Source organism: Chenopodium quinoa, unplaced genomic scaffold (assembly GCF_001683475.1).
Source record: "Chenopodium quinoa cultivar QQ74 unplaced genomic scaffold, ASM168347v1, whole genome shotgun sequence".
In the NCBI taxonomy this organism is placed as follows: Eukaryota; Viridiplantae; Streptophyta; class Magnoliopsida; order Caryophyllales; family Amaranthaceae; genus Chenopodium; species Chenopodium quinoa.
In genome coordinates this window covers 2,543,965-2,688,143 of record NW_018743197.1, presented here as the reverse complement: position 1 = coordinate 2,688,143, position 144,179 = coordinate 2,543,965, and positions in this window count along the sequence as shown.

The following is a 144,179-nucleotide window of genomic DNA, read 5'->3' as shown; positions in this document are numbered from 1 at the left end:
AGAGGTCCTACATTCAATTTTGGAGTAAATAGTCTCCCCTTCAGCTAGCACTCCATGCTTCTTCTCCACCCAAACTTTTTTGTCTGTGGTGTTAGCTTTCCTTTTTCCTTTGTCTTTGGTAGTATTTTTCTTCCTAGGCATTTTAGGTGTTTTGAATTCAATTCTTGCACCTAAGAGTTCTTTGGCAGGAGTCACCCTGTCACCTAGACGATTCTTCACATCGGTTCTACCCTGATCAATGGAAGATTTCTTCAGCAACCATTTCTTTACATCATTAGGCAAAGAAGGAGGATCCTTTTGGGTAATCACTTCCCATACATGTCTAGCGCTCCAATAAGCATCGAATCTATCTATTTCTTGAGATACAGGGTACTCATAGGGAGGACGAAGATCCCTGGAAAGAATATTCTGAAGCAAGCCGTATTGTCTTTTCACCCTGCAGGGATAATAATAGGTTACACGAGACAAGATTGGAAGACGGCAGAAAGGTTGCTTGTTAACACCAACCATCCTTTCTATTTTACGTGACTCAAATACTTTTCTCCACCCATGACACCCAATTTTAGGGATGTGCTTCTTCCTTCTCACGAAGCAATTGGGAGTATATTTTTCAATGTCATCTGGAGGGCTAATTAATCCTAGCCTCTCCATTAGCCACATCTGTAAAAAAATTGCAACGCAAATAAATTATTATTACAATACAAAAATATATTTTTTGATTTCTGTAATTAAAAATATTATTTTTCTACCTGTAAAAAAATTGGAGAACCGCGAAGAGGCGCTTTTGGGTCCCTTTTCAAGTCATCTTGACTAATCATAGTCTCTCCAACTATTAATGGCATTGGATTCCTCCCTGATTCAATCTGTTCTAGTACAGTGGTGATAATTGATTGAACCTCATTTTTTTTATCACTACTAAGAAAAAATTGATTGAGCATGCAAAATAGAACGCCCTTCTTCTATATATGTGTAAATATTCAGAAAGAGGTTTATCAAAATAATGGCGCGTGAATTCTTTCAAATTAACTATGTTGCCATCCACTATTTTTGATAAATCCCTTTCCTTCAAATTAAAGACACGCTCAAAATCCTTATAGTAGTATGCGTCTACTCTAGGGATTACTACGAGGTCTATTGCAGGGAAGCCTAAGATAGCACCAAATTCCTCTGGCAAAGGGCTAATCTCATCATACCCTATTCTGAAACAATGCGTATCAACATTCCAAAATTCTACAGCGGTATGTATGAAGTCTAGGTCTATATCTACCCCTTTGATGCCATAAATTCCCCCCAAGTGAAATAAATCTAGTTCTTTTCTGTCTCTAGAATTAAGAGATCGACACCATTCATGAGTGTATTGGGTGAAGGTTTTAGTGGCTAACGACATAATTATTATTTTTTCTAAAGAAGAGAATAATTTTATTCGCTGGAATTATGAGAAGAATCGGTTGGGCAAGGGGCTATTTATGCACAAATTGCGAAGAGTTTTAATCAGAATGAAGCACGGAGTCAGCGTCAATTGGCGTCAAACCCCCGAGCTTGGCGCCAACCGCCAGAGCTTGGCGCCACGCGCCATATTGTGGCGCAAGCTGGCGCCAAGTCACCAAAACAGCCGCGCGTGCTGGCGCCAAGTCGGTTAATGACTTTATGGCTCCGTTTAATTCTCATAAACATCTTTTTTTAAATATAGCTATTTTTTTTAAATTTATATTATTCTTTTTGGACTTTATTTTAAATTCCAAACACCCGACATTCTATTTAATTTTTTCCTTTTTATTCTTTCTTTTTGGGGGAGACAGTCGGATAATATCCTCCATCAATAATAAAAATGACGGAATTTTTGCGCAAAATTGTTGTCACACTTCTTTTGCACACACTAACATACACATAATCATAAATTCATGATAACATAAAAATACAAAATGTGTGCTCTAAATGATGAGTCAAAGGCAAAGTTCTATAAAAAAGTCAAAATAAAATATACACAGGAACGAACTACGGCGCCGGAGGACGTAGGCCCATCATGTCATAAAATTGCGCCGTACGAGGAGTCACCTCTCCACCAGCTCCAGCTGCAGCACCAGCTCCAGTCTCCGTGGGAGGAGGGAGACTCAAGATAGGACCACTCCAGCCAGGATCAACCTGAGGCTGAGACCGCGGAGGCTGTTGCGATGACGAGCCAACCTCGTACATCCCGCCACCTCTAAAAGCCAAAGTCGCCTCTCCTACCGATGCAGCAGGAGTACCCTCTGAAGAAGATCCCGAGCCCTCAGCAACGTCGGCTCGAGCAGCCTTAGAGTGACCGCCTCTACCACCTGACGAAGTGCGACGACATCTCGAGCTAGTCCTCGCCGGATCTCTCTGCCCCTCAGGTCTCGTGCGGATGTGAGAAGCGATAGGCTGGCCCTACAAAAAGAATCAAATCAGAAACAAGGTGAAATTGAAGCAGTAATGCAAAAAAAATAAGTAAAGAAAGGTTACCTCTCGGACAACGTCATCCCGACGACAGGTGGCCGCATTTCTCATCCTGACAAGCTGGCTACGGAAGGCACCTATGCATCGTGCCATAGCCGAAACCACCTCACATGAAAACTGTTAGAAAAATAAGTCAGTAAAAAATGCATGATATATGAACACAAAATTCTGAAAAAAAAACTAGGCTTACTCTAGTCTGGTGGCGAGGAATCAACCTCTCTACAAAGCGCTTACCCTCGGGAGCCGGAGAAATCATCTCCTCGATCGGCCCGTACATCCCCTGGTAGTGGATGGACATACGCGGTGGCACGAACTCAGCAGCACCGTCTTGATAAAACAGAAAAAAATCAGTAAAGTATTACTTGGGGGCTACTTAGCGAAAAATAAAAAGCTAAAGAATCTTACCCTCACATCCTCAGCCGATACAGGGGCTCGATCTAACAAAGGTAGTAGCACCTCAGCATAACACTGCCCGAGGATCGCATGGGACCGCCAAGGGGTACCAGCTCCCTCAGACATGCTCGACAACCACGCCTCGTCGAACATATGACGTGGTGGAGCAGCAGGAACGACGAAAACATCAGAAGAGTGTTGTCTAGCGACCCTCTCTCCTAAGTACGCGACCGCTCCATAGGTCCCCAGAAAGTAGCGACGCTCAGCAGAGTACTGCGCGGCTAATCTAGGGACTGTCCAACCCCCCCACGGTCGGTATACCACCTCAGGTCCCTATAAAAAGCATCAATCAGGCAGGAATATATCTAAGACACCGCGGAAAAGCAAGACAAACGATAAAAGTCGTACCGAGATGATCCAGCTCCGAACATGTGCAGTAGACATGTCCACATGGTGGCCTCCCTAAGAGGCGCTCACCGGAAATCCCTTCGGCGATGGTCTCGCCGGCGCAACGGAAGGAAAGTACTCGTAGAATCAGATTTGTAAGGAGTTAAAAGTATGAATAAATGCTAACTAATATGTAGGGCTAAAACGTTATAGGGAATAATTTTTACCTCTACGACCTTCCAAAAAGCAGACAAAGCAACGTTCGTCCTAAAGGACCAGTGACGACACGAGTCCCTCAGTGCACGAACAAAGTCAACATAGGCCAAGCTGACCCATTCATAAGTCCCGATCCGCTGAAGATCACGGACAGCATGGAGGTAATAAAGCAATGCCTTACTACCCTTGTCGGGAGAGAATGTCCCTGACAACAACATCAGCACAAAGATACGCACCCGCTGCTCTCGGGTGGTCGCATCGTCATCAAGAGCCGCTGCCAGCGTCGAACGGTGAATCCCTCTAGCACTAAACTGAGTCGTCTCGACTTCAGCTCGGGCTCGAATAGAGATCGGCCCCAACAACTCCTCGACCTTTGAAGAAAAGACGTTGATCCCACTGTCAAACGGCAGTGGCACGGAAGTGAACTCTAGTCCTGTGATGAGACTGAAGTCCATAGGGGTGACCATCATCTCGCCCCAAGGAAAATGAAAGGTGTTGGTGGTGTCCCAGAAGAACTCCACCAAAGCGCGCACTACGTGATGACCCCCGCTGGAGGCGACCATAGCCTCGGAGGTGTTAAACAGAGTAGCTAGCCCGCAAGACTCCCATAGGAGCCTCGTTTCAAGATCCCTAGCGATGTGCATCTTGTACAAATCGCCTAGACCGTCACAGCCAAAGCCGTGATGCCGTGTCCTCCCGGGCTCGGTACCCTGTCTAACCCTCTCGGAGATGTGGTGGACAGGGGCGAAGAACAGAGTCCGCTCGTCCCACTCCGGAAGTCGACCAAGCGAAGTGGACGGCGTGGCGTCGTCCTCTACGGGCTCATGCTCCCGTCTAGTGTTTCGGGACCGTGAACCCGAGCCTCATTATCTAGCCATGCTTCATTGTGCAAAATCATAATAAATTAAGGTTCTATAGTATCTAAGGTTCGCCTAGCCGTATGATACTATGTTCACAAAAACAGAGTACGTAGTACTAAAACAGAGCACAAATTCAAATTGAGCATAAAAGCATTTTTCAAGCAAACAAACAATTTCTTGCAACATTATAGTGATTATTGTGAAAAATTGGACAAAAATTGGTAGCAAAAATGTCAAGAACGAGTCACATTGTTCTTCACGACCTTAAGAGGTCCAACAATGGCAAATTGCTTATTTCTTCACCAAATTGAGTCAAACAAGTCTCAAATTACTCCCAAGGCAATATACAAACATAATCAAGCAATTTCATGGCATAAAACTTGACAAACAAAGCAAATTGAGCATCATAAAATTCGAATTTTCATGAAATTCGTGAATATCCATGTCAAGAATTCATAAAAATTGATGTGAGTTTGAGGAAAACTTATATAGATCGGGAAAATAGATGAGAAGACCTTCGATATGCAACAAATTTGAGCGAATTCGGTTGAAAAACGAGCAAGCAATGAACAATTGAAGCTTTCGGTTTCCTCGAGCAGTTTCGCGACGAACAGAGCAGCGAAATGAAGAGAAAATGGGAATTTAAAGAGATTCCCGTGCTGGCGCCAGTCCCTAGGCATTAGCATCAGAAGTTGGGCTTGGCGCCTGGCGCCAACATCAGCGCCTGGTGCTGATGGTTTTTCAGCGACGCCAAAGCATCTAGCCACCTGATGAGCTTGTGCTAACCTTCTGAAACATATTTTAGGTTCCTTGGTACGCCAATTAGCCCCTCTAAGCAATTTGACATGATTTAGTAATTGGCTTGATTACATAAAGTGATCGACCTGATAAGAGATCGTCTCACTTAGCTTAAAGCGCCTAAGCATTGGCTCATTAGCAAAAAAAGCACCGACACATAGGTTCAAGAGCGAAGAGCACCGACATACAGGTTCAAAGAAACAAGAACATCAACGTACAGGCATAGCGGAAGCAAAGTTCGGGCGAACTATTAAAGATCGACAGGCGTGGATCTTCGGTAATTTCCTTTGGAAAATTATCGCATCAAATGAGGATAACTTTAAGAGAAGATATCTTCGACAACGTTCCCTAGCTTGTGGATAGTTGTCACGAGCGATTGAGGATTATTTAAAGCTAAATAATCTTCGATGATATTCCCTAAGATGTGGAATATTGTCAATGCAACTGAGGATTATTTCAAGAGAAATAATCTTCGATAGTATTCCCTTGGACGTGGAATATTATCGATGCGGAGGAGGATAGTTTCAGGAGAAGAATCTTCTAATTAGGAAGCAGTTACGGGCGTAGCAGTTTTCAAGCGGGATGGCATTCTCTAGCTTGCAGAGGGTCATCAAAACAGCGAGGATACAGTAAAGCAGCAAATCGGTTAATTTCAGAGACGTGTGCTCAACGGTGCAAGATACGAATTTCCTAAATCTTTTATTTGTTTAATTAAATGCTAGTTTTGCAGGTATCGGCGTTAAAAAATTGATTTAGGATCGCAGAACGTTCTGAATCATTCTCCGTCCCTATCGATACTTTGACTTTTGTTTTCAAAACTTGCGTTTCTCCAAACTCAGTCAAAGTGGGGGCTTCTGTAGACACCCATTTGTGTCTCCCCAAAACCAAACCCACTGATGAGTACCTTTCACGTCGAATCATAATCGAATGAAACAAAAGTGTGGAAAGGTCTAGTGATGCGGAAATTTTTATTTCTTTTCTCTTCTTTTTGTTTTTGAAAACTTTATTTTAAGAAAACAACCAATCCAGTTTGTTTGGTCCATGATATGGGTTCAATATTAGTGTAGTTGGATAGGGCTTCCAAAGACCTTTCCAACGATATATCATAAGCCCAATTCCGATGAATATTGAGGAAATTATGGCCAAATTACCAAACTGGGTCCGGTTTGAGCTTTATGTACGGCCCAATGATCTTGGGGAGGGCCTAATATGATTTATCATTCCTAATACAATTAGGAATGGTTTTAGTCTTCTAGAATCTTCTACTAGGTTCTTTTCATTCCTAATTCAATTAGCATGATAAGTTAACTTTGTTGACAATTCAGAGTTTTAATCAAAATCAAATAGCATTTCCGAAGAAAAAATATTATTTTATCCTCCAGTACGGTAAACTTATCGGATTTTTCGAAAACGCGTTAAAATCAAGCTTGGCGTCCAACCCCAGGCCTTGGCGCCTGGCGCTAGCCATTGGCGCCTGGCGCTAAGGCTGGTGCCTGGCGCCAGTTATCCAGGGTTGGCGCCAGCTCTGTTTCCTGCGCGTCAGACTCTGTTTTGTTAATTTATCTTTTTTGGCTGATTTTCTCTATAAATATCGTATTAAAAACTCCGTTTTCATTCAACAATCATCATGGATCATCATCTACATCTATCATTCACCATTCATTCACTAATTCTCCTCATTCATATATTTTCCTCAACAATTAGTTTTAATTAGCATTCTTTCACCAATTCTCCCTCATTCATTTTTCCTCTAAACTTTGCTTTTTTAATACAAAATTCCGCATTCGCAAGATCTAGGAACACCTAGCCATATTCGAAGTTGCCTTCGCCCTAGACATGAAAGGTTTTAATTTCTGAGGGTTTGGTCCCAAATCTCTCTTTCAATTATTTAATTTAATTGTTTGTTTATTATTTTCCTTGAAGTTACTAACGTGTGTTTTTTGTTATTAGAAAGAGGTACGAAGCATCAAAGTAAGTACTTTAATTGATTAATTAATGTTATGATGTAGAATTCATGTTTACATTGTTATTATGATATTCCTAGTATCATGTCTAGGGTATTTTTAATATCAAATATGATTCCTTCGATGCCTTTTATTCTCTTCCTAATATTTATGATTGTTAGTATCATGTTAGGGCTAAAGCTTTGATTTTTATTGCTTAGTGACATGCTAGGGTTTGTTATTAATCTTGTTAGTATCATGACTAAGATCTTGCTATGTTTATTATGCTTTAACATTAACATGAACATGATTATGATTATAATTGTTATAATTTATGATGATTATGATTATGAATATTATTATTATTATTATTTTTATGATGATCATTATTATTCATGTTTATTATTTATTATTTATTATTATTTATTATGTTCATGTTAATATTATTTTAATTGATTGATATGGATATGGATATGATTGATTGATATGGATATGGATATTTATTCTTTATTGTTTGATCACCTTTTATGCATGTTTAAAGGGAATTTGGTACTTGTAATCACACTTAATAAGATATTAATAATCTTGTTAGGGTTAATGTGGTTATAATTCAAGTGATCGCCAATCATAGTTTATTTGTGCATTAATATTCAACCAACATAGATTAAACAGGTTTAGGGTTAATCCTATTGATTGCATGTTAATTAGAAAGCGCACATGAATACGATCAGAATAAAGTAGAGGCCTATTATTAGGGCAGGTTCAATCTCTTTTAGGTTGGATTTGTACCTTCATCCCCGAACCCTTATTTGGTTCTAGACCTTATGGAGTTGACGATCTCTTGCATCGTTAAGGGTGTAACCTTCACCTCGTGAACGGTTTACAAGTTCCTAAAAAACTTGTTGGCGACTCTTTTGCTCTATATTCTTCCCTTTTGGACGCCACCGTACTTAAGTGTATGATCACAGTGGGGTTCAAGCTAGTGGGATTTTAAAGGCTTGAAAATATTCCCTACATGATGAAAGACTTATTCAAAAAGGAAAAGAAAGACATAAGACGGGAATATACACTAAGAATCACTAACGTAGGAATCACGGTTTTATTTAGCTACAAAAAGCCCTTTAAACTCCAAAGTCGCCTATCAGGACGAGTGAAGTCTCGTAAAGGTTTCCTAAGAGCTTAACCTATAACTCTCTCCCAATATACAGGCAAACCACAAAAAGGAAAGTAAAATAAAGAAAAACAAAATTGAAACCTTTTCGAATTGGACTTTACAAAATGACCACATTTCAAATGAATAAACATCTTTCTTAAGAAATAGGGGTATCCACGTTTCAAGATATCCGAGGTTGATTGAAACATAGAGTATGCTAAGCATAGAGAACTAGTTATAACAATTCACCTTCATCCCGTTCGATCTTACCGCGTTCTCCCTGTAGTCTCAAATCTCTCTCTAATGAGCATCTCAATAGCTCCTCAAAGGAGCCGGAAAAGAACACATTTTTGGGATACACGACATCTTGACTATGCATCCCCTCTCTTTAGGCTTTAATTCATAATGCCCTCCCTCAAAATTTGACTCAACCTCTAGGTTGAAAGGTTTTTCCAAATGGTTGTAACGTAAGAGGAAAAAGAGTTAGGGATAGGCTAAAATTTTATAATTTGGCGGTATTCCTAATGACTGAAGCAAAGGGTGATTAAACCTTCTCCTCATAACCAATCAATCGCCAAACAAATATAAACTATCTCCCCCAAGCTTACTCAAAGCAAATACCACAATCATATATACAAAAAGTGTAAACGCTTCTCCCCCAAGCATAAAGGAAGCATTGTCCTCAATGCTTGAAAAGGGGAAAAGAACCACATCAAAATATTTTTGTATTTTTTTATTTAAATTCTTTTTCATTTTTTGTTTTCAAATTTTTCAAAGAAAATGTCCATGCCTCTTTAACTTAGGACGACTTTTACAATTTTGCATTTATTAAGTCCTACCTTTTTTACACTTAGGACGGCTTTTTCCATAAATCATTTGCCATTATTCACGAAATATTCACAAAACACAAGCTTTCTTAGAAAAGGAACCACAATCCATACTTATATACCACAAACTCCAAAAACATGACCATTGCTTCACAAAAACCAAAAATGGGACAAAAAGAAACAAAAGGCTTAAAATTCTAAAGGTGTTGCTTGGAAAGAAGGGAAAAGGCTCAAATGGTTAGCAAGAAGGAAAATGTAAACCCAAAGAACAAAAATAAAGAAGATTAAACCTAGAAAAAGATAAATTACAACCCCGAAAAGATGCCTTTGTCCTCCCTAGATGGTTCAGTCTCGTGTTTGAGAATTATGAGTCAAGATTCAAGATTAAGTCCGCAATAGTCAAGGATCCATGCCACTCATGAAAAATATGTTAAAGGCTTGAAAAATGATGAACCTCCCATGGATGTAGCAAAAACTCACTATAGCTGTCAAATCGACCATAGGAACCAACTACCAACATGCCACAAACAAGTACAATCCGGCTTCATGATCCTCCAAGTTGTAGAACATGCTACCTTAGCATACGCTTATCCTAGATCAACCAAGCATATTTTTAAACCCTGCATACCTATACCATTTAGGAAAATATTCATTGAAAAGCAAAAAACGGTTGTATATAGTCAAATTTAAAAGAAAAACAAAATGTGACAAATAAAGCCTCAAAACATACCAAAATCCAAAAACAAAAAGAAAGAAAAATAAAAGATAAGAAAGGAGAAAAAGAAAAACATAGATGAAGGAAAAGAAGGAAAATAAAGAATAGAACGAATATGAAAGTAAAACATGTAATTCCCAATCGACAAACAAGTGATCAAATGACAACATCTCCAATGATCCCAAACACTCTAGGTGTTAAAAGCATCCATCCTCGAACCATTCCACTTTTCCTAAAACTAATCCTAAACAATGCATCTAAGAAAATAAAAAAAATAAAGAAAAATAAGAAAGATATCACCGGCTTTCGAACAATGCTAAAATAATAAGATGAAGAATCAACAAACTCATGAAGCTCCAAGAAACAAAGCATCAACATCATCAAAGCCATATGAGAACAAAAATGGAAAAGAGAACTATGGACAAAAAAAACGGTTAGTAACTTCAAAACAAAAGAAAAGAAAAGAAAATGAAAAGGAAAGAAAATAAAAAGCAAAAATAAGTGAAACTAAACTATTAAGAAAGCAAAAATAAGAAAATAAGAACTAAAGAACCAACTAAATATCTAACTAATCAAGAAAGTACTAAACTACAAAAATTAGATTCAAGGGTTTGGATTCATGGTATTTGGATATTAGGGGTTTGGATTCTAGGGAGCAACTTACACATCATCATCACAACAACAAGAAGACTAAGAATGAGAAAACATCATCAAAGAGGAACAAGAAATAGATCATCATACAAAAAGGCAAAAGAAACAAGGTGAGTTTCAACAACAAATTGGCCACCGAGACAAACCCCTAAGAAAAGGAAAAGTTCCCCCAAGATAATCATAGATACATCTCAACATCCCAACAATACAAAGAAAGCACACATAAGATAAGGGATAGAGGCACATGGCACAAAAATGAGGGGACTAGCTACCACTACCACTCGGCTCGAAGTCATCATTGTAATCCCTTCATAGGAAAACCAGGATGGGGGACCATAAGGATCCCATCCCCCAGTGTAACCGGGTTGCCAACCATAATTCCCCTAAAGTTGTCTTGTTGCCAAGGGGCAAAGGGAGTAAATTGCTCGTGCAAGGCGAGCGGTATTGGGTGATCGGAGTGTACATAAGGGTAGTTGGGATAACCCCTATAGTCGATCCCTCTAGGAACACGGTAATCATAGTTACCGTGCTCATCGGGGAATGAGCGAGTCTTGGTGTTGGACCCCGAAGGTCCTTGCCAATATGGGTACGTGGGTACCCCATCACCCCCAAAAGATGGTATAGGACCATATTGGGGTGGAAAGTAAGGGTAGTTAACCGGGGGAGTGATTTCTCCCCGATTAACACCGCATCATACAAATGTTTTTGTTGGAGAAACTTACCTTGTTGCATCTCCAAAATCCCTCTCATATGAGAATAAAGGGCCTCAAAATCTTGATCATACATGCCCTCCAACCGGATTTGCATGCCCTTCATTTGAGCACTAAGGGCATCCAAGTCGGAGTGAGCAAATTGGTGATGTTGATCTTGATGTTGTTGTTGTGGTTGTTGTTGTTGTTTTTTTTGTTGTTGTTGTTGTTATTGTTGTTGTTGTTGTTGTTGATGATGATGTTGTTGTTGTTGTTGTTGTTGTTGTTGTTGTTGTTGTTGTTGTTGTTGTTGTTGTTGTTTTTGTTGTTGTTGTTGCGGCTCTTCTTCCTCTTCTTCACCCATCTCCTCATCATCATCATAGTAGGGAGGGCGGTGACTTTTGGACACATGCCATAAGTTTGCCACATTCTCGCGGTGAATAAAACTCAAGGAGGGGTTAGGGAGATGATCGCAATAAGATGGGTCGTTGATACTACTAACCCTAACCAAATTAGAAATTTATTATACCTAAACTTACACTAAACTAGTTAGTGGCAAGTAAAGGGTCGAACCCTAAAGGACTAAGTGTATCAATTTGTGCTAATTAGACTACTAGGAAAGCTTGTGAGATAGAGAGAGGTTCAACTAAACACAACTAAGAACAAATAACTAAAACTAGGGAAAGTGGATATCAATTACATCAATACAATCAATAACATCGTACAATTAGATGAAAATGATCTTGATTAGGAAAAATCAACACATTTAACTCACTCTCGCACAATTAAGCATGTTAATCATCCTACTAAACTAATTCACTCTCGTGCAACTAGCCTAGCAAAGGTATGGAAGAAATTAGGGCTCTCAACCAACTCACTCTCGCACAATCGATTGAAAGAACAATTAAGAACATAGAATTAATTAGTTAGAAAGATTCTAATCCATAAAAGAATCATCCATACACAATAATCAAGAAACAATTTCATACTAATCACAATCAATCATTCAATTTATTAACATAACCTTCATCCATTTCCCTGGAACAAAATCTAAGCTAACATAATGAAGAAAGACATGGAAAACAAGGTAAAATAACAATAAAAACAAGATTAAACAAATAAACTAATTAATCTACTCAAATCAACAAACAAAAAGCATAAAACCAAAAATTAAGCAAAGAAATAAAGATGAGAGAAAGTTAGAAAATGCTCATTGAATAGATGAGAAGAAGTTCCACAAACTTGCTTCTTCAACCTCTCAAAAACTCCATGGAAATCCAAGCTTTCTCTCTCTACACTACTCCTAAACTAACCCTAAGAGAGAGAAAGTAAAGGATAAACTAATCTAATCTAAAATAAAATGTTGATTGATAGTTTTTAGAAAATGACCCAAAGAGGGTATTCATAATACAAGCTAAAAAATAAAATAAAATAAAGAAATTAAAAAGATATAAAACTAAACTAAAAACAATTAAAATAACTAAACTAAAAACAAAAGAAAAACAAAACTAAAAATAAAAGAAAAGAAAAGAAAAAATGAAAATGGGAAAAGAAACCAAAAACCCACTGATTTCCCCTTAAAACCACGAAACAATAGACCCCCCAAACCCCTTTCACTTTCGAATTCCCCTGCTCCAATTCAAGCAGCCATTCACGCATCATCCCCAAACAACCATCATCACCGTTCATCAGCATCGTCGTCATCTAGCATCCAAAATCGTGGCCGTCAAATTCTCATTAAAAAATCACGTGAAAAGCTCGTGATTGACCCACAATTGCGCGCCCGCACAGAGTTCACACAGCAAGTCGCGCAAAGCTTCTACCTCAACTCAATTTTGGACTCGATTTCGTGCGCTTTCTGACAGGGCTGTGCGCGGCCGCGAAGCTCCAATTAAATTGGATCTTAATTGAGGCTTGTGGGTATAAGTTACGGGCTGATTTGGGGAAATTTGGGGGCTGCTCTGTTCGAAATTGCTGCTCGCAGGTGGTTGTTGATGGTGGTTCAGTTGGAGTGAAGTGCCGGTGCGGTTGTGGTGGGCTGATAGGCGGTGTTGGTGGTTTAATTGGTTGTTGTGGGAGCGGGTTAAAGGTGGTAATTGCTGGCGGTTTGGTGGTGTTGGTTGGGTTGTTGTGAGGGAGCAGAGGGTTGGTGATGGTATGAGTTGTGGTTGGGTTGGTAATTGGTGGTGATGTTGTTGTTGTTTGTTTGGTTGTGGCTGAAAGTGGTTGATTGTGACGGTTTATGGGAGCAGGGCAGGTGGTTGGAGGTTGCGGTGCTGGTTGGTTGCTGTGTCCGTTGGTGAATTGGGGGAAAGCAGTGGTGGACTGGTGGTTTGCGTGGTGGTGGTAGTGACTGCTGTTAAAGGTGGCTGAAGGTGGTGGTTGGTGATTTGGCTGGCTGAAGGTTGTGGTGTGCGGCTGTTGTGGTTGAGTGCGGTGGAGGTTGTAGCTGGATGCGGTTTTGTGTGGTGGTTTATGGTGGTTTTGGCGGTGGACCTCAGACCTTGAACCCGATTTGAACTTGAAACCCGGAACACCTACAATCAAAAACACGAGGGTATTACCACGAAATAAAATAAAATAAAGATAAAATAAAATAAAAAAATAAAATAAGATAAATAAAATAAAATAAGATAAGACAAATAAAGTAAAATAAAAAGCTAAAACTAAATAAATAATAAAATAAAATGAAATAACATAAAATAAAATAAAACAAACTAAAAACTAAAAGAAAATAAATAAAATGAGAGAAACTAGGAATTATTAACTAAAAATACGAAAATAACTAAAAACTATTAAAAACTATTAAAATACTCAAAATAAAGATAAAAGACGAGAATAAGCGAATAATAGAAATAAAGGATAAATAGGGTTAAATTATTGAAATATAAGCCGGAAAACGACTCAATAAACACCCTAAAAGTGACATAAAAGTCACTTATCAAACTCCCCCAAGCTAACCTTTTGCTCGTCCTCGAGCAAATTAACATGAAACACGAGAGAAGGAGAATGATTTATTCAAGCAAATCTAAGACACTAAAGGGGACAAGAATGTACACTAACTCACTTTCGTAGGAATCACGGTCAATTTTTGCGACAAAAGACAAGCCCTTTAAACCCCTAGATTGCCCTAGAGGACGAGTGTGCTCTCGTGAGGGTTTCCTAAGAGTTTAACCCACAACTCTAAACAAAAACCAAGGCAAGGCAATAAAAATAAAAGAAAAAGAAACATAAAATGAGAAAGAAAACACAAAGTTCATATTTGGGCAAGAGATAAGAACAAGCACCAATGAATGCAAACCTTTCTAAATAGACAAATGTATGCACTTTCCAAGATGTCAATGGTTGAATGATACATAACATATGCTAAGCATAGAGAACTAATGGGGACACAATCCACCCTAGCCCCAACCAATCGGGCCGCATTCTCTCCACTAGCTTCAAATCAACCCTTAAGCTAGCTTCTCATGATTCCACGAAGGAACCGGAAAAAGATAAAGAAATGAAAAACATTGAGAAGGTAATCCCGACATCTCAACTATGCATACTCTTTCCATAGGTTTGAAGTCTATCTCCCTCCACCGTTCTTTGACCCAACCCCACTAAAGTCTAAGGGTCTTTTATTGGGTTATAACGTAAGGCTAAGGGTTAAGGCGGGGTAAAAATTTGAAAATTTTGGTGATATTTCCTAAGTGAAGCAAAAGAGTGGCCTACTCTCAAAAACAAACTCAAGAAGTCACAAAATATCAAATAAATATACCAATAAGGCCATCTCCCCCAAACTTATTCAACACTAACACAATATATACCAAAAACGAAGTAACGCTCCCCCCCCCCCCCCCAAGCTTGAACGAAGCATTGTCCTCAATACTTAAACTAGGAAAGAAAACGAAACAAAACTAAAATATTTTTGTGTTTTTTGTTTATTTTCAATTTTTTTTTTGAGAGAAACTTATTTGATGTCCTTGCCTTGTTTTATTATGGACAGTTTTTTCTTGAAACTTCCTTTGATTTTCTTGAATTGCATCTTTCTTCTCAAACTTTTCTTGCATTTTCTTTTCAAGCTCAACTTTCAATACCATACTTAAACCAATTCACAAAGTTTTCTTACTCATGATCAACACTCTCAAAACTCAAACCTCACATGTCAATGCTTCACTAACTAAAAGGGTTGGTAAACATAGGCCATTAGGTTTGTAACGCGGTTTAAACAAGAGCGAAAAAATATTAGGCTTTAATTGGTTAATAAGTAGGTCGATGCAAAATAGAAAACCAAATTTGTAACAAAATAAAAAGAAGATAAAGAAAAATGAGAAAAGGTGCCATTTTCCTCCCCTAGAGAGGCTCGGTCACGATCTTGGGAGCTAGAGGTCAAAACAAGGATTAACACATGCATAGTCAAGGATCCTAAATAGCCGCTCAAACAAGGTGATGAAGGCTAGAAAAAATGAAGCTCACAAGGGATTATAACCAAACAAATACCAACCAAGGGTTTCAAATCCACTATAGAGAGCAACTCCATCTTACCACATTCCCGTGAACTAAGGCTTCATGGACCCCTAAAAGTTCTTAACCGACTACCTTAGCATATAGTATCCTAGAGTCAACAAATAACACTCTCAAACCGTGCATACATTTACCACTTAGGAAGAAAAACATTCAAGGATTCAAGTCCCAAAACAAAATGTCCAAAATAAGAACAAACAAAACACATTTTGCCAAAATTACCTTGAAAGTAAACAAAAATCTTTTTGGAATTTTCAAAATAAAAGAAAAGACATGGAAATGCATATACTCAAGTGCATGGCATAAATGAATCAACATCCCACCAAAAATGATAGACTCCCCTAAGCTTAAATGAGACAATATACTCAAACAAAAACCAAATAATCCGTGGAAGGGGAAAAGAAACAAATCAATCCAACAAACCAACACACGTTCAACGAGTCACCAACCATTAGAGAAAGAGCTAAGAAAGATATTACCGGATATTGGTGGGTTTAATTATCCGCAAATGAACCAATTTAACCTTTCAAAGCCGATTTCCTCTTGAATTGAATCTCGATTTCCATATGCTAGCAAAAATAGGCGTCAAACTTCATTGATTCTTGATCCAAACCAATGCATAAGAGTATATCAAGTCATGTACCTAGCTAAAGGCACACAAACATTTCCATGAGAGAAAATCTAATCTAAAAAGAAAAGAAAATGAAAGCAATAAAAACCTCGGGTTGCTTCCCGAGAAAGGCTTGTTTAACGTCCAAGCGAGACCGCTCTAGTAAATAATATTGCAACGAAGGCAAGAGCTTATCAACACATTTCATATGGTAACAGGTAGGGAAATGAAGGGAGGAGGACGTGCAACAAGATTATTGCACGTAAGATTATTGCACGTAAGTGAGGAGGAAGATGCCAAAAGACAGAAGAAAAATCAAAAGAAAAATCAAGAAAATAAGAAGAGAAAGAAGAAGAAAAATAAGGAAAAGAATAAAAAGGCAAAACCTCCTCAAAATCTTTTTGGGTGGCACAATCACCCATTTCCTCAATAATAGGAGGATGAAAAGGGAGAGTCTCATCAAAGAATAGAGGGTCCTCATTAAATTAGGCTTTAAGACAAAAGAGGGGAGGAACATAGGATAGTAGGGGATGTGGTCGAATTTCTTTGAAAAAGGGACATGAGGAAGGGGAGGAGAAGCAATGGTCTCATAAAGCCTTACATCACCAATGAGGGCATGAAAATCAATCATAGAATCCTCAAAAGAACACTCATGACTCACATCTCCCTCAAACAAAAACTCTCCTATAGAAACAACCTCATCTTCCGCTCTATCACAACGATGCACAACAACTCCCTCAAGATCCTCAAAGTCTAGAGTCTCTAAACCATGCATGAAAGGATAAAGGTTTCTCTCAAACTCATCCCTTTCCCATGAAGCATTGCCAATGAACTTTCTCAAAAGGCTATAGTGATTTGTTACACCTTCAATGAACATACTAGCCACAACCTCAAATGAGTCCAAATACCCATGGATAGAAGGGTCACATACATGCAAGGTAGACTCATCAAGATGGGGAAGGGGGTTGGAAACCTCAAAATCGGCATTTTCTTCATTCACAACTCTTCCACCATCACTCAAGGGACTCTTAATCTCTCTTGATTGCTCAAACTCATCATCATCATCCTCATGAACTCCCTCATTCAAACATGAAGAGGGCTCACTCACATCCTCACCAAGGGAAGCTCTCAAAGGGGGTGAATAAGGGGAAGGATGACATTCAAGCTCAAATGGGGAATGAAAAGGATCAAAATGCTCAAAAATCCTCTCATCATAGGAAGATCTCCCCTCAACTTCACACCCATGGCCCACATCATCCTCAAAAACACTCTCACACTCCAAATGAGGTGCCTCACATCCATTTACATCAACCAAAGCACTCATCACTTGGGCAAGCCTCACTTCTCTCAATTTTTGTTCCTCTTGAAGCTCTTGGAGTTGTTGGGTGAGATATTGCTTTTGAGAGAAAATTTGGGCATCAATGTTATTGGGTTGAGGTTCATGATCAAAGTCAAATTGCACATCATCAAAATTAGCACAACCTCATCAAAATGAGCATAAGTGGGAAAGGTGTCAATTTGCATACTTGGATCATCACAAGACACATAAGAAGTATCAAGAAAATTCATGCAAAAATTAAAAGAATCTTGGCAATGAGAATCAAAATAAGAAACATGAGATTCTCTATCTTAAGAATCCTTAGCAAGCCATGTGAAGAAATCCCACGCATCATGCATAGACAAATGACAAAATCTACCATTATTCATGTCCTCAACCATTCCCCTAGTATACTCATTCATGCCCCAATAAGCTATACCACAAGCATCACTAAGAGAAAACACATGGTAACTAAGGAAACCATCTAGTCTTTCAAAGTAAGCATAGAAGGGTTCACCATCAAATTGAGGAAAAGATAAGCATGCCATTTTTATACAAAGAACATATAAACGCAAATAAAATCAAATAATATACAAGAACCTAGCTAATCTAATCAACACAAACTAATGAACGCCTTAGTCCCTGGCAACGGCGCCAAAATTTGGTCGGGATAAGATAGGTCGTTGGTACTACTAACACTAACCAAATTATAAATTTATAATACCTAATCTTACACTAAACTAGTTAGTGGCAAGTAAAGGGTCGAACTCAAAAGGACTAAGTGTATCAATTTGTGCTAATTAGACTACTAGGAAAGCTTGTGAGATAGAGAGAGGTTCAACTAAACACAACTAAGAACAAATAACTAAAACTAGGGAAAGTGGAATCCAATTACAACAATACATTCAATAACATCGTACAATTAGATGAAAATGACCTTGATTAGGAACAATCAACACATTTAGCTCACTCTTGCACAATTAAGCATGTTAATTATCCTACTAAACTAATTTACTCTCGTGCAACTAGCCTAGCAAAGGTATGGAAGAAATTAGGGCTCTCAACCAACTCACTCTCGCACAATCGATTGAAAGCACAATTAAGAACATAGAATCAATTAGCTAGAAAGATTCTAATCCATAAAAGCATCATCCATACACAATAATCAAGAAACAATTCCATACTAATCACAATCAATCATTCAATTTGTTAACATAACCTTCATCCATTTCCCTAGAACAAAATCTAAGCTAACATAATGAAGAAAGACATGGAAAACAAGGTAAAATAACAATAAAACAAGATTAAACAAATAAACTAATTAATCTACTCAAATCAACAAACAAAAAGCATAAAATAAAAAATTAAGCAAACAAATAAAGATGAGAGAAAGTTAGAAAATGCTCATTGAATAGATGAGAAGAAGTTCCACAAAGTTGCTTCTTCAACCTCTCAAAAACTCCATGGAAATCCAAGCTTTCTCTCTCTACACTACTCCTAAACTAACCCTAAGAGAGAGAAAGTAAAGGCTAAACTAATCTAATCTAAAATAAAATGTTGATTGGTAGTTCTTAGAAAATGACCCGAAAAGGATATTTATAGGGGGGTGTTAAATATCGCCGTTCAAATTTATCGCCACCGCCATCATTTCAAGCAAACTGACGATATTGCCCTTACTAACTTTTTTTTTCCATTTCATTCTATAACATTAGTCCATCAACCACAACCGTGTCAACCACCACCTTCTACACCGAACAGCCACAACGACTACGAAAGTCGATGAGAAATGGATGGTGATCGAGGTGGCTCGACAGAAAAAGAATCGGGGGTCAACCGCAACTCCACGTTAACCGGTTTTGACCTCCAATTACTGTGGATGGTAATCAAATTTGGGCTCCGGTTACCACAGTCAACCGGAGGTCAAAACCGGTTACCGTGGATGGTAACCGGATTTGGGCTCCGGTTACCACGGTCAACCGGAGGTCAAAACCGGTTACCGTGGATGGTAACCGGATTTGGGCTCCGGTTACCACGGTCAACCGGAGGTCAAAACCGGTTACCGTGGACGGTAACCGGAGGCCAAAACCGGTTACTGTTTAGGGTATTTTTACCTAGACACGTGGACCAATGAGAGGTCACCACGTGTCGAGCTTAAGATGGCCCATGTGGTCCAACATCCTCTTGACACTTGGCTCCCTCAGATATGTTTCCAAAATGGCGGCCTTCAAAGGCCCAGAATCCTAAGCACGCCGTAAAACGGCGCGACCCACTAAAATATAGGTCAAGTGACCTAGATAGGGGCGCATTTTCCAACGACCCTATAAATAGGGAGGTATTTCCCCACTTTGGAGGGGGGAGATTGAATCATTAATTACACCCTTATTCTCTTACATCAGAGAAAGACCTGAGCTTGGAATCCGAGCAGATACCCACCTAAATTTTCGTTCTTTCTATTCCGTTTCAAGTTACTGACTTGTGCGTCGGAGGCGGAGCACCACCCAACCGATGTCTCCATTTGTTTTGCAGGTACAGCTCACTGCGGATCAGTCTTCGTGTTGTAACTCTCCCAAGGGACAAAAACAACCAAAACATTTGTAAAATGGGGAATGGACATTCTAGGTCCTTACACGCCTGCTCCAGGCGGAAAGTGCTACATCTTGGTGGCTGTGGATTACTTCACCAAGTGGGTGGAGGCTGAGGCGGTCAAAAACATCAAGACCTCAGACGTAGTTTCCTTCATTTGGAAAAACATTATCACCCGGTACAGGGTACCTATGTCTATGGTGTTTGATAATGGTCCTCAGTTTGAGACGCCTCAGCTAAAAACTTTGTTGGGAGATCAGGGGATCTTAAGCTATTTTGCATCTGTTGGCCGGCCCCAAGCAAACGGCCAAGTTGAAGCCTTCAACAAACTCATCTCAGACGGCATCAAAAAGAAAATAGAAAGAGCCGGTGGCTTATGGGCAGAAGAATTAATCCATGTCCAGTGGGCCATCCGGACAACAGCGAAGGGGGCAACCGGCGAAACCCCATTTCTCATGGTATACGGTGCTGAAGCCATTTTGCCTATTGAGCATTATGAGCCGACTGAGTTTTGCTCTATGATGAAGAGGCAAATTGGGAGGCCATGCGGCTGGCATTGGACTCCCTTCTGGAGCGTAGGGGCAATGATGTCCTGCGCCATGAGATATACCGTCTGAGGATGACCAGAGCCTATAACAAGAGAGTGCACAAGCGTCCTTTGAAAGTTGACGATTTAGTGTTACGGAAAATGGAGGCAACTGGTAGGGCCAATGAGCTGAGAAAGCTAACTCCAAATTGGGAAGGCCCCTACCGGATCTATGAAGAAGTAAGGGATGGCACCTACCGCCTGGAAACTCCAGAAGGTAGGCGCCTGCCTAGAACTTGGAATGTAGACAATCTAAAAAAGTACTACTTCTGAGAATGTAAACTTTTTGTAAAAAGTGAGTCAATTAATGAAGATTCAGACTTTGTTTGCAAAATTGAGTTATCGTTTGATTATCCTTTCGGCTAATATCAAGGCGGATTCCCCATCTACCTAACTAAGGTAGACACTTAGTGAAGGTTACATTTGTTTATCCGCCTGGGTAATACTCGGATCTCTTATTTATTTAAGTTTAATACTTTGTTTATTCAACTGCCTGACTATCTGCCTGGGTAATTCTCAGACGGATTCTCTATTTATTTAACTAAGTTTGATACTTAGTATGATCAAATATTTGTCATGAGATATACCGTCTGACGATGACCAGAGCCTATAATCGTCGCAGAGAATGGACTATTTATCGGTTCTACCCATGCAGACGGCAAAAATTGAACGACCAAATTGGTCAACTCATAGCCGTCTGACCAAAATAACCTAGGAAGAACGAATAAGTTTCCAGATACCAGATGCCCATAAGCATCAGTCGGTCATTGATAGAGATTCTTGGGTTATTTATTCCAAAGTTGCACTCACTTCCCCTATTGGGGTAAAGGATTGTGTAATGGCTACGCGTTAACCCCAGAAGGAATATAACCGTCTGGGTATGAAGCTCAAAGCAACCGCTTTTATGGCCGGCTGTGCACTTGGTTTGGGGAAATCACCATTGTGATTGATTGGCCTAAAAACACTTCATACTTCTCCAAGTATCAAGTGTTTCAAGCCAATCAATCAGCCTGACATAAAACCAATCACACAGCCGCCCAGGGGCAAGAGCACCCGGATTGCAAATTGCCGGCTGCTTTTTTAAGTTAGGCAAAATACTATAGAATTGTACACAGAGGAATAAAACTTCAAATCGAAAAAACTCAAGACGTATATAAAATCCGACTAAGTCGGAATACTTCATTTATATTTGAAATGGCACAAAGGCTAGAATAATTGTTAACCGGACACATCCGGTGAAGAAAGAAAGTGGAAATGTTAATCCAACCCCATGGTTGGTAAAAAGATAAAACAAAACACGGCATGCAAGCCGGTGAACAACATTGATTGACATATTGCCGCAGCAAGGTGGGAGGCTCGCCTAAGGCTGAGGCGGAGTCTTCTCCGATTGAGTTTGGCTGGCTTGGCCCTCTTAATAATCATCCTCCGGCTCCTCATCATCCGAGACTTCATATCCCTGCTCAGCAGCCCAGTCTTGGAAGTGAGGCGGAGGAGCATCACCTAGTTGCTGGGCATCATACACCTCAGTGGCATAATCATACCTCAGCTTATAGACCTCAAAGTCTATTTCTGGGTAGAGGAGGCCCTAGGTGATCTTCATTCGGGCAAAGTTGTCCCGCTCATTCTCCTCGTTCAGCCGGGTTTGCTCCTTGGCCAGCTCATCCGCCTGCTTGTTGCGCAGCGTCATGAGCTCGAGCTTCAGGCGGTCATTGTCAGTCCGGAGTTGGTCATTCTCTTTGTTAGCATCCTCTAATGCCTTGAGATCAGACTTGGCATCCTTCAGCTGCTTGTCAAGGTCGTTAGCCCGGCTGTTAGCTTCATCGTTTGCAGCCGTTAAACCCCGGATCAACTCCTCCTGTTTCAACTCTACTGCTTTAATCTTTAAATTACACATATAATCAGAATGTTCAGCAAAGTTGAGGTTTTCTAGGGCCCTCCGTTTGCCGTCATTTACCTCTTCCTGTTTCCGCCTGAAGGAGCCCCGGAGACTGTCCACTCTCACCATGGCCTGAATCAATAACAACCGGTTTATGAGAGTCAGAATAAAGATTAAAGACATCAAGGTAGAGGAATCATGTACCTCAGCTAGAGAGCCCATTATCCGGTCAAAATCCACGACCTGCAGATCAGGTATGGAGGCCTTCTCGGACCGGGTGAGGGTCTTCACCATCCACTTCGCGAAGCCGGCGAGATCCGGCGGGTTGGAAGCAGATCTTCATCAAAAGTAGTTCTTTGTGAGATAGAAGCAGCGTAGGTGGCATAAATCCGTTGCCGGCTGCTGGCTGACCCTTTTGAAGAATCAACCTTAGTCTTAATTCTCATAAAATTAAGTGGCCAAGGTATTTCAGTTCGTTCCTTACCGTGAACTTCCGGATGGGTCTCCGGCTTGTCTCCCCCCCCAGCGGTTGCCGCACCGCCTGCAACCTTAGGTGGCTTGCCACCCTTCGAAGCCGTAGAGGCCTCCGGCGCTTTCTGCTGTTCTGAGCTTTCACTCAGTTTCTTCAGAACAACAGGGGATTTGCCCCCAGTCATTGGACTACCAGATTGGGCAGAATTTTATTTCTTGGGGGGATCCCTCCTTGCGGCTGTGGCAGCCAGAGCCTTCTCCAGATCATCTCCCTGCCTCTTGAGAAGCTTGGAGAATGATCGAGGGATTCTCTTGGCGGACTCCTGAGAAAGAAGCAAAATATAAGTATACCCAACCGGTATGTTAAAAAAAAATATGCAAACAAAAAGTCAGGCGGTCTTACCCCGCCTTTCTTCGTAGCCTCGACGGCTGCCTTTTTGACAAGGGCCGCCTCCTTGCGTAGTAGCGCCGCAGATTTAGCAGGAGTCTTATCCTGGTCAACCATCCTCAGGGCTTCTTCTGAAAAAACAAGAATGTCAAGTTAGAAAGAATTAAGGCAAGTTTGCAATAAAAATAAAATGACAATCATTCCGGATGAGAATTATTCTACCCCTGGAAAACATCGTACTCAGTCCGCAGGTGGACAAGAAGCACTCATCTTTGAAGAAGTCCGGATGGGGGATCCAGTTCTTGGGAACTATGATGTGAGTCTCATCCCCCATGGGCTCAGTTGTTGTCTCAAAAAAATCCCGGCTCCATGATTTGCTCCCGGGCTTTAGTAGATAGTTCCGAGAGATGGAATTTACGTCCAAGAAGAGCCGGCTCAGTGTTGTACCGGCGTAGTGTCCGGTTGTGTCTTAGGGTTGGAGAGGAAATCAAATAGTACTTGTCCTTCCATTCAGACCACGTGGACGCTTTGTCCAAAGTCATTAGATATTGGGGCAGGGTAGTCAGCGTATACCATGCCCCATGGCCGCCTGGAGCCTTGCTCAAGTAGTGCATATGAGCAAAGGCAGAGAAGCTGGGGTTCAAGTTTTGGAACTCGCCGACGGCAATGTAATTTAATATGTTCATCCACGAATTAGGGGTGAGATGCCAAACCCCCAGATCATACCCTTGAAGGATTTTCCTAATCCCGGGGTGAAGGGGGAACCGGAGGCCGACTTCTATTACCGCCTCATAGCAGATGAAGTAGTCATCTACATGGTCAATGTCATCCCCCCAGGCCATCACAGCATCAGCCGGAGGGACAATAACTTCCCAACCCTTTCCAAATGGATGTTTCTCTTTAAAAGCCCTGAACCCGCTATTAAGAAGGGCAATGTTACTCGGCAGCATCCGGGTTCTTTTGGGGTTGGGATGGTCAGCAACTTTGGGCGGCTGCTGATAGTCAGCCGCAAAATCTCCTTGGTCAGAGCCGGAGGATTCCGCTCTTGGTCCCTGGCTGGCTTCAGCGTCGCCGGCTTCATTTGAGAAGGCAGCTCCTTCGCCGCCCACCTCTCTTACTCCCGAGCTCCCGTCGGTAGAGGGAGCCTCCTCGTCAGATCCGCTCTCCTCCAAATACCCCGGATCCCCTTCCGGGAAAACCTCATCGGCAGGCACTCTCATGGTGCGCCGGCTCTTAGACCGCCTGGCCGTTTGTTTCGTTCTGGCCATTGTGTCCTGCACAGACACAAAGAGAGAGGAATTCAGAGATGAGCATATTGGTTCCGACAGTCCAGAAGAGGCACCCCCTGTTCTAGACTCAGCCGTTCCTAGGGATCGGTTGAGTGTCCTAGGCAGTGCCGAGTGGGTGGATTGGGAACTCATTTATGTTCTATTAAGAAAGCCGGGTATACTGGAGAAAAACGGTATGCAAATTGAAAGGGAGAAAAGCTAAAATGGTACAGGCGGTTACCTTGCTTTAACTCTGGAAAATCTGAAAACCGCTACAGCCGGTGAGCCGGGTGATGAACTTCTAGCACTCGAAAGCTTGAAAACTCACTGATTATGCATGCGGGAGCAGAGAAAAATCTCTCTAGAATCTCTCTTTTTCTCTCTCTAAAAAGTCAATGTAAATGTAAAGTGTGAAAAGGAGGGGAGGTAACTTTATATTTATAGAAAGTAAAAGTGGGGAGAAAATTTTGATTTGAAATTCAAAAGTTTACCCCGTTACTGCTAACCTATGAGAGGTGGACACGTGTCACAGGCCCCACGTGACATGCACGTGTGACCTGTGAGAGGCATATGTTTAGGGTATTTTTACCCTAGACACGTGGACCAATGAGAGGTCGCCACGTGTCGAGCTTAGGATGGCCCATGTGGTCCAACATCCTCTTGACACTTGGCTCCCTTAGATATGTTTCCAAAATGGCGGCCTTCAAAGGCCCAGATTCCTAAGCACGCCGTAAAACGACGCAGCCCACTAAAATCTAGGTCAAGTGACCTTGATAGGGACGCATTTTCCAACGACCCTATAATTAGGGAGATATTTCCCCACTTTGGGGGGAGATTGAATCATTAATTACACCCTTATTCTCTTACATCAGAGAAAGACCTGAGCTTGGAATCCGAGCTGATACCCACCTAAATTTCCGTTCTCTCTATTCCGTTTCATGTTACTGACTTGTGCGTCGGAGGCGGAGCACCACCAACCGGTGTCTCCGTTTGTTTTGCAGGTACAACTCATTGCGGATCAGTCTTCGTGTTGTAACTCTCCCAAGGGACAAAAACACCCAAAACAGTTACCATCCACGGTAACCGGAGGCCACAACCGGTTCCCGGAGCTTAATTAAAAATTGGGTCAGTTTTCTTAAAAAAAAAAATTTTAATATGGTGGCTGGTAACCAGAGGTGAAAACCGGTTAACGGCTGCAGTCAACCGAATTTGGTCGCTGGTTATCTGGAAACCGGTTTTCACCCTTGGTTACCAGCCACCTATTACATAAAAAAAAATGGAAACTATTTACCTCCTTTCCACCCATTCCGCCGTCATAGTTGCCATCACTGCTTGAGCTCGCCGCCAATTGCTTCCCGGTAATTCTCAAATATGTGTCGTGTGGTAAGAAAGGTGAGTGGTTAGTGTTTGAGGGGAGAGAAAAAAATAAGGCTGAAAAATGAATTTTTGTTTAATAAGGGCAAAATTGTCACTTTGCTCGAAATGATGGCGGTGTCGATAAATTTGGACGGCGGTATTTAGCAGATACAAGCTAAAAAAATAAAATAAAAGAAAGAAATTAAAAAGAAATAAAACTAAACTAAAAACAATTAAAATAACTAAACTAAAAACCAAAGAAAAACAAAACTAAAAATAAAATAAAATAAAAGAAAAAATGAAAATTGGAAAAGAAACCAAAATCCAACTAATTTCCCCCTAAAACCACGAAACAATCAGACCCCCCAAACCCCTTTCACTTTCGAATTCCCTGCTCCAATTCAAGCAGCCATTCACGCATCATCCCCAAACAACCATCATCACCGTTCATCAGCATCGTCATCATCTAGCATTCAAAATCGTGGCCGTCCAATTCTCATTAAAAATCACGTGAAAAGCTCGTGATTGACCCACAATTGCGCGCCCGCACAGAGGTCGCACAGAAAGTCGCGCAAAGCTTCTGCCTCAACTCGATTTTGGACTCGATTTCGTGCGCTTTCTGACAGGGCTGTGCGCGGCCGCAAAGCTCCAATTAAATTGGACCTTAATTGAGGCTTGTGGGTATAAGTTACGGGCTGATTTGAGGAAATTTGAGGGATGTTCTGTTCGATTTCGCTGCTCGCAGGTGGTTGTTGATGGTGGTTCAGTTGGAGTGGAGTGCCGGTGCGGTTGTGGTGGGCTGATAGGTGGTGTTGGTGGTTTAATTGGTTGTTGTGGGAGCGGGTTAAAGGTGGTAATTGCTGGTGGTTTGGTGGTGTTGGTTGGGTTGTTGTGAGGGAGCAGAGGGTTGGTGATGGTATGAGTTGCGGCTGGGTTGGTAATTGGTGGTGATGTTGTTGTTGTTAGTTTGGTTGTGGCTGAAAGTGGTTGATTGTGACGGTTTATGGGAGCAGGGCAGGTGGTTGGAGGTTGCGGTGCTGGTTGGTTGCTGTGACAGTTGGTGAATTGGGGGAAAGCAGTGGTGGACTGGTGGTTTGCGTGGTGGTGGTAGTGGCTGCTTTTAAAGGTGGCTGAAGGTGGTGGTTGGTGATTTGGGTGGCTGAAGGTGGTGGTGTGCGGCTGTTGTGGTTGAGTGTGGTGGAGGTTGTAGGTGGATGCGGTTTTGTGTGGTGGTTTATGGTGGTTTTGGCGGTGGACCTCGGACCTTGAACCCGATTTGAACTTGAAACCCGGAACACCTACAACCAAAAACACGAGGGTATTACCACGAAATAAAATAAAATAAGGATAAAATAAAATAAGATAAATAAATAAAATAAGATAAGACAAATAAAGTAAAATAAAAATCTAAAACTAAATAAATAATAAAATAAATCAAATAACATAAAATAAAATAAAACAAACTAAAAACGAAAAGAAAATAAATAAAATGAGATAAACTAGGAATTATTAACTAAAAATACGAAAATAAACTAAAAACTGTTAAAAACTACTAAAATATTCAAAATAAAGATAAAAGACGAGAATAAGCGAATAATAGAAATGAAGGATAAATAGGTTTAAATTATTGGAAAGAAAGTCAGAAAACGACTCAATAAACACCCTAAAAGTGACATAAAAGTCACTTATCAGGAGATAGCACCAATGTGAGTTATCCCTTAGCCAATCAAACACCTCATCGTCATCATTCTCTGCTAAGAACTGAATTTGATTCAATTGCGTGACGTCGAGGTAGAGAGAATCATCCTGCCCCACCGGAGAGCAAGATGGCAAATAATGCCCGAGCTCAAGGTTGGTCACCAGCCTTGTGACCATGCTCCCACAAGGGATCTCGCCGGAACCCCTATCTTGCAATCCTTGTCTATATCTGACAAAAGTGTCCCCCAAATTTAAGTGACCTCTGTACTCCGCACGAGTAGCCACCCAAAGAATGTGAAGCTTTAACTGGCTCATCTTTTCCAATTCTTGCTTCGGAAACACCGAATACCCCAAAAGCCGATAGAGAACCCGGAGACATGGCTGGTACACCTGACTAATCTTGGCATACTGGGTCACAAAGTCACCACATCCATAATTGTCGTTCCACCATGTATTTTGATCATATTCATCGTTGAAGAAGAGATCGGGATCCAAAATATATGAGTTTGGATAGAAGTCTAGAGCCGCATTGAACTCTTCTAGGGATTGATCAAATTGAATGTTGAAGAGCTGAAAACGAACACGGTAGTAACCACCCTTGGCCACCACAAGATCAACCGTTGCAAGAACTACAAATTCGGTTAACTACACAACCAATCACAATATACTACAATCACCACAAGAAACTCCAACCAATAATTTAAAATGCCTCAGTCAAACTCTTTTATCAATACCGACAAGCAATAACTCACTACCAAAATCGAGCAATCCCAAAAGTACACAATCACCACCAATTCAAGCCAACAAATGCATTCAAACCATACACCAAGCACAAAGGGAAAAAGAACCAAAGCTCAACAATATCAATGTAGCACTACCAAAAATTCGACCTTAACGATTCTAAAAAATTACGATCAATCTAGCTACATAAACAACAAACAACACAATGTAAGCAATAATCAATCATCACACATCACAAAAATCAACCAAAATCAAATTTCCACCATCAAAATCACAAAAATACATACTACTACTATTCATACCCAAGAACTACCTAAAACATGTAATTATATGGTATAATAAAGCAATTAAGAGTAAGAGAAGATGATTGTACTATACAAGAAGCAAGTTAGAGCAAGCTTTAGCCACCAATTTCCATCCACACGAAAATTCCCAAATTAGCTTCTACAATAGCGGATAGAGAATGGTGGTTGTTATGGATGAAAAGTAGTATGAATTTTGTTAAAAATGGAAAAAATGTAAGAGGATTTGATGAATTTTAATGAAAATTTAGAGGAATTTAAGTTAAAATTTATGAAAATGAGTAAGGGTATGGTGCGGTGCGGCCTAGATGAGGGTGAAGGGTTAAGAGTGAGTGAGAAATGAAGGTAGAGGGGAAATGAGAAAAAAGAAAGAAGAAAAAATAAAAGATAAGGCTCGGCTAGAGGGTAGCGCGGTCGCGCGACCTGGCAGCGCGCCCGCGCCCGCGCTAGCTAATGCCCCTCATGCTTTCCTCCTTGGTGCGTTCATGCGTGGGTCCTTTGATAATTATCATTCCGAGATTTTTGAATCCATCATAACAATTAGTTTCTAAACATGAAGAATGTGGGTTCAACACCCCTAAAATAATGATAGCACCACAATGAACTCACCAAGTTTAAATTTTCTTCAAACTTAAGAACAAATTTCCTATCTTACCTCGCTAACAATTCTTACCCTTTTAACCTCAAAATTTTGATAAAATCGAATATAATCACATTAAAAACCGCGAAACACCATTCCATTGCTCGTTTTCACTTGATGTAATCCAACTCCAAAAATTCAACCTATAAATCCAAAAGAAAAACAAGTGAAAGAAAAGAAAAGAAACTAAAAGAAAGAAAATTAAAAAAAAATAGAAATAAAAAAAAAAGGTTAGAAATCTCCGGTTGCCTCCTGAGAAGCGCTTGCTTAAGGTACTTAGCTCAACCCTTCCTCCAAATCATGGAAGGTCAAAGAACACCACCTTGTCCAAGGTAGCGGATAGAACAACTTCTCCTTCATTTTTAAGCAACCTCTCGTTGTTGCTTGACAAGACTTCACTTGCTTGCACTTCAAAAACAACCTTTTCATTTCTTAACTTTAATCTCATTATATTCTTCCTTGAAGCTCTTGCTTTCTTCTTAACTTTGTTTCTTTTTGTAGACGGTTTCACACCATCTACATCCATGGAATCATCCTCCTTCTCTCAAGGGTAGAGCTCAAACCAATGAGGAATGTCAATCTTATTTTAGGGTTTTGTGTCCTTCGAAAAAGTTACAACTCAAGATTGGATTTCACAAGGTTGCCTGTACTAGCAAAACTAACGGACCACCGAATGGTCGGTGGCTGCCTTCGAAGATTAATTTAGTAAAGTATTCAGAGTAAAACGTGCGAAAATAAAGTTATCTGCTCGGATTCCAAGCTCGGGTATTGTGCTGTTTGTTTCTTGATAATGACAGCTCTGTAATAAATGTTGATGTGATGTCCCCAGTTTCCCATAAATGAGGGAATTGCCCCTATTTATAGGGTCTTTTGGGGAAGTGTGCCCTCCCTAGGTTTTGATGACCTAGGTATTAGGGCACGTCGTTTTGCGGCGCCTCAAAGTTTGGGCCTAATAGGCCATTTGGGCGTCTCTTAGGCGACACGTGTCGCTCTCTTATTATTCCACTTGGGATTACCAAATACCCCAAATCAGGGCTGCATCTGCCTGACACGTGTCACCACCTGGAAGGTCCAAGGTGGCGCCCCTTCCACTGACACATGTCAGGTTTTCATTGGGCCACTTTGCTGGGTATAAAATACCCAAAACATTTGCCCCTCACAAGTGTCACGCGCTCGGCACGTGAGGCCTGTGACAAATGTCAGGCCATGAATGGTTGATTTTTTAACGATTTACCATGGGTGAATCTATGGATTTTACCCTAGATTCTTTTACCCTTTCTATAAATAGGGGTTAACCATCCTTCATTTTTAACACTTTGTGAATCTTTGAGAGAATCTAGGGCTTTTGACTTTTGAGCTGTTGACTTATTTCTTTCAAGCATCCGACAGTCGTCCTCTAGTTCGTCTCTAAACAAACATCCAAGCTTCTTTGACCGTCCCAAATAACTTTCTAAAGGTAATCGCTTGATCCCTTTTTTACTTATTTCTTTGCATTTTGTTTTTAGAAAATGGTTTCCCAAATGCACACGGCACGACATAGGATAGTGACTAGCCGGTCACCGGGGACGGTTGATAGAACTAGCGGTGCCGCATGCTTGCTAATGGACCCTTCTTTACGAACTTCCCCGAATTCGACCATTTTTGTGTCAGTGCAGGACACCACGACTAATACAAAAAGAACGACCAGACATTATAACTCGGATGGTTCTTTCTACCATTCGGACGGGTCCATAGTATATTCAAACGACTCCATTAGGGCGCGTGTCAGTCAGCTTCTAGATCATCCTCCAAGCCTTTCTTCTGACCCCCCTCCAACTCCTACTTATTACCACTCCCAAACCTCAAGTGGTACCCCCAGCGATTCTATCTTATGGGAGGCTGAGAATCAGTCGGCACCCGGGCCTTCTAGAAAGGCATCAGAGGTGGGGATGAGGGAGGACCCCGCTGGCACCAGCCAGCAGTCCCTCAGCTCTGGCGAGAGCTTTGATGATGACTTGACCTCTTCATCTTTTGACAGTGCCTCCGATAACTCGGAGGAGGCACGAGCTAAAATATGCACGGCAAGGGAGTCCTTGTCCGTAGAAAGGGGTGAGGGATAGGCGAGCTGCATGCTACTCACCCCCGGAAGCGTGCTCCCTATTGTCATCACATTCCCAAGGGAAGGTAGGACAAAATGAAAAGTGACCTGCCCAATTTCATACCTAAGCGTGTCATGGGACATGGCTTTCTTCTCTCTGTGTCGAATGCCGTAGATACGGTCATTGGGCCAAAATTGGCCACCTACCATGATAAAAGCTTTGGTTGTTATGAGGCAACCATTCAGGCGGGTCTTCGCTTCCCTCTCTATTTGGCAGTGGAGAGAATTCTTGATGGATAGCAACTAGATATCTGGCAACTGTTCCTGAACTCCTTGATTAACATAATCGGGTATGTTACCGCATGTGAAATGCTAGAGGTGGATCCCATATTTGAGGTGTTTGCCCACATGCACTACCTAAGTCGAGCGTCAAAAAAAAGGTGGCGAAGGTTGGTACTCTTTGTCCACTTGCAAAGGTTACATGATGGCAATCAGGAAGAAGTCCAAGTGGAAGGACTGGAGGACTAAGTCTTACATTGACCACTTCCCCGACCGCCGCCTGAATGACAAATATAACAAGTGGAACAAAGATCCGCCACTTCTGGCTGGAAAGAAAGCCCTACCGCCTCTCCCAAGGCGAGCCTAGGAGGTGATCTTTGACCGAGGTCTGTTCTAGTTATCCATCCGGATAAACGAACAGATGGGGGAGAAGGAGGTCATCCCCCCCAAAGTTACATTCCCCGTTATGAATGGCTTTCATATAGGCTGTACTAGGCTGCCTGTGGGCTGAGTACAGAGATGCCGAGAGGTAGTCGGCCGTTTGCATTTCGTAATGCCTTAGTTATTTTAAGACTATGCTTGCAGATTTCTAACTCATGTTTCTTTGTGCAGACAATGCTATGGAGAAGCTCTCGGCCTCAAAGAAGCTGGCTGCAACTGTTGGAGCAATGTACCATTTGAACGTTCTTAAACGGACGAACGAAGATCAAAGAGCAGGCGGAACTCCCTAGGTAAAAGCCCATCTTACCAAGGCAAGATTTTGTTTTAGTCCGCATGGTTGCTGACTATTCTATTTTGATGTAGGGAGGTTCCAGCAAGCCTTCTCCCTCCAAACCATCTGACCTTAAGGTGCAAAAACTTGGGGTTGGAGACGTTGGCGCCTCTGGATAGAAGAGGAAACATATCGCCCATAAGCCAAGGAAGGGTGCTGACGAATCCTCCGGTCTCAAAGCTGATATGGGGATCAACAAGCTGGATGCCCAACAGGTATCAAAGAGTGGCATGCCATTCAACTCTGCTGCCGGTTCAGCAGGAGACGGGAAGAAGCTCGTCACGGAGGAGGAAGAGGGCGAATGTTGTTCAGATGGCAGGGAGATGCTTCGGGCACTCTACCTAGAGGACAAGGCATCTGTCCGAGGAATCGACACCCTGAACTTGGATGACATCTTGGGGATTCTTTGTGAGGTAACAACTTGGTAAAATATTTTTACAAGTTACAATTGTATCCGCCTGATATTAACCGTTGGCCCCTTTATCCAGGTGCAGGTCATGTTGCGCGTTCAAGGGCTAAAGAATCCAATCTTGGAGAAGTCTAAAGAGGTAACGGCATCCTCCGCTTTAGACAGAGCTTAATTTGAAATTTCTCAAAATGTGTTATTGACACTTGATATGATGTATTCCCAGGCGGACGCAAACCTGCAGGTGAAACAGCACTTGGAGGTGGCTCGAATGAGGGTCAACGAGCTCAAGGCCGAGAACAAGGGCCTTAAGGAAAAAATTGAGCCCTTAGACAAGGCCAAGCAGGAGGACGAGAGAGCCAAGAAGAAGGTTGGCCACCTGGAGAAGCGTCTGGCTAATTAGGAGAAGCAGTTTCGCGTCCAGTACAAGGCTGGGAATGAGGAGGAAAAGAAGGCCCTTGTCAAGCAGATGATGGATGAAAACAAGGCCATCATGCGGATGGCTTGGTAGGTGGCTCAGCTGGGTTTTGACTATGATACTTATAAATCCAAGTTTGATCAAGCCAGCAATGATTTCAATGCCCAGCTCCTCCAGCAGGCGGAAGAAGAGGCGTCCAAGGCCGCTGCTAAGGCAACCGGCTCCTCTAAAGAGTCTTCTGGGGATGAGCAAGAGGACGAGGAGGAGGAAGAAAATGATGAGCAGCTGACTTGTCGGAACAAAGGGACGACTGCTAACAATGAGAACCTCTCCCCTACTACTTAAGCTTTTCTATTTCTGTTTCTGCGGCGGAATGGCCAATTATTCTGCTTTTTCGGCTCGCATGCCGAGTAATCATGTATCTTTACCGAACAAGGGGTCGGGTAATTTGACAATTACTAGCTTTGCCAGTTAAAATTTGCAGTCGTCAATTTTGACTGCTGTTATTTTATGAAGCATCCGATCATTTGACCGGTTTTATTTATATTGGTGTTTATGCTTTGAAAATTTTCAAAGCTTTCAATTTTCATGCATAGAATCTTGGTTAAGTATTTTAACCTGTATAATATGCGAATGTTCTTGCCCCTGGCCGGATGTCGCTTGGTTTTAGTTGAATAGATTGATTAACTTAGAAATATTTATACATTAAATAGTATGAATGGTTTTTGAGTCAATCAATCACTATGGTGATTGCCCCAAACCAAGCGGCAGACGGCCATATAGAGCAAATGGTTCTTTAAATGCATCCGGCCAAAGGCCTCAAGTAATATGGAAAAATTTCTAAGTATTTTAACTTAATATTTTAATTAAGAACGAATTGGTCCGCCTGCCTTGCTCCATAACAAGGACAGACGGTAAGGTAGCCTCTAATCCTAAAATAGTAGTCGTCATCCGTCTATACTACAACAGGCGGAAGAATCGGTGCTTTTTAGATTTCGAATTAGATTAAATCAAACGACTGCGAGCGCTGCCATAGCGCATTCTGTAGGGCCGCTTATTGTTTTCGTAGAGCAATGTGACACCTAAATGGGAGACGCTTCTCCTCGACGAATTCGCCCGAATTGACGTCGCCGGATGCCTGACTCATGTTGGAGCAAACAATCGTATTTATGTTGGAGCAGACGGTAGTTTAAATAATATTCATCTAGCCATTGGCCTCGGTTAAAGAATTGAATAGCCACTAAGTCGTGACTTAGCGCAAAATTAAAGATAACTAGCTGCTAAGTTAAAAGCTTAGTTTTTCATTTGGCCATTGGCCTCTCGTCACTTGGACGTTAGCTACTGAGTTATTAACTTAGCTGAAGGGTAGGTTTTAGGCCGATTGATTTGGTGCAGTCGGGTTCTTTTTTGGGCGTCTACTGTTGGGGCAGACAAGCCCAAAATTATATTTAGATTAAGAATGTGCTTAGCCGCCTGCTTATTGGGCAGGCGGTAGCCCGCAAAATCTCGACGTTGGCCGTCTACACATTGTGCAGGCGATACTCCAACATCGTTATTATTAAAAAAAATTTGGTCTGCCTGCACATTGTGCAGGCGGTACTATAGAGGGTAAGTAGGATCCACCAACACTTAGTGCACGTAGCATCTTTTATTGCTATGAGAATGATTCTTCTAAACTTTGTGCAGCCAATGCTGAAAATAAAGAAAATAATGACAAGTATGAAATAAAGGCAAAATTTCATTAACAAGTAAAAGAACTTTACAAAATTTCAGATAGAAGTAATACTTCTTCAGGTTATCTACATTCTAGGTTCTGGGTAGTCTCCTGCCGTCTGGTGTTTCCAGGCGGTAGGTGCCGCCTCTTACTTCTTTATAGATTCGGTAGGGACCTTCCCAATTTGGGGTTAACTTCCCTTGTTCATTCGCCCTACCGATTGCCTCCATTTTCCATAACACATCCCCAACTTTTAAAGGACGATTATGTACTCTTTTGTTGTAAGCTCGAGTCATTCTCAGATGGTAGATCTCATGGGGCAAGGCAACATTGCCCCTGCACTCTGGAGTGAGTCCAATGCCAGGTGCATTGCCTCCCAGTTCACCTCTTCATTATATAGTATAATACAAAGAGTCGGCTCATAATATTTGTAGAAAATATTTCAAGCATTACCCCAAGCTTGAACCCCACTGTGATCATACACTAAAGTACAGTGGCGTCCAAAGGGAAGGAAGCTAGAGCAAAAGAGTCGCCAACAAGTTTTAGGAACTTGTAAAGCATTTACAGGTTGAAGGCTACACCCCTTAACGATCCATGAGATAACTCCAATAGGTCTTGAACCATGACTGGATGTTCGGGAATGAAGATACAAATAAAACCTAAAAGAGATTGAACCTGCCCTAATAATAGGCCTCTTCTTTATTCTTCTCATATTCATGTGCGTTTTCGGACTAACATGCAATCAATAAGATTAACCGTAAACCTGTTTATCTATGTTGGTTTAATATTAATGCACAAACAAAACTATTTTTGGCGATCACTTGAATTAAAATCAAATTAACCCTAATAAGATAATTAATAATTTTATTAAGCGTGATTACAAGTACAAATTCCCTTTTAACATGCATAAAAGGTGTGATCAAGCAATAACAATAAATATCAAGCAACACAATAATAACAACAATAATTATAATAATAATTATTATTAACATGTTAAAGCATAATATTATTAGCAAGATACTAGTCATGATACTAACAAGATCAATAAAAACCCTAGCATGTCACTAAACAATAAAAATAAAATATTTAGCCCTAACACAGTACTAACATGAATATTAAGAAAGAAATAAAAGGCATCGCAGGATCTCAATTATTATATTTGATATTAGAAAGTTATATTTTTTACCCTAAACATGATACTACGAAGATCAAAACACCCTAACTTGACACTAGGAATCATAATAATAATCTAGACATGATCTTTATATCATAATATCAATAAATCAATTAAAGAACTTACTTGGATGCCTCGTACCTCTTTCTAATATCAAAGTACACACGTTAGTAACTTCAAGTAAAATAATAAAATAACAATTAAATTAAATAATTAAAATAAGGAATTAAAGAAAGTTTTGACTAGATTTGCGACCAAACCCTTAGAAATCAAACCTTTCATGTTTAGGGCGAAGGCAACTTTGAATTATGCTAGGTGTGTCTAGTGCTAATGTTTGAGGAATTTTGTTTGTAATAGGGTTGGTTTAGAAAGAGAGAGAGAATAATCAAGAGATTCTTGATGAGAGTTGGTGAGATAAGGAATTAGAGAATTGACGGAAAGTTGATAGTTGTTGATTATTGATGAGAAGAATTGATGATTGAAAACGGAGATTTTAGGAGGCTATTTATTGAGAAAATCAGCTGGATGGATAGAAAAAAGAATCATAGATTTGAAAAGAATAAAACACTATTGGCGCAAGATGCCAGACATTAGCGCAAGACGCTAGGCATTAGCGCTAGACGCCAAGCCTTAGCGCCAGGCGCTAATCCTGTCGTCAGGCGCTAGAAACATTTTTCACGCGTTTCCTTAATTTTGATGAAATTTAGCCATACAGAAGGGAAAAATCATATTTTCCTTAAAAACACTTCTTTTATTCCGATTAAAACTCTAAAAAGTCAACTAAAGTCAATTTATCAATGCAAATTAAATTAGGAATGAAAAGAACCTTCTAGAAGAATCTAGAAAACTATAACCAATTCTAATTGCATTAGGAATGATAAATCAATATTAGGCCCTCCTCTAGATCATTGGGCTGCACATAAAGATCAAACCGGGCCCAGTTTAGTAATTTGGCCATAACATCCTCTTTATTCATCGGAATTGAGCTTATACTATATCGTTGAAAAGCTCTTTACGAACCCGACCCAACTACACTATTATTGGACCCTTGCCATGGATCAAACTAAATTGGATTGGCTTTTTTTCTAAAAATATGTTTTCAAAAATAAAGAGAAAGAAAAGAATTAAAAACTATCTGCAACACCAGACTTTCCACACTTTCACTTCATTCGATTATGATTCGACGTGAAAGGTACTCATCACTGGGTTTGGGTTTGGAGAGACACAAATGGGTGTCTATATAAGCCCCTTATTTGACTGAGTTTGGAGAAACGCAAGTTTCAAAAACAAAAGTCAAAGTAGCGATAGGGACGGAGAATGATTCAGAACGTTGTATGATCCTAAATCATTCTTGTAACGCTGATACCTGCAAAGTAGCGTTAGTTAAAACTGATAAAAGAGTTAAAAAACACGTGTCTTGCACCGTCGAGCACACGTCTCTGAAGGTAACCGATTTGTTTCTGCATTTGTCGTTGTGACAACCTTCCACAAGCTAGGGAACGCCATCTTGTTGTTTTGTTGTTCACTCGTCTCTGAACAATAGAGCTTTTTTGGATATGTTCACGCGTTTGTGAACAAAGAGATTCTTTAGATAATAAGCCCATGCGTCTCTGAGAAAAAGAGCTTTGATGATATGTCCACGCGTGTCTGAACAAAGAGCTTTTGGTATTTTTACGCGTCTCCGAACAAAGAGCTTTTTTATATGTCCACACGTCTTTAAACAAAGAGCTTTGAATGATATGTCCACACGTCTCTGAACAAAAAATCTTTGATAATAGGATGCCCACGCGTCTCGGAGCAAAAGATCTTGAAAGAAATGTCCACGCGTCTCTAAACAAAAGAGCTTTTAATGATATGCCCATGGGTCTCTGAACAAAAGAGCTTCAAAGAATTGTCCATGCGTCTCAGAACAATAAAGCTTTGAAAGAAATTTCCACGTGTCTCTTAACAAAAAAGCTTTTAATGATATGCCCACGCGTCTCTGAACAAAAGAGCTTGAAAGGATTGTCCACGCGTCACTGAACAATAGAGCTTTGAAAGAAATGTCCACGCGTCTCTAAATAAAAGAGCTTTTAATGATATGTGAATGTTTGTTGCGATCGTTCGGTTGGCTGCGAACAGGAGCTTTGTTGAATGGATGTATCTTGTAAAAATCAAAAGATTGCCAAAAGACTTTGGTGGCGTTTTTCTTAGGGTTGACCTAAGGCTTGATGTTTTTCTTAGTGTTGACCTAAGGTGATTGACTGACTTAAGGTTGATCCAAGGTGATTTGACTGACTTAAGGTTGACCCAAGGTGAATTGACACATGTGACTCATGACCCGAGTGTGCATTATATTGTGATGTGCGACTCCAAAATGCAAAAAAGCAAAAATTTTCCGTCATTTTTGTCGAGGGTACCGACTTTCTCCCGAAAAAGAAAGACGCGAAAAAAGAAAGAAGCGAAGTTTTTGAAGGTGCATGTTGAATAAGCTTAGTCAAATGTTGTGCAAGGATTAATTCATCCTAGGCTATCTCAATTGTTGACTCCATGATGAAAGTATTTGGGTAACTTAGGCATAGAGGCTAAGCACTTCATACTTCGTTATGCAATGATGATTATGATTAATAAGTGATGTTGATATGACAAGGCATGCTTCAACGTTGTGTCAAGATTTAATGACAAACGGTTCCTAAGGGAAGTATGTTTGGTAATGTATCTGTGAGGTGTGTGATTGTGACACTAATGTTAGGCCGCAAGGGCAAAGTGTGTGGGAAAATATATTGAAAAGAGTCAAATGGTGGTGACTCTTAGGCTGGGTAGGCTAATGAAGTAGGGATCAAGCCCCCAAGTCTAGCTCTAAATGAAAATGGATGAGCATTGGGAATCCCTTGATATGATCATGGTGTAAGTGTGTGAATGTGAATATGAATATGAATGAATTTTTATTACGGCCACACCTCGATGTGAGGTTGCCTACGTATCCGTTAGAAATCAGGCCGAACGTAGCTCTAGCCGAACCTCGCACAAGTGTGTATACCTCAAAAAGGTCTTTTTAAGGATTGTAACGTGGTTAGAATAAAGGTTGAAGAAGAAGTGGATAAAAGGCTCAAGACCCTAGATAAGCCCCCAAGGTGTGCAACTTTGCTTTTGGAATATTTATATTTTCCTGCTTGAGGTTCAGCTCTTTTTTTTTTTTGCTTTATTTATTTTTGCTTTCTTTTTTTTTTTCTTTTGCATTTTTTTATTTTTATAAGTGTGGGGCAATTCCAATCATGCGGTCTATCACTCACTTGGTATTCATGTTTCTCAGGCACGGTACCGAGTACTCGATAAGAAACGCAATCCGAGACATGTTTATATCAAAGACATGTTCATGTCAAAGACATTGGAGTACTTGCCCTTTTGTACACTTTTATTTATTTATTTATTTTGTTTTTTTCTATTTTATTCTTTTAATACACTCAAGCTTTTTATGAAATTGAAAATTGCATAAGTTACACACCATCCCATCCCAAGGTTAGGTTGATGTAGGTTGAAAACTAAAAGGTCTATCATTAGACGAGGCTCAAAGCGGTTTATCAAAAAGGATTGCATATTTGAACGGTTAAAGGTTATATGATGTGGCTACAAGGGGTGCCTCAACACAGTGGTATACCTTTTTTATTTTTATTTATTTTTTTAAATTTTGCAATAAAATGATGATCATATATAAGGAAATAAAATGGTCATTTTATTAAAGTAAAAGAAATAATGATCCTACGAAATAAATCTAAGGAGAATAAAAAGGAGCTTATGCTAGACTTATTGGGGAAAGGGTAAATAAAAAATAGAAAAAAGATCATGAAATGTTGTCGTTGAAGCTTGTCTCTTGTCCCTTGGCTTATTATCACTTGTTGTTCTTGCCGACTGGAGGTATTGGAAGCCCGTTATTGTCGATCAAATATTGGATTACTTCCTTTAGCTTCCAACAGCTCTCAGTAGTATGACCCTACCTTGATGGTACTTGCAGCGTACATTTGGGTTCCAACTAGAAAAAATCTTTTCTCAAGTGGGGGATCTTGAATGGGTCCAATAGGAGTAATGAGTCCCCTTACATGGAGTCGATCGAAAGAATCGTCGTAGCTAATTCCAATAGGGGTGAAATCCCTTCTTAGTTGCTTTCTAAATCCTCGATTATCCATGGCTAAGATTTCATTAAGGTTGAAAGTACGAATACTATTACTAGAGTAGGTGTTTTCGGAAGAAGAAGGATAGTTGTTCTTCTTTCCTTTCCAGCCTTTGTTGTTATCGTTACTAATCTTGGCCTTCTTGTCACGCGGAGGAACATGAAGGAGATTTGAATCAATGAGGTCTTGAACACGATCTTTATAGGCGAAACATACTTCGGTGGTGTGACCACGACCTCTATGGTATCAGCTATAAGATTTTGGGTCCCAATCGGGATACCGTTTTTAAGGCGGAGGGTCTTGACTAGGACCAATGGGTGATCTAGAAGACAGTAAAAAGCTTCATTGTAAGTCATTGTAAGTCAATGGTCCGTTTTGCCCGTGGCTTAGAAGCGTTGAGTTTTTTATTAAATCCTTGGTGAGAATTTTGTTTAATAACCATTACCCGATTTGCTAATCCTTCTACCATATTCAAGAGCATGGCAATGACATCTTGCAGTTTTCAAACGTCTTCTTTTAGACTTGACAAGTTCTCCCTGGTATTATCTAAGAAAATACTTTCATCCTCCTCAATCATAGCCACTTCATCAAGAGAGGTTGTATAAGTTATCTCGATCATGGGCTCACCTACGGGTGTGATAAGGAGTGAAGGATCAAAAGATGTTTGATCTTTTGCGATGGTTAGAATCTCGGAAGTTTTATTGTCATCAATCAGATCTTGAATAGCTTCTTTGAGTTTCCAACACTCCTCAGTGTTATGACCCTTTCCTTGGTGATATTTGCAGTGCTTATTAGGATCCCACATGGGTGGCCTGGCTTCTGGAACTGGATCCTTGATATGTCCTATGGCATGACTAGTCCTTCGTGGTGTAGTTTTTCGAAAGTTTTTTCATAACTCATGCCAAGTGGAGTGAACACTCTTTTCGACCTTTAGATTCGTGGTTTGGGGGTGTAGGTAGCATGTACTTTGTTAATGGGAGAGGAAGAAGAAGGATGGTCGTTCTTCTTTCCTCTCGCACTATTATCTTTCAAAGAAGGTCATCTTCAATGTCAATGCCTATATCATACACAGCCTTGAAAGTATTCAAGTTGTGTTGATATTTTAAGTGCTTTGCGTATTTTTCTTGAAGGTTTTTTATGAACATCCTTACAGAATCTTTTTCGGTAGGAACCTTAACCATATTAGCAAAAGTTCCCCTCCATTTGTTGAAGAAAGAAGTGAACCCTTTGTTTTCTTTTTTGTTTTAACATCTTAAGTTGTATGTGGTCTGTTTCGTCTTGAATGTTGCACTTATATTTATCTATGAAAGCATTTGTTATTGACTCCCAGGTAGAGGTTTTCTCTTTGTTAAGGGAAAAGAACCATTGTTAACAAACATTTTCTAGAGATAAAAAAAACGAGGAATGAAAGACTTTCCTATCAATCCCCTTAATGTTCATTAAGGTTTCAAAGGTTCTTAAGTGAAGATAAGGATTATCTGTTGCCTTGAATTTAGGGATGTAAGTGACATTGATATTTTTGCGGAAGAAGCTCCTTGTCCACCAAGACCCCTGGTGAACTAATATCCTAAAACTTGTAGTCATTTGATATCTTACTCAAGCTCTCTTGCATGAACTCCATTTGTTGTTGCTTCACAGGGTCATCGACTTTGTGGGTTAAAGCCTTCAATGTCTCAGTCAGTTCAGCCAACTTCTTCTTGAGTTCATTGACTTCTTCTTGACTTGCCATTATCTTCTTAGCTTTTCTTTTCCGACTCACTGGTTTATCGAAAAGTAGAACTTGAACAAATATATTGTTCTTGATTAATCGCCCTTCTTTTCTTGACCAAGTACTGTGAAAAGGGAAATTAGGGATATTCATTGTTAATTATTTAAATCAACTCTATTCAACATGCATAGATGGAAGAAAGCAAAAGAATGAAGGTTGTAATATGAAGGGATCATGTAGAAAATGGAAAGGTGATGTAGGTGGAGAGATGTGAAAAAATTAGGAATAGAATGTACCCGCAACTCAAATGACGGAAAAAACCGATTCATGTATGAACCTAAGACATGGTCATGGTGACATATACTCAAAGTGTGTGCTAAGACTAGTGAGTGTAGGTTACATGTTAAGACTCGTTTCATGACCATGTGGCTAGACTATGTGACTAGACTTAAGCAAAGACTAAGTTAAGACCACACATATATGCATAAACTGGACAGGCTGTAGTATTTCAGTCATAATTTTGATCTGTGACTCTGATTGGGATGAAACCAATGCCAAATTAAAGATAAAACTCGAGGATACAGATCCATAGGTTTTACGACTCTTAGTTCTTTATAGAACTCTGTCTATTACCAAAAACAAGTTACCTATTGTGCATTATACGGGAAAAAATATCCGGGTTGACTCAAAAGGACTATGACTTGATTTTAAGGTATATTTTTTAGCTTAAATTAATTAATTAATTAATTAAGCAAAGTCTTTTAGTCATAATTAGTTTATTAAGACTTATTTACAAACATAAGTCAAACCAAACGGTTAGTTTAGTCACATATTAAGTATGCACAAATAAGAGATGTACACGTAGTCAAGTAGGCACAATATGATGCAATGAGTTTGCAACCTAACCATGGCTCTAGTTCCCTAAAGTTTGGGATATGGTTTAGTCAAAGAGGATCCATGGTTAATTGTCCGGATGCACCACGCGGAAGCCTTACCTTTGGATGGTTGGCGCGAATGGATGGGACACCGCGAGTTAAAAACTCGCTTCCATGGTTTGGTGAATTAAACATTCTCGGATGTACCCTTTGTTGCATAGAGCGTTCAATCAGGAAGATGGAGCATGAATTCCCAGAGGGTTATGTCTCTATTTAGAACGCATATGGGTTTCAGAAAAGTGAGAAATACTCAATCCGGATGTAGGATCAAGCAAACAGTGCTAAAAACTGGTAAAAATTAGAATACATATTTCTGGCTCGGTATTGGAAGAACTTGGTGCCAGTAAACAGAGGCTGGCGCCGCGATTTGGCTCTGGCACATGGCCACACGAGTGGCGCCTTGCGCTAGAGTCAAATCCTTGGTGCTAGATCTTGTTTTCTGACGCTAATTCCTACATGCCTCAGCAGTATTCTATGCTCGATAAAATTTTCCAGTTCCGCGTAGCATTATTTCGATCCTAGTTGTGAAAGATATTCCTCAAATTTCCTTTGTAAAAAAATCCAATATTTTAACTCATTACAGATGGTCTTTGCAATGAGATCTTTTTTATTCATATGAAAATAATGTTAAACAACTTTGCGCAAATAAAATACTTAGAACTTTTCGAGTCTCATCCACTCATTCTAAATCATTGCCGAAATAAATTTCAGGAATTAAAATAGAAATCCTCTCTAGTGGAGTCGCTAAAAACTGTAGGGAATATTTCAAGAATTACCCCTAGCTTGAACCCCACTGTGATCATACACTAAAGTACGGTGGCATCCAAAGGGAAGGAAGCTAGAGCAAAGAGTCGCTAACAAGTTTTAGGAACTTGTAAACCGTTCTCAGGGTGAAGGCTATACCCCTTTACGATCCAGGAGATCGTCAACTCCAACAGGTCTGGAACCATGACTCGTAGTTTGGGGATGAAGGTACAAATCAAACCTAAAAGAGATTGAACCTGCCCTAATAATAGGCCTCTACTTTATTCTTCTCGTATTCATGTGCGCTTTCTGACTAACATGCAATAAATAGGATTAACCCTAAACCTGTTTATCTATGTTGGTTGAATATTAATGCACAAACAAAATTATTATTGGCGATCACTTAAATTATAATCAAATTAACCCTAATAATATAATTAATAACCTTATTAAGCATGATTACAAGTACCAATTCCCTTTAAACATGCATAAAAGGTGTGATCAAGCAATAACAATAAATATCAAGAAAAATAATAATAACAACAATAATCATTATAATAATTATTATAATAATGATAAAGCATAATATTATTAGCAAGACCCTAGGCATGATACTAAAAAGATCAATAACAAACCCTAGCATGTAACTAAACAATAAAAATAAAATATTTAGGCCTAACATGATACTAACATCAATATTAGGAAAGAAATAAAAGGGATCGCAAGAATCACAATTATCATATTTGATATTAGAAAATTATATTTTTTACCCTAAACGTGATATTAGGAAGATCACAACACCCTAACATAACACTAGGAATCATAATAACAATCTGAACATGACCTCTATATCATAACATAAATAATTCAATTAAAGCACTTACTTGGATGCCTCGTACCTCTTTCAAATAACAAAATACACATGTTAGTAACTATAAGGAAAAAAATAAAATAACAATTAAATTAAATAATTGAAATAAGGAATTAAAGAAAGTTTAGACTTGATTTGGGACCAAACCCTCAGAAATCAAACCTATCACGTCTAAGGAGAAAGCAACTTCGAATTATGCTAGGTGTGTGGTGCTAATGTATGAGGAATTGTGTTTGTAAAAGGGTTTGTTTAGAAAGAGAGAGAGAATAATCGAGAGATTCTTGATGAGAGTTGGTGTGAGAGAGAATTACAGAATTGATGAAATGTTGATAGTTGTTGATTATTGATGAGAAGAATTGATGACTGAAAACAGAGATTTTAGGAGGCTATTTATAGAGAATATCAGTCGGATGGATCGAAAAAAGAATCAGAAATCTAAAAAAATAAAACACTATTGGCGCCAGAAGCCAGACATTAGTGTTAGACGCTAGGCATTAGCGTCAGACGCTAAGGCTAGCGCCGGACACCAAGCCTTAGCGCCAGGCGCTAATCCTGTCGTCAGGTGCTAGAAACAGTTTTCACGCGTTTTCTTAATTTTGATAAAATTTAGCCGCATAGAAGGGAAAAATCGTATTTTCCTTAAAAACACTTCTTTTATTCTGATTAAAACTCTAAAAAGTCAACTAAAGTCAAATTATCAATGCTAATTAAATTACAAATGAAAATAACCTTCTAGAAGAATCTTGAAAAGTATAATTAATTCTAATTGCATTAGGATAAATCAATTTTAGTCCCTCCTCTAGATCATTGGGCCGTACATAAAGATCAAACCGAGCCTAGTTTAGTAATTTGGCCATAACTTCCTCATTATTCATCGGAATTGGGCTTATCATATATCGTTGGAAAGCTCTTTTCGAACCCAACCCAAGTACATTATTATTGGACCCTTGCCATGGAGAAAACCAAAATGGATTGGCTTTTTTCTAAAAATAGGTTTTCAAAAACAGATAGAAAGAAAAGAATTAAAAACTATCTGCAACACTAGACTTTCCACACTTTTACTTCATTCAATTTTGATTCGACATGAAAGGTACTCATCAATGTGTTTGGTTTTGGGGAGACAAAAATGGGTGTCTACAGGGTTCAATAGGCAAGACAACTTCTGCCTCGTACACCATGAGGAATGGGGTTTCTCTAGTCACCTTTTTTGCTGTTGTTCTATTGGCCCATAGGACGTGTGGTAATTCATCCGCCCATAGGCCGCGAGCTCTCTCAATTTTCTTTTTTATGCCGTCTGAGATTAATTTGTTGAAGGCTTCAACTTGGTCGTTTGGTTGGGGTCGACCGACTAATGCAAAAAAATTGGAGATCCCCTGGATTCCTAACCAAGTCTGCAAGTAAGGAGTCTCAAATTGAGGACCATTGTAAAAAACCATAGACATAGGCACCCCGAAATGAGTGATGATATTCTTCCAGATGACAGAAATCACGTCCTTTGTCTTGATGTTTTTTACTACCTCTGCCTCTACCCATTTGGTAAAGTAATCCATAGCTACTAAGATGTAGCACCTGCCGCTTGGAGCAGTCTTATATGGACCCAGAATGTCAATGCCCCATTTAGGAAATGACACAGTACTGTGGATGGCCGTCAGGTCAGTAGCCGGATGATGGATCAGCTTGCCAAACTTTTAACACTTGTCACATTTTTTTAACCATCTCCAAAGCACCCGACTCCAGGGTAGGCCAGAAGTAATGCCGCCTGGCCCTGAAAGCTAAGGATCTGCCGCCTACATGAGAGGCGCAGTATCCGGCATGCAATTCTTTGAGGATTTCTTACCCCTTTTCTAGGGTCAAACACTTCAAAAGAGGCTTCATGAAAACTGCTTTAAAGAGCTCTCCTTGCCTAACTCAAAGCTTGTAGCCTGGTTTTTCAGCACGAACGCCTCTTGAGGTGAATCTGGTAGGGTGTCGTCTGTTAGGTATGCCCGGATGCTATCCATCAAGAAGGAGCTTCGGTCAAGTACTCCATTGGGGCCTTCATTAGATACACTTCTTTTTTTAATGACGTCCTACAAGAGTGACCGAGGCGTTTCACAGGAGGCGGATGAGGCCAGTTTGGACAGAGCATCCGCCTGATTGTTTTTTTTTTCTCTAGGCACCTGGCTTAAATTAAAGTCAAGTGTCCCAACTTCAGCCTTGACCGCCTGCAAGTAGTTGATCATAACCGGATGGGTGGCCTCATAAACATCATTGTAATGGCTTACGACCAATTGAGAGTCAGAGCAAGCGTCAATTCTCGTTGCCCCTGCCGCCTAGAACATTCGAATGCTGGCTAGGGCTTCATACTCAGCCTCATTATTTGAGGCCTGAAACTTGAACCGTAGTGCATATTCATATTTGTCCCCCTACGGAGACTTACAAATTACGCCTGCACCATAGGCGTTCATCGTGGAGCTTTCGTCCACATACACTTTCCAAACTTGATTGATATGATCTAGCTAAGCCGGCCTTGTCATTTCAACAATAAAGTCAGCGAATGATTGCCCCTTTATTGCTTTCCTTGGTTTGAAAGTGATTTCCAGTCCCTATAACTCAATAGCCCAATTGTCAATTCCTGATCGCCTGGAATAAATAGAGGCACTTGTCACCTGACCGATTGAGAAATCTTCCCAGAGCTGCCAGACAACCAGTTAATTTTTGAACTTCCTTCACAGAACGAGGCGACTACATGTCGATTACCATATGTATTTTTTCAGGGTTGGCCTCTATCCCCCTTTGGTCCATCAAGAATCCGAGAAATTCCCAGACTCAACACCAAAGACAAACTTTTTTGGGTTAAGCATGACCTTGTGTCGGCTGAGTGTGGCGAATGTTTCTCTGAGGTCAGACAAGTGATCCGATTGCTATTTGGATTTGACTATCATATCATCAATGTACGCCTCTACATTCCTCCCAATTTAATTAATGAAGACTGTATTAATCATTCATTGGAAAGTAGCAGGCGCATTCTTCAAACCAAACGGCATCACATTATAACAATATAACCTTGATCAGTGACGAATGCCGTCTTTTCTTAGTCCTTTTTCCACAAGAGAATCTGATGAAAGCCTGAGTAGACGTCCATAAAACTCATCAAGGCATGTCCGGCTGTAGAGTCGACCAGACTGTCAATTTTTGGAAGTTAATAACTATCCTTCGGACATGTTCTGTTCAAGTCAGTGTAATCTACACACATGCGTAGGTACCATTCGGCTTCTTTACAAGCACAACATTTGCAACCCATTTAGGGAAGCTACATTGTCGGATGAACCCAGCATCTAACAGCTTTTTAACTTCGATGGCTGCCACCTGACTTCTTTCCTTGCGATGGTTACTTTTCTTTTGCCGAATGGGCTTCTTTTTGGGATCCACAACGAGTTTGTGGACAACAAGATCCGGGCTAATGCCTGGCATCTCTTCCACTTCAAAGGCAAAAATGTCTTTGAATTCTTTCAACAGTTGGTGTATACTTGTGCCCAACTTAGCAAAATCAGCCGTCTCCAACTTAATAGTTCTCTCTAGACGGTTGTCGTCTAGAGGAATATCAATGTGCTCACCAGCCGGCTGGGGACGGAGGTCATCTGTAATACCCGCAAATCTCCCTCTACAGAAATACTAGTATAATACGTATAATTATACCGTAGAGATAGACTTGGGCGTATTACCGCCGCGTTATTACGCAAGGCTACTCAAAGTGCTTAAATCAACTACAAAACTTGCAGCGGAAACTCAATTTTATTTTATTAATACTTATAAAAAATAGTAACATTGTTATGAGTGCTCAAAAATAAAGACATGACCAACATTCCTAAATTAGGTGAAGCAAATCCCTGAACTCCCATATGCTCATTCATAACTCCACCTGAAAATAGTCAACATTGCTTACCATTACGGTAAACAGGGCAAACCAAAACAAATAAAAAATACGGATTAGCAAAATATGCTAAGTACGATTAGTGCAAGATAGTGTAAACTCAATTTATTAGAAAATATGTTTTTAAAACCAATTTCAATAATTAATCCAATAAATTCAAAACTCATTATTCCAAAACCGATTCCAATGATTCACTATTCAAAATAATAGTTAATAAAACCAATTCCTTTATTAAGAACAAATTCCTTTTAATCCAATTCCTCACCCAAGAGTGCACACCCCCTAAGCTAGTCTTCTTATATTACAAGGCTATTCTTGAGGAAAGACCCAGCCATACAATGTCCAAGGCCTTATCAATAAACCAAATCCTCATAGTGGGATTACTAACATGCTTATAAAGCATTAATAATCTTAATTCTATGGTTCAATAAATCCTTTTAATATCCAATAGTTCCCTATTATTTAAACACGATAAGTAATCCAAACCATTCAAACAAATGATTTAAAAATCAATCATTCAAATAAATACCTTCAAACATAATTTATTTCAAAATCAATTTAATTCAATGACCAATCAAATCATGTAAAACATTTTATTCTAACCAAATACTTTCAAAGGTATCTAGCCACCTAAACGTACCTTGATCCTTGCTAGAAAAACCACACAAAAAGAACCTAAAGAACCTTTATTGAACACACCCTACAATTAAATATAACCTTAATCAATATAAGGTTAACAAATAATCGAAAATAATTTAATTAAAACCTCCCAACTATATGTACATGAACCTTTCAACATAAACATTATTAAAAATCTGATTTTATATGATTAAAAATACTCATAATAATTATTTATTAATCCCCCATAATAATAATAATAATAGTTGAATAAGAGAAGAGAATAAAAAAAGATAAGAAACCAAGGAAAAGTGAAAAATTGGATTTGCGTTGGAAAGAATAGGCAGAACTTGCAGAGGCCATAACTCCTTTGATATAACTCCGAATTGGGTGATTCTTGAGCCTAACCTCAAGGATGTTTTTAGAAGAACAATATTTTGTGAATCGTCAATACCTCAAAACTGACCAGAAATGCCTAAAAATTGGCTTGAAAGATATACGGGATGATTTGTGTAAAAAGAGGAGAAGAAAAGTAGAGAATTGGAGTGAATAAGTGGGAAGAATTAAGGGCCTATTTATAGTGTTGAGGGTGTAGAAAGGATAAAGCTTCAGGTGGAATGAGATTAGAATAAGAACATGAAGTTTAAGTTTGTTGAATCAATTTTAGTAACATTTGGTCTAGATTAGTAGGTTGGTTAAAAGATAAGAAAAATTAAATGGATACACATTTGGTTAGGAAAAGGAAGATAGGAACAAAATGAGGTATATAATAGGAGGTTAAGTTAAATAATTATTAACAAACTAAGCTAATAAAATCACTCTTAAAAACATGATACCTCACGTTCACAATTTTTTTTTCCATAAAAAAAGATAATTAAACCTATATTTTTAATTTAGAATTCAAATAATAAATACTTATATTTGACGCCAAAATTCATATATTATTTTGGCTCCAAATAATGATTTTACTGAAATACCCTTCTTATAAAATAATTCTTAATTAATTAATTAGAAAATACGTATAAAAATGTGGGGAATTACATCATCTGACCGTTATCCGATCAGTGATTGATTGCTATTGCTTTTCTATTTTTACCACCACCAGCAGATTAGGCTTTCGTTTCTTAACGGCTTGTGGGGCCGGATGGTCATCCTTGACGTCATCAAGGTCAATTGGCTCTTAACCCTGACCGGTTGCAGCTGCTGCAGGCTTGACGTCCGAGAGATAGCATTCTCAAGCCGTCTTCTGGTCCTTGTTTAGGGAGCCAACAGTCCCATCATCCCTCTCATACTTGACTAGCATAAGAGCTGAAATGATGACTGCCTTGCTCTCGTTAAGAGTGGGTCGGCGAAGGATGAGGTTGAAGGCGGTCAGCTCCACGACCACTAGGAACCAGTTTTTCATGTGCCGACTGTTACCTTTTTCTCCCAGTCGGATGGGAAAATCAATGCGTCCGACTGGATGCACAACTCCTCCCCCAAAACCCACAAGGGGGGGGGGAGACATTCGTTATACTGTTCGGCCAGTATTTCACGTTGGATAGACATTTATAGCTAATGATGTCTAAGGAGCTTCCTATGTCAATTAAGATACGACCAACCAATTAGTTGACCACTTTGCATTCTATGACCATAGGGTCATCATGCGGCCGATGAACTTTGCCTCTGTCCTTTACAGTGATGATGACTTCAGGGAAGGCGGATGTGCTAGCCACCTGTCCCTCATCAACAGAATGGACCATCTTTCTTAGATGATCTTTGCTTCCCCGGATGGTTGGACCACCACCGGCGAATCCGCCTGCTATTGTATAGACCGGCTCCTCATCCGTTTTAGAGCTGACAACAGGCTGAGGAGTCTTTTTGCTCGACTTCCTAGGATTCGATTTGGAAGCCACTTTGGACTACACATAGGATTTCAGCGCTCCTTTGTCAGCCAGACGATTAAGTTCCCGCTTGAGGCTGAAGCAGTCATTTGTGTCATGGCCGACATCCTCATGGTAGTGACACTGTTTGTTCTTGTTCCGATTTTAAGCAGAACCTTTCATAGGAGTCGGCTTCTCAAGAGTCATCCAATCCTTAATCTCCATGAGGGTGGAGTAGCTGTCCTTGTGCAACTTGTACCTTGGAACTTACGACTTCCACTCTTTCTTTTTATTCTTGGCCAGCTATAGGGAATATTTCAAGCGTTAATCCCCTAGCTTGAACCTCACTTTGATCATACACTAAAGTACGCTGGCGTCCAAAGGGAAAGAAGAAAGAACAAAAGAGTCACCAACAAGTTTTTTAGGAACTTTTAAACCGATCACGAGGTGAAGGTTACACCCCTTAACGATCCAAGAGATCGTCAACTCCATAAGGTCTTGAACCAGATAGGGTTCGGGGATGAAGGTACAAATCCAACCTAAAAGAGATTGAACCTGTCCTAATAATAGGCCTCTACTTTATTCAGAACGTATTCATGTGCGGTTTCTGACTAACATGCAATCAATAGGATTACCCTAAACCTGTTTATCTATGTTGTTTGAATATTAATGCACAAATAAACCTATTATTGGCGATCACTTGAATTATAATCAAATTAACCCAAAACAAGATTATTAATTATCTTATTAAGCGTGATTACAAGTACAAATTCCCTTTAAACATGCATAAAAGGCGTGATCAAGCAATAACATTAAATTATCAAGAAACATAATAATAATAATAATAATTATTATAATCATAATCATGATAACCATGTTAAAGCATAATATTAATAGCAAGATCCTAGGCATGATACTAACAAGATTAATAACAAACCCTAGCATGTCACTAAGCAATAAAAATCATATATTTAGCCCTAACCTGATACTATTATGAATATTAGGAAGAAAATAAAAGGCATCACAAGAATCATGATTGATACAAGCAAATCACCCTAAATATCATACTAAAGAAAGCATCCTAACATGATACTATGAACATCCTAAACATGATACTAAGAATCAATAAAACAATCTAAGCTTGGTTTCTATATCATAAAATCAATAAATTAATTAAAGCACTTACTTGGATGCCTCGTACCTCTTGCTAAAAACAAAATACACACGTTAGTAACTTCAAGGAAAATAATAATTCAAATAATTAAATCAAATAATTGAAAGAGAGATTTGGGACCAAACCCTCAGAAATTAAAACCTTTCACGTCTAGGGCGAAGACAACTTTGAACTTGGCTAGGCGTTTCTAAATCTAATGAATGCAGAATTTTTATATTTGAGAGAAGGCTAGTTTAGAAAAGAGAGAGAGAGAGAAAGAAATCAAGAGATTCTTGATAAGAGTTGGTGAATCAAAACGGATTTTTTAGGAGACTATTTGTAGAAAAAATTAGCCAAAAAGATAAAACATCAAAAATAGAGTTTTGACGCAAAAAACCAAGTTAACGCCAAACGCTGACCTTAGCGTCAGGCGCTAAGGCTAGCGCGAGGTGCCAAGAGTAGCGTTAGGCGCTACAGCTAGCGTTTGGCGCTGACTAAGAAATCGACGCATTTTCTTAAAATCAGATAGAAATTGTCGTACAGGAGGATAAAGTTGTATTTTCCTTAAAAACGTTCTTTTATTCTGTTTAAAACTCTAAAAAGTCAACAAAAGTCAATATATCAATGCTAACTGAATTAAGAATGAAAAGAACCTTCTAGAAGAATCTAGAATACTAAAACCATACCTAATTGCATTATGAATGATAAATAAATATTAGGCCCTCCTCTAGATCATTGGGTCGCATATAAGGCTCAAACCAGGCCTAGTTCAGTAATTTTGCCATAACTTCCTCAATATTCATCGGAATTAGGCTTATAATATGTTGTTGGAAAGCTTTTTTAAGCCCCATCTAACTACACTACTATTACCCATATCATGGACCAATAAAACTGGATTGGCTGTTTTCTGAAAAATAAGTTTTCAAAAACAGAGAGAAGAGAAAAGAAATTAAAACTATCCGCAACACTACACTTTCCACACTTTCACTTCATTCGATTATAATTCGACGTGAAAGGTACTCATCACTGGATTTGGTTTTGGGGAGACACAAAAGGGTGTCTACCGAAGCCCCCACTTTGAATGAGTTTGGAGAAACGCAAGTTTCGAAAACAAAGTCAAAGTATCGATAGGGACGGAGAATGATTTAGAACGTTCTGCGATCCTAAATCACTCTTGCAACGCCGATACCTGTAAACTAGCGTTAGTTAAAACACATAAAAGAGTTAAGAAACGCGTATCTTGCACAGTCGAGCACACATCTCTGAAAGTAACCGATTTGTTGCCGCTTTACTTTTTTGATGTCCTCCTGGCAAGAGAATGCCATCCCGCTTGAAAACCGCTACGCTTGTAACTACTTCAAATATTGAAGATTGCTTCGCTTGAAACGATCCTCTTCCGCTTTGATAATATTCAACAAACCAGGGAACATTATCAAAGATTGCTTCGCTTGAAACAATCCTCTTCCGCTTTGTGACCATCTTCCATGTCTAAGGGAACATGATCGAAGACAACTTCGCTTGAAATCACCTTTAGTTGTTTTTGACAATTATCCACAATCTAGGGAATGCTGCCGAAGATATCCTCGCTTGAGGCTATCCTCATTTGTTGCGATCATTTTCCAAGGAAATTACCGAAGATCTCCGCTTGTAGATCTTTAAAAGTTTGCTTGAACACTACTTCGGCTATGCCTGTACGTCAGCGCTTTTGCTGCTTGAACCTGTATGTTGGTGCCCTTTGCTGAATTATGAACCAATATGTCGATGCCTTTTGCTGAATGAACCAGTATGTTGGTACCTTTTGCAAATGAACCAGTATGTCGGTGCCTGATGAGCCAATTCTTAGGCGCTTTAAGCTAAGTGAGACAATCTTTCATCAGGTCGATCACTTTGTGTAATCAAGCCGATTACTAAAAATAATGTCAAATTGTTTAGAGGGGCTAACTTGCGTACCAAGGAACCCAAAGTATACTGCAAAAGGTTAGAACAACCGTACTAAGTGTAGCGCCAGACGCTAGAGCTAGCGCCAGGCGCTAAAGCCAACGACTGACGCCAAGGTCTGGCGCTTGGCGCTAGAGTCGTTTTTTCCTTAAATACCCTTCTCTTCTTCATTTTCGCTGCTGTTCTTCGTATTTCGGCTTCGAAAATTTCCAGAACTTCATTTTCTTCGTTATTGCTCGTTTCTCAACCAAATTCGCTCAAATTTGTTGCAAATCAAAGCTTATTCCATCCATTTTCCCGATCTATGTAATTTTCCTTCGAACCCACACCGGTTTTTATGAATTTTTCATGTGTTTATTCTCAAATTTCATGAAAATTTGAAATTTAGAATGATTAATTCTCTTTGTTTATCAAATTTTATGCCATGAAATTGCTTGATTATGTTTATATATTGCCTTGGGAGTAATTTGAGACTTGTTTGACTCAATTTGGTGAAGAAATGAACAAATTGCCATTGTTAAACCTCTTAAAGTCGGAAATACAATGTGGCTCGTTCTTGATGTTTTTGCTAGCAATTCTTGTCCAATTCGTCACAATATTTAATATAGTATTGCAAGAAATTGTTTGATTGCTTGAAAAATGCCGTTATGCTCAATTTGAATTTGTGCTATATTTTAGTACTACGTACTCTACTTTTTGCGAACATAGTATCATGCAGCTAGGTGAACCTTAGATACTATAGAACCTTAATTTATGATAGTTCTGCACAATGTAGCATGGCTAGACAGCGAGGTTCCGGTTCACGGTCCCAAGACGTTCGGCGGGAGCATGAGCCCGTAAAGGACGATGCCGAGCCGTCCACTTCGCTTGCTTGACTTCCCGAGTGGGATGAGCGGACCTTGTACTTTTCCCCCGTCCACCACATTTCTGAGAGGGTCAGACGGGGCATCACTATTGGGAGGACGCGCTGTCATGGTTCCTGCTGTGACGGCTTGGGCGATCTGTACAAGATGTACATCGCCAGAGATGATCAGACGAGACTTCTATGGGAGTCTTGCGGGCTTAATGCGCTGTACGAGACCTCCGAGGTAGTGGTTGCCTCTAGAAGGGGTCACCATGTAGTTCGTGCTCTAGTGGAGTTCTTTTGGGACACCACCAACACTTTCCACTTTCCCTAGGGTGAGATGATGGTCACTCCTACTGACTTCAGTCTCATTACAGGACTGGAGTTTAGTTCTGTGCCACTACCGTTTGACAGTGGGATTGACGTCTTTTCCCCTGAGGTCGAGGAGCTGTTGGGTCCGAATGTTATTCGGGCTCGAGCTGAGGTAGAGTCGACTTAGTTCAGCGCTAAGAGGATTCGCCGCTCGACTCTAGCAACGGCTTTGGACGATGGTGCAACCACCCGAGAGCAGTGGGTGCGCATCTTTGCACTCATCTTGTTGTCAAGGACTCGTGTCGACATCAGTCTTTTGGGTCGAATGTTACTTTGTCCATCTTTTGGAAGGTCGTAGAGGTAAACCTTATTCCCTATAAAGTTTAGCTCTACATTTTAGTTAGCATTTACAGATAACTTTAGCTTCTTGTAGATCTGCTTCTACGAGTACTTCCCTTCTGCTGCGCCGGCGAGGCTGTCGCCGCGCAGGTTTCCAGTTAGTGCTTCTTAGGGCAGCCGCCGTGTGGGGATGTCCACTGCATATGTCCGAGATTGGATCATCTCGGAATGATGCTAGTCTTTTTGACATTTTGAGATGTTTTAGATAGATTCTTACCTGATTGACGTTCTTTATAGGATCCTGAGGTGTTAAACCGACCGTCGGACGACCTGGCAGTCCCTAGGTTAGCTGCGCAGTATTCTGCTGAGCGTAGCTATTTCTTAGGGACCTATGGAGCGGTCGCGTATCTTGTAGAGAGGGTTGCTATTTAGCATTCCTCCGATAACTTTGTCGTTCTTGCTCCTCCACCACGTCACATGTTTAACGCCAAAAGGTTGGTGAGCATGTCAGAGGGAGCTGGTACCCCTTGGCGATCTTACACGATCTCTGGGCGATGATATGCGGAGGAGCTACTGCCGTTGCTAGCTCCAGTTCCTGTACCGGCTGAGGACGTGGCGGTACGATTTTTCAACTTTTACCTTTTTTTAAGTAGCCCCCAAGTAATGCTTTACTGATTTTTTTTTTGCCTTTTCCGGACGGTGCTGCTGAGTTTGTGCCACCCAAGTAATGTCTATCCATTATCAGGGGACATATGGATCGATTGAGCAGATGATTCCTCTGGTTCCTGAGGACGAGCTCTTCGTGGAGCGGTCGATTCCTCGCCACCAGACTTGGGTACGCTTCTTTATTTGCAGCTTTTTTCCATATACGTTATGCATATTTACTAACTTATTTCTTTGAAATTTCTTACGCGAGGAGGTTTCGGCAATGGCCCGATGCATAGACGCCTTCCGGAGCCAGTTTATCCGGATGAGGAACGTGGCTACCTACCATCGGGACGACGCCGTTCAGGAGGTAGTCTTGTCTTCATATGTTTTGCATTACCGCTTTGATTTTTCCTGTTTCTGATTTTAATTTCTTTTACAGGGTCAGCCCATTCCTTCTCGTACCCGCACGAGACCTGAGGTGTGGAGGGATCTGGCGAGGTCTAGCTCGAGACTTCGCCGCACTACTTCGAGAGGTAGAGGCGGTCGTTCTGAGGCTGCCCGTACTAAGGCGGTAGAGGGCTCATGTTCTTCCTCTGAGGGTGCACATGCTGCGCCGGAAGGCCAGGGAGAGGCTACCTCGACTCTTAGTGGTGGTGGGATGTACAAGGTTGGCTCGTCATCGCAGCAGCCTCCACAGCCTCTGCCTCAGGTTGATCTCGGGTGGACTGGTCCTACGTTGAGCTTTCCTCCTCCTGCGGAGACTGAAGCAGGAGCCGGAGCTGGTGGAGAGGTTACTCTCCGTACAGCGGAGTTTTATGCGATGATGGATTTACGTCCCCCGGCACCGTAGTTTGTTTATGTGCTTTATATTTATTTTATCTTGACTTTGTATAGAACTTTGCCTTTTAGTTACACTCATTTTTTTAGACATATTTTTCATATATATACTATTATGAGTTTATTTTATTACCGTGTTTTTTTCATTTTATTATTATTATTATTATGTGCATGTTTGTGTGTGCAAAGAAATGTGACAAATAATTTAGCGCGAAAATTTTGTCATTTTTATTATTGATGGAGGGTATCCGACTTTCTCCCCCAAAAAAGAAAAAAAATGAAAAAAGGAAATGTCAAATAATATATTGGATTTATCAAAACTTGGAAATTTGTCTAAATAAAACCCAAAAAATAATATAATTAATATAATAGCTATATTAATTAAAACAAATGAATATTTAGAAAAAGATAAGGAAGCTGTAAAGTCATTAGCAGACTCAAATTAAGTTAAAAACGCGGTTTCTAGAAAGCGCGTACGATGAGGCAAATTGGCGCCAGCTGGCGCCACGCGTTTTGGTGTAGCGCCAGGCGCTACACTTAGCATTTGGCGTCAGGCGCCAATAGTAGTGTCTGGCGCTAAATAGCGCTGACTCCGAATCCTTCCCAGATTAAAACTACTCCGATTTCGTGCATAAATAGCCCCCTGCCCAGCCGATTCTTTTCATAATTTCAGCAGATAAAATAATTCTTAGCTTTTAGAAAAATAATATCATGTCTCTAGTCACCAAAACTTATACCAATTACACCCATGAATGGTGTCGGTCTCTTAACGCCAAAGAAAGAAAAGAATTAGATGTGTTTCACTTGGGGGGTATTTATGGTATCAAAGGGGTAGATCTTGACTTAGATTTTATTCATACCGCACTAGAATATTGGGATGTAGATACCCATTGCTTTAGAATAGGGTATGATGAAATTAGCCCTTTGCCGGAAGAATTTGGTGCTATTTTAGGTTTCCCTGCAATATATCTTGTAGTAATCCCTAGAATAGATGCATATTATTATAAGGATTTTGAACGCTTCTTCAATTTAAAAGACAAAGATCTATCAAAAATAGTAGATGGTAACATAGTTAATTTGAAAGAATTTGCTCGCCATTATTTTGATAAACCTTACTCTGAATCTTTTCATGTTTATAGAAGAAGGGCTTTCTTATTTTGTATGCTTAAAAATTTTTTTCTTACTAGTGGTAAAAATAATGAGGGTCAATCAATTATAACCACCGAATTACAACAAATTGAATCAGGACGAAATCCAATGCCTTTAATAGTTGGAGAGACTATGATTAATCTTGATGAATTAAAGAGGAATCCAAAAGCACCTTTTCGGGGCTCTCCAATTTTATTACAGGTAGAAAAATAATATTTTTAATTACAGAAATCAAAAATATATTTTTGTATAGTAATAATAATTTATTTGCATTGCAAAATTTTTTTTAATAGATGTGGCGAATGGAAAGACTGCAGTTAACTAGCCCTCCAGACAACATTCAGAAGTACACTCCGAATTACTTCATGAGGAGAAAGAAACACTTTTCTAAGATGGGGCGCCACGAATGGAAGAGGGTCTTCGAATCCTGCAATTTTGCCATCAAATGGGTCATCCCTTGGTGGAAAATAGAAAGGATAGTTGGTGTCAACAAGCAACTTTTCTGCCGTCTTCCAAGCTTGTCCCGTATGACTTTTTATTATCCTTGCAGCGTAAAAAGACAATACAACCTACTTCAGACTATTTCTTCTGGAGATGTTCGTCCTCCCTACGAGTTTCCTCTCTCCCAGGAAGTAGACAAGTTCGATGTTTATTGGAGCGCTAGAACTTTATGGGAGATAATTACCCAAAAGGTTCCTCCTTCCTTGCCCAATGATGTGAAGAAGTGGCTGCTGAAGAAACCTTCAAAGGACTTGAAGAAAAATCAGAGTAAAACTGATGTGAAGAGTCGTCTAGGTGACAAGGTAATTCCTGTTTAGGAACGCTTAGGTGAAAGAATTGAGTTCAAAACACCTACAATTCCTAGGAAGAAGAGTACTACAAAAGATAAGGGAAAAAAGAAAGCTGACACCACAGAAAAGAAAGCTTGGGTAGAAAAGAAGCATGGAGTCCTAGCTGAGGGGGAAACTATCTACTTCAAGATTGAATGTAGGTCCTCTAAAGGTTGCCTACTAGCTAAGGTTATAGATGAGGAGGAGGAAGCATACAAAAATTGGAAAAGGGCTAATAAAGAGGAAGAAGATTACGAGCATTGCTTAATTTCCAATTATTAGACGTAGTTTATGATTTTTATATGAAGTTAATTTATTTAAGCTTTATTTAAATTCCATCAATAATGTAATTTATTTTATTAATGAAATTCCAACTTTTAATTAAATTATTTACTTTAAATTTATTTTATTAAAGCAATGAAAACCGAAAAAAATTAATTTTCCAGAAATTTTTCGAGTACGGAAGTCGAAAATTTTCCGAAAAACACCGAAATGTTCCCAAAATTTTAACTGTTAATTGGCGCCACGATTTCGAGACTAGCGCCGGCCGCGACAGTTTGGCGGCAGGCGAGGGATGCCGTCGTCTAGCGCTAACGGTCATCGGCTGGCGCCAAATTATTTTCTGTGACGCCGATGTTCCGTCGATCTTCTGTCGAAATTTTAATTATTTCCGGGATGCGAGATTTTTTAAAAAATAAGGTGGTCGCGCCTGTAAAGGGTTGCCTACGTATCATTTCTCAAGGAATCAGGCCAAATGAAGCTCTCTTGAGTATCTTGCTTAAGTAATTATGGGTAGTATTTCTTAAGTTGGTCAAGATTTGTCATGTTCGAGAACTCATTGCCATCCATATCAGTTAACTTTGCTGCACCTCATGACAGGATTATTTTGACAATGTAGGGTCCAGACCAATGAGGTCTAAATTTTCCCCTAGGATCTAAAACATTTCTCCTTAATGCTTTTAACACCAAGTCTGCTACTTTGATGTTTCTTGTCTTGACCTTCTTATTAAAATGCCTAGCCATAAAAGTTTGGTAACATTGAGTGTGATGCAGAGCTTCTAGTCGTTTTTCATCGAGTAGAATTAGCTCTTCATATCTTGCCCTAGTCCATTTAACTTTATCGAGTTTTCTCTATAATGCGATGCGTAGAGATGGAATCTCTAGTTCGACAGGTTGTACAGCATCCATTCCATAAACCAAGGAAAATGGCGTATTTGCTGTTAATGTGCGAATTGATGTGCGGTAACCGCACAACGCGAAGTGAAGTTTGTCAAGCCAATCCTTATAATTTTCCGTCATTTTCTCGATGATAGTCTTTAGATTTTTATTAGCTACCTCAACTGCTCCATTTGCTTGAGGCCTATAAGGGGAAGAATGATGATGTTGAATGCCATATTTTTGTAGCAATTCTTCACATTCGGCTTGAAAGTGAGTTCCATTGTCACATATCATTTCATGTGGGACTCCGTATCGATAAATAATATTTCTCTCGATAAAGAGTGCTACATGTTTTTTCGCAGTGAGTTTAGCGTATGATTGTGCTTCGACCCACTTTATAAAGTAATCAATTGCTACTAGGATATATTCATGGCCTCCTATTCCTGGGGGAGTGATTTTGCCGATGATGTCAATTCCCCATGTAGAGAATGGCCATGGTAACGTGTAGGTGTAGAGTAAGGATGAAGGAACATGTTGTAAATTGACATAGATTTGGCACTTAGAAATCTTTTTACATATTGATGGCAATCCCTATTCATTGTTGTTCAATAATATCCTTCTCGCATTATCTTTTGGACTAACATTTTGCCATTTATATGAGTGCCACATATTCCTTCGTGGAATATCCTCATTGCTCTTTGGGCATCCTTTTTTCCTACACATAAGAGAGCTCACCCTTAGGTACCCTTTTATGTAGCTCGTTGTCTATGAGTACATATTGGGAAGCCAAGAGTCTTAATGCTCGTTTTGCTCTTTTGTCAGCATGGGGAGGGTATTCTCCTTTGGAGACATAATTGAGTATATCCGTGTACCACAGTTCTTCTTCTTCTTCTTCTTCTTCTTCTTCTTCTTCTTCTTCTTTCTTCTTCTTCTTCTTCTTTCTTCTTCTTCTTCTTCTTCTTCTTCTTCTTCTTCTTCTTCTTCTTTCTTCTTCTTCTTCTTCTTCTTCTTCTTCTTCTTCTTCTTCTTCTTCTTCTTCTTCTTCTTTCTTCTTCTTCTTCTTCTTCTTCTTCTTCTTCTTCTTCTTCTTCTTCTTCTTCTTCTTCTTCTTCTTCTTCTTCTTCTTCTTCTTCTTCTTCTTCTTCTTCTTCTTCTTCTTCTTCTTCTTCTTCTTCTTCTTCGTCTTGGACTACTTCATCGTCTTCTATAGCCTGAATGTATGCTGGTTTATGCCTTTTTTCTATAGTTAGAGGCATTTGCTCGATTTCCGAGGGAATCCTAACCATCGAGGCTAGTCTTGCCAAGGCACAGCAAATTGATTTTCGTCCCTATGTAGATTTGTGTATTCTACCTTCTCTAACTGATTAGTAAGAGTTTCCAAATAGGTTTGGTAAGGGGCTAGACTTTCGCTCCTTACTTTCCACCTTTTAGATAATTGATTGATAATTAATGAAGAGTCTCCGAATATCCTTAAATTTTTTACTCCCAATGTCAAAGCTGTTTCAAGGCCTACCACGCATGGTTCGTATTCAGCAGCGTTGTTGGTAACGTCGAAATCTAGCTTTATGGAGATTGGAACATGCTCTTCTTTAGGTGATACTACTAATACTCCAACGCCACATCCCTTTTGGTTTGAGGCTCCGTCGAAGTACAAGGTCCAAGTATCATCTTCACTTACCATTAAGTCTTCATCTGGAAATTTATCTTTTATTGGCGTCGAGTCTTTTATTGGAAAGTCCGCTAGAAAGTCTGACACCACAAATCCTTTGATAGCTTTTTGCGGCATAAACCTTACATCAAACTGGGCTAAATTGACTATCCATCTCGATATACGTCCATTGAATGTAGATTTCTCGAATAGATATTTGAGTGGATCTAATCGGGAGACTACAAAGACGGTATGCGGATCTAATCAGGAGGCTAAAAAGACGGTATGCACTAGCATGTAATGTCTTAGCTTGGTTGTGGCCCACACCAAGGCAAGGCACAATTTCTCAAGTGTTGTATAGCATGCTTCTTATTCTAGAATTTTCTTGCTTAGATAGTAGATTGCTTTTCTTTGACTTCTACTTCTTGTGCTAGCATAGCTCCCATTGTCTCTTTGGTAAATGTTAAGTACAACCTAAGTGGTATTCCGGAAAGTGTTGGTGCTAATACGGGAGGATTTGCGAGATAGGTTTTGATATTTTCAAAGGCTTTTTGACACTCGTCATCCCATATCACTAGTACATTCTTCTTAAGCTTTTTGAAGATTAGTTCACATATCGTCGTCAATTTTGATATGAACCTACTTATGTATAGCAACCAGCCAATAAATCCTCGAATCTGTTTCTCGGTTTTGGGCTGTGGCATTGACATGATTGCTTTAATCTTGGTTGGGTCTATCTTTATTCCTCTAGAGCTTATGACATAACCCAAAAGCTTGCCTGAGGTGACTCCAAAAGCACACTTAGATTGGTTCAACCTCATATTGAATTTTCTTAGCCTTTCGAAAAATTTCCTTAAGGCTACTTGATGGCCTGGGCGGTCTTTTGATTTTATAATCATGTCGTCGACATATACTTCGACTTCTTTATGCATCATGTCATGGAGTAAGGCAGTCGATGCACGTTGGTAAGTGGCACCCGCGTTTTTCAACACAAATGGCATTACTGTGTAACAGTAAGTGCCCCATGGTGTTGTGAAGGTTGTTTTCTCCATGTATTCTTCTTCCATGAGGATCTGATTATAACCAGCGTATCATGAACGAGAGAAGCGCGTGATTTGCCGCGTTATCTACCAGAATATCGATGTGTGGTAAAGGGAAGTCGTCCTTTGGACTTGCCTTATTTAGATCTCGATAGTCGACACACATTCTTACCCTTCCATCTTTTTCGGAACTGGGACGACGTTGGCGACCCATTCAAGGTATTTGGATACCTTGATAAAACCTGCAGTTATTTGTTTTTGGACCTCTTCTTTTATTTTGAGGGCTACGTCGGGTTTCATTCGACGTAACTTTTGTTTTACAGGTTTCATTCTTGGAATTAGTTATATAGTGTGTTGAGCTATTTCTCTCTTAAAGCCTGGCATATCTTCGTATGACCAAGCAAATACATTGATAAATTCTTTAAGTAAGTTAATTAAATCGGTTCTTTCTTGTTCGTTAAGTGTTAGTCCGATTTTAACTTGGTTGAATCATTTGAGATATCAACCGTTTCAGTTTCTTCAATTACCGGTGTTTTCTTTTCGAGTGTTTCCATTGCCTTAATAAGTTTTTTGTCTTTTTCATTGTTAGTTAAGCAATGCTTTTCATCTTGGGTTAGAGAAGAACACAAGAAATAAGGAGAAGAAGATAAATTATTGTACTCTGAGATCATTACATCAAAGAGTGATATGTCCTCAGGGACTTGATCACTAACTATTCTAGGAGTAGAGATAGGAGGGGAAGGTGCTACCACTAAAGAACTAGATGACTCTATAGGGAGAGACTCTGATTCAGACGACTCTTCAAACATTGGTCCTTGCCCTGTCGTGATAGACATCTTTTTCCAATTAGAGTAGTCACCTTGACGGTCTTGCGCCACCCTTGTAGTGATCCTTCCGCTAGAGTGATAAGCTTCGAGGGATCGAAGCTTTTGCTTTGTAGGACTGTTTGAATGAGCGAGGAGTTATCGTCTTTGTAAGTTGGCTCATTCTTTTCTCGCCCAAATAATAATCACATGACGTTAAAGTCAAAGCATGAGGGTGCTTTCTCCTTATGGGCAGGAGTTGGGATTTCATCTATAAAATAACAATCCAAGAAAATCTCAAATCCCGGTTGCCTTATGCTGTTTACAACAAATGGCTCGGGAAATTCATGGCATGGATATTCCTCTCCTTCTTTTATAAATTGACCATTAAGTGTAAGAGGGTACTGATCCATTGGGATTGCCTTCTTTTTAGTGCGAGCATCTCTACGTGCCTTTGATTTTTCCTGGGCTCGCTTGAGATCTTTCCAAGTCGGTTTGAAACCAAGTTCTAAAGTGTCTAACTTAGGGAGGCCACGTGAATCCAGCGGTTTTGCTATTCCTTTATTCTTTCCCAGGGTCATCCCAGGGAAGTGTCCTTGTTTCGTTAGGATAGCATTTACAATCATGTTGGAATGGGGGTCATGGAAAATAGGGGTCCTTTCATCCTCCTTGATTAAGGAGACCTCTTTGTTATAGCCCCATATATCTTCATCATCCTCATCGTGCTCCACATTAATTATTGGATTTTCTATAGACTTGATCCTCAGAGGTGAAGCATCGATAGTGATAGGAATTCCCCCAACTATGGCTTGTACTTGTTGGTGGAGAGATGAGGGGACGACCTTTAGGTCATGAAGCCAAGGGCGTCCCAACAGCAAATTGAATTAAGCTTTAATGTCTACTACTTGGAAAGTAGTAGCATGTTCTATTGCTCCAGCCGTTACATTCATGGTAATTTTACCGAGAGTTGGACAGAGAGCGTTGTCGTAGGCCCTTATTCCTTGTGTAGACGGAGTTAAATCTTCATCTCTTATGCCTATCATCCTCACAGTTCTAAGTGGACAGACGTTGATGGTCGATCCATTGTCTACAAGAGTCTTAGGGACGTTCGTTCTCTTGCAAACTACCGTGAGGTTTAATGCCTTGTAATGTTTGTCACCTTCTAGAGGTAAATCCTTGTCAGAAAAGGTGATCAAATTGATTAGACTAGGAAGATCACTCGTGAGGAAGTTAACCAACCCCTCAGGAGTGCTGTTAGAATCTATCCCTATTTTGTCCAAGGCATTCATTACAGCCAACCTATGTTCTCGAGATGGCGCCAGAAGTTTCCATACGTTCATTTCAAATTTTGTTTTGTTAAATTGCTTAACGATATCATTATCTTCAATGATAGGTATGGGAGCTTGTTGTATTGTTAGCATGGGTTGTGTTGAAACGGGAGGTTGCATTCTCCCAGATCTTGTGAGGACGTCTATTGATGAATTTTCTTCAACCCAAAAGTCGTCCATGGCGTATGACACAAAAGGTGGAGGTCCTACCATGTCTTGTAAGTAGGCGTCTTCTTCATCACTGTCCCAAACTCCATTAATATTTGCATCCTCTTCTTGTGGAATTTGAACTAGTTTCTTTTCATCAATTATTTTCTGAATTAAATCCTTAAATTTAAAACGGTTTTCGATGGTGTGACCCCCTGATTGATGATACTGACAGTAATATCAATTTGTCCATTTCAGTGATTCGAATGGTCTCGGTTCGAGAGGTTTGATCTCGCCACTCTCGGAGAGCATTTCGAACATTTGTACATATGGGATCCCAATTGGAGTGTAGAGTCTATTACTCTTCTTGGGCTTTTCGGTAACTTGTAGAGGAAAACGCTTTGCCTCATAAGTCGTTCCCATGGATGTTAATTCTCTCTTAGGTTCATCTTTCGCGATTGGAACCTCGTCATATTTCTTTTGAAGTTCCTTTATAGACTTGAGAGTTTCACGTAGCAAATGCGATCCTTCCATCATAGACAGTGTGAGCGATTGTAAGTCTTCTTTACTTGCTGGTTCTGGAAGGCTATCCGTGGCGTCGAAGAAGATCTCCTCCTCTTCTTCGTTGGCATGGATTTCATTGACAAGTTTAATGAGAGACGAGGGGTCAACCTCGTTTTCCTCATCAGAGATAACCAAGGCATGATCGAGAGGTGCATTATCAATACTTGGCTTCTTACTGGCAGGGGGCAATGGCAGCTTGTTGTTGTCGATTAAGTCTTGGATAGCTTCCTTAAGCTTCCAACAATTTTCGGTGAGATGGCCCCTACCTTGGTGATACTTGTAGTGTGCATTGAGGTTCCAGTTAGCCGACCTCTTTTCGACTAGTGGTTCCCCAAATGGTCCAATAGGAGTTATAAGACCTTTTGCATTTAATCGATCAAATGTGGTGTCATAACTCATGCCAATAGGAGTAAAGTTCCTCCTAAATGGTTTCTTTTGTACTTAATTATTCATAGCAAGGACTTCCCCTAGGTTAAAAGTTCTAACGTTGTTTGAGTGGGTGGTTTTGGAAGAAGAAGGATTGTCGTTCTTCTTTCCTTTCCAGCCACTATTGGAGTTATTGTTGGCAGCTTTTAACTTAGCCAAGTCGTCTTCAATATTAATTCCAATGTCGTAGACGGGCTTGAAGGTATGGAGATTTTTTTGATACTTGAGATGCTTGGAGTAGTTTTCTTGAAGGTTTTTTATGAATAAACTTACAGACTCTGTTTCACTCGGCATCTCGATCATCTTAGCTGAGGTTTCTCTCCATTTATTAAAGAATGATGTGAAGCCTTCGTTCTCCTTCTGTTTGAAAATTATATTTCAAGCTCCCTATGGTCAGTCTCAACTTGAATGTTGCATTTGTATCTACCAACGAAAGCGTTTGATATGGACTCCCAGGTGGAGGTCTTTTCTTTCTCAAGAGAAAGGAAAAATTATTGGCAAACAATCTCGACAGATAGTGAGAACAGAGAGGGGAACACCTTTTAATCGATACCCTTAATACTCATTATTGTCTCGAGGGATCTTAAATGAAAATAAGGGTTATCGGTTGCTTTGAATTTCGGGATGTCGTTGGCATTGAACTTCTGCGGAAGAAGATCTTTGTCCACCGAGACCCCTTTGGAACTAATCCCTTGAAACTTGTAGTTGCTAGATAGCTTGCTTAGACTCTCTTGCATGAGCTCCATCTGTTGTTGTTTGACGGGATCATCGATCTTGAGTGTTAGGAGCTTCAGTGCCTCAGTAACGGTAACCAGTTGGTTCCTAAGCTCATTGACTTCTTCTTGTGTTGCCATCACTGTCCTAGCTTTCCTCTTACGAGCTATGGGTTTGTCGAAAAGTTGGACTTGTAAGAAAAGGTTGTCTTTGATTAACCATTCTTCCTTTCTTGACCACGCGCTGTAATTTAAACCATTTTGCGTTTTAGTTACTTGACTTAAATCGACCTTGACTTTATGGTTTTTAAAGAGGGAAAATGAAAAAAATGGGTGCATATTTTAGTCAAAAATAATGTATTTATTTTTTAGAACTAAGTATGGTTTTAAATTGAAGGATTAATATCCGACTTACCCCCCTAATTAAATGACGGAAAAAATGCGCATACAAGACTCTCTTAGACATGGTCAAAGTATGTGTATTGGTGTGTGCGTTGAGTGTAAGTGACATGTTTGGAATCTTGTGTAAGACCATGGGACTTAGTGCCTAGACTCAATTAATGATTTAACAAGGAATTATAGACAGCAAAACTTAATCGAATTAATTAGCAAACTGGTTAATTAGACACTAGGTGCTGTCTCGATCAATAATCCGAACTGTCGTCAAAACGACAGGACTGGCGCCTCTTTTTGTAGTGTAGTGCCAGACAACAGAGCTGTCGCCAGGAGCCACACTCCAAAGAGTGGCGCTACAGTTCAGACTTTGGAGCCATTGTTGGAGCTTCAATCTAAAAATGTTTTTGGTGTTATTAATCAACAGGGGTATGTCTAAAGTCGTACAAGGTCAATTCTGATTAAAATATTAGACTTTATTTACTCAAATTAATTAATTAATTAATTAGGCAAAGTTCTTTAAGTCATTAATTTATTTAATCTCAACACAAGTCAAACAAACGGTTAAGGGATAGTAACCTAACCATGGCTCTAGTTCTCTAAAGTTCGGGATATGGGTTAGTCAATAGAGGGTCCATGGTTAATTGTTCGGATGCACCGCACAGAAGCCTAAACGTGAAGGGTTGGCGCGAGTGGATGGGACACCGCGAGTTTTAGAAAAAACTCGCTTCCATGGTTTGGTGAATTCAACAATCTCGGATGTACCCTTTGTTGCTCAAAGCGTTCAATCAGTTAGATGGAGCATGAATTCCCAGAGGGTTATGTCCATATGTAGAACACATATGGGTTTCAGAAAAGTGAGAAAAACTCAATCAGGAAGTAGGATCAAGCAAACAATGCGAAAAACTGGTCGAAATTAGAACGCATATTTCTGGCTCGATATTGGAAGAATTTGACGTCAGCAAACAGAGATTGGCGTCGGAGCGACAGAACTGTCGCTTGGCGCTACAGTTAAAAGTCTGGCGCTTATATTATGCTCGCTGATGCTAATTCCTACATGCCTCAGCAGCTTTCTGTGCTCGATAAAATTTTCCAGTTTCGCGCAGTGTTATTTCGGTTCTAGTTGTGAATGATTTTTCTCAAATTTCCTACGTGGAGTCTCTAGGAGTCGCCAAAAACTGTAGGGAATATTTCAACTGTTAATCCCCTAGCTTGAACCCCACTGTGATCATACACTAGAGTACGGTGGCGTCCAAAGGGAAAGAAGATTGAGAAAAAGAGTCGCCAACAAGATTTTTAGGAACTTGTAAATCGTTCTCGAGGTGAAGGTTACACCCCTTAACGATCCAAGAGATCGTCAACTCCATAAGGTCTTGAACCAAATAGGGTTCGGGGATGAAGGTACAAATCCAACCTAAAAGAGATTGAACCTGCCCTAATAATAGGCCTCTACTTTATTCAGGTCGTATTCATGTGCGCTTTTTGACTAACATGCAATCAATAAGATTACCCTAAACCTGTTTATCTATATTTTTTTAATATTAATGCACAAATAAACCTATAATTGGAGATCACTTGAACTATAATCAAATTAACCCTAAACAAGATTATTATAATCATAATCATGATAATCATGTTAAAGCATAATATTAATATCAAGATCCTAGGCATGATACTAACAAGATTAATAACAAACCCTAGCTTGTCACTAAACAATAAAAATCATATATTTAGCCCTAACATGATACTGTTATGAATATTAGGAAGAGAATAAAAGGCATCACAGGAATCATGATTGATACAAGCAAATCACCCTAAATATCATACTAAAGAAAGAATCCTAACATGATACTAGGAACATCCTAAACATGATACTTAGAATCAATAAAACAATCAAAGCTTGGTTTCTATATCATAAAATCAATAAATCAATTAAAGCACTTACTTGGATGCCTCGTACCTCTTTCTAATAACAAAATATTCACGTTAATAACTTCAAGGAAAATAATAATTCAAACAATTAAATCAAATAATTGAAAGAGAGATTTGGGACCAAACCCTCATAAATTAAAACCTTTCACGTCTAAGGCGAAGGCAACTTTGAACTTGGCTAGGCATTTCTAAATCTAATGAATGCGGAATTTATATATTTGAGAGAAGGCTAGTTAAGAAAAGAGAGAGAAAGAGAAAGAAATCAAGAGATTCTTGATGAGAGTTGGTGAATCAAAACGGAGTTTTTAGGAGACTATTTATAGAAACAAAATCAGCCAAAAAGATAAAACATCAAAAATAGAGTTCTGACGCAAAAAAAACCAAGTTAGCGCCAAATGCTAACCGTAGCGCCAGGCGCTAAGGCTAGCGCCAGGCGCCAAGCGTAACGTCAGGCGCTAAAGCTGGCGTTTGGCGCTGACTAAGAAATCGACGCGTTTTCTCAAAATCAGATAAAAATTGTCGTACAAGAGGATAAAATCGTATTTTCCTCAAAAACGTTCTTTTATATTGATTAAAACTCTAAAAAGTCAATTTATCAATGCTAATTTAATTAGGAATGAAAAGAACATTGTAGAAGAATCTAGAAGACTGAAACCATTCCTAATTGCATTAGGAATGATAAATCCATATTAGGCCCTCCTCTAGATCATTGGACCTCATATAAGACTCAAACCAGGCCCAGTTCAGTAATTTGGCCATAACTTCCGCAATATTCATCTGAATTGGGCTTATAATATATCATTGGAAAGCTCTTTTCAAGCCCCATCCAACTACACTACTATTGGACCCATATCATGCACCAAAAAAACTGGATTGGCTATTTCTTAAAATAGGTTTTCAAAAACAGAGAAAAGAGAAAAGAAATTAAAACTATCCGCAACACTAAACTTTCCACACTTTCACTTCATTCGATTATGATTCGACGTGAAAGGTACTCATCCCTGGATTTAGTTTTGGGGAGACAAAAATGGGTGTCTACACTAGCTGATCGGTGTTATCAACCACCCAGATTTGTTTTTTCTTTAATGTTCTCTTCGGGTTTTAGAGACGGATAAACAGGCCGACTCTCCTTCTTTCAGTCAGACTTCTTGGAGTCCAACTACTTATTAGAGGAGTAGAGCTCGGTCGCTTGTATATAAGCATTCGCCTCCATAAGGGCGTCTAACCTGGCGGGTACTAATAGGGCCCCTACACCACTACTAGGCTATGCCCTTCAGGGTGGATGGGAAGCATCGACACCAGGCGGCATCATCCAACCCTTGTAAGTACATGAGGTGGGTGTATGCCAAGAGGTGGTCTTCAAGGTTTTAAGTACCATCATAGGTTCCAACCATGACATTTTTAACCTTGGCCGGCTGTTCGGCCTCGGCTATTTCCCTAGAGAACGTAGAGGGCTGCTCCCTGAGGTTTTCTAGCCAAAGCTGCCAGTCCAAAGGCTGATAGTAATATGTCGCCTATCCTCCGAAGAAGGCAGGATGGATGTAATGTAAAGTAGGCGGTCTGTATGGTGGCTGTGCCACATACTACGCCGAATGGATCAGGTGACGCCCCACATGCATGAGGGGGCCGCTTGAGGAAGTCCTCGGCACGTAAGGGGAATTCCTTTTTATCGTTTCATGGAAACGGAGTCTTGACAGGTCGAATTGAAGCCGAGCCTTCAACGGGTGAGGATTCGACTATCGTTCTCGGACCGACATCTATTACCTAGAATTGGTAGGCCTTGTGGCCGACTGCTCCTTTCTAGGGGCAGCTGTCCGCTTGTTGATTAGTCCTTTGATTTCACCTCTGAGGCTAATCATGAATTTCATGAGCTCGTCACGGGTGACCGGGGCTGATCCTGTCACTTGGGAGGCATCAGTCGCATGCCCTGTGGGCTTACATGAGGGTTTAGGGGCCCTTTTAGTACCCCCCAGGTTAGCATTGCTCTCCCGCCTTTCTTTCTAACGGAGGCGCTTAGAGATGAGTGACCCATTATGGGCCACATAGGTTTCGATATCTACGTCGTCACCTGAGTCATGGTCCATCTGGACCAGTATTTCTTCCATAGGCCGATTGGTCTCTACAGGCGGCACAATTTTATCTTATGAAACCATCTTAGTGGTACTCTCCCCATAGACGGCGCCAAATGTTTCGGGGTTTTATGTGTCCCTCGAGAGAATTACAACTCAAGACTGGATTCCACAAGGTCGCTTGTACCAGCAAAACAAATGGACCACCGGATGGTCGGTGATTCGCCTCCGAAGATTAGGTTAGTAAATTATTCGGAATAAATCGTGCGGAAATAAATTTATCTGCTTGGATTCCAAGCTTAGGTATTGTGTTGTATGTTTCTTGAGAATGATAGCTCTGTAATAAATGTTGATGTGATATCCCTGGTTTCCCGTAAATAAGGGAATTGCCCCTATTTATAGGGTCTTTTGGGGAAGTGTGCCCTCCCTAGGGTTTGATGACCTAGGGGTTTGGGCGCTCCGTTTTGCAGCGCCTCAAAGTTTGGGCCTTTGAAGGCCGCCATTTTAGAGGTGATATCTGAGTGACACGTGTCGCATATCCTAAGAGGCCATTTGGGCGTCTCTTAGGGTAACACGTGTCATTCTCTTATTGGTCCACTTGGGATCATCAAATACCCCAAATCAGGGTTACATCTGCCTGACATGTTTCACCATCGGGAAGGTCCAAGGTGGCGCCCCTTTAAGTGACACATCTCAGGTTTTGATTGGGCCACTTGGCCGGGTATAAAATACCCAAAATAAATCTCCTCTACGTTCATAGCCTTTGAAAGCTCCTTCTTATCTTCACTAAATTTCATGCAATCAAAACTCTGAAGCACATCATCAAAAATATCATGAAAATTGTTAGATAAAGAATCAATCACATACACATTATCAAATGAACGAAGGGAATCATCACTGTTGATTGCTTTCATAAGGGATAAGGACTCATGCATCGGTTTCAGCTCAAAGCTCTCTTTCTTGTTACCAACTCTTAAAGTAATACGAAATCCCTTTACATCAATCAAAGCTCTCGAAGTAGATAAGAATGGTCTCCCTAAGATAATCGGAATGTGGTCATATTCTTCTATTTCAAGCACAATGAAATCAATGGGAATTGTAAAACCACCTATCTTAAGAGGAACATCCTCAACCCTTCCCTTTGAAAACTTGATGGATCTATCTGCCAATTGCATAGTCATGTTGGTAGGAAGAAGTTCTCCTAGCTTAAGCATTTTGAAGACCGAGAAAGGCATATTGCTAACACTAGCACCGAAGTCACACAAAGCATTCTCAAACAACTTACTCTTGATTTTGCAAGGAATGGAGAAATTACCCGGATCTTTCATCTTCTTGGGGAGGTCATTGTACTCACCAAGCTCTAACGAATCTATCTCATTAAAATCTCTCTTGCCACTCAAGATATCCTTAAGGAATTTGGAATATCTAAGAATTTGAGTCTTTGCTTCGGTAAGAGAGATAGAAAGATGGACCTCCTTCAACATATCAAGAAATCTCCCAAATTGTTCATCTAATTTGTTCCTCATAAACTTTTGGGGATATGAAAGGTCGAGTTTTCTCACTTCCTCTTGCTTTCTTTCCACACTTTTCTTTTTTTCATGGCTCTCTTCTTTGCTCACACCTTTTGACACATCTTCCTTTTTTTGTTCACTTGAATCACTTTTCTTATTATCCTCCTCACAATCCCAAGAAACTTTCCCTTCAAGAACTCTTCCACTCCTTGTGGTGATGGAATAAACGGGTTTCTTAGGATCAACTCCTTGAGAAGGAAATGAAGAAGGACTGGCACAATCTTTCAAAGTTTTCCTAGTTGTGTGATTTATGTCTCAAGCATGTTGTTATGTGCCACGATCTCGTTAAATTTCTTATCGCTCACCGCCATATAGGTATTCAAGTTTTTTGTTTGATTTTCAATTATCTCCTCCAAATTGGACTTGGACGATTGAGAATAGGAATTTTCACCAACACCTTGAGGTTTTGGACCAAATCCAGGTGGGGTCCCCTTTGGTTGTTTTGAAAATTCCCCCCTATTTTGATTGTTCCAATTGCCTCGATTTTGATTGTTGCCAAAATTTTTGTTTTGGCTACCAAAGCCTTGAGACTGGCTTTGATTTCCATACCCTTAGCCTTGGTTTTGACTACCATAACCTTGGTTATTACAGTTGCCTCGGAAACCTTGGTTTTCTTGGTTTCTATAATTACCATTGTTATATTTATCAAATTCTCCTTGTTGGTGAGAATTTCTATTTCCAAAGTTTCTTGGTCCATCAAACCTTTGACCATTGTTATTGTTTGAAACAAAATTCACAAGTTCACATCCACTAATCTCACCAACATCAAGATATTCAAACCCATTTGAACAAGTAGAAGAATCATGGTCATAAGACCCACAAATATCAAAAAATAAGCATCCATTGGGCATATTTTTAGAAGAAGAAGAAGGAGTAGAGTTTGAAGATGTACCTCTCCCTTTAATGTGGGAGGGATGACCATGTGCATTGGAAGTTTCACTCTCAAGCTTGGCCTTGATTGTTGTCATCTCCTTTCCCAAACTTGCAATTTGAGAGGATAGATTGTTGATGGTATTAAGGTGATCAACCGAGTAAACTGTTGATCCATTCTTGCTCGAAGACTCTCTATCTCCTTCTAGACAATCCATATAATGGCGCACCACATCATTTTTAATGACCACAACCTCTTCTTCGGTTTTGTTCATGACTGGGCCTCCGGCTCTCGCATCAAGACACGATTTGCCTTGAGGAATCAACCCTCCATAGAAAATTTGAATGATATGATAGGTTGGGATGCCATGATGGGGACATTCCCTTTGATATTCCTTATACATTTCCCAAGCTTCATACAAGCTCTCACTAGGTTTTTACTTGAAACTTTGGATCAAAGTCCTTGCCTCCGCCGTTTTCTTTTGGGGGTAGAACCTAGACAAGAATTCCTTAGTAACTTCATCCCATGTTCTAAGAGAATTTGGCTTGACCTCCTAGTCAAACCATTCCTAGGCTCGATCTATGAGAGAGAGAGGGGGAACAACTAAACCGGATAAATTCTTGAGAATCACCATTCACAATAATTGTGTTACAATACTTCTCAAACTCTTTGAGATGGTTTAGCAGACTCTCACTCTTAGCCCCACTAAATTGTCTCCTTTCGATAAAAGTCATTCACCGATGTTGTTGGCAATGCAATCCCACTTTCAAACCTATATGCACCGAGAGTTCCCATCTCCTTAAGAGAAACTCTTGGATTATCTCCCATTCTTACTTGATCCTCCTCTTTTCTTTCTTGGTGAATTTCTTCTCTTGGAGAGCTTGGACTAAAAGAACGATTAGCAACCCTTATCCTTGTTATTGTTCTCTTGATTTCCGGATCAAATGGCACTTAATTCCTTCCTCTTATCCTACGCATACAAAAAACTCAACGCAAATATCAATAGCACGGCTACAAATGTAGCCTAAAGATAAAAATCTTTTTATATTTTAGAGATGTAGTGAAATAGACTCAACAACAAAAGTAATCATCTATGTCATTCCCTGGAAATGGCGCCAATTTTTATCAGAGGCGGAGACTAGGTTGGTTAAAACTAATCTACCCTTAGTCAAAACAAAATTTGTAAGCTCTCAACACACCTCTATACCAAGCACAGAGTAAGTCGAGGGTCGAACCACTAAGAATGGGAGGTGAATGCTAATGTCAAAGCTAAGCTTTTTCGAAGCAATGAAGTGAGGTGTGTAAATTCCAAACAATCAAACAATCAAAATGAAATCAAATTTATCAAGCACTAGGGTTAGGATCAGCATATACTCATAATGGATATAGCTAATTTGGATTGGAGATGATTAAGTCGAGTGTTGCGAGGGAAAATAAATTAAGCAATAAAGAGAGTAAGGTAGGCTAATCTCCTAGAGGTCATGCTAGCGCCAACTACGACAGACTCTAACTAGCAACCTTGCAAACCTATTCAATTGACAAAAGCAAGCCACAAATCAATTTTTCGTATCAATGGAAGCTTACAATGCATTCTAATTTAACAATAAAAGTTAGCTACTCTTCAATTAATCACACACATGCACTTAATCAATCAAATAATTCAATCACAACATCAATTCCATCAATTTCCCCCAATTAGCATCAATCCATTACTCATATATGCTTCACCATTCCCCTAGCAAGAGAACAACTCACAATCCATTGAAATCAAGATCAAAACTAAGTTAATCAACAATTTCATCATCATCATATCAATAACACTAATTCAATCACAAATTCAATTCAAACTTGAACAATTAACAAAGCAATTGAATTGATAAGCTAAAGATTGCATTAAAGTAAAAGAAATTCTTACAAACTTGCTTCAATTGAATGGAGAAAATGCTAGAATTACCATTCTTCAATCATCAATCAAGAACTTCTCTCTCTACAATCTAGAGTTTCTCTCTCTAAAATTCTAATTCTAATTCTATTCTATTCTAATTTCTAAATAATACCCCCCCCGCCTCTAAAAAAGAATGAAAATCTATATATAGTAAAACTAACTAAAAGAAGTTAGTTAGATCGTCCCCAAATAAACTCGTACAAGCGCGGCCAACTATAAGGGAGAGCGTGGCCGCTCAAATCTTGGGAAAAGGGCAGCCTTCTTCCCTATCATGCCGATGCTCCTCGTGCTTTACACTTAATGCTCTTGATAGACACGGGAACTTGCAGTTTCTAAACTCCATGTTTGTAGGTTTAACACTAGAAATCATGCCGCCACGGCTTGAATGCATAACTTAAAGACTTTAGGAACTTGCACTTCTCCATGCTTCATCTTCAAATGGAGAACATTAGACATCCTAATCAATGCCAAACTTGGGAAGAGGCTTCGGGAAACTTGGATAACGACCTTAACCTGAAAAATAAAGGAAAACAAGCAAATAAAAGAGAAAATAACAAAATAAACCAATAAATGCATAAAGAAAGAAATCCAACTAAGAAAATGCAAACTAAAAGAAATAAAGAGTAAAATTAAGGAAAATCTAAGTAAATAAGCTATAGAATAACATGAAATTCACCCTAAAAGGATCCAAATGAGTGTAATAAATGACACTTATCAACCCGCACCAACGAATACCGACAAAGTCCAATGTCTTGGGGTTAGCAAGACCCGACCAATAAAACCCGAGTAATTGAGTTGAAAGGCTTTCACTAAATGTAATACCTTTTCCAACTCATGAGTTCAAGGGTTTTCACTTACTAGTGATGCCCTTTACAACTCTTACTCAAGCATCATTTCCAATGCCCTTACTTGGGTATTTATAGGATATGATGAAAGTATGATTGTCTCTACTACCAATGTGGGATAGTGGATTTTTCACATTTCATTTTAAAAGAAAAATAAAATTATTTAAGTAAGCTAGTAATAAATCAACAAATGTCAACTATTCTTGAGAGAGCAAGTGAGGACCACTTGGAGAGGGGGGACCAATTTTGATCTCCACTCTTTTCCTATCCATGTGCCACATGTCCTCCCTAAGCTCCCACTTGCTTCCCCTTACACACGGCCTAACTACCCACCCTATTACCCGCGACTTTTCCCAACTAGCCCTGCACCAATATGTAGGCTGATGCTGCTAGTTCTCTTAACCAGCACGCCCACGCACATATGTGTGAGCTGCTGCTGCATAGGGATGCTTCTAGCATGCCACACACTAGGTGCAGGTTGCTAGCCGCAACTTGCTAGCAAGCCCCGCACTTGGTGCGGGCTGCTCGCTTGGCTATACCCCCAAGCACTCGGTGTTTCGATGCTAGGGTATTTTTGGAATTATGTTGATTTATTACTATTTGCACGTCTAGTCTTTTATTATTTACGACTTGACTTCCGACGCTCGGTTTCGAAGCTCTAAGCTTTAAATTCCGACTACTAAATAAATATTACTCGGTCGACTCATTGATTCCTTTCGAATTAATTCGTCGCTTCGGTTCGTTTATTTCTTGGGTGTGACCCTGAGCGCGGGGAAATTATGTCGTTGACTAACCTCCTCACGGCCAAAAAAAATTTATTATAATCCTCTACTAACCCCTAAACAAGTCTAGTGGTAAGTTCGGAGTCGAACCACAAGGAACGGTAATGTTGGATTGTTCTCGATCTAATGCTTAAGCTACGCCGAAGTCGGTTTATGGATAGTGGACACTACAACTACACTAACACACATATAAAGATCAAGATATTACAAAGTCTACTAGGGGCAAAGATCCACTTTGAACAATTAACACAAGTTAATGGGAATCGATTTGATAATCAATCATGCAAAGAAATAATTAAAATGGGAATTAATTACCATCAAGAGCAATCTCTCAAATTCCTAGCCTAGATCCCTCATTGACTAGGTGCATAGAAGAAATTTACCCAAAATGCAATCAAATATATAAATTCTAATTCACAATCCCTTGTCAAACTAGAACTAACATGCAATTAAGTTTGCTATCTTGGGAGATCAATCCAATCTAAAACAAACAACATGCCATCATCAATTCAATCAATTTAATCACACAATTATCATCAAATTTATTCAAATAACTCAATTAACCATAACAAAGCTCCACTCAACACCTAGTAGAAGGAAATCTACTCAAACATGATTAACAAAGCAATTAATAACGCATAAAGAGAGAAGAGAGTAAGAAATGCTCATTGATATAAAATGGAGATCTTCAAATCATCAAATTCCTCCTTTGATTATCCAAAATCCATGAAAACCATTGTTTCTCTCACTTTCTCTCTCCAAAATTTGAGAGTTTCTCTCTCTAAAAATCTAAAACTAACCTAAAACTACTGAAAATATGAATTCCCCCTCTAAAATGAGCAAAAAATCTATTTATAGCCCTTACTAAATTGCCTAGGAAGCTCCGCAAAAAGTCGAGCAGCGCGTAGAGGAGCGGGCGTGCACCCCTCAGGAGCGGGCGCTCCAAACTTTCTGCCAAACCTTCTGCCAAACTTCAAAATTGCACACCCTGTGAGAAGCGGGCGTGCGGCCTTGAGGAGCGGGCGCTCCTGGCTGCGGACTGGGCAAACTGCTCAGCTTCAAATGAACATATCTCCCACGTTTTACATCGGAATTGAGCATATGACTTGTCGTTGGAAAGCTCTCAAGATAAGCTTTCATCTTCGATTGGAATCGCCCCAAAATGTTTTGTAGATCAAAAGATATAGGCGTTTGAAGTATAATCTTTGCAAATCAAGTGCACATTTCTTCATTACTTGTTCTTTTATGCTTTATATTTCTTCAATCTTGAGCAATGAACTTATCCAAGTGTTCCTAAACATAAGAGTAAACCAATAAAGTTTAATCTAATGTCATAAGCCACCAAAATATGCAAGAAAAGCCAAAATTGAGCAATAACGACATTTCACACATAAACATGACAAATGTAGTAAAACGTTATTAAAACCAAGTAAAAAGATAGAAAAACTATGAAAAACTAACTAGAAAACTCCTAAAAATAGCGACATAAATGACACTTATCGAATTCCCCCAAGCTTAACTTTTGCTCGTCCTCGAGCAAAACAAAAGAAACACAAGGGAATGTGATGCATTTTTTACAAACAAAGAAAACTAGAAGGGAAAGAATATACACTAACTCACTTTCGTAGGAATCACGAATACATTTAGCGTATTCATCAAGAACTTTAAACCCCTTAGATTGCTCTAGAGGACGAGTAAGCTCTCGTAAGGGTGTCCTAAGAGTTTAACCCATAACACTTGACAAAAATCAAGGCAAGGCAATAAATAAATAAAATAAAATAAACCGAAGTAAGAGAAAAGTTACAAGCGTTCTAGAGTGGACTTTTATGATGGAACAAACACTAATGAATGTCAATCTTTCTAAAATAATAAAGGTGTGCACGTTCTAAGATGTCCAAGGTTGATTGAAACATAACATATGCTAAGCATAGAGAACTAAAGGAAACACATTCCACCTTTTGTTTAAACCAATCAAACCACGTTCTCTCTACTAGTTTCAAATCCACTTTCAAGTTAGCTTCTCATGATTCCACGAAGGAACAGGAAAATAAATAAGAAATTAAAAACATTGAGAAGGTTACCCGACATCTTGGCTATGCAAACTCGCTCTATAGGCTTGATTCCTATTTCCCGCCATCATTGAATGACTTAACCCTCTAGGATCAAAAGGACTTTCAAGGTATTAACATATAAGCTAGGAGAGTAAAGGTGTGGAGAACTCTTGAAATTGGTGGTAAACCTATGTGAAGCACGGGTTGAACTTCTTCCACAAGATCCAAACGATTCCAAAACAAAAGTGCCAAGTATGCTTATTAAATAACTTTCCCCCAAGCTTATTTAACACAAAAAAACAAAAACAGGGAGAACAACAATAACAAAACCCTTTTTTTGTGCTTTACATTCTTCTTTACTTTTTTTTTCAATATTTCCTTTTTCCAAGCTTTTTTTTTTTTTTAAATGTCCTTACCTCTTTTAACTTTGGACGGCTTTTTCTCAAAATGCATTTGGTTTTATGCACAAAATTATATACAACACATACTTGCTTTGCAAATGAACTCATAATTCTAAACTTGCACCATAAACAATAAAACAAGGTCGAAAACAAAATTGCTTCACAAAACTAAAGGTAGAAATTAAAGTGAAACCAACGCTTGAAGGCTTGTATGTGGCTAGAGAAAAAAATGTATATGGGTCAAAGGGACTAGCAAGAGGGCAAATGCAAACCAAATCCAAAAATTGAAAATTAATCCTATAAAAAGATAAATGTCTTTGTCATCCCGTAAAGTGGCTCGGTTGTGATCTTGGGAGCGAAAAGTCAAGTTCTAGATATGAGAATGCAATAGCCAAGGATCCTAAAATGCCGCTCAACAAAATATGATGAAGGCTTGAACAATTATACCTCACTAGGGATAGCAATAACTAACTCTTAATTTCATATCCACTATAGAGAGCAACTCCATCTTACCACAAGCAAGTGAACTAGAGCTTCATGGTCCCAAAGTTCTTAGCCAACTACCTTAGCATACCATATCCTAGAGTCAACCTAACACATTCTCAAACTGTGCACACCTCTAAAATTTAGGAAGAAAGACATTCAAGAATACAAGTCCATAAGTATTATGTCCAAAGTAAGAACAAAATAAAACACATTGCAAATTTGCCTTGATAGAAACAAAAATCTTTTTGTGATTTTCAAGATAAAGAACAAGAAAATACATATACAAATGTGCATGGCATATATGAATCAACATCCCACCAAACATGATGGAATACCCTCCCCGAAGCTTGAATGAAACACTACACTCAATCATAAATCAAATAATCCATGGAAGGGGAAAACAAGGAGATCAATCCAACAACCCAACATATGTCCTGTTTCAAAGCCACTTTAGGTATCAACCAATGGAGAAAGATAAAGGAAAGATATTACCGGATTTTAGGTGGGTGTATATACCCGCAAATGACCCAATTAAACTTTTCAAAGCCACTTTTCTCCAGAATTGAATCTTGTTTTCCATATGCTAGCAATTGTGGTGCCAAACTTCCTTGATCCAAACCAATGCACCAAAGTATACCAAGTTATGTACCTAGAAAAAGGCACACAAACATTTCCATGAGAGAAAATCTATTCTAAAAAGAAAAAAAAAAATGAAAGCAATAAAACACGGGTTACTTCCCGAGAAAGGCTTGCTTAAGGTCCAAGCTTGACCGCTCTACTAAATAATATTGCAACGATCGCAAGAGCTTGTCAAATGCACTACTACACATCTCATAAGATAACAAGTAGGTAAATGATATAAGAAGGGCATGCACCAAGATTAGGGCACGCAAAAGAAAGTGAAGAGGGAGTTGCCAAGAAGAAGAATAATCAAAAGAAAATTCAAGAAAATAAGAAGAAGAATAGAAAGGCAAACTCTCTTCACAAAAATCTTTTTGGGTGGCAAAATCACCCTTTTCCTCAATTGAAGACGAATTAGGGACATAAAAATCTTCATAGGCAAGGGGGTCCCCAATAGGCTCATTAACAAAGGAAGGAAGGGATATAGGAGTGTAGGGTATATGGTTGAAATTCCTTGAAAAAGGGACATGAGAGAAGGGGATAGGAGCAATGGTCTTACAAATGGTCTCTTCTTCACCACCATTCCTCAAATCACCAATTTGAGCATGAAAATCAATCATAGAATCCTCAAAAGAAGAACACTCATGATCATGATCTCCCTCAAACATCCAACTTCCAAGAGGAACTACATAATCCCCTTCACTACAATCATGAACAACAACTTCCTCAACTTCCTTAAAGCCTAAAATCTCAAAGCCATGCATGAATGGATGCAAATTCATTTCAAAATCATCTCTCTCCCATGAATCATTCTTAATGAACTCACTCAAAAGGCTATGGGTTTTCATTTGACACTCAATAAACACATTAGACATAACCTTAAATGAATCCAAATACTCATGGATAAAAGGACCACAATCATGCACTTGAGACTCAACAAGATGGGAAAAAGGGTTAGGATTTTCAAAATCAACACTCTCTTCATTCTCAACTCCTTCACCATCACTCATATGCTCACCAATGGGATCCTCACACTTTCTTGGTTGCTCAAAATCATCATCATCATCCTCAACACACACATTAAATTGGGATTTTTCACAAACAAGCATCAAGGGTGACAATTGGCTTTCTAACTCTTCTTTTCTTCTCCTTCCCTCCTCAAGACGCTCCTCATTCTTTCTCATTATCTCTAATTGACCTCTCATAGAATTAAGAATCATTTCCTTACTAGGCCCAAGCTCATTATCAAGCTCAATGCACCTAATTTGAGATTCAAAAGTAGTAATAAGGGATTCAAAAGGTGTTGAAGGTTGAGTCTCAACAAGAGAAGAAGAAGTACAACCAAGATTGGAAAAATCAACATTGAGATCATGAGCATATACATCACATTGGGGAGTGGGGGCACAATCAAACACATGAGATTCATCATTAAGGGAACGAAGCACATCACAAGAAGGCATGGTAAATAATGAAGAATATTGAAACACACCATTAGCATCAACTTGAGCATGTACCTCATCATCATGAACAAAAGAGGAAATAGAGTTGAAATCATGTGTTTTAGGTTCACTTAAGGGATCATGTAACAAATCATGGGAATTCATGCTAATATTAGAAGTATCAACACATTGCATATCAATAATAGAATCATGATTACCCTTATTATAGACATCCCAAGCAAACCAAACATAAAAATCCCAATCATCATCAATTGATAATGCTCTAAATTCACCATTATGCATGCATTCAACTTCATCCCTAGTTTTCTCATTCAAACCAAAATAACAAATCTCACAAGCCTCCCAAAGACTACAACAATCAAAATCCAAATATCCCTCAAGTCTATTGAAATATTCACAAAAAGGCTCATTGTCATATTGTGGAAACGAGTTACTTGCCATTTTTTTTACAAAAACAAGCAAAAACTTAAAAAAATAAAATAAAAAGAAAAGTATACACAAAGACCTAGACTCAAGCAATAAAAAACAATCAAGCATTGACACCGTTCCCCGGCAACGGCGCCATTTTGAGCGCGGGGAAATTATGTCGTTGACTAACCTCCTCACGGCCAAACAAAATTTATTATAATCCTAAACTAACCCCTAAACAAGTCTAGTGGTAAGTTCAGAGTCGAACCACAAGGAACGGTAATGTTGGATTGTTCTCGATCTAATGCTTAAGCTACGCCGAAGTCGGTTTATGGATAGTGGACACTACAACTACACTAACACGTATATAAAGATCAAGATATTACAAAGTCTACTAGGGGCAAAGATCCACTTTGAACAATTAACACAAGTTAATGGGAATCAATTTGATAATCAATCATGCAAAGAAATAATTAAAATGGGAATTAATTACCATCAAGAGCAATCTCTCAAATTCCTAGCCTAGATCCCTCATTGACTAGGTGCATAGAAGAAATTTACCCAAAATGCAATCAAATATATAAATTCTAATTCACAATCCCTTGTCAAACTAGAACTAACATGCAATTAAGTTTGCTATCTTGGGAGATCAATCCAATCTAAAACAAACAATATGCCATCATCAATTCAATCAATTTAATCACACAATTATCATCAAATTTATCTCAAATAACTCAATTCACCATAACAAAGCTTCACTCAACACCTAGTAGAAGGAAATCTACTCAAACATGATTAACAAAGCAATTAATAAAGCATAAAGAGAGAAGAGAGTAAGAAATGCTCATTGATATAAAATGGAGATCTTCAAATCATCAAATTTCTCCTTTGATTATCCAAAATCCATGAAAACCATTGTTTCTCTCACTTTCTCTCTCCAAAATTTGAGAGTTTCTCTCTCTAAAAATCTAAAACTAACCTAAAACTACTGAAAATATGAATTCCCCCTCTAAAATGAGCAAAAAATCTATTTATAGCCCTTACTAAATTGCCTAGGAAGCTCCGCAAAAAGTCGAGCAGCGCGTAGAGGAGCGGGCGTGCACCCCTCAGGAGCGGGCGCTCCAAACTTTCTGCCAAACCTTCTGCCAAACTTCAAAATTGCACACCCTGTGAGGAGCGGGCGTGCGGCCTTGAGGAGCGGGCGCTCCTGGCTGCGGACTGGGCAAACTGCTCAGCTTCAAATGAGCATATCTCCCACATTTTACATCGGAATTGAGCATATGACTTGTCGTTGAAAAGCTCTCAAGATAAGCTTTCATCTTCGATTGGAATCGCCCCAAAATGTTTTGTAGATCAAAAGATATAGGCGTTTGAAGTATGATCTTTGCAAATCAAGTGCACATTTCTTCATTACTTGTTCTTTTATGCTTTATATTTCTTCAATCTTGAGCAATGAACTTATCCAAGTGTTCCTCAACATAAGAGTAAACCAATAAAGTTTAATCTAATGTCATAAGCCACCAAAATATGCAAGAAAAGCCAAAATTGAGCAATAACGACATTTCACACATAAACATGACAAATGTAGTAAAACGTTATTAAAACCAAGTAAAAAGATAGAAAAACTATGAAAAACTAACTAGAAAACTGTTATAATAGATTTCAGTCAAGATTAACCTGTTAAACTAATTATGCATTAATATTACTGATCGGAAGCGACCTCCACCCAGACATTCCAATCACTTGACCTTACTAAATATAATAGATTTCAAATAATTCTGAACCCACTATAAGAATAATATACATTTTCGAAGGAAAATATTCTTTTTAATCTCCAACTTGTCCTTCCGGACAAGTGTGCTTTTAGTATATAACCCTTTTCCTATGTCGCTTAATTTCTCTTCATGAACTATAAGGTAAGATTATTTTGTCATCCTTATTACGTCTAGAAGTGTTTCTCGATTCCGAGTCCGTCTTCCTGTAAACAGATGATTTCTAAAATCCATTCGAGCACGACCATGCATTTTTACAGTCTCGCTCTACGAGAGGCCTTGTAAACAACAAATACATCTTCCCTAATTTTAATAGGGGGACATTTCCAGTCTTGTAATGTAGCTTCTCTTACTAAGAGGACTAGCCGCCCGAGTGATGCTGTTATAATAACCTGTTACTGCAGACGTTTGACAATCATCAAAGCGGACTAGTACTCAAACAAGAAAGCTCTAAATACTCATGGTCAAGGAAAAAGGTTCCGATAGAAATAATGAGAAGTATACTTATATACGATTTTTAATCTCTTAAATTATTCTCATAGGTCGATCCAGTATGGTTCTAAACTAATACCTGTGCAAAAGATTCATAACAATCATGTTCTTGCAGCAAATGAAACGGTGCTATAAATCAAACTACATACTAATCTCAATTGGTCATAAATTGTCCATTGTTTAAATGACCTCGATTAGGGAAAATTTTCTATTATAATATTCAACGTTCACTTAATAGGTGTTTCCTTATCAGGACTGGTCTTGATACCCTATTTTAAATATTCCAAAAATCGAATGGACTCATTATTTAATTCTAAACCACAATTAAATAGTCAACGAAGTGATTTAAATTGCATGAAAAATTTAATTACTCCAAAAATTGAATAGTTCATTATAGTGCTTTACGTTAAAATTGTCCAAAATTAATTAAATAAAATAAGGAAATCAAATTCAATCTCCAATGTGCCTAATTCCCATTGCCTAAACGTGCTTGTTGTGCTTTACTTGAGTCAAAGGTTTAATTAGTGGATTGGCTACATCGTCATCCGTTCTAACTTTTCAAATTCTCGAATCATGTGAAACCGCCAATTGACATGTTTGACCTATTCTGCTGCTCTCTTGGCTCTCTAGCTTGAGCAATAGCTCCATTATTGTCACAATAGAAGTCTATTGGTCCTTCTATGGAGGGTAAAACACCAAGTTCACCAATGAACTTACGAATCCAAACTGCCTCCTCAACTGCCTTAGATGTTGCCAAGTATTCAACTTATGTTGTAGAACTTGCAGTTGTGCTTTTCTTAGCACTCTTCCAACTAAATGCTCCTCCGTTGAGACAGAATTTGTACCCAGACTGTGACTTGAAGTCGTCTCTATCGGTCTGGAAGCTTGTGTCGGTATAACACACAACAACTAATTCATCTATGCCACCATAGACTAGGAATTTATCCTTGTTCCTTTTCAGGTACTTTAGGATACTTTTGGACGCAGTCCAATGCGCCTCTCTTGGATCTTATTGGTATCGTCTCATGCGCTCAAGGCGTACGACACATCTGGCCTAGTACATATCATGGCATACATGATCGATCCAATAAGCGAAGCATATGTAATATGATTCATCCTTTACGCTCATCAAGTGTCTTTGGACATTGATTCTTTCTTAGGGTTATGCCATGCAACATGGGTAGGTGGCCTCTCTTTGCTCTTTCGATGTCGAATCGAGTTAGTACCTTATCAATATAAGTACTTTGACTTAATCCTATCATCCTTTTTTATCTTTCCCTATAGTTCTTGATGCCTAGTAGGTACTGAGCCTCTCCTAAGTCTTTCATTGATAATCATTTTCCAAGCATAGCCTTTACAGACTCTAACAATGGGATGATGTTTCCAATGAAAAAAATGTCATCGACATATAAGACTAGGAAGGCAATGTCACTCCCACTGACCTTCTTGTAAACACAAGACTCATCTAGATTCTTGATAAAACCAAACTTACTATTGGCTTCATCAAGTCGCAGATTCCAACTTCTACTTGCTTGCTTTAATCCATAAATGGATTTCTTAAGCTTGCATAACTTTCCAGCGTTGGTTTGGTCGACAAAACCTTTAGGCTATGTTAAATACACGGTTTCTTCCAAAATGCCATTTAGGACGGCGGTTTTAACGCCCATCTGCCATATTTCATAATTGTAATATGCAGCAATCGCTAGAAGGATTTGAACGGATTAAAGCATTGCGACTGGAGAAAAGGTTTCATCGTAATCAATACCATGCACTTGTCTGTAACCTTTTGCTATCAATATAGCTTTGTAAATGAACACATTTCCATATTTGTCGGTTTTTAACTTGAAAATCCACTTACATCCGATATGTTTGTAGCCTTTGGGTAAGTCAACCAAGTCCCAGACTTGATTTTCAAACATGGAATCCATTTCAGTTCTCATGGCCTCTTGCCATTTAGCAGAGTCGGTGCTTGCCGTTGCTTGCTTGTAAGTTTCCGGTTCATCTCCATTCATGATTAGGAAGTCTCGATTCTCGGTTAAAAACAATCCGAGATATCTATTAGGTTGAGATCTTAGCCTCTGAGACCTACGTATGGTAATGGATTGAGCATTTGCATTGTCGATTCGACTTTGCATATTTTAACCTTCGTCCACAGATGCTACTTGAGCACTTTGGCTGTCATTTTGATTTTGTTGCTAATCCTCACAAATTTCGTCAAGTTCGATTTTCCTCCCAATTGTCATTTTTGAAAGGTGCTCCTTCTCCAAAAGGACACCATCGCGAGCAACAAACACTTTGTTCTCCGATTTGTTGTAGAAGTAATACCCTTTTGGTTTCTTTTGGGTAGCCCACAAAGTAAACCTTATCAGATTTGGGATGAAATTTATCAGAAATAAATTTCTTGACATATGCTTCGCATCCCCATATCTTTAGAAAAGTCAACCTAGGAGTTTTGTTCGTCCATAATTCATATGGAGTCTTTTCAACAGCTTTTGATGGAGCACAAATCAGTGTTACTGCCGCAGTTAAAAGTGAGTGTCCCCAAAAAGAGATAGGAAGATCACTAAGACCCATGGTAGATCTTCCCATGTCTAAAAAGGTTCGATTTCTCCGTTCAGATACTCCATTCCGTTGTGGGGTTCTTGGAGGGGTCAGTTCTGAAAGTATGCCATGATCTTACAGATTTTCGTCGAATTATTGGCTCAAGTATTTACCTCCTCAATCCAATCAAAGAGCTTTGATTTTCTTCCCAAGCTGATTTTCCACTTCATTATGAAATTCTTTGAACTTGTCAAACGATTCAGATTTGTGCGAATGTAGACATAGCCATATCTACTATAGTCGTCTGTGAAGGTGATGAAATATCGTTGTCCGTTTCTTGTGGCGGAGCTCATTGGTCCACATACATCAGTATGTATTAGACCTAATAAGTCACCTGCTCTTGCCTAATAAACATCCTTCGCAATTCTCAAAAGATTCTAAATCAAAAGAGTGAAGAACGCCTTCTTGAAGAAGCTTCTTGATGCGTTTGATGTTAATGTGGCCAAGACGACAATGCCACAAGTAAGTTTGATTTGACTCCATGGTCTTAGCTCTTTTGTTATCATTATAAACAATTTTGTCTAAACACAAAAGTGTCATTTCCATAAATATAAGCAAGCCATGAAACAAAAGGTCTTGTTATCAAGGTTGAAATGACGTCCAACGTCGCAAGATCAAAGTATGGTAGATAAAACTTAGAAAGTTTTAGAATTTGGACAAAATACATGAAATTACAAGCTTTCTTCGGATAAATTTTCTTCATCTTCCACTTGTGTACTCATATCCACTTGAAAAGCGCTGCTCACTTTGTTCCTGAAATAGGAGCATAAAGTGAGTCAATTTTACAGTATCTAATACTTTACAAATTGCTTATATTCAAGTGTTCAGATGGTACCTGAGATTGAGGCTTGCTTTCCTCTTACCTCATCTTCCAGATACTCGCTACATTCTCTTCTATAGTGGCCTTGCTTAATACAATAGAAGCAGCGCATCTTAGCCTTGATCTTGAACTCCTTCTTGTTAGGCCTTAGAGAAAACTTAGTCGCCTTGTAAGAATAGGTTTTCTAGAGCTCTTGGACAACCTCCTTATAGGACAGCTTGTTCCGATTGTTGGTAAGTTGCATTTTGATTGCAACGTACATCGAGTGGAGTGAGCTTAAAAGCATATGAGTTGCTTGCTCATCCTCCACCGGTCTACCAATCAGTTCCAGATGGTTGAATAACCTTGTCATCTTTTGCACATGGGCTTGAAGTGGCATCCCGGGTCTAAGTCTTGCACTATAGACCCTAGCCCATAATTCTTGCCTCTCTTTGTTGAGACACCCATCTTGCGGTGGCTAGATTCTCATGTTAGACAATGACCTAGTCACTTCATCCACAAGTCCATCATAGTTGCTCTTATCGCTCTTTGTGACCCCCAGATTGACCATATCTTCTAGAGCCTTGATAAGTACATCCAAAAAGTAGTTGGAGAATTTCTTCTCCCACTGTCCTGGAATGGAGTTTGCCATGAGTCGAGAGACTCTCTTGCAATCATAACTCCACTCCTCATAAGCCTCATCGCTCATAACCTTTTTTGAGTAGAAACTCGGGATGGGTGTATCCAAGATATGCTCTAGGTAGCAATTGCGGAGGGTCAAACGGAGTTCCTCTTCCCATTCCTTGAAGTTTACCAATTTCAAGCTAAATGGTAACTTCTCGGGAAGTTCTGGGAATATTAGATTGTTGTCGATAGTTGAAGACATGATCTACAACTGAAAGAATTTTTATGAAAAACCATAAATAATAGTTAAATAAGATTGAATTTAATTCATGCATATTTCAAACTTATTTAACGTCTTATTGACACTAAAAATTTTTCCCCTTTTGTGAAAATAAGTTGATTTCAAGATCCAAGGAAACTAAGAGTGTCTAAGCATGCTTTGGCTTGTCTTAGCACTTAATATCCCAAGGTAAGCAACGCTTTGCTAATGGCTCTAAGCCACTCTTGGTTGAATATATCGTCGCATCTAATGCTCTCTCAACAATTATCCACTTTGTCACAACATGTTAGGACTCCATCACTCATATCGTTGAGTACAACAAAAACTGTTTCGGGGTTTTCTGATGTCCTGCGGGAGAGTTACAATTCCGAGACTGGAACCGGACGCCTGTACCTGCAAAATAAACGGATGCTCCAGATGATTGGAGATCCGCCTCCGACGGTCAAGTTAGTACTTGATTAAGGAGTAATTAATGCGGAAATTAAAGTGATTGGGTCTCTCTAGGTGAGAGTGTTTAATGTGTGTAATCTGCGTTTTTAGCGTAATCTCCCTTAATGAGGATTAAGGGAGGTATTTATAACCTCGGGAAACGTGTCAATCTAGGTTTAGGTTAACCTTGGGCTGATTGGGCTTCCCTCGGAAGTTGGGCCTAGGTGACCGGTTATCCCAGGTGTCATGGGAAGGACACGTGTCGTGTCGTAATTGGTCCATAGTGGACGGATCATTGCTTGACGCGTGGCAGGCTCCTATTGGCCCATGTGACGGACACATGGCGGAACCTGATTGGTCCACTTGTCAGATGGTGATTGGTGGGGAAAATTCCCCTAATCATTTGCTCCTCATAGGTGGCACGTGACTGGTCACGTGTTACCTGTGACAGGTATCGCCCTGTAACAGGCGACGGCCTGCTACAGGTGTCACTCGGCGAGAGGCCGAGAGATTCTCCCGCCAAAATTTTAAATTCTAGAAGTGACCCTTCGCCTTCTCACTTCGCCTATATAAAGGAGTGTTGACTTCGGTCATTTTCACACTTGAAAACTTTGTGAGAGAACATTTGGACCCCTGAACTTGCTCTGACATTTTGGACCCTTTCTGCCTACCGCCTGCTCTGACAAGCCGACTGCAAAGGATTTTCAGAACTTCATGAATCGTCACTCGTTCAGGTGACCGTCGGTTCTCTTACTCTTAATTTTCTCTTTACTTTATTCTTTTTTGAAATGGCACCACGGAAGCACACGACACGACCTAGGTTAGTGATCAGCCTGTCACTGGGGACGGCTGAATCTAGGACTAGGAGTGCCGCCTGCCCTTTTCTGGACCCATCTTTGCCCTTTATACAAAGTCCGACTGTATCTGTGTCTATGCAGAGCATGATGGCCAGAACAAAAAAGACTGCCAGGATCTCAAACTCAGACGGCTCCTCCCACAGGGTGCCGATTAGTGAAACATCTGACCAGGCGCCAGATATGGAGGTGAAACAAAGCGGCTTGAAAGCCGGCAGTTCTGAGGGAGGAGTCAAAGTGACCCCTTCCCATTTTACAGTTGACAATTCTTCATTCTCTCCTGCTCCTTTTAAAGGAGAGGAGGCGGGCCCCTCCGTGAGAGGGGAAGATCGTCCTCTTCGGACTCGTCAGAGGACGATTCCGAGTCTAGCTCTTCTGGCCATGCTTCTCTGGACACAGAAGAGAAAAACAGTCGCCTGCAAGAGGCGAGGCTTTCTCACGCAGTTGAGAAGGGGGACGATTGGGCGGAGCCATCCGCCTCTCACCGAGAGCAAAATACCCCCTACTACTGCACGGTATCTCGGGGCCGGATCACAGCCATGCAAGAGAAAGTGGAGAGCTTTATCGCAAACAACACAATGGGCCCCAACTTTTTAGTGTTTGTGCCGGATCCAGAAGACACAGTCGTCTGGCCGGCTGGTACCAGTTATTATAGCGTCGGCTTTGGCTGCTACGAGGCGGCCATCAAGGCTGGGCTGCGCTTCCCACTACATCCGGCTGTTCAGCGGATCTTGGATGGGTATGAGTTGGGGTTATGGCAGTTAGCCCCGAACTCCTGGGTCAATGTAGTCGGCTATGTGGCCGGGTGCGAACTGCACGGGGTGGAGCTGAGCTTCGAGGCTTTCGCCCACATGAACTACCTCAGCCGGACCCCTAAGGTAGGCGGTACCGGCTGGTATCAATTGACGAGCCATAGGGGCTACCTCATGGCGAGAGGTAAAGCAAACAAATGGAAGGACTGGCGGAGCACCTTCCTCATCATTGAGAGTTCAGACACAAAGCTGAACAAGCGCTTCAACAGGTGGAACAGGAATCCGCCCCTTCTTGCAGGCGGCCGCAGCATGCCGCCTGTTCCCCCCAAGGCTAAGAAAGAGATCCTAGATAAAGGACTCTTCAAAGTAGAGTCGAAGGTGAACTCTACTTCAGGGGTACGAGAGCAAGTACCCCTGCACTGCGTCCCGAGCTTCAAATGGCTCTACGACGAGTACTTTTTGGCCGCATGTGGCCTCAGCAGTCGGTGCTCAAGAGGTAGCCGGCCTGTCGAATTCTCTGTTGTTCCATGCATTTCTTGTTATGACTTTTATTAACTTTGCTATTTGTTTTTGCAGCGGACGCCATGAGCAAAATTACCGCCTCCAAGACTGCGGCGGCCATGTTGCGGGCCTCCATCATGAAACAGTCTTCAACCGACTCCCCTAACAAGGGGGCACCCTTGGTGGGCTTCGAACCTTTCACCCTCTTTTTGGAGTTGTGTTTATGCATATACTAACTTTTTTCTTCTTTTTTAGACGGGCGCTCCAAGAGCTTCTTCTTCCCAACAGCCGGACCCCAAGGCCCGGAGGACGACTGTTGCGAGCTCTCCTGGTTCTGCCAGGAAACATGCGGCGGCTGAGAAACAGCCGACCACTTCTTCTAAAACTCCAGCTGGGCCACCTAGAAGTATGAAATTGTCCTTGTAAATTTTAGACTTGCTCCCTTCTTTACTAGGTCTAATCCGTTTGTTTATGCTTGATGCAGCCGGCCCTCAGGAGCCTGACTTGGTCGAGGTGGCCAAGTCTATGATCAAGGTCGTTCCTCCAGCTAAAAGGGAGGCGGTCAGGGGTGTCGGCACCCTTGACCTAGACGGGATTGCAGGGGTCCTTGCGGAGGTATACTTGGCATATTTTTGAGTATTTGAATTCCAGGACGCCTGTTTTCTTTTTGTTTGGAAACTGACGCCTGTTCCCCTTTTTACTTGGGCCCTGCTCCGAGTGAACAGCCTTCGCAAGCCGCTTGACCGGAAGAACAAAGAGGTAAAGGCTGCAAAAGCTATGGCCGCCCCTGAATGTGATAAGGCAATGTTTCAAATTGCCCAAAATGAAGTTCTGACCATTGATATTCTTTATTATACGGCGCAGGCTACCACCGCTATCCGGGCTCAGTTAGAGGCGGCCTAGAAGAGGAATAGCGAGCTGGAGGCGACCATCAACAACCTCAAGGCCGAGCTGAGACCTCTTCGCCAAAAGATGTCCTCATACGAAACCTTGGAGAAATCCTTGGCGAGCGTAAAGGAACGCCTGGTGACCCAGGAGAAGAGTCTTACTCAGGAGCTCTCAGAAAAGGCCGAGCAAGAAAAGAAAGAGCTGGTCCGGGAGATGATGGAAGACTCTGCTCAAATCCAGCGCATGACTTGGGGCCGCCTCTTCCCCAATGCCGACTTTGCCTCATGGGAAAAAACGTACCGCCAGTGTTCTGATAAATATAATCAGGAGATCCTGGCGGCTGCTGAGGAAGAGGCGTTGGCGGCTGCTGAGGAAGAGGCGTTGGAGGAGGAGGAGGAGCCGGTAGTGGCGCTTGTGCCGCTTGGGGGTAATGCATCAAAGAAGGATGCAGCTGAAGCCGAGTCCAGCAAGAAGAGTGCTGACCAGGCGGTAGCTGCTGATATTGAAGATCTGCCCCCTTCTTAAGCTTTATGTCTTCTTCCCACGACCTGCGTGCCGTTTGTTTGTATTTACCCGGCCAGGGGGCCGGGGCTCTGAATATTTTGCCAGTCTTTAATGACCGGCTTCTTTTTAATGAATTTTTTTTTGTTTTGCTTCAAATTTGTTTAAGTATTGAATATTCTAATATCCAATTGTACACTATACCAACTGTTTTACATGGCCGATAGTTGCAGACAGGTACGGATAGTTAGTCACGCCGCCTATGCCCCTGGACGACTGGTTGTCTATTTCCAGGCTAGACGATCAGTCGGCCATTTATCCAATCGGTATTCGAACCATTTTAAAGACTGGATCCCCTTTAGACAGGCGGTCCTGTCATTTGTAAAATTAACCAAGTAGGAAAGTTGTTTGACCAAGTAAACATGATTGTTACCTAGTCCCCAAGTAACTGAGTAGTAGAGGTATCAAGCGGTTGGTACCGGTTGTTCCCCTTTATTCGCCAATATATGTTGGCTCATAGGTTGTTAACCTAGCAGGAGTAGTGGTTGAGAGCCCCTGTTTGCTAAAAACAGGCGGACGACTCATACCTTTTAGGCTCCATACTAAGTTTGAGAGAGTGACTATGAGTTAACTTTGGTGTTACTCAGTCGCTGTTACTCCTGCTTGAGTAGTAAAGGTACCAGGCGGCGGAGGCCGGCTGAACCTTTTGATTCGCCAATGTTTGTTGGCTATTAACTCAAGAGGTACCCCCTGCATTTATCCCAAGTAATAGAGGCGGTCATCTGACTCAGATGTCAACTGCTACCACTAGTTTGGTTAGTGATAGAGTTATCCTTTTCTCAACAACGGCTACGTGGTTGCCCTTGGGGACAGTCGTATAGGTGCCGTGTAATTAGTTTATAGAGCAATGTTCCACCCAAACGAGAGCTGCTCTCTGCGAAGAATTTCATCCGGAGGGATGCCGCCGGACGCCTGCTATGATGTTGGGACAGGTCGTATTAGTTTTGAAGATTGGATCAGTTGGCTTGGCGCCTGGTCTGATCATTCGGCCTGTGGCCTTGGTTAGTTCTTGGTGAACGTAGGTGCTAAGTAAAAGGAGGGTAGCCGCCTGTTTAGGCACAGGGTCGGCCAAATCCTTTTCATTTTTAGTTAAGTATAAGGGGGGTGGCTGTGTGTTTGGAACTAGTCGGCCCTCTTCTATGGAGAGTAGCCGACTATATGTCCAGACGGCATGCCCCTATGGTGATAGAGTAAAATATTCAATGGAAAGTAGCCGACTGTAAAGGTACAGGCAACATGCCCCTCTTAAGATAGAGTAAAATACTCAATGGAGAGTAGCCGACTGTAAAGGTACAGACGGCATGCCCCTCTGAAGATAGAGTAAAGTACTCAATGGAGAGTAGCCGACTGTAAATGTATAGGCGGCCTGCCCCTCTTAAGTACGAATAAAAATTAAACATGGAGAGTAGCCGACTGTTTGTCAGCAGGCATGCCCCTCTTAAGTAAGAATAAAAACTGAGTATGGAGAGTAGCCGACTTTTTGTTAGTAGGCGTGCCCCTCTTAGTACAAAATTGAATATTAAGTATGCAAACTTTTATTAAGTAGCCCTTGAATATTTACATCATTCAAAAGAAATATTTCTTAAGATTATCTACGTTCCAAGTTCGAGGCAACGGTTGTCCGTCTGGTGTTCCCAGACGGTAGGTACCGTCCCTGACCTCTTCACAGATTCGGTAGGGTCCTTCCCAGTTGGGAGTTAGTTTGCCAGACTCATTAGCCCTACAAACTGCTTCCATTTTTCTAAGTACAAAGTCCCCCACTTTGAGCTGACGCCTGTGTACTTTTTTGTTGTATGATCTAGTCATTCTCAGGCGGTAAATTTCATGGCGCAAGACAGCATTGCCCCTCCTTTCAGGAAGTGAGTCTAATGCTAGGCGCATGGCTTCCCAGTTTGCCTCTTCGTCATATAGCATTACTCGAAGAGTCGGCTCGTAGTGTTCTATTGGAAGAACAGCTTTCGCACCATAAGTTAGGAGGAATGGAGTTTCTCCAGTCTCCCCTTTTTCAGTCGTCCTAATGGCCCAGAGATCATGTGGTAATTCATCCGCCCATAGGCCGCCTGCTCGTTCAATCTTTTTCTTGAGACCGTTTGAGATGATTTTATTAAAGGCTTCTACCTGGCCGTTTGCTTGTGGACGGCCGACAGATGAAAAGTAGTGTGCAATTCCTTGGTCACCCAACCAGCTTTTGAGAACAGACGTCTCAAATTGGGGACCATTATCAAAAACCATAGACATGGGAACCCCGAACCGAGTGATGACATTTTTCCAAATGATTGAAATTACATCCTTCGTCTTGATTCCCTTTACAGCCTCCGCCTCTACCCATTTAGTGAAGTAGTCGACGGCAACAAGTATGTACCTCCTTCCGCCTGTAGCAGGCGTATATGGACCCAGAATATCCATGCCCACTTAGAAAACGATAGTGGGCTATGAATGGTAGTGAGGTCAGTAGCCGGACGGTGAATTAGTTTGCCAAACCTTTGGCACTTGTCACATTTTTTCACCATCACCATCGCATCTGCTTCTAAAGTAGGCCAAAAGTAGCCCTGCCGCCTTGCCCGTTGAGCAAACGCCCTACCGCCTATATGGGAAGCACAGTAACCAGAGTGAAGATCGTCCAGTATCTCTCGCCCCTTTTCTAGAGTAACACACTTTAAGAAGGGTTGAAGGTACCCCCTTTTGTGAAGTTCTCCCTTGATTATTTCAAAACTGGTAGCTCGTTTTTTCAGTGCTGCTGCCTGTTGATGATCATCGGCAGGGTACCATTTGTCAGATATGCCCTGATTGGATCCATCCAGGTTGAGCTTCTGTCTAAGATTCCAATAGGTTCTTCCTCAATGCTTCTCCTCTCCATTACTTCCCAAAAAACAGTTCGAGGAGTATCACAGGAGGCGGATGATGCTAATTTTGAAAGTGCATCCGCCTGGTTGTTTTCTGATCTCGGCACTTGGGTCAGATGGAAATCCTCAAGGGAGCCGACTGCTTGTCGGACCGCCTGTAAATACTTGACCATGGCCGGATGGGTTGCTTCGTATTCGCCATTGTACTGACTCACTATCAATTGTGAATCAGAACAGGCGTCTATTTTTCTTGCTCCTACCGCCTTGCACATGCGGATTCCGGCTAGTAAAGCTTCATATTCTGCCTCATTGTTTGAGGCCTGAAAACTGAAGCGTAAAGCATACTCGTACCTGTCGCCCTCTGGCGACTGACATATGACTCCTGCTCCACAACCATTTGAAGTAGAGCTTCCATCCACATATACCTTCCAGACTTGGTCTGTAACTTGAGAGTCTGGAGGACGAGTCATCTCAACAATAAAGTCAGCAAAGGCTTGCCCCTTCACTGCTTTTCTAGGCTCGAAAGTAACTTCGAGGCTCTCTATTTCTATGGCCCATTTGATCATTCGGCCTGACGACTCCATGATGGTCAGTGGTCGCTTGATAGGTTGGTCTGTATACACGACGACTGCATGTGCCAAAAAGTAGGGCTTCAATTTTTTAACAGCCATGAAGAGTGCAAGACCAAATTTCTCCACTAAGGGATACCTCAACTCGGCATTTTTCAGTACATGACTGACAAAGTAGACCGGGAGGTGACAGCCGTCTCTTTCAGCAAGGAGAACAACGCTTAACACATGATCAGAGACGGCCAGGTACATGTAGAGTACTTCTTTGGGCAAAGGGCTGACCAGCCTCGGCAAGGAATGCAAGTGAACTTTCAATTTCTGGAAGGCCGCCTCAGCATCCGGCCCCCATTCAAACCTTGCCTTTTTCTTAATTGCCTGGAAAAAGTAAAGGCATTTGTCGCCTGATCGGCTTAGAAATATTCCCAAGGCCGCCAGACAACCTGTTAACTTCTGAACCTCTCGGATGGTACGAGGCGACTGCATGTCAATGACCGCCTGCACCTTCTCAGGGTTCGCCTCTATTCCTCTCTGATTGATAAGGAATCCGAGAAATTTCCCAGACTCAACTCCAAAGACACATTTCTTGGGATTGAGCATGACATGGTGCCGCCTGAGTGTGGCGAAAGTTTCTCGGAGGTCCGACAGATGATCTTTCTGAAGTTTAGACTTGACAATCATATCATCAATATATGCCTCGACATTTCTCCCAATTTGATCAAAGAACACAGTGTTTATCATTCGCTGGAAAGTGGCCGGGGCATTCTTAAGACCAAACGGCATGACCGTGTAACAGTATAACCCCTGATCAGTGACGAAGGCCGTCTTCTCCTAATCTTTCTTCCATAAAGGAATTTGATGGAAACCAGAGTAGGCGTCCATAAAGCTCATCAAAGCATGGCCGGCTGTTGAGTCGACCAGGTTATCAATTTTAGGCAGAGGGTAACTGTCTTTGGGGCACGCCTTGTTTAAGTCTGTGTAGTCTACACACATTCGCCAGGTGCCATTCGACTTTTTAACAAGCACCACATTTGCAACCCAGTCTGGGAAGTAACATTGCCGAATGAACCCTGCATCAAGTAATTTTTTAACTTCGGCGGCTGCCGCCTGACTTCTTTCTTCGCCATGGTTCCGCTTCTTCTGTCGTACCGACTTCTTTTTCGGATCCACGGCCAGTTTATGTACCGCCAGATTAGGACTAATGCCTGGCATTTCATGGACTTCGAATGCAAAGATGTCCTTGTATTCTTTCAATAGTTTGTGAAAGTCGTCACCTAGGTCCCTTAGAGAAGCCGTCCCAACTTTGACTATTCGGTCAGGACGCGAGTCGTCTAAGATCAGGTCCGTATGCTCACCAGTCGGCTGAGGGCGGAATTCATCTGACCGCTCCTCTGCCAATGATTGCTATTTTCTGTCTTTTCTTGCGGCCCCTGTCTGGGATGCCTTTCTCTTCTTGCCGCCTGCTTCTTGAACAGGCGCACTCTCCTTGACATTGTCAAGGTCTATTTTTCCACCACTCGACCCAGTGGCCGTAACAGTGGGCTTGACATCCGAGAGATAGCACTCTCGGGCCATCCTCTGATCTCCCCTTAGGGACCCGACTGTTCCATTATCCCTCTCAAACTTGAGCAACATAAGAGATGGGATTATAACAGCCTTGGAATTATTCAGGGTTGGTCGTCCCAGAATCATGTTGTAGGCCAAGATTTCTTCTACTACCAGGAACCGGACTACCATGTGTCGTCCTTCCCCTTTTTCGCCCAGGCGGATGGGTAAATCCACTCGTCCCACTAGGTGGACGACTCCTCCTCCAAACCCTACTAAAGGGTGGGATGCCGGATGTATGCAATCGGTCTGATATTTTAGTTTCGACAGACATTTGCTACTGATGAGATCTGAGGAGCTTCCGGTATCTATGAGGATTCGGCCAACTCTCTGGTTGGCCACTTTACATTCAATAACGAAAGGGTCGTCATGCGGCCCTCTTACCCCTCCTAGGTCTTCTTCAGTGATGACAATCTCAGGAAATGGATATTTGGAGGGCCGTTCTTGGTGAACGGAATTTACATCTAACCGTCTGATATTGTCTTTGTTGCCCCTAATAGTGGGGCCGCCTCCTGAGAAGCCGCCTGCAATGGTGTAGATGACTGTATCATTTGTATCGGAGTTGTCGGCCTGTTGATTCTTTTTGGTCGACTGCTTTTTTGAGGAAGTGTTCCCCGTAGATTTCTTGACATAAGTGTTAAGGTCACCTTGCTCAGCTAGGCGGTCCAGATACCGCATGAGAGTGATGCATTCATTGGTGTGATGACCAACATCTTAATGATAATCACAGAATTTTTCTTGGTTCCGATTGTTTGCAGAACCCTTCATGGGGACCGGCTTCTCAATTGAGATCCGTCCCTTGATTTCCTTTAGGATAAATTGGCTATCCTTGTTAAACACATACTTTGGGGAGTATGGTTTGAATTCTTTTTTCTTCTTCTGGGACGACTGTTTAGAGGAATCAGTTGCCCAAACCTCTTTTCTCTTCTCGTCTTTGTTTGGCGACTGCTTCTGTCGTCCTTCTCTTTTGTCGGACCTTTTCCCGTCTGACTGTTTTACCGTACTACAAAGATCAGTCGCCTGTATATAGGCTTCCGCTTCAATCAAGGCCTCTTGAAGAGTCGCCACCCTGAAAAAGTCAGTATAGGCTACTTCATCCGGTAACCCTTGAATCTGTATTCTCATCAGGTTAAACCGCCTGATGTAAGAACGAAGCCCCTCCTTCTCACCCTGCTGAATTGTTCCTAAATCAAGGGTCGTCTTCTTCGCAGGGATGTTCATGGCGAAGTTGGAGGTGAATAAGTAAGCAAGCGTCTTGAAGTTATTTACACAACCAGTCGGCAGGTTGCCGAACCATTGTTGTGCGATTCCTTTGAGAGTCGCTGGGAAACACTTGCACCAAGTGGGATCATCCAACCCTTGAAGGTACATCAGGTTGGTGAATGCCATCAGATGGTCTTCTGGGTTAGTAGTGCCGTCATAGGCGCCTACTAATACATTTTTCACTTTGGCCGGCTGAGCGGCTTCAGTAATTTCCTTGGAGAACGCCGACGGCTGTTCACCAAGTCTAAGCAACCGTAGCTGCCAGTCCATAGGTTGGACATTTTTTGTTGCATGTCCACCAAACGGAGATGGCTGTAAAAAATACTATTGTTGCGGTACAAACGGTAAGTTTGGTACCGCCTGGTCGCTATGAAAGCCGGACTGACGGGAGGTGCCGCCTGACTGACTCTCATGATACGACTGAGTATGCCTCATCGAGGTATTTAGCAGACTGTCTTGGAAGTTTGAAGTAGAGGCCGAATCTGACAATCGGTCACTCTTCTTCTGCTCTAGAAGTAGCCGAGCGTGTGTGTATGTTTTCCTCGACCCGTCCGCCTGAATATGACGAACAGGTTTCCTATTTCCTGGAGTAGGAAAACGGTATTTTGTGAAATCAAGGGCAGGTGGCTCCCACTTCCTAGATTTAGGATGAGGGGTCGCCTCTCGCCCTTGAACTGGTTTCCTCTTCCGTGAAGTGGAGGGTTTCTTAGCCGACTGCTCTTTGTCCAGAGCAGGCGGCTTCTTGTTGATCAACTCTTGAATTTCTCCCTTGAAGTCCCTCATGAAGGTCATGAGTTCGTTCCTTGTGATGGGAGCAGACCCATCAGTCGGCTGCTGCCAAACAGGCGGTGCGCCTGCTGGCTCGCTTCCAGTTTGAAGATGTTCCCGTTCCCTCCTTTCGGTATGCCGGGTACGTCGGGCCCTTAAGGTCCCGTATGAAGTTGTGTGAGCTGCAACTTCAAATTCATTCTCAGTATCGTGGTCCGACTGAACTAGAGGGTCGTCCAGGGGACGTCTCTCTTCAGGAGCCGGTACAAACGTGGATGCCATCTCAGAAGTACTCTCCCCACAGACGGCACCAAGATGTTTCGGGGTTTTTTGATGTCCTGCGGGAGAGTTACAATTCCGAGACTGGAACCGGACGCTTGTACCTGCAAAACAAACGGATGCTCCGGATGATTGGAGATCCGCCTCCGACGGTCAAGTTATTACTTGATTAAGGAGTAATTAATGCGGAAATTAAAGTGATTGGGTCTTTCTAGGTGAGAGTGTTTAATGTGTGTAATCTGCGTTTTTAGCGTAATCTCCCTTAATGAGGATTAAGGGAGGTATTTATAACCTCGGGAAACGTGTCAATCTAGGTTTAGGTTAACCTTGGGCTGATTGGGCTTCCCTCGGAAGTTGGGCCTAGGTGACCGGTTATCCCAGGTGTCATGGGAAGGACACGTGTCGTGTCGTAATTGGTCCATAGTGGACGGATCATTGCTTGACACGTGGCAGGCTCCTATTGGCCATGTGACGGACACATGGCGGAACCTGATTGGTCCACTTGTCAGATAGTGATTGGAGGGGAAAAATCCCCTAATCAAAAACCAACTTGCATACTCGGTATGCCTTACGAGTCTAGGGAGTGCTAGTGATGCCTCGCTTTGGCGTAGCCCATCACTACTCTCAATAGGTCGAAAAGTGTTGTTTTAGAATGACAATTTTACTCAATTTTTAAGGACCTAGGGTTTCTATGTTGGTTGATTTAACTGAACTTAATTAATCATCACAACATTTGAAATCTTAAACATGCATCTAACATATAATTCGTATATAAATAATCATGAATATGCAAAGCATAAGCATATTAATGCATATCGGCAACTAGCATGACCCCTTGAATTCTTCAAGTCTTCAAAAGGTCTTCTTTTGCAACTTCATGGCTTTGTCTTTCCAGAACCTCCATCTTCAAGATTTGACTATAATTATGCAATACTAGTAACTACGATTAAGACTAATCTAAATATGAAGGTACAAAAATACTCAACGGTACGCAGACCGTATTTAGATTTACAAAAATACATCGCGGATCGCAGTCTGTATTTTATATCCTAATCGGGCCCCACTAGCTGCCAATTTTATAAAACCTTTGAGAGAATATACATTCCATTCATCCATTAACTATTTGTGAGTGGCCCATCCATATTACAACAATGAACAAGTAACAATGCATAAACACGAGATAACTAGTAACTAATCCAGGTGGTTAATCCAATTAACACGGCTAATTAAAACTAGTAAAAGTTGTTTTAACCGATTATGTAAATAGGTGCAATTAATATTTGAAGCTCCCACTTAATTTCGCATCCATCTTAATTAACCTAATTAATTAATCCGGTAAAACCCTATTATTTGCCAAAATAAAATTTGCAAATGCCGCTCTTGAAAAACCGAGGCCTAGCCTCCAAAATTTATTAAAATAATGAAAACCAATTAGATTAATAAATTAATTAAAACGGAAAAATAAACGAACATGAAGCCAACCGTACTTAAGCTGTTCGCGCACTACATACGTTCCATATGAAAGTCAAGGTTGTCTAACAACCCCTCACTATACAGCTTGGCGCACATGCCTTCACCACCCCACGTAGGACTAGCAAGGTACACCCTAGTAGCGTTTGCTACGGGTTAAAAGGTGCTAGACACAAGGCCACGGCTGCTTTCCCCTTTACACCAAAACACCAACCACAAACACGCACTAAATGCTCGCACACCTCACGCACATGGCCGCACGCATCAAGCATCCCCTTGGCAGCCACATGCGGGCTGCTATGTAGCTCGGCTAGCCAAGTGAGACTTTACCTTGATTTGCGTGCCATAGCCTTGGGATTTTAATCCCAAATTTCGCGTGACAAATTTTTAATTCTAAATTAATTTTAGAACTAATTTTCATGAGCAAAATTGAAAACTTAAACAACTCTAATTTAAATAAAAAATCATCCAAGTGCATTTAACCAAAATTATTTCCAAGAACTATTCTTTAATAAAATTGGTTTAACTTGGTGCAACAAAAATAAGAGGGCAATTAATCACTATAAATTTAATTAATTTAAATTAATTTTGAGTTTTGACAAAATAAAAAGGAGTTGGAAAAATGAACATAAGTTCAGTAAAGATTCGAACTTTAATACTTTTGAATCCTTAAAAAAATTATATCTTCAAATATGAAGATAAACAAATTTTTATCACAAGTTTCAAACTTTATGATTCCAATCACTTAAAAATGATTAAATCAACAAAGTTTAACAAAAAAATTCATTGAATTTAGTAACTCAAAGTTTCAATCACTTAAAATAATTAAAGATTAAATCTTTAATACTTGGAAGCTTCAAAGAACACCAATTTCACACTTAATGCAATTAATTTGTAATTATGTTGAAAATAAAACCAAGCTTTCATACAAAAATTACCACCAAGTAATCATGCCTAAAGAGGTTTAAAATTTCATATAAAATATGTATCGAACGAATTACATAACCACCATAAATATGCACTTAGTTTTCAAGGTTAGAAATACTTAAAAAAATTCGTAAAAGCGAAAAACCCCTCAAAAATGCATTTCTGGTCGCACGCTGGCACCTTTTCCACCCAAAATTCACTATTTTTTTGTCAAAATCTGGGTTTGGGAGCTGAAGTTAGCTCTAATACGAGGTTTAAATGGATAAAACGAGCTACTAATCTAATTAGCAACTAATAACCATAAAAATTAAGCCATAAAAACACCTTGAAAAATATTATGATTTCAAAAATAAACGAGCAAGGCTCCGATACCGCTGTTGAGGTTTGGTGAGTCTGACACATCGTGGAAACAAATCCAAAAACAAGACCGCACTCGCAATAAATAAAACCATAAACATAATTAAATTAAACACAAGATTAAAATAAAACGGTTACCTTTTGGAGCGTGCTTCGCCCGACCAAATGGGCTCTTACTTGAAAGCAAGCTTCGAAAACACGAAGCTTCCAACATTGGTCCAACCGCACTAACGAATACCGACAAGGTGTTATGTCCTGGGTTATCAAGACCCGACCAATAAAACCCGAGTAGTTGAGTTCAAAGGCTTTCACTAAATGTGATACCTTTTCCAACTCTTGAGTTCAAGGGTTTTCACTTATTGTTGATTCCCTTTATAACTCTTACCCAAGCATCATTTCCAATGCCCTTACTTAGGTATTTTTAGGAAATGATGAGAGTATGATTGTCTTCCCCACCAATGTGGGATAGTGTGTTTTTCACATTTTATTTTAAAAGAAAAATAAAATTATTTAAGCAAGCAAGTAATAAATTAACAAGTGTCAACTATTCATGATAGAGCAAGTGAGGACCACTTGGAGAGGGGGGACCAAACTTGCTCCCCTCTATCTTCCTCTCCATGTGCCACATGTCCTCGCTAAGCTCCCACTTGCTTCCCCTTAAACACGGCCCAACTACCCGCCCTATTACCCGCGGCTTGTCCCAGCTAGCCTAGCACCAATGTGCATGCTGCTGCAGCTAGCTCTCTCGGTCAGCACGCCCACGCACATATGTGCAGGTTGCTGCTAGCATGCCACGCACTTGGTGGGGGCTTCTATCTGCAGTGTGCTAGCATGCCATGCACTAGGTGCGGGCTGCTAACTGCATCGTGCTAGCACGCCACGCACTAGGTGCGGGCTGCTAGCCGCAGCTTGCTAGCAAGCCCCGTACTTGGTGCGAGTTGCTAGCTTGCCTATACCCCCTAGCACTCGGTGTTACGAAGCTAGGGGTATTTTGGGAATTATGTTGATTTATTACTATTTGCACGCCTCGTCTTTTATTATTTCCGACTCGACTTCCGACACTCGGTTTCGACGCAATAAGCTCGAATTTCCGACGTCTAAATAAATATTACTCGGTCGACGAATTAATTCCTTCCGAATTTATTCGTCGCTTCGGTTCGTTGACTGCTTGGGTCTGACCCAGAAAGTTCAGTGAAGATTAATCTGTAATATTAATTATGCATTAATATTACTGATCGGAAGCGGCCTCCACCCAAGCATTCCGATCACGTGACCTTACTGAATATATTAGCTTTGTTATAATTTTTAATCCACAATCAGAATAATACACTTGTTTGAACGACACTATTCCTTTCACATTCATCTTGAAAGGGCTCGTAATCGAGGTCCATTCTGCACCCTTTTTGTCGCAAGCACGATGGATATGAAGAGGGCGCGCAGGCTACCTTATGTGGGCGCGCAAGATTGATTCCAGGTTCATTTCAAGTTTGTATTCCCGCCTCTTATAAATACTTTAAGATTAAATTTTTGGAGGGACTTATTAGTTTTGAGTTCTTGTGAAGGTGTGACTTGAACTATAAAAGGCTTTATTGATAGCATCTCTTTTATATTTCTAAAACCTTCTACATTTTCCTGAAAATTTGATTATGTTGGGTTTTGGAAAGTCCGACATTCCACGGAACACAACCCGACCATAAGACCCCCTCACAATTAATATAACTAAAAGACATAAATAACAAGATAAAGAGAAAAGACCATCTTACCCTTGATGCGTGCTTCGCTCACACCACGGAGCTCTTACTTGAAAAGCCGATTCTTACAAGTACAAAGACCTCCTACGATATCCACCCGCAACCCGACCCAATTAGTCTCTTACTCGGAGTTTAGCCGAGTCTGACCGAAAACAACTACTCGAGTTTTATCTGAACTTAAAGGTTTTCTCATCTACTGGGAGATGCCTTATTGAGTTCCAACTAAAGTGAGACATTCTCAAGGTATTCCTTGGCTATTTATAAGGAGTGATTCCTTGTGAATACCTCTCACCTTTCAATGTTGGAATTTTTCTCAAAAAGATCACACATTGAAAGAATGTTGAATTTAACTCCATGGGCCCACGCCCATGACCTGTCACCCGGGTCCGTGGCCCACTGCCAACGTGTCATGATACATCGTGGCACGTTGCCACTTGGTGTGCTGCCACGTGGCACGCTGCCAATTGCGTGTTGCCACTTGGCTAGCTTCCCTAGCCTTTCGCGTGGCTAAGCTATTGTGAGGCTAGGGTTTTAACTTGTTTCTTTAAGCATTTTCTCGTCTTGCCAATTTCAAAATTTTGGCTCGACTTTAAAGATTTTAATCTGATGCTCTATGCTCGGAAGCCGACGTCTTTGTTCATAATACACGAGTGACTCATGAATCCTTTCGGATTAATTCGTCACATTGGATCGTAAGCTATTCGGGTGTGACCTGAAGGGTTCAGTTAAGATTACGATGCAATATTAATTATTCATTAATATTATTAATTGGAAGCAGTATCTAACTAGGCATTCCGATCATTCGACCTCAATGAGTAATTAGTTTTTTAATAATTTTGTACCCTCTATCGGAATAATACACTTGTTCGAGGGACATCATTATTATCAGGTTAGAATGGTTATGTAATTTTCTAAGTGTGTACATTGTTTTTCGAAAGAAGTGAAAGATAGGAACTCTAAAACAGCTACTATACTTGTATAAAACTAGTTTTGTTAGAAAGGCAGGTTTTATATCTTTAAGCATATTGAATTTTAACAAATCAATTTAAAAGTAGCATTAAAAGGGTAAATAAACAGAACTGTAAGAATATAAAGGAATTTTTAAAATCAGATCAAAGAAAAAAAAGAAAAGGAAGTCTGTAATATAGGAATTCAATTATATAGGATAAGCTTCATATATCAGAAATCAATAAAGATCGAAAATACAAGCTACTTGGTTCTATACTTTAAACATCACAAATATGGAATTTGAATTCTTTTTTATATATGCAATGTTGCAATGGCAATTCCAAATAGGGGTGTACATAAACAGGACCAGACCCAAAAACTGACCAGACCTGGACCTGTTGGGACCGGACCTGGACTTGTAGAAACAGGTCCGGTCCCGGTCCTTGTAATTCAAGGGTTCCAGTTCTGATCCGGATCTGGTCTAAAACCAGGGTATTCAGGTCCGGACCCGAAACCCGGTAAATTCGTGTTTTTATATATTAAAAAAATAAAAAAAATATTTCAAAAATCAAAACAAGATAACAGTTTCATTTCTAAGTTTCTAACCCCAACGGCCTAACTAACTCACTCTTTCACTCTCTCAACCGACACCATCACTCCCTCACGCTACACTCCTCTCAAGTGACAACCACTTGTTAGTCGCACAGTGCCTACCTGCCACCAGCGCGAAAAACCCCCTACTGCCCTACACGTTGCATCAGCCACCACCGGGAATTGTAAGTTTTTTTTTAAAATTAAATAATATGTTTGGGTATTTTGTATTTGTAATGATGAATTAAGTGTAAGAATTTCTATGTTTATTCATGTTTCAATTGCTTATATTAATTGCCTGATGTTTACATGTTGAATTTCTGTTTTTTTTTAGTTCATTTTTTTTCGAATTCATGTTTTTTTTTTTTAATAACTGTTTATATGTTTATTGAGTGTGAGAATCACAATCTACTATTTTCTTTTACAAATTGATATATTTTTTTATTTAATTTTTTTATGTTTTTTTTAATTTCTTGTTTTTTACTTCCTTTTTTTCGAATTCATGTATTTGAAATGATGAATTAAGTGTGAGAATTTATATGTTTATTTATGTTTTTTTTTTCGAATTGTAACTGAATCGATTATTCTAAATGTTTAGGATCAACAAGAACCACGGATTCTTATTCTTGAAATGTAAGTTGTTCTCACATTTGTTATAAAATGGTTTGTGTAGACATCGATTTTTGTCCTTCTATCCCGACAGAATGTGCAATGACGATAAATAAAATCATCTACATCTTGGATTAACGTGAGGAAAACTTATGGATGACTAATTGAATAACAAGAACATAAAAATGAACTAGCCAAACCAAAAAAAAACAAAAGCATTAAGGTCCAATCGACTAAGCGCGATCATAACTAGGCTTAAGCCCGAGCTTAAACCTTAAAAAGGACGAATTTAGAGGCGCCTAGGTTAAAAATCAATGCTACCGTAGAGAAATTCGCGCACATCTCACTAAGTCGCGTTGGTCTGGTGCTCGCAACTAACCAGGTTGCACACAATACACAGCGCAACTACTAGTGATGCGCTTGCAGAACATTCAGAATTTCATAAAAATATGAAATCAAATCTTACCATAATACCGAGCACAAGACAATCAGTTGCGCTGCATAATTACTTGCGCTAAGATGCCGCACGCAACCCATTCAGATGCGTGCGACACCTGCTGCGGCAAAATGTTAAAAACCCTTATTGTACCCATTCCTTATATATAAGGGATTAATACGAGGCTCAAAGGGACAGAAATTAACCTAAAGCACTGGCAGAAACTTTGTGAACTACCAAACCCTCTTGTCCTAGACACTCACCCTCTTTAATACTTGTTACTATGGTGGAGGTTCTCGAACAAGAGGGAGTTTATAAGTGTTTTAAACGAAGATCTAGAAAAGAGAAGTGGTAAATTCCCAAGCACATAGATCAATCACGTTTTTGTTCTTTTTTAAAATAGCCTTAATTAATTAATTAGTGTTTTTTTATCACTTTAAGCGAACCTTTAATTAATTAATTTCACATAGTATCTTACGTTAAATAAGAATAGAATTGAATAATAATTATTGGTTTATCACTTAAGCTAAGGCAAATCTTGTTTTTTTTTTCTTTTCATGAATTTGAATTAAATAAAGAATAACGACTTTGCAATGTAATTCCTACGTGATTGATGCATGTAAATAAATTCAAGTAACTAAGTTATAGGTATGGTTAGGAAGAACTAGTAGGCGCCGTAACTAAGGCTAGAATAGTGATTCCTCCCTAAGGAACATTGTTTTAGTACCCTCGCTCCCGAACTCATTTCTGGTACATGTAAACCAATTTGGACATGGGTAAACTTATGATTCGTGCTAATTATCCCTTGAACTCCACTTAGGAGAAAGGCATGAACGAGGTTTATGAGTTTTCCTAAAACTCATTGGCGACTCCTACTTGTTTCCTTCAAAAAAGCTTGATGAGAGGTTCATTTCTAATTCAAGGTCCCCCAAACAGTCAGGAATTCAAATCCTAATACACCCTAAAAACTGTAAAGTCTTAGGCTTTTATAGGGCCATGGGAATATAAGGAGAAGGAACCCCTACAATGGGAACACCCTCCATATAGTGGAGACTCCACTGGGACTTAGAGGTTACAAGATCAGTTCTTAGTTATGGTTAAAGGTTTCCAACACTAGGTTTTCTATGAGTTGTAACGAGAATTACCTTGGACAATCTTTAGTTAGAGAGCAAGACTTGAACGCATAGTATCTTCCTTTTTCACAAAAGTAAAAACCTAAACAAGCGACATTGCATCATGCAAAATCATAGCACACTATAACCTTTGGGGATTGCGTCATTGACTAGGGGTTGCCAACACTAGGCTTCTATCCCGAAATCAATAACAATCATCCCACCCATATCGCCAACAAAATGGTGGGAGGACTATGTCATGAGTCAACACGTTGAGTGATTGATTTGTTCATTGTTCCTTAAGATATGGTACATTTGGACACCCAAGCTTACAACCTTAAAAAATGCATTGTGTGAACCTTGGCTTATTGTATGCTTATGTGATTATATAACTATGTGTGACGTGTTTAGGATAGCTTTTTTCTTTCTTTTAACTTGGTTTAGGTTCCCAATTACGAAGTTGTCCCCTCGTAATTTTAAGTCATATTCGAGGGGTAGCATACAAAAACATAAAAAAAAAATTAAAAAAAAAATTAAAAAAAAAACTGCTCGATTAAAAAAATTGCACGAGCAGGCGGCGCGCGCAACTCATTTAGTTACGCGATCATGTCCGGCGCAAGAGCCAGGGATGCACGCACCTTCTGCGCGCGCCTACTGTTACGAGCATACTTTATTTTTCAAAAAACAAATTGGCTCGTTCAAACGATATCTTCATTGAAGAATTGTTTAAAGGTGATGTTATCCGTTCGAATATATCATGTAATCTTTCCTCTTTTTTTGTCTACTAAACAATCTTATTGATTTACTTATCCTTTCGTACTTCTTTTAGGGTTTGTTTTCAAGCTTAGGAACGAAGACTCCCGGGCGCTCGCATTCTACGTTTACCATCAAACAATCCAACCTTTTCAAATCACCTTCCCTCGAAAACTAATTCTAGTCCAACAACAATGTCAACCATAGAGCAACTTCAAGAAGAGATTACTCGTTTGAGAGAAGAAAAGGCTGAATAGGCCAAGGGAGAAAAGAATTTAGAAACTTGAAAAGGCTGAAATGAAAAATGCTGAAACTTTAGCCTTGCAACAAAAGATGGAACAACTATCCATCAAAGAAAAGTCATTGGAGAAGCTTATTCTTCATTATACAATAGGGATACTTCGACGTAGAAAATTTTTCTCCTCCTACAGGACTTGCTTTACCAGAAAATTTCGTAGCTACAGACTTGCCAATATTCAAGGTTACCAATAATCCACAAAACCATTTAATGTGTTTTACTGGCACTATGGCATTAAAGGGAGTTGATCTTAAGCTTTATGCTTTGAAATTCCCTTTATCTCTAGACCCAACCGCAAGATATTGGTACTATGGAGTAGGTCTAAAATTCAAAACAACATGGGAAGATGTAATCTTGGCTTTCATTACCCAATATGAGAGTAACGTAGAGTTCTAATCGACTCTACATGAATTTAAAATGCTTAAGCAAGGCGACGATGAAGGTTTCCTTGCTTTCTATGGTAGATGGCGAGAAAAGGCGGCTCACCTTGCCCAAAGGCCACTTCAACTTGAGTTAGTACAAAAGTTCATTGACAATTGTCATGAAAAGTGCTTTGGGTGTTTGTGTCCCTCGGGAGAGTTACAACTCGAAGAATGGTTGAGAAGCGCCTATACTTGCAAAACAATGGAGACTCCGAGTGGTTGGAGCTCTGCCTCCAACGATCACGTTAGAACATGAAGAGGTAAGTAAAAACTGCCGAAAAAGGCAAAGGTGAGATCTTCTTGGATTCCGAGATCAGAAGATTTCTCTGATGTAAGAGAATGTCAGTGATATTGTAATAACTTCAATCTGTCTCACAAATAGGGGAAATTTCCTATTTATAGGTCATTTGGAAAAGTGTGCCCTTACGTAGGTCATTTGACCTAGATTTGGTGGGCTGCCCGCACTTTTGGCGGCTTTTTGGGAATTAGGGCTTTGAAGGCCGTCATTCATTGTGATGACAGTGGATTCAACGTGTCATTTTGCTAGTGGCCCAATTTAGGCCAATACGGGGTGGACACGTGTCCTATTCTAATTGAGCCACGTGGCAGGGTAATTTTACCCTAAACATTTGCCCCTAACAGATGTGATGTGGTGTAACACCCCAACTCTTTCTATACGGAAATACCAGTATATTACATATAATTATACCGTAGAGATAGAATTGGGGATATTACCGCCACATGATTACGCAAGGTTACTCAAAATACTTAACTCACCAATAAAACTTGCAGCGGAAACTCACCTTTCATTTATTATTACTTTATAAAAATAGTAACATTGTTATGAGTACTCAAAATAAAGACAAGACCAACATTCCTAAACTAGGTGAAGCAAATCCCGAGACTCCCATATGCTCATTCATGACTCCACCTGAAAATAGTCAACACTGCTTACCATTATGGTAAACAGGGCGAACCAAAACGAATAGGAAATACAGATTACGAAAATATGCTATGTACGATAAGTGTAAGATAATGTAAATTCAATTTATTTGTAAACATACTTTAAAATCAATTCCAATAATTAAATTAATAAATTCAAATATAATTCTTCCAAAACCAGTTCCAATGATTCATATTAAAAATAATATTTAATAAAACAATTTCCTTTATTAAGAACCAATTCCTTTTAATCTAATTCCTCACTCTAGTGTGCACACCCCCCTAGCTAGTCTTCTTATATTAAAAGGCTATTCTTGAGGAAAGACCCGGTCATACAAAGTCCAAAGTCTTATCAATAAATCAAATCCACATAGTGGGATTACCGACATGCTTATAAAGCATTAATAATAATTCAATGGTTCAATGTATCCTTTAATATCCAATAATTCCAAAATAATTCAAACTCCTTTTTTTAATAATTCCACATGCTTTTAAAATCAAACCTTGTAAATAAATGCATGAGAATAAAATCTCATATTAACACTTTTCAAATCAACAACTCTTCTTTGAAAAAACCTTTATTTAATTCAACAAACCTTTTAAAATAAATTTCTTTCTTAAAACACGATAAGTAATCCAAACCATTCCAAACATGATTTAAAAATTGATCATTCAAAACACTAATATTAAGATAAATACCTTCAAACATAATTTATTTCAAAATCATAATTCAAATAGATTTAATTCAATCACTATTAAAATCATGTATGTAAATTAAAACATGTTATTCAAACAAATATCTTTCAAAGATATCTAGCCACCAAAACGTACCTTGATTATTGCTAGAAAAACCAGACAAAAAGAACCTCAAGAACCTTGATTCCGATTATTAATCAACGCTTTGCACTTTCAAAGTTCAATCACGAATACACCTTGCAAATAAAATAACCATAAGGTTATAACAACATAAAATCATATCTAATGTGCATGGATTGTAAAACTCTTTCAAATTAATACTTTAATATAAAATTATAGCTTTGAAATAGGTATTTGTATTTTTGAAAACTAACCATGAAGAAGATAAAGGAATAGGAGAATTGAATTTTCGTTGGAAAGAATAGTAAGAACTTGCAAAGGCCATAAGTTATTCAATATTACTCCGAATTGGGTGATTCTTGAGCCTAAACTCAAGTATTGTTTGAGAGGAACAATCCTTTGGGAAACAAGAATACCACAAAAACTAACCATAGGTGCCCGAAAACTGGCTTCAACGATAAACGACATAATATTTGTATGAAAAGAGGAGAAGAAAAGTATGAAAATGATTAGGGAAAAAAAGAAGAATAAGAGAGAAGAACAAAATTGGGTTTTTGGTGTGAAGAAAATGAGAGGTATAAAGTTGTATTTATAGGCTAGCTCATGCAAGAATTATTGCAAGAGAATGTGGGAAGAATTATGGCAAGTAGGGTTTATGGGATTACTTGGAGAAGTTAGCAAAAGAATTTAGGAAAGTTTGGATATTAAGGTGATTGTGTATACTTGAATACGGAAGGTATGTGTGTCCTGAAAAATAATAAGGAAATTAGAATTACTTGGGGAATAATTAAGAAGTTTGATTAGCAAGAAAATATGATGATTAGATATTAAAAAGGTGAAGAATTAGAATTAAGGAAAATAAGAGATTTTGGGAGATAATTAAAAATATAATTTTACCAATTAAATTCCCCCAAAATATTTTACTAGGGTCAAAAATATTGAGCTTACCATAGCTCAAATTTTCTGGCTCCTATAAATATATTTATGAAGATTTTGCTCGGTTTTTAAGGAATAAAATATTTGTGGAAATAATATAGAATAACTAATTAATGAAATACCAATTATTCACCAACAAAATAACTAAGAAAAATCATATTTCCTACGCATTGAAAATCCGAAATTCCTAGTTAATTAATGGGAATTTTTAAACATATTAATTAATTTAAAAAATATAGTTTTTGCCTAAAATTAAATATCCAAAAATATATAAATAATCCGGTTTTAAATAGGATAAATGGATAATAAATAATATCTAAAATAATGATTAGTTTTCAAAATGATTTTGGCGCCAAAATTCAAATATTATTTTGGCTCCAAATAATAAATTTACTAAAATACCCCTTTTATAAAATACTTATTAATTAATTAATTAGAAAATGTGTATGAAAATTTGGGTATTACAGTCTACGCTCCTTAAAATAAGTTTCGACCAGAAACATAGCCAAAAGAAACGAAAATCATTTTGAAATTATTGGTTCATGCACAATCCTAACTTGACTCAAGACACCCAACAAACCAAGTAAGACTCGAAATCACTCAAAAATGAATCGAAAAGTAGATGCACGAAACTCTATTACCCTTTACCTTCCTTAAAAGGAGTTATGTCCCCGTAACTCGACCAACATATTAGCTCACTAAATAAATCAACTATATTAACAATTTATCAACAATCATCAATCAAAGTAAGGAAAAACCAAAAAGCTTAAAACATCCAAAGATCTTAGGTTTTAAAATGATTTGAAAACGAATAAAAGTAGTCAGTAAACTAGAATAAAATATTTTTATACATCATTTGAAAAACAATTAAAAATACTTACATAAGGAGAAATTGTTGTAAATGTCTCGTATATATAATTACAAAGTATGAACTGAAATAAAAACACTTAATAAAAGATTTCAAAAGATCTATGAAAGTTTTCAATCTAAACAACTATTTAAAAACAGAGAATACAAAACATTATTTTGAAAATTCATTTTGCATACTTGTACTTAAATACTTGTTTTAATATAAGTCTTACTTTTGCATAAAGGAATTCAATAATCAGATATTCAACTTTATAGCAAACGCTGTCATAGGTACCAAGCATAAAAGGAACACATCCTATCTTGACCTTCTTATAGCTCATAGATTAATAACTTATATCAGGTTGTCTTCCAGAAGTATTTACAATTTCCCCAACATATACATAAATCCTGGTAATACCTCCTTAAATCGTATACTTCGTATACTTTGTTTCTTCATATACTTCGTTTTAAACAAAAAGCTCGCTCATCTTTTCTCATAACTTCAAAATCCTCAATCTGGTTCTTATAGTCCATAACTCATGTTTAAGGAAATTCATTAATATCTCAATGCAATCATTGATTATTCCATCATTAATAAATTTTCTATATCAATTAGCTTTGTTGTCAATCCCTTAGAGTAAAATCCTTTAAGTAACCTTCCAAATAATTATTCTTTTAACTAACTTCAACAAATCCATTCACAAGATATTATTTCTTCAAAATAAACTTCGATTTAAAACAAATATTTATCTCAAATATATCCTTTCACTTGAATTGACTCAAAATCTTCTATCTTTTGTATTAAGTTTCTTCAAAGATTCAACCATCGTCCATTTTGTTTTAATAATGCCCACAATACTCATCCTCATACCATATAGATGGACACTTTCCACCATTAGATACAAACGATCATAAATTAATATTAATATCCAATTCGTATATCCCAAAAATACATACCATACTCCAACACTTATACAGAACTAGTTCAACTCATCATTACCAAAGATAATATCTCCTTGCACAACATAAATCATATTCCAAAAATTAGGAAAGACTTGATAGCAAAAATCCTCTAAATATTCATTATAACCATCCAAAATAACTCCTCATTTATCCCGTAAAAATCATCAAATCCTTTAAATTCAAAATAACAACTCAACCACATTGACCACATGAAAAATTCGTATGTTCAAAATACTTTGCACATATCACATATCCATATTATACATCTGATAAAGGGTTAAGGTCAAAGTGACAAATCCAATTATGAAATCACTAACTTTGACTCCATTATCTTTCAAGTAATGCAATTTAAAGTAATTCTGTCTCATTTCATCAATTCTTTTCATCTGCTTCACACACTCATGCAAAACAATTAATTAAATGTCGAATCACACAAACTATTCAATTAAAAATCCATTTGCAATAAGAAATTCATAACTCAATAAACCAAGCATAACTCAAGATCACCCAACCATGGGTAATAACAATAAAAATTTCGGACCTCTTGACCATTCCCTAAGGTATTTTAACACCAACTTTAATGCACACATAATCGCATACTCAAGTTTCAAATAATTTCAAATCTTATAATTTTTTAAAATAATAGATATGTACTTGAGTCATGATTATAGGACAGTCGAGCCCGCGTCTCGTAGGAAAGTTACCTACAACGTTGAGGCGAGCCTTTCCTAGACAGAGAGTCGTACCCATTATAGGCCTACATAGAGAAATCGAGTATACTTTTTTCATTCATCTTTCCACAAATAGGAATATAGTTTTATATAAAAATAAAGCTTTTAACTCTCACACAAATGCGAAACTCTATCAATATTCCCTTCTTAAGTCTACCCACATTTTTTATTATAACTCCAATTTTAATATTTTTAGGACCATGAAAACAAATACCACTTTGTAACACCCCAAACTCTCCCTCTATGGAAATACCAGTATAATACATATAATTATACCGTAGAGATAGAATTGGGCGTATTACCGCCTTGTGATTACGCAAGGTTACTCAAAATACTTAACTCAACAACAAAACTTGCAGTGGAAACTCAACTTTCTTTTATTAATACTTATAAAAAAAGTAACATTGTTATGAGTACTCAAAATAAAGACAAGACCAACATTCCTAAACTAGGTGAAGAAAATCGATGGACTCCCATATGCTCATCCATGACTCCACCTGAAAATAGTCAACACTGCTTACCATTATGGTAAACAAGGCGAACAAAAACAAATAGGAAATATGGATTAGCAAAATATGCTAAGTACGATAAGTGCAAGATAATGTAAACTCAATTTATTTGTAAACATGCTTTTAAAATCAATTCCAATAATTAATCCAATAAATTCATAACTCATTATTCCAAAACCGATTCCAATGATTCATTTTCAAAATAATAGTTAATAAAACCAATTCCTTTATTAAGCACTAATTCCTTTTAATCTAATTTCTCACCCAAGTGTGCACATCCCCCAGGCTAGTCTCCTTAGATTACAAGGCTATTCTTGAGGAAAGACCCGGTCATAGAAATTCCAAGGCCTTATAAATAAACCAAATCCGCATAGTGGTATTACCGACATTCTTATAAAGTATTAATAATAATTCTATGGTTCAATAAATCCTTTTAATATCCAACAATTCAAATATAATTCAAACTCCTTTTTAATAATTCCACATGCTTTCAAAATCAAACCTTGTAAATAAATACTTGAGGATAAAATCTCATATTAATACTTTGCAAATTAACAACTCTTCCTTGAAAAAACATTTATTTAATTAAACAAATCTTTGAAAATAAATTCCTTTATTCAAAACATGATTTAAAAATCAATCATTCAAAATACTTTTATTAAATAAATACCTTCAAACATAATTTATTTCAAAATCATAATTAAAATCAATTTAACTCAATCACCAATCAAATCATGTGAAACATGTTATTCAAACCAATCGTTTTCAAAGGTATCTAGCCACCAAAACGTGCTTTGATTCCAATTATCAATCAACACTTCACACTTTCAAAGTTTAATCACGAATACACCTTGCAAATAACATAACCATAAGGTTATCTAAGCATAAACTAAAATTTAATGTGCATTGACTATAAAACTAACTATGAAGAAGATAAAGGAATAGGTTTAAAGAAAAAAGAATTTTCGTTGGAAAGAATAGGCAGAACTTGTAGAGGTCATAACTCATTCAATATAACTCCAAATTGGGTGATTCTTGAGCCTAAACTCAAGTATTTTTTGAGAGGAACATTCTTTTGAATACATCAATACCCCAAAAACCAACCAGAATTTCCTGAAAGCTTGCTTCAAAGATAAACGGGATAATATTTGTATGAAAAAGAGGAGAAGAAAAGTATGAAAAGGTTTAGGGAAAAGAAGAAGAAGAGAGAAGAAGAAAATTGGGTTTTTGGTGTGACAAATATGAGAGATATGAAGGGTTATTTATAGTCTAGCTCATACAAGAATTATGAAAAGAGAATGTGGGAAGAATTATGGCAAGTGGGGTATATGAGATTACTTGGAGAAGTGAGTAAAAGAATATAGGAAAGTTTGGATATTAATGTGATTGTGTATACTTGAATATGGAATGTATTTATGACATGAAAAATAATAAGGAAATTAGAATTACATAAAGAATAATTAAGAAGTATGATTGGCAAGAAAATATGATGATTAAATACTAAAAAGATGGAGAATTAGAATTAACGAAAATAAGAGTTTTGGGAGATAATTAAAAATATAATTTTACCAATTAAATTCCCCCAAAATAATTCAATAGGGCCAAAATTATTGAGTTTACCATAGCTCAAATTTTCGTACTCCTATATATATATTTAGGAAGATTTTGCTCGATTTTTAAGAAATAAAATAATTGTGTAAATAATATAGAATAATTAATTCACTAAATACAAATTGTTCACCAACAAAATAAATAAGGAAAATAAGATTTCCTACACATTGAAAATCCAAAATTCCTTGCTAATTATTGGGTATTTTTGGACATATTAATTAATTAATAAAATATAGTTTTTGCCTAAAATATAATATTCAAAATATTAAAATAATTCGTTTTTTAATAGGATTAATGGATAATAAATCGTATCCAAAATAATGATTAGTTTTCAAAATGCTTTTGGCGCCAAAATTCAAATATTTTTTTGTCCCCAAATAATAAATTTACTAAAATACCCTTTTTATAAAATACTTCTTAATTAATTAATTAGGAAACACGTACGAAAATATGGGGTATTACATGTGGCAAGCCACGTGGCATCTTTGACCCTTGTCACTCATTTGCTTGTGGAACAGTAATTACTGTTCACCTTCTAGTGAAATTACCAAGATGCTCCTAGAATTACCTCTCTATAAATAGATACTTTGCCCCTCTCTTTTTCGCTGATTTACGAAAAATTCTTTGACAGAATCTAAGAGAATGTTTGACTTTTATTTGAAAGAATGGTTCCTCTTGCTGCTTGCTTTCTGTCACCTAACCCAATCGGCTTGATCAACTTCAAGCAGTACCTTTTTAAGGTAACCGCCTGCTCTTTCTCTCTCCTTTTATTTTTCTTTCATTTTGCCTGTGTTTGTTTCTTTAAAAATGGTATCACAAACACACACGACACGGCCTAGGATAACTGTCAGCTGGTCACTTGGGACGGCTGAATCTAGAACTAAGGATGCCGCCTATCATGAACTACTCTCGCCAACGAATTTGTCTGTGTCTGTGCGGGACACTATCACTACAAGAAAATAACCTTTTCGTAGAGTTCATTTTAACCTTTAGTATCGATTGTAATTGCAACAAAAAGCTTTCCCAACGAATGGTCATTCGATACAATATCCCCCGTTGCCTTATCCTTTAGTAGTGGTTTTCAATATCGCTGGGGTTGGCCTCAATAATCGATACGAAAAACTGCATCCAATCGTGGTGATTATTGTAGCGATTACAATCACTATAAATGTTCAACTCATTATCTTAAAAAAAAAAGAACATGCGTATGATCTTTACAAGATTCGAACATGCAACCTCAAACTCTTATATTAAATGTTTCACCAATAAGCTATGAGATATTTTATGTATTCTTTGTCAAACAATATTTATATATCTAGTGTTGAAAAGGCTTTTCGTATCGATTTTTAGGATTTAATGGCGATTGTAAATGATACGATTTCTCAAAATTATATAAATGTGTAAAAATAGTGTGGATATGTATTATTATGCTTTCCGTATCGATTTTACATGGGAAAACCATGGCGATGGTAAAAATGATACGACATCCTTAATTATTTCATAAACATACTTGCATATTGTAGCGAATGAACAATCGCTACGAAAAGTGATTTTTCTTGTAGTGTATACAAAAAGGATAGCCCGACCGTATAGTGATGAAGAGGACGAGAGTCCTATCACGGTGTGATCCACGCCATTTATGGAACCTTTAGGCTATGTTTTCTTTATATTTCTATACTCGTTTATTGTCATTTATGTCATGTTTTTAGAGAATAATGCTCGATTTGCGTGATTTTGTGTTAGTATAGAGAAATGTGTGCTTTTAATGGTTTTCTTATCATTTTATTCATTTCTCAGCTATTACCTCGCTTATCCGTTTCTTTGTCTTGTTTTGTAGGTACGTCGAGTTCCCGCGGATTTAATAATCAATGAGGGAGCTCAAGTTCATTCAAGGACTTTAACGGAGCCAAGTTAGGGAAGCCAAGCATGCAAGTCAAGCCAATCCAAGCAAGCTCCGCAAGCTCGAGTTCTATGGGGGCAATCTCGAGCATCAAGGAAGCAAGCCTGAGCTCCTAGAAGTGCATGGGAATTGAAAATAGTATCCACTAGGATCGATATGCACTTTTCGGATATGGATTTGAGTTAGAAACAAAGGAAAATGAAGGCTTGCAAAGTATCAAAAAGGACCTTGGTACATTGTTTCAGCCATATCTCTAGTTCTAATGATTAAATTGAGGTGATTCAAGTTGGGTTGGAAACTAGACTTGAAGATCTTTCCAATGATAGGTCGCACGCCTTCATACGATTCCTAGATTGTGAGTTACAGCCTTCCGAAGTTGGTCCTGTAAATCTGCCGCGGGCTGGCCGTGGGCGCGGGGCTGCTGCAACCAATTTCTGCTCATTTTCGACCAGGAACTTGGAGAGGGCTAACCGCGGGCACCCGGCGGGTGCGGGCCTAGCCCGCAGGTGCTGCCAACTTCTCCGCGGGCACGGCTTTTTGGGTTTTACTTGCGATTTCATTTATTTCCTCCTTTTATATATATAGTGTACGACCTTCTTTATTCTTCATACATGAAATACTTTAGTTTAGGATAGTTTCACTCTCCTCTAAGGAGGATTAGCTTAGATTAGGAGTTCCTCTCTTTAGATTAGGAGTAGTTTTAGAGAGAGAAAGTGAAAGATTTCAATGGTGATTGAGAGATTGAATATAAAAGGGTGACAATTGTTTTCAGGATCATCTCTAGTATCAATGAGCATTCTTAACTCTATCTCACCTTATTGCTTTATTTAATTTCATGTTTGTTTGGTTTAATTTTGATGTTTGATGCTTGATTAGTGTAATGTTCTTAATATTTTGTTGATTCTTGATTTACATAGTTGTTAGTTGATAGATGATAATTCTTGAAGAGTTGTTTGGCTAGGAATTGGGTGAAACTTGTATGATTGATTAATTGTGATTAATTTGGGAATAGTGTTGATGGATTGTTGAGATTAAAGTGATTAGTGAAGGTTTGCATGTGTGTAATTCAATTAGGCCTTGAGAATTATGCTAGATTGCATTGTAATTGCTAATGAACGAACAATTGATTTAGGAATTGCAATTATCGATTGGTTTTGTTGTGATTCTCTTAGTTTGATTACTCATAGTGAACCCTAGCTTAACAATTAGGAGATAGCTTTTTGATTCCAATTTATTGCTCTTATCATTAGTCTTCACAACCATTGATTGGCAAGCTCTTCGTAAGTTGTTGCAATTGACTTGATTACTTGTTGATCCCCGTTCCTAGTGTTTTATTTCCTTGGTTACTTGTTTTGTTAGTTGTTAGTTTCATCCCTTACCTTCGTCTTCGACCTAGCTTAGGTGCATAATTGAAAGTGCTTGAACATTACCGTTCCTTTGGGTTCGACCCTTGACTTGCCTCTATACTCGTATTTAGGTTTGTTAAGTGTTTATGAATTTAGTTTGACCGAGGGAAGATTAGATAACGACCTAGTTTTCCACTCGTTATGGTGCCATGAGCGAAGTCTCTTACTACCCATCCGGTATCCAATGACGCCAGATTATTCGATTTTGGGTGGACCCATAAATGATTCAAGCGAGGAGGCATCCGACTCAGAAGAGGGCTCATCTTAGTCGAATGCTAACACATGCGGTCTTATAAGTGAGGAGGAGCCGCCTGTGAATGCTGAAGAAGCATCTGAAGAAGAAGCCGCCTCTGTAGAGCCAGGCTAGGAAGAAACTTCTTCTTCCCTTCAAGAAAAGTTACTCCGTGCTTCACCCATATATTCTCATCTACCCAAAGGACCATGGGGAAAAACTTAGAGGATTTTCGGGACACCTATGTCATGGGTGCCGGCTACAAAATAAACGTTCCAGCCCTTGACGATGCAGTCGTCTTGCCGCTTGTCTAGAGCTATGGAGATTCATGCTTTAGGTGCTATGCGGCCACAATACAGGCGGACCTGGGGGTATGGCAATTAGCAACCAATTATTTGGTTAATATTTTAGGGTTTGTAGCCGCCTTTAGGATGTAGGACGTTGAGCCTAGCGTTGAGGCCTTTGCCTGTATGCATAACCTAAGCAAAGCTCCCTAATCAGCCGGCCTCAGACGGTTCACTTTGTCAAGTAACAAAGGTTACATGTTGACTTTGGGGAAAGAAAATAAATGGAAAGATTGGAAAACAATTTTAACGTCATCTCCTCCCCTTATACCATTCGGAATAGGAATTACAATTCCTGGAGCCAAAATCCTTATCTACTGGGCAAGAAAGCCATCCTCCCGCATGTGTCTGATTATAGGTGGGATCAGATTTTAAGGCCTGGGCTTTTCAAAGTTGAAATAAAAACTGTTAAGGGGGGAACTAAGAAAGAGATTATCCCAAAAAGTTATATACAAGAGTTCAACTGGCTAACTAATCCCTTCTATCTAGCCGCCTATGGCCTTAGTTGTGAGAAGGGAAGAGGTGGGCAGCCGCATGAGTCTTTTGCATAGCTTGTTTGTTGTTTTTTTTTTTTTTTTTTTGTTGCTAAGATCTCATTGGGCCTTTAGCAGACAAAGCCATATCTCAGCTAGACCGAACAAAAAACTAGGAGGCGGCGAACACTTAGATAATGAAGCATAAGAACCAAATGTTCAAGAAAGAGTAGCTTGAGCATGTTAGTTTTTCTACATCCGTCTTCTTGCCATTGGCCTTTTTACAACTTCTCATTTCAAAGTTATGTCTTTTTCAAGAAGGGTCGGTAAAGCCGCCTGTTCTGCCAACGCTTGGGCTAAAGCCCCCAAAGCAGGTGGCTCCGGATGAGGGCCAGACTCCGGTCAAGAGGAGGAAGACGGTTGCTCACAAGCCTTCTGCTAGCCAGTCTAAATCCCATCCCTCTACATGCTTCAAATCGGCGGTTGTCATGGCTGCTTAAAAGCAGGCGGAGGAGTCCAAGTCGACTAGGGACAAACCTCCAAATGGGGCCGCCGACTTTCCAGGCGGCCTTTCAAGCAGGAGGAGGGATAAGAATGGTATGAATTTGGTCTTTATCCCAGGTACCTCCGCCTTTGATCTTTTACCTTACCCTTGTAGGGTTAAGACTTATAGTCATTCGCCCATCAACTCTGAAACCAGTCGGTCTATTGTCCGGATCCATGCCAGCTGTTGGGGTTTTGTGAGTCTGACTCACCGTGGAAACAAATCCAAAAACAAGACCGCACTCTCATTAAATAAAACGAACAACATAATTTAATAAATCACAAGATTATGATAAAACGATTACCTTTGGAGCGTGCTTCACTCGACCGCTTAGGCTCTTACTTGAAATTAACTTTGACATTATGAAGCCTCCGACGTTGATCCACCAACAATCAACGAATACCGACAAGGTCCAATGTCTTGGGGTTAGCAAGACCTGACCGATAAAACCCGAGTAATTGAGTTCAAAGGGTTTCACTAAATGTGATACCTTTTCCAACTCTTGAGTTCAAGAGTTTTTATTTACTTGTGATCCTTTTTCCAACTCTTACTCAAGAATCAATTCAAATGCCCTTACTTGGGTATTTATAGGCAATGATGAAAGTATGATTGTTTCTCCCAACAATGTGGGATAGTGAGATTTTCACATTTTATTTTAAAGGTTAAATAAAATTATTTAAGCAATCTAGTAATAAATCAACAAGTGTCAACTATTCATGAGAGAGCAAGTGAGGACCACTTGGAGAGGGGGGGACCAAACTTGCTCCCCACTCTCTTCCTCTCCATGTGCCACATGTCCTCCCTTTCATTAAGCTCCCACTTACTCCTCCCTTTCTCACGGCCTAGCTACCCCCCCACGGCCCAGCTACCCGCGCAAAGGCCCAGTTACCCGCACCACGGAGATGCGGGCTGTTGCTGCTTGCGACTAGCAAGCCGCGCACTCCGAGTGCGGGTTGATGCTGCTCGCTGTCCTTATATGCCGAGGCTGGTCCTTGGCTGCTAGTAATGGTGCACTAGCACGCACCAACCAACCAAGGCTCGGCTTGATGCGCATGTTAGCCACCATTCTATGCATTATTCCCTTAGCACTCGGATTGACCGGGGCACTCCGGTGCTAGGGGTATTTTAGGAGTTATGTTGATTTATTACTATTTGCACGTCTCATCTTTCATTATTTTTAACTCGAGTTCCAATGCTCTAAGCTCAAATTTATGACGTCTAAATAAATATTACTGGGTCGACTCATTAATTCCTTCCGAATTGATTCGTTGCTTTGGCTCGTTGATTGCTTAGGTGTGACCCGAAGGGTTCAGTTACAATTAAGTTGTAATATTAATTATGCATTAATATTACTAATCGGAAGCGGCCTCCACCCAGGCATTCCGATCAATTGACCTTACTGAATATATTAGCTTTCTAATAATTTTGAACCCACTATCAGAATTATACACTTGTTTAAAGGAATTATTCCGTTCAATCTCCCACTTGTCCTTCCGGACAAGTGTGCTTATAGTGTATAGCCCTTTTCCTATGTCGCTTAATGCCTCTTCATGAAGTATAAGGTAAGATTTATTTGTCATCCTTATTACATCCAGAAGTGTTTCTCGATTCAGAGTCCGACTATCAATAAACAGATGATTTCTAAAATGCATCCGAGCATGGCCATGCATTTTCACAGTCTCATTGTATGAGAGGCCTTGTGAACAACAAAGACATCTTCCTTATTTTAGTAGGGGGGACATTTCTAGTCTTGTAATGTAGCTTCTCTTACTAAGAGGACCTAGCCGCCCGAGTGATGCCGTTATAATCCCCTATTACGACAGACGTTTGACAATCATCAAAACGGACTAGTACTCAAACATGAAAGCTCACAACACTCATGGTTGAGGAAAAAGGATTTGATAACAATAATGAGAAGTATATTTATGATGATTTTTAATCTCTTAAAGGGGTATTCTCATAGGTCAGTCTTGCATGGTTCTAAACCAATACCTGTGTAAATGATTCATGACGATCATGTCTCTATAGCACAAGAAATGGTGCTATAAACAAAACTACACACTAATCTCAAATGGTCATTAATCGTCCATCGTTTAAATGACCTCGATTAGGGATAATTTTCGATTATAATATTCAATGTTCACTTAATAGGTGTTACCAAGACTGGTCTTGATACCCTATTTTGAATATTCCAAGAATCGAATAGACTCATTATTTAATTCTAAACCACAATTAAATAGCAAACACAGTGATAAAAAATTGCATGAAATTTTAAATTACTTAAAAACCTGAATGGTTTATCTTATGATAAATGGGTTTCCCATATGTTTTAAGAGTAACACTCTTTATAAAACATTTATAGAATCACACCCATATCTAATATGCTTGATTTCTTTCATGCAATTGCGAATGTTGTCGTTCACTTATTGCATAGGTTTAGTTATAATTACTTCATTACCGATCACTTTCATAATAAGATGATAAAATTTGAGAATGCCATGGATTATATGTGATTTAGGATTTATTGTTCACGTGATGGCTCCCACTCATTTTCATGATTGAGATCTTCAACTTGACAACCTACAATCATTAACATTTAACAACGAACTTTCCATAGAACATCTTCTTTATTATCGCCTTTAGGGCAACAATATTTTCAACATATATTTTAGTAGACTTCCTGATGATGCTTTGCTTGGGTTTCATTCCAAACGGCTCACAATGATTTGGGATACCCTAATCACTTGTGATCATGGAAATTTTACATAAATTCCCACACATTACCCTTGGATGCACGTCCATATTACCGTTCTCAAGCTACGACTCATTATTAGCTCATGCTTATAAACGGCTTCCTTGTTAAGGATCTAATCCTTGTTAAGGTTTGTGCTTGTCAAGAACTGATCTTGTTACTTATCCAAGTACTTTGATGTTGTTGGTCATAATCTAACGATCTATTACATAGATTCATTTTGATTTGTACTAAATACATACTTCACATGCTCTAAGCAAGTAAGTCGTGGGACGATTCCATATCATAGCATACATGATGGATTAAGTTGCAGAGTAACTATCATTCTTATTCCATCCATGTGACATTTTAGCTCATTCAGTTTCACTGAGTCTTGCTAAATTATTTGCTATGTGATATGGTTGAAAGTCTCTATTAGAGTCTTTCATGTTTGACTTAGTATTTATCCTAGCTCATAATTAGTTCAAACATTTACTTAGTTTTATACATACAGATCGAAAGCCTTTCAAAGTCCTTCAATTCATGTTTAATATGGTAAATTCATTTACACGTTTAAATATTTTATTAAGTCTATACAATAGATCTTAATTCCCAATATGCAATCAGTATCGCCTTTTGCTTTGTCCATTGTCGAAAATACTTTCAAATCTAAGCATTTAGCATTTGATAGTTATTTCACAATAGAGTTCGTTAACTTTTCGTTGGAGCTTTATATAATTTACTTTTGCTCCCACTAAACTTTTTATTCATAAGAATTTCTACGGTTCTCCATAAGTCAATCCTCTTATTAACTTCATGAGAAAACATGTTCCAATTCCTATATGCAATGCTTCCTTAATTCCCATAATGGATTCCTTGAGCTTGCTTTCAAATCTAGCATTTATATAGATTTTCAAAACCCTTAGACTATTTTATAGTCACTTCCAAAAATACTATTTTAGGAAGGCGGTTTTGGTATCTATTTTGTCATATTTCATATGTACAATTTTGCTAGAACAATAACAAAAATAACCTCCGTGAATTTAATTGTATCCTTTTAAACCAACTAGCGATGTATACGTATAAATTTCCACATTTGTTAGTTTTCTCCTTGAAAACTTACTTGCAATCGGTGTGTCTTTCACCCTTTATGCAAATAATCAAGTTTTAAAACATGATTTTCAAACATGGAGTCTATTTCGGATTTTTTATGGCCTCTAACCATTATTCGAAATTTGGATTTGTCATAGCTATTTTACAAGACATTATTCCCTTACTATCTAATAGTAAATAGTATGCTTGTAAGACTTAGGTTTATTTCTAACATAATAGAAAATTTTTAGGATTCAATCCAAGCCTTTGGTGAATTCTATACCTATACGGGGTTATTGCATCAAACACTGAGTTTCAAGGCGCTTCCAAAGCCCTTTGATTTTCTTAATCTTACTCCAACATTAAAAGTTTTGTGAGAAATGAATTCTCTTTTAAGGAACTTGTAAAGTCTTTTTGAGTATTCTTGATCAAGTATTCTCACGAAGACTTTTTAAGGTCTTCCGAGATTCTCAATTCCAGCTTGTTGCTAAGCTCGATTGTCATCGAGTTCATTTTCCTCCCACTTGTTGTTTTGGAAATGTGTTACTTTCCAAAAAGAAAACACTTATAGCAACAAACACTATGTTCTCAATTAGGTTGTGGAGGTAATGCCCATGGTCTCACTTGACTGCTTACAAAGAGACATGTATATTGTCTTTAGGTAAAAGTTCATTGTAAAACAAGCAGTTGGCTCCCACTTGAGCTATCTTATCCTTTAATGAGCCATTAAGATCCCACTCAACCACCTAGGTCTTGCTAAGTAGGTTAGCTCCTAATTAGTCACTTAGCTCCCACTGAGCCAGTGAACTCCCACTGTGGCTAAGAGTTTTAGACATATACTTTTAAAACAAATTTAGAAGTTAATTCTATCCATAATTGAACATGGCGTCCCTTCTTAGATTTGACATTTTTTTAGTGTAACATTAGTCTTTAGTGCAAATCTTAAGAACTTTATACGAAGGTATGTGATCCATCATTGTTCGAATCATTTTAAATGGTATCTAGGTGTCCGTGAAGACACACTATGTTTTTTGCAGAGTTATTTACGAAAATTTCAATTTCATAACTTTGTGATGGTCACGCTTGGCTCACGTAAACATCGCTCAATCTAATCTAGACGTTTTGATATCTTGCCAAGTCTGTACTTCACTAAACTCTTGAACTATTCAAGGTTAAGTTTGTTAACATTTGATGAATATAACCATATTATTTAAAATTCTTTGTGAAACGTTGAAGTAAATGAATCCTCTTTAGCTTTTGGAGGCAATAGTCTATACCAAGAACAATAGCTCTTTACTTTGTCGGTTTCAACAAGTAAGACTTGCTTATCTTAGAACAATTCCGAATCGATCAACTATCAAGAGCCTATCTAATCATACCCATGACTTTCAACTTTTCCCAATTTATCATGTTAAAAAAATGTTTGTTTATAATTAAGCATTCCTGACTCATGGTTTAGAAAACCATTCCATTCAAATAAATTTGCAACTATTTCTCATTGCTTTAAATGTGAGTTTTTCCGTGTGTAAATGGATCAATTACTGATTATGGAACACAATAACTATTTATTTGTTCCAGCCTTAGCTTAAAGGTCTTTAAACAAAGCATAAGACCTTACAACAGATGTAGCACCACTTGCTTCATTCTAGGCTTGTAAGTCGATAAATTAGCTTATCTTCAATTGTTTGAGGTAACTTTCAAAGTGGAACACTCAAACAGTATCCGATACTTTGTGAAGATAATGAGTTGCTAAGTTCACTTCAATAACAGGAATTCTTTAGTAAAATGGAATCTCATTCCTTTTCTTTGTTCCTCGTTTCCTATAATTCTTATCATACTTTATCTCATTATCTTTAAGAGTCTTTGACTTTTATACATTGTTAAGTATAATTAAAAATCTAATGCGCCGTAAAACAAAGTTCCATCTTTTCCTTTAATTCACGCTTGTATTACTACATCAATGAGTCCTACTCATCTATGTATTAAGCAAAAAGATATGTTGATTGTCAATATTGACAATTTGAGTTTGCAACTCAAAACTTAATGTTTTATCAAAACTACATAGTATTTTGAATACAGATGTCCAACCGTCCTTTTAGACTTTGTTATAAAAGTCATTTATGAGAATTGTATTTTAGAAATGCTTTACCTTTCTTAGTGAACCATTCTCAAAGATTTTCTTTACCAATCATTGAAAACAATACAGTTTGATTTGGAATTCTACAAACAAAAAATATTGTGTAGAACGGACTCACATGAGTCCGTTCTATTAATCGGCCCGCGCACGGCCCGTTTATTTAAAGTTCAGCCCGCACGCGGCCCGAACCTTAAATAGCCAATTTTTTTTCAATCAAAGCCATCGTTCTGCCTTCCTCCTCCTTCTTCTCACCCACGTTTTTTGCATTTTCGCTCCAATTTTATCAGTTACACTCCATTACTATTGACTTAATTTCACGTTTCTGAATAATTTGCATAAGTACTTCATTTCTAACTTTAATTATATTTGCATGTATTTAATTTTTACTTCTTCTTTATAAACCCTAACATTCGTCAATTTCGACTCAATTAATGTCTACCTTTTGTCGATTAAAGATTCTTCTTCCTTAAAAGTTTATCTTAAACGAAGTAAATAAGCTCGAAAAAAGGAGAGGCAAGAGTTACAAGGAAGGAACGCCCTAATCTAATACATTTTCAATGGCTGAAAGGTTTATTAATACATTTTCAGTGGTGTTCCCAGACGGTAGGTACTGTCCCTGACCTCTTCACAGATTCGGTAGGGTCCTTCCCAGTTGGGAGTTAGTTTTCCAGACTCATTAGCCCTACCAACTGCTTCCATTTTTCTAAGTACAAAGTCCCCCACTTTAAGTGGACGCCTGTGTACTTTTTTGTTGTATAATCTAGTCATTCTCAGGCGGTAAATTTCATGGCGCAAGACAACATTGCTCCTCCTTTCAGGAAGTGAGTCTAATGCCAGGCGCATGGCTTCCCAGTTTGCCTCTTCGTCATATAGCATTACTCGAAGAGTCGGCTCGTAGTGTTCTATTGGAAGAACAGCTTCCGCACCATAAGTTAGGAGGAATGGAGTTTCTCCAGTCGCCCCTTTTTCAGTCGTCCTAATGGCCCAGAGAACATGTGGTAATTCATCCGCCCATAGGCCGCCTGCTCGTTCAATCTTTTTCTTGAGACCGTCTGAGATGATTTTATTAAAGGCTTCTACCTGGCCGTTTTCTTGTGGACGGCCGACAGATGCAAAGTAGTGTGTAATTCCTTGGTCACCCAACCAGCTATTGAGAACATGCGTCTCAAATTGGGGACCATTATCAAAAACCATAGACATGGGAACCCCGAACCGAGTGATGACATTTTTCCAAATGAATGAAATTACATCCTTCGTCTTGATTCCCTTTACAGCCTCCGCCTCTACCCATTTAGTGAAGTAGTCGACGACAACAAGTATGTACCTCCTTCCGCCTGTAGCAGGCGTATATGGACCCAGAATATCCATGCCCCACTTAGCAAACGGTAGTGGGCTATGAATGGTAGTGAGGTCAGTAGCCGGACGGTGAATTAGCTTGCCAAACCTTTGGCACTTGTCACATTTTTTCACCATCTCCATTGCATCTGCTTCTAAAGTAGGCCAAAAGTAGCCCTGCCGCCTTGCCCGTTGAGCAAGCGTCCTACCGCCTATATGGGAAGCACAGTAACCAAAGTGAAGATCGTCCAGTATCTCTCGCCCCTTTTCTGGAGTAACACACTTTAAGAAGGGTTGAAGGTACCCCCTTTTGTGAAGTTCTCCCTTTATTATTTCAAAACTGGTTGCTCGTTTTTTCAGTGCTGCCGCCTGTTGATGATCATCCGGCAGGGTACCATTTGCCAGATATGCCCTGATTGGATCCATCCAGGTTGAGCTTCTGTCTAAGATTCCAATAGGTTCTTCCTCAATGCTTCTCCTCTCCATTACTTCCCAAAAAATAGTTCGAGGAGTATCACAGGAGGCGGATGATGCTAATTTTGAAAGTGCATCCGCCTGGTTGTTTTCTGAACTCGGCACTTGGGTTAGATGGAAATCCTCAAGGGAGCCGACTGCTTGTCGGACCGCCTGTAAATACTTGATCATGGCCGGATGGGTTGCTTCGTATTCGCCATTGTACTGACTCACTATCAATTGTGAATCGGAACAGGCGTCTATTTTTCTTGCTCCTGCCGCCTTGCACATGCGGATTCCGGCTAGTAAAGCTTCATATTATGCCTCATTGTTTGAGGCCTGAAAACTGAAGCGTAGAGCATACTCGTACCTGTCGCCCTCTGGCGACTGACATATGACGCCTGCTCCACAACCATTTGAAGTAGAGCTTCCGTCCACATATACCTTCTAGACTTGGTCTGTACCTTGAGAGTCCGGAGGACGAGTCATCTCAACAATAAAGTCAGCAAAGGCTTGCCCCTTCACTGCTTTTCTAGGCTCGAAAGTAACTTCGAGGCTCTGAATTTCTATGGCCCATTTGATCATTCGGCCTGACGACTCCATGATGGTCAGTGGCCGCTTGATAGGTTGGTCTATATACACGACGACTGCATGTGCCAAAAAGTAGGGCTTCAATTTTTTAACAGCCATGAAGAGTGCAAGACCAAATTTCTCCACTAAGGGATACCTCAACTCGGCATTTTTCAGTACATGACTGACAAAGTAGACCAGGAGCTGACAGCCGTCTCTTTCAGCAAGGACAACAGCGCTTAACACATGATCAGAGACGGCCAGGTACATGTAGAGTACTTCTTTGGGCAAAGGGTTGACCAGCCTCGGCAAGGAATGCAAGTGAACTTTCAATTTCTGGAAGGCCGCCTCAGCATCCGACACCCATTCAAACCTTGCCTTTTTCTTAATTGCCTGGAAAAAGTATAGGCATTTGTCGCCTGATCGGCTTAGAAATCTTCCCAAGGCCGCCAGACAACCTGTTAACTTCTGAACCTCTCGGATGGTACGAGGCGACTTCATGTCAATGATCGCCTGCACCTTCTCAGGGTTCGCCTCTATTCCTCTCTGATTGATAAGGAATCCGAAAAATTTCCCAGACTCAACTCCAAAGACACATTTCTTGGGATTGAGCATGACATGGTGCCGCCTGAGTGTGGCAAAAGTTTCTCGGAGGTCCGACAGATGATCTTTTTGAAGTTTAGACTTGACAATCATATCATCAATATATGCCTCGACATTTCTCCCAATTTGATCAAAGAACACAGTGTTTATCATTCGCTGGAAAGTGGCCGGGGCATTCTTAAGACCAAACGGCATGACCGTGTAACAGTATAACCCCTGATCAGTGACGAAGGTCGTCTTCTCCTGATCTTTCTTCCATAAAGGAATTTGATGGAAACTAGAGTAGGCGTCCATAAAGCTCATCAAAGCATGGCCGGTTGTTGAGTCGACCAGGTTATCAATTTTAGGCAGAGGGTAACTGTCTTTGGGGCACGCCTTGTTTAAGTCTATGTAGTCTACACACATTCGCCAGGTGCCATTCGGCTTTTTAACAAGCACCACATTTGCAACCCAGTCTGGGAAGTAACATTGCCGAATGAACCCTGCGTCAAGTAATTTTTTAACTTCGGCGGCTGCCGCCTGACTTCTTTCTTCGCCATGGTTCCGCTTCTTCTGCCTTACCGGCTTCTTTTTCGGATCCACAGCTAGTTTATGTACCGCCAGGTCAGGACTAATGCCTGGCATTTCGTGGACTTCGAATGCAAAGATGTCCTTGTATTCTTTTAATAGTTTGTGAAAGTCGTCACCTAGGACTCTCAGAGCAGTCGTCCCAACTTTGACTGTTCGGTCAGGACGCGAGTCGTCTAAGATCAGGTCCGTATGCTCACCAGCCGGCTGAGGGCGGAATTCATCCGACCGCTCCTCTGCCAATTATTGCTATTTTCTGTCTTTTCTTGCGGCCCCCGTCTGGGCTGCCTTTCTCTTCTTGCCGCCTGCTTCTTGAACAGGCGCACTCTCCTTGACATTGTCAAGGTCTGTTTTTCCACCACTTGACCTAGTGGCCATAACAGTGGTCTTGACATCCGAGAGATAGCACTCTCGAGCCATCTTCTGATCTCCCCTTAGGGACCCGACTGTTCCATTATCCCTCTAAAACATGAGCAACATAAGAGATGGGATTATAACAGCCTTGGAATTATTCAGGGTTGGTTGTCCCAGAATCATGTTGTAGGCCGAGAGTTCTTCTACTACCAGGAACCGGACTACCATGTGTCGTCCTTCCCCTTTTTCGCCCAGGAGGATGGGTAAATCCACTCGTCCCACTGGGTGGACGACTCCTCCTCCAAACCCTACTAAAGGGTGGGATGCCGGATGTATGCAATCAGTCTGATATTTTAGTTTCGACAGACATTTTCTACTGATGAGATCTGAGGAGCTTCCGGTATCTATGAGGATTCGGCCAACTCTCTGGTTGGCAACTTTACATTCAATAACGATAGGGTCGTCATGCGACCCTCTTACCCCTCCTAGATCTTCTTCAGTGATGACAATCTCAGGAAATGAATATTTGGAGGGCCGTTCTTGGTGAACGGAATTTACATCTAACCGTCTGATATTGTCTTTGTTGCCCCTAATAGTGGGGCCGCCTCCTGAGAAGCCGCCAGCAATGGTGTAGACGACTGCATCATCTGTATCGGAGCTGTCGACCTTTTGATTCTTTTTGGCCGACTGCTTTTTTGAGGAAGTGTTCCCCGTAGATTTCTTGACATAAGTGTCAAGATCACCTTGCTCAGCCAGGCGGTCCAGATACCGCATGAGACTGATGCATTCATTGGTGTGATGACCAACATCTTCATGATAATCACAGAATTTTTCTTGGTTCCGGTTGTTTGCAGAACCCTTCATGGGGACCGGCTTCTCAATTGAGATCCGTCCCTTGATTTCCTTTAGGATAAATTGGCTATCCTTGTTAAACGCATACTTTGGGGAGTATGGTTTGAATTCTTTTTTCTTTTTCTGGGCCGGCTGTTTAGAGGAATCAGCCGACCAGACCTCTTTTCTCTTCTCATTTTTGTTTGACGACTGTTTCTGTCGTCCTTCTCTTTTGGCGGACCTTTTCCCATCTGACTGTATATAGGCTTCCGCTTCAATCAAGGCCTCTTGAAGAGTCGCCACCCTCTTTCGGACCAAATCAAATTTGAAGGTCGACCCGTCTTTGAGACCTCTGAAAAAGTCAATATAGGCTACTTCATCCGGTAACCCTTGAATTTGTATTCTCATCAGGTTAAACCGCCTGATGTAAGAACGAAGCCCCTCCTTCTCGCCCTGCTCAATTGTTCCTAAATCAAGGGTCGTCTTCTTCGCAGGGATGTTCATGGCGAAGTTGGAGGTGAATAAGTAAGCAAGCGTCTTGAAGTTATTTACACAACCAGTCGGCAGGTTGCCGAACCATTGTTGTGCGATTCCTTTGAGAGTCGCTGGGAAACACTTGCACCAAGTGGGATCATCCAACCCTTGAAGGTACATCAGGTTGGTGAATGCCATCAGATGATCTTCTGGGTTAGTAGTGCCGTCATAGGCGCCTACTAATACATTTTTCACTTTGGCCGGCTGAGCGGCTTTAGTAATTTCCTTGGAGAAGGCCGACGGCTGTTCACCAAGTCTAAGCAACCGTAGCTGCCAGTCCATAGGTTGGACATTTTTTGCTGTATGTCCACCAAACGGAGGTGGCTGTAAAAAATACTGTTGTTGCGGTACAAACGGTAAGTTTGGTACCGCCTGGTCTCTATGAAAGCCGGACTAACGGGAGGTGCCGCCTGACTGACCCTCATGATACGACTGAGTATGCCTTATTGAGGTATTTCGCAGACTGTCTTGGAAGTTTGAAGTAGAGGCCGACTCTGACAATCGGTCACTCTTCTTCTGCTCTAGCAGTAGCCGAGCGTCTGTGTATGTTTTCTTCGACCCGTCCGCCTGAATATGACGAACAGGTTTCCTATTTCCTGGAGTAGAAAAACGGTATTTTGTGAAATCAAGGGCAGGTGGCTCCCACTTCCTAGATTTAGGATGAGGGGTCGCCTCTCGCCCTTGAACTGGTTTCCTCTTCCGTGAAGTGGAGGGTTTCTTAGCCGACTGCTCCTTGTCCAGAGCAGGCGGCTACTTGTTGATCAACTCTTGAATTTCTCCCTTGAAGTCCCTCATGAAGGTCATGAGTTTGTTCCTTGTGATGGGAGCAGACCCATCAGTCGGCTGCAACCGAACAGGCGGTGCGCCTGCTGGCTCGCTTCTAGTTTGAAGATGTTCCCGTTCCCTCCTTTCGGTATGACGGGTATGTCGGGCCCTTAGGGTCCCGTCTTAAGCTGTGTGAGCTTCAACTTCAAATTCATTCTCAGTATCGTGGTCCGACTGGACTAGAGGGTCGTCCAGGGGACGTCTCTCTTCAGGAGCCGGTACAAACGGGGAAGCCATCTCAGAAGTACTTTCCCCACAGACGGCGCCAACATGTTTCGGGGTTTTCTGATGTCCTGCGGGAGAGTTACAATTCCGAGACTGGAACCAGACGCCTGTACCTGCAAAACAAACGGATGCTCCGGATGGTTGGAGATCCGCCTCTGACGGTCAAGTTAGTACTTGATTAAGGAGTAATTAATGCGGAAATTAAAGTGATTGGGTCTCTCTAGGTGAGAGTGTTTAATGTGTGTAATCTGCTTTTTAGCATGTTATCTCCCTTAATGAGGATTAAGGGAGGTATTTATAACCTCGGGAAACGTGTCAATCTAGGTTTAGGTTAACCTTGGGCTGATTGGGCTTCCCTCGGAAGTTGGGCCTAGGTGACCGGTTATCCCAAATGTCATGGGAAGGACACGTGTCGTGTCGTAATTGGTCTATAGTGGACAGATCATTGCTTGACACGTGCCAGGCTCCTATTGGCCCATGTGACGGACACATGGCGGAACCTGATTGGTCCACTTGTCAGATGGTGATTGGTGGGGAAAAATCCCCTAATCAAATTCTACCAAATTTCAAAGAGATAAATGTGTTTGAAGTTAGGTGAGCATTTTTAAAGAGAAAAATCGAAGAAAAAATTAGTCAAAAGTGTCAAAATAAGCGTTAGGTGGGGCCCACAGACGGAAAATCTACCGAATTTTCGAAATAGGTGGTAATCTTAGTATTATTTAATTTAAGGGGTGGTAATTTTAAATAAAAAATAAAATGGGTGGTTAGTTCAAAAATGGTTACATTATTGAGTGGTAATTTAAAATTTTTCCTATTTTAAACTCATAAATAATTTTAACTTAGACAGGAATTAGATATTATTAGTCATATATAATTTATTTTATCTGAGGGATTGGTTAATTTAAGTCAGGCATAACATTTTTTTCAGGTATTACATTATGTAGGGCCGGAGTTAGTTTATAATTATCAGGAATTAAAGAATATTTTTCAGGAATATATTTATTTTTATAATTAAATACATTTTTTAATGAGAATAAGATAGTTTCATTCAGGTATTATATTACTTTTGTCAGGAATTAAAACATAAATATCAGGATTAAGATTTCTTACATCATGATTAAATAGTTTGAATTCAAGAATTAAAAAAATTTGAATCTGTTATTAATATTTAGTCAGTTATTGTATTATTTTTAGAGGAATTATATTTTTTTGGTCAGGAATTAAGCTACATTAAAAATTACTTTGATTGTGTTAAGTTATAGAATACAAATAACATATTACAGTATAAAATACAAATATTATGAAGCTTAAAATGCTTACCTCTGATATGGCGTTGCTCATTGCAAGATCTTGATCAGTGAAGATTGATTTTGGTTCAATTCCACACCTTGAATTTTTGAAGATTAAAAGCAGCCAAATAAATATATCAGTCTTTTCATCAGTTATGAATGCACATCCAAACATTGTTGTTCTCAAGTGATTGTTTATACCAACAAATGGAGCACATATCAACCCATATTTTTTTGTTCTGTTGTAGACACCCATTTTTGTCTCCCTAAAACCAAACCCGGTAATGAGTACCTTTCACGTCGAATCGTAATCGAATGAAGTGAAAGCGTGGAAAGTCTAGTGTTGCAGATAGTTTTAATTTCTTTTCGCCTCTCTCTATTTTTGAAAACCTATTTTAAGAAAATAGCCAATCCAGTTGGGTTGGTCCATGATGTGGATCCAATAGTAGTGTAGTTGGATAGGGCTTGAAAAGAGCTTTTCGACGACATATTATAAGCCCAATTCCGATGAATATTGAGGAAGTTTTGGCCAAATTACTAAATTGGGCCCGGTTTGAGCCTTATATGCGGCCCAATGATCAAGGGGAGGGCCTAATATGGATTTATTATTCCTAATGCAATTAGGAATGGTTTTAGTCTTCTAGATTCTTCTAGAAGGTTCTTTTCATTCCTAATTCACTTAGCATTGATAAATTGACTTTGGTTGACTTTTTAGAGTTTTAATCAGAATAAAAGAATGTTTTTGAGGAAAATACGATTTTATTCTCATTTACGATTAATTGCTATCTGATTTTAGAAAACGCGTCAGAAATTTAATCAGCTCGTTTTTGCGCGTTAGAACTTATGTTCGATTTTCTATCTTTTTGGCCGATTTTCTCCATAAATAGACTTCTAAAAACTCTGTTTTGATTCATCTACAATCATCAACTTTCTCTCTAAGATTATCTCTCTCTTTTCTAAACCTATTCCCTTTTTTTACAAAATTCCGTATTCACAGACCTAGATATACCTAGCATTATTCGAAGTTGCCTTCGCCCTAGACGTGAAAGGTTTTGAATTTCTTAGGGTTTAGTCCCAAATCTCTCTTTCAATTATTTAATTGAATTGTTGATTTTATATTTTCCTTGAAGTTACTAACTTGTGTATTTTTTTATTAGAAAGAGATACGAGGCATCCAAGTAAGTGCTTTAATTTATTTATTGTTATTATGATATAGAAATCATGTCTAGGTTGTTATTATGATTTTTTGTGCCATGTTAGGGAGTTTTGATCTTCCTAGTATCATGTTTAGGGTAACTTTTATTATCAAATATGACAATTATGATTCCTGCGATGCTTCCTATATTCTTCCTAACATTCATGTTAGTATCATGTTAGGGTTAAAGCTTTGATTTTTATTGTTTAGTGACATGCTAGGGTGTGTTATTAATCTTGTTAGTATCATGCCTAGGATCTTGCTATTATTATTCTTTAACATGATTATTATAATTAATGTTATAATTATTATGATGATTATTATGTTGCTTGATGATTATTATTGTTATTGATTGATCACTGATCAGTGGCCATTTGGCCCACTTTTCTACTTCGTTTCTTCCCCGATTGAGCCCTTTGTTTGCCCTTTTTCCTCTATTTTAGCTTAGTTTTGTTATTATTGAGCATATTTGTTACTTGGAGTGGTTTTGAGTCATTTTTGGCTCATTTCCTATGGTTTTATTCCCTCTCCTTTAACCCATTTCAATTTGCTCCTATTAGAACCTTTCCTATGATTTGTGTTTTCCATCTTACAGGTCCTCCCGTGGCTAAGAAAGCAAGGATTGGATGCAAGGATTAGGTATGCTTTGGAGTCAAAGGGATTGGAGCATTAGAGCCCAAAATATGAAGGAAAGAAGAGTTCAGAGCGGGCGCTCTGTATTCCTTGCTGCAGAAAAACCAAGTACCCAACCCTCAGAGCGGGCGCTCTAATGTTGAAGCGGGCGCTCTAGCTCCCAGAATAATCAGAGCATTTTCTGCGAGACTTCAGAGCGGGCGCTCTGGCCTTAGAGCGGGCGCTCCGTGTTCCCCTGACCGATTTGAACTCTGCTACACGCGTAGGCCGACGGCTCTAATTATTTTACTCTGCACGTGATGCCTAAAATTTTGGGCCTTGATTTGGGTTAGGTTTTAGAGGAGGGTATAAATACCTCTCTTCCTTGTAATTGGGAGGAGAGAGGTATGTAGAGAGAGAAAGATTAGAAAATCAGATTTCAGCTTATTGTTTTTTTTCTTTCTTTTGCACTTTAGATTAGTTAGGGTTTAGTTCCTCATTAGATCTAAAACACTACTCTTTGTTACTCTCTTTCATTTTCAATCCAAGATTAAATCTTTTGGTATTATTTCTATCCCTACTCTTTATTTATTGCTTTATTTATCTATTTTAATTAGTTTTAACTTATCTTTAGTTGTTATTTCAAGTCAATAGAATAGTTTAATATCTTAGTTGCCTCCTTGTTTAAACTTGCAATTTCTGGTTTTGATCCTTTATTTTCTTGCTATTAGTATAATATTATCCTTATTTGCTTAGATTTCATGCTATTTAGAATAGATTACAAGTAGACTTAACATATTCTCTTCAAAGTTAACTTCTTTAGTAAAGTTTAATCATCCTATTTTCTGGTTTTAGCCATGTTTCTCTCATTAAACTTAGTTTTTGCTTTTGTTAATGTTCTTGTGTGCTTTGGTATGACCCTTCCTTCTCTAGGCTAGGTTTCTAGCTAGGGGAGGGGGAAATGATGAACTAATGATGAAATGAATGATATGTGGTGCAAGATTGGGTAGATTGAGAAGTTTTGCAATTGATTCCAACCTAGGTTTTAGTTGTTAGGAATTAGAGATTGATCACCTCTAAGACCCTATTTTGTGTTGCATGCTAGTTGCGCGAGAGTGAGCTTGTATGTGATGATGACTAGGTTAGGGATGACCTCGACCACCGAGGCGGGGTTGGGTAGGCGGTGTTTAGGTGAGCCCGAGAGGGAATCCTAGATGTTGGACCATAGGCCCCGATTGTTTGGTTGACCGATTGAACCATTCTTGTTGCCTCTAATTGTTGAAATCATTGTTAGTTAGGAATTCTCCCCTATCCCCTAGTGTTTGCTACTCCTTGATTTTCGAAGTTTTATACCTCTGCTTGTTGCTTGTTAATTTAGTTCTTAGTTTATTTGTTTCCCTAGTAGCTATAGATAAATCCATCAAAAATTTATTCCTCCCTTTTCAATTGACTTATAAGTGATCTAAGCAAGAGACGTTTGACCTTCCCTGAGGATTCGACCCCTCTTCCACTATGCTACCTTTGGTTAGTTTAGGACGTGGGTTTTCTTTTTATTCTTGACTCGACCTTTAGGAACTAACGACACCTAGGGGGCCGACCAAGTTTTGGCGCCGTTGCCGGGGAATGGCAACATTGTTTATTGCTTAGTTATCTTGTTTTTCAATTGTTTTCTACTTCTATCCTTCTATTTTTCATTTATTTCTCCGTTGTTGTCATTCGCTAATTGTCTGCTTAGCTGTGTTGAATGCTTAGAAGATCACAGGGACCACCTACTCACGACCTCGATCTCGACATTGACCGCACTCTAAGGCGAGTGAGGAGACTATTTGTTGAACAAACGGGTGAGGAGGAGGAGTTCTTTGATTCTTCTAGTGATATTTCTTCAGACATGGGGGATGCCAATGGCGCTCTTTTTGGTGACTTTGGTAATCCGGGTAGTCATGAATTGCAATGTGGGATTCTACTTCCTACAACGGGAACAAATTTCACTATCCACCCGCACTACACTCAAATGGTGCGTGGAGATCAATTTTCTGGAGCAGCTCATGAAGATCCGATAGAGCATTTGGACAAATTTCTCGAGACATGTGCTTTAATCCAAACCAACCAAGTCACTCAAGAATACATCCGGATGCACCTTTTTCGGTATTCGCTCACAGGCAAGGCTTATAGGTGGCTCAAAAACCTAAAGCCCGGCTCGTTGGCCACATGGAGAGACACGGCCAAAGCTTTCTTGAACAAGTTCATTCCCGAAGACAAATCAACCGAATTGAGGCAGAAAATTTCATCATTTAGGCAAGAAAGGTATGAATCTTTGGGGGAAGCTTGGGACCGGTTTAAAGAGTATGTGAGAGCTTGCCCACACCATGAGTTTGACAAGCAACTTCTCATCAAGTTCTTCTATGATGGTCTTGACGACATACCCAAGCAAAATTTGAATTCCGGATGTGGTGGACATATTAGCAAGGTGCCTCAAGCTTAATTGGAGGACACCATAGAGGAAGTTGTGAGGTACTATTCTACGAGTGGTGGAAGAAGAAGAGGTGAAGAGAGAGCTTCGGGCAAATTCGAGCTTGATCAAGGTTCACTCAAGGCTCTTATGGAACAAGTCATTGACAAGAAGCTGGGAAATAGCCAAGGGTCTTCATCTTCCTCCACCAATCAAGTACACTCTTTCTCTTGTGAGAATTGTGGGGGTACCAACCATGATATATCATATTGTGGTGGTCGAGACCCCGAACATGTAGCGGCAATGGGGTACATGAACAATCAACGTGATAATTGGAGAGCCCCCAATGCCAATTATGGTAATAGATTTCAAGATGCAAGTGGCCCAAGCCACAACACGGGTCAAATGGCTCCCTTTCCAAATCCAAATGCTAGCAATCACCCTAGAGCACCATTCAAGCAAGGACCACCCAACCAATTTCAAAATTTCCAACCCAACCCTTCCATGCAAAATGATCCTAATCAACAAATGCTCATGGAAACTCTCAATAGAATCCAATCAAGCCTATCCGCCATGGATCAAAGAATAACCAATAGTGAGCGAAAAGCGGATCAAAGGCATCAAGAGGTCACCGCACATCAAAAGATGATGGATAATCAAGTGGCTCAACTCGCCGAGAGGGTGACCAATCTAGCCAATGAGAAGCTCCCGGGCCAACCTACTACCAACCCGGCTACCACCCATCATATCAAAGCTATCTCTCTTAGGTCCGGAAAGTCTTATGAGGGGCCTAGGAGTGATCAATCGGAGCACAACAAGGAGGGTGAAAAGCAAGTGGTTGAAGAGGTCAATGGAGATAGCCAAGGTCAAATAATTGACAATAGTGTTGAAGGAAGCATTGAGAAGAAGAAGGGTGAAGGTAGTGAAAAGAGCAAGGAAGTTGGGAAAGACAAGCAACCATCAACATCTTATCAACCATCAAGGTTTGAACCACCACCGCCTTATCCTGAGAGGATTGTTGAGAGGAGATTGAATGACAAGTACAACAAGTTTATGGCTATGCTCAAGTCACTTCACATCAACATTCCATTCCTTGAAGCCATGACTCAAATGCCACCCTATGCAAAATTCCTCAAGGAACTCCTCTCCAACAAAAAGAAGCTAAGTGATGAGTGTATCACTCTTCCTCATCAAGTTAGTGCCCTAGTGCAAAGAACCTTGCCTACCAAGCAATGTGATCCGGGAAGCTTCACTCTTCCGGTCAAGATTGGTGATATGGAGACCACGGGTGCACTAGCCGATCTTGGGGCAAGTGTGAGCCTCATGCCACTATCCATTGCAAAGAAGCTCAAGTTCGAGATGATACCTTCTAGAAAGGTGATTCAATTAGCCGACCGGTCCACAAAATTCCCATGCGGTGAGTTAGAAGACATTCCTATCAAGATTGGGAATTTGTTTGTGCCTTGCGATTTTGTGGTGATGGATATGGAGGAGGACCCTCATACTCCTCTTATCCTTGGAAGAGAGGCACTCAAGACCATGGGAGCGGTCGTCAATTGCAAAGATAATACCATTACATGTGAGGTGGCCAATGAGAAGTACAAGTTTGAATTCTCAAAGACTTTGAAGCAACCTATGGTAGAGAAGATTTGGCGGGTGGACTTGGTGGACTCCGAACTTGATGAATTGGTGAAGTCTCATGAGGTAATTAAAGACAAGGGTGATGAAGACCTCCCATGTGAGGAGGTGGGTGAAGGAGAATCTTTGTGTGCCTTGGAGGTTGAAAGCCTTGAAGGTGAAACTCATCCCGAGACTCAAGGAGCCGTGGATGAGCTCCCATCGATCCAAAGTGAGTCTAAGGAGGAGAGTTCCACGCCTCCTCCCAAGGTAGAACTAAAACCCCTCCCTCCTTCTCTCAAATATGCTTATTTGGATGATGATTGCTTACATCCTATTATTGTCAATGCTAACCTCGATGACACCTCATTGCAAAAATTAATTGAGATTTTAAAAAAATATAGGAGTGTTATCGGGTATAGCATTGATGATATTAAGGGGATTAGCCCTAGCTTGTGTATGCATCGCATTCATCTTGAGGATGATCATGCCTCTTCCATTGAACCTCAAAGGCGGTTGAATCCGACTTTGAAGGAAGTGGTTAAGAAGGAAATCCTCAAACTACGTGAAGCGGGGATCATTTATGCTATCTCCGATAGCAAATGGGTGAGCCCGGTTCATGTGGTTCCCAAAAAGGGAGGCATGACCATCATACAAGATGACAAGGGGAATGATATCTCCACCCGCACTGTCACGGGGTGGAGAATGTGCATTGACTATAGGAGGCTTAATAAAGCCACTAGAAAAGATCATTTCCCCTTGCCATTTATCGATCAAATGTTGGAAAGGTTGGTGAAGCATTCACACTATTGTTTTCTTGATGGTTATTCGGGTTTCTTTCAAATCCCAATTCACCCGGATGACCAACATAAAACAACCTTCACTTGTCCATTTGGGACATTTGCCTACCGAAGGATGCCCTTCGGATTGTGCAATGCCCCATCGACTTTCCAACGATGTATGACAGCAATCTTTTCTGATATGATCGAAAATGCAATAGAAGTTTTCATGGATGATTTCAGTGTTTGTGGTTCGTCTTTTGACCTATGCTTGCACAATCTCAAAAAGGTTTTAAAGAGGTGTCAAGAGACGAACCTTGTGTTGAATTGGGAAAAGTGCCATTTTATGGTCGAGGAGGGCATTGTGCTCGGGCATAAAGTGTCCATTAATGGTATTGAGGTAGACCCGGCAAAGGTCTCGGCGATAGAAAAGCTACCCCCACCATCATCGGTGACCGGGGTACGTGCCTTCTTGGGGCACGCCGGCTTCTATCGCCGATTTATCAAAGATTTTGCACAAATAGCGAGACCTTTGACGAGTTTACTTCAAAAAGAGGTGGAGTTCAAATTCGATGATGCTTGCACTAAGGCATTTGAAACCTTGAAAAATGCTTTAGTGAATGCGCCTATAGTGCAAGCACCGAATTGGGAACTCCCGTTTGAACTAATGTGTGACGCGAGTGATAATGCAGTTGGAGCAGTCCTTGGGCAAAGTAAAGAAAAGAAATTGAATGTGATCTCTTATGCAAGCCGGACTTTAGATACGGCACAAAAGAATTACACCACCACGGAGAAGGAAATGTTGGCGGTGGTCTTCGCTTTTGACAAGTTTAGACCCTATTTGGTGTGCAACAAGGCCATTGTCTACACCGATCACTCCGCGGTGAAGTATTTAATGAGCAAAAAGGATGCTAAGCCGCGTCTAATCTGATGGGTCCTTCTCTTACAAGAATTTGACATTGAAATACGGGATAAGAAAGGAAGTGAGAACCTAGTGGCTGACCACCTCTCAAGGTTGCCGTTAGACCACCCTTCTTACCTTGACAAAGAGGATCCCATCGATGATGAGCTTCGAGATGACTCTCTTATGGCGATCGTTACCAACACCATCCCTTGGTTCGCTGATATTGCAAATTATTTAGCAAGCGGGGTGGTACCTCATGACTATGATGCTCGACAAAGGAAGAGGTTCTTCAAGGAAGTTAAGAGGTATTTTTGGGATGATCCAAGCTTGTACAAGAAGTGTAGTGACGGTTTGTTCCGGAAATGTGTGGCAAATCATGAGATGGAAGGTATTATGGAACATTGTCATTCACTACCTTGTGGAGGTCATGGAGGTGTCAACAAGACCGTGGCAAGGATCCTAGGTTGTA